At 38.4% G+C, this 144,179-nt stretch overlaps 4 protein-coding genes across 10 annotated transcripts; 3 read left to right on the top strand and 1 right to left on the bottom strand.

Moving 5' to 3' along the window:
• Positions 1-741: 741 nt before the first annotated feature.
• ppm1da (protein phosphatase, Mg2+/Mn2+ dependent, 1Da) lies at positions 742-11,421 on the bottom strand. The gene is made up of 6 exons (XM_026924550.3): positions 10,802-11,421; positions 4,669-4,897; positions 4,405-4,529; positions 4,110-4,291; positions 3,747-3,983; positions 742-3,605 (listed from the first exon to the last, which is right to left on the bottom strand). The coding sequence occupies exons 1-6, from the start codon at positions 11,286-11,288 to the stop codon at positions 3,237-3,239; spliced, it is 1,629 nt and encodes a 542-aa protein (XP_026780351.3). The 5' UTR covers positions 11,289-11,421; the 3' UTR covers positions 742-3,236.
• A 674-nt stretch (positions 11,422-12,095) lies between these two features.
• Positions 12,096-28,979, top strand: ccdc9 (coiled-coil domain containing 9). 5 transcript variants are annotated; one of them, XM_053239629.1, is made up of 16 exons: positions 12,096-12,256; positions 12,767-12,847; positions 13,533-13,637; positions 15,082-15,231; positions 16,914-17,210; positions 17,354-17,437; positions 17,533-17,700; positions 17,866-18,047; positions 18,324-18,382; positions 18,560-18,607; positions 19,967-20,090; positions 21,020-21,149; positions 21,273-21,762; positions 22,832-22,948; positions 23,044-23,136; positions 25,368-28,979. In XM_053239629.1, the coding sequence occupies exons 2-16, from the start codon at positions 12,845-12,847 to the stop codon at positions 25,370-25,372; spliced, it is 2,055 nt and encodes a 684-aa protein (XP_053095604.1). In that variant the 5' UTR covers positions 12,096-12,256; positions 12,767-12,844; the 3' UTR covers positions 25,373-28,979. The 5 variants fall into 5 exon arrangements, with proteins under 5 accessions (XP_053095604.1, XP_034166627.2, XP_034166628.2 ...); XM_034310736.2 differs by having other exon boundaries at positions 12,097-12,256; positions 18,563-18,607; positions 21,267-21,762; XM_034310737.2 differs by having other exon boundaries at positions 12,097-12,256; positions 21,267-21,762; positions 22,835-22,948.
• A 4,815-nt stretch (positions 28,980-33,794) lies between these two features.
• On the top strand, positions 33,795-53,094 carry kiaa0753 (KIAA0753 ortholog). Of its 3 annotated transcripts, none has more exons than XM_026924922.3 (17): positions 33,795-34,231; positions 35,857-36,153; positions 36,254-36,506; positions 36,594-36,700; positions 37,420-37,482; positions 37,570-37,791; positions 37,923-38,109; positions 38,659-38,846; positions 39,165-39,298; positions 40,285-40,425; positions 41,209-41,298; positions 41,403-41,490; positions 43,901-44,023; positions 44,359-44,434; positions 45,099-45,219; positions 50,295-50,513; positions 52,193-53,094. In XM_026924922.3, the coding sequence occupies exons 1-17, from the start codon at positions 34,109-34,111 to the stop codon at positions 52,329-52,331; spliced, it is 2,571 nt and encodes an 856-aa protein (XP_026780723.3). In that variant the 5' UTR covers positions 33,795-34,108; the 3' UTR covers positions 52,332-53,094. The 3 variants fall into 3 exon arrangements, with proteins under 3 accessions (XP_026780723.3, XP_026780724.3, XP_026780725.3); XM_026924923.3 differs by having other exon boundaries at positions 33,796-34,231; positions 40,288-40,425; positions 52,193-53,086; XM_026924924.3 differs by lacking the exon at positions 41,209-41,298 and having other exon boundaries at positions 33,796-34,231; positions 52,193-53,093.
• Positions 53,095-55,213: 2,119 nt separating this feature from the next.
• LOC113533058 (membrane-associated phosphatidylinositol transfer protein 3) lies at positions 55,214-115,934 on the top strand. The gene is made up of 20 exons (XM_026924888.3): positions 55,214-55,424; positions 60,175-60,270; positions 74,874-74,944; positions 75,059-75,279; positions 83,263-83,452; positions 85,190-85,312; positions 85,612-85,736; positions 88,918-89,072; positions 89,368-89,538; positions 94,619-94,792; positions 96,275-96,423; positions 97,366-97,482; positions 99,878-99,994; positions 100,082-100,230; positions 100,561-100,710; positions 100,883-101,066; positions 102,494-102,622; positions 103,213-103,577; positions 110,787-110,999; positions 113,931-115,934. The coding sequence occupies exons 1-18, from the start codon at positions 55,400-55,402 to the stop codon at positions 103,531-103,533; spliced, it is 2,667 nt and encodes an 888-aa protein (XP_026780689.3). The 5' UTR covers positions 55,214-55,399; the 3' UTR covers positions 103,534-103,577; positions 110,787-110,999; positions 113,931-115,934.
• Positions 115,935-144,179: the final 28,245 nt, after the last annotated feature.

Genomic DNA, 144,179 nt, shown 5'->3' with positions numbered 1-144,179 from the left:
TAGCTAAAAATCTGAGTGGGTGGAGCTAAATTGTTCTTGAGACTTTTTTTGTTTGGGAGATCCCAAGGAATCAGTAGGATTTAAGGTTCATGAGATATTGGCCAAAATGTAAAACCATGCACTACAGTGCCACCATTGGGCCGATCAGAGAGAGGAGGAGGACGAGGACGAGGAGGAGAAAGAAGAAGAAGAAGAAGTAGAAAATGAAGAAGAAAAACATGAAAAAAACCAATAGGATCCCATCACCTTCAGTGCTTGGACCCCTAAGAAAGTGAAAAAAAAATTTCTAAAGAAAACAAGAAGGTTCCAAGCTATGTGTTGGGCCCAATAATAATAACTTTTTTTTTTTTTTTTTTTTTTTTTTTTTAAAGAAACCTGGCTAATACCACTATGGCAGAATAGCTCCATTTTTAATATATCAACTATCAACTACATTAAAGCAGCAGTGTTAATGTAACAGAGATGCAATGGAGTGAGCAATACATTTGTTTCTAAATAGACATATCACACACAGATAAATCAATCAAATCAATCAGTCAATTAATCATGGTCGATTATATGCCAAATTTCAGCTGGAAATGATCCAATTTTAACTTGGTCCATTAAAAATGACTTCTGTGCTTCAGAAAGGTTCATTAGTCCACAGATGTACCAATTATTTTGGTGGCATAAATAAACACAGAGCAGACAATACAAGAGTTTGTAAATAACAAGTGTTGTGGAAAAAAATGAAGTCTAATGTATTTTATATGATAAGTGTTAACTTTAATTAATGTTAATATTCATAGTATCCACAGGCAAACATGAATGCAGTGGTTGATGTTTTCAGACTAAGAGCTCAACTATAGGCATGCTGTTACTAGTTTCCGTTATACATCAATAAGCCATAACATTAAAACCACTGACAGGAATAACATTGATTAACTTGTTACAATGGCAGCTTTCAAGGGGTGGGATATATTAGACAGCAAGTGAACAGCCAGTTTTTGAAGTTGATCTGTTGGCGGCAGGAAAAATGGGCAAGCTTAAGGATATGAGTGACTTTGACAAGCGCCAAATTGTGATGGCTAGGTGACTGGGTCAGAGTATATCCAAAATGCCAGGTCTTGTGGGGTGTTCCTGGTGTGCAAGGGCGGGTGAACCGGTGACAGGGTCATGGGCGGTCAAGGCTCACTGATGGGCGTGGAGAGCGAAGGCCAGCCTGTCTGGTTGAATCCCACAGAAGAGCTAATAAGAGATAATGCTAAGAGATAATGCTGGCTATGATAGAAAGGTGTCAGAAAACACAGCGCATCGCAGCTTGCTGCGTATTTGGCTGCGTAGCTGCAGACTGGTCAGAGTGCCCATGCTGACCCCTGTCCAAAGCTGAAAGCACCTAGAATGGGCACATGAACATCAGAACTGGACCATGGAGCAATGGAAGAAGGTGCCTGGTCTGATGAATCACGTTTTCTTTAACATCATGTGGACGGCCGGGTGCGTGTGCGTCGCTTACCTGGGGAAAAGATGGCGCAAGGATGCACTATGGGAAGAAGGCAAGCCGGTGGAGGAAGTGTGATGCTCTGGGCAATGTTCTTCTGCCATAACGGCAGTGGCCTCTTTCAGCAAGATAATGTGCCCTGCCACACTGCAAATATTGTACAGGAATGGTTTGAGAACCTGACAGAGTTCAAGGTGTTGACTTGGCCACCAAATTCCCCAGATCTCAGTCTGATTTAGCATTAATGGGAAGTGCTGGACAAACAAGTCCGATCCATAGAGGTCCACTTTGCAACTTACAGGACTTAAAGGATCTACTGCAACGTCTTGGTGCCAGATACCACAGCACACCTTCAGAGGTCTTGTGGAGTCCATGCCTCAACGGGTCAGAGCTGTTTTGTTGGTACAAGTGATACCTACACAATATTAGGCAGGTGGTTTTAATGTTATGGCTGATCGGTATATATAAAGTACACTTTCTTGACCTATATTTATAGGTATATTTATAGTGGATATTTTTAATATAGAATATTGGTATATCCAATGGTTCAATTCAAAACAGACAACTGAGAAGTGCCCTTTAAAGGCTTTTAAGCACTTCAGGTTGGAGTGACAACACAAATGGCTTGCATGGGTGTTTCCACTTCCGAGTTCCCACTGTAGACTACATCAGTTGAATGAACTGTGGCTATAGTTAGATAGCTAATGCCAGATGTTAGCTAGTGGTCATTGTTAGTTAGCTAGATAATGACACTACTGTTAGCTAGTTAGATATATCCTGAACATAGCAGCTCTGCTAAGGAATATATTTCGTGTATTAAGATGAGAGCTGGTCACTCTGGAAAGCTTGTTCTACTTGTATACCACAAAACATTGGGTGGCAAGTCAACACATTTTAATTTAATTTATCAAGTTTTTTTATTTACCTGGTTAAACATAGCAGCACCTTAAGTTGCACATGAAAGTCTCACAGATAGGAAAAAAAAAACAACTTTAAAAAACAATAAACCCAATATAACAAACATTGACCTGGAAATGAGATGCTGGATAATGCTAATACGTATTTAAAACTTCGACTTTGACGTGTATATATTTCTTGCTTGTTTGACGAGGTAAGATCATACATAATGACAAGAGATTAAGATTCCATGCTAGTAGAAACTGTGTGCCTTCTTTGTTCTGTAAAACAAAGTGTATAAAAATACATAGACTATTGAATTGCTCAAAGTAAATTGTCACTCTTTAAAATTGTTCTTTGGAATATGTACATGTCATCTGCGAGGAGAAATATCTTCCCGGAAGATATGCATTCTTCTGTTGAATTTTTCACATGATCCTTCCACTACGACGAATGGAAGACAGCAGGAATTCTTCAACATAAAGTGTCTGAGCCCCAAGTACATACAAGGCCAAAAATGTGTAGGTGATTGGACTGCAGCATTACAAGATTGAACATAAACACTATAGAGAAGGTGATAAGCGACACAGAAATTTGGGGCATTTAACAGATCCTCCATTATTTTACATGACCCAGAAAAAATTGGAACACAACAGGTTTACCACAATATGCCAGATGAAAAGCAGTACACTATATTGCATTGTCATGCCTGCTTTACTCCTAAAATCAATCCATTCTTACATTTTTACCTTCTAACTTTAGAGCCTGGTTCCTCAGTAGCTTATAAGAAGTTAATCTGAGTTTGTGACCATCCATCCCAAGTGTGAGAGCGCGTCAAAAACCACACACAAGACGAATGTTAGCAAACACATACAGTAGCATTTCCGTGCTCCTGTAAGAGACCTTGTACTTTGTTGGACTGCTTCTGATTTTTGCTCCCACGTCTCAGAGATGGACGCTCACTGTACCTCCGACGAGTAGTGCATGAGGAAGCGTGGCTGTGAGGAAGACTACGACGTGCCCTCTTTCCTGCAGGGATGGAGAGATCCTCCAGCATCCGTTTGCCAGTGGGCACTATGTCACTATTCTTGTCAGTATTCAAGCTCTCATCGCTGAGATCTTTGCTAGGAAAGTCAGACTCTGATGATTCAGAATCGCCCGTTCCACTGTCAGCAATTCGTTGGCCCAACGATTCCGGTTCACAACCAGGAGAAGACACATCTGCCTCCTACAAAACAGTTAAACAAATGCATATTGCATATCGGGTTTGTCATTTAGGCCATGATGCATGTCCAATATACATAAAGTCTATTAGAAAGCTTTGTCAGCAGTATCTGACGATGTAATGCTCACTGGTAGTGATACGAACCTTGATGTGTGGAGTGCTGGATGGAGACTCTGTAGTAGTGCATGACTTTGCTCCCTGCAGGTTGTACACAACTTCATATGGGGGCAAAGGTTCAGAAAACGTCCCTATTGGCTCCAAGCAAATGACTATAGCGCTGGTGTTGTCGGCACGAAGCAAGCGCTGACTCCATCTTTGAAGGGCTTGGTTCACCAGCTCCTGAGCACTACAAATATGTTCCCTTGTCTTTTGGCACTTGGTCTGTGGGCACATGTGGAGTACAAAGTCTTTAAGACACATTCCTTCAGTTAAAGAAAAAAAAAAATCTAAAACCTCACAGTATTAATAAAAGTGCATCACAAACAGTCTGCTAATAACCAATCTCACCTTGGCCCTATCGGTCTCCTGACACATGGATACTGCTTCTTGTGGTGAAACCATGTTCCAAAGGCCATCGCTGCCCAGGATGATGTAGCGGTGCCGTTTTAGATCCAACTTGATAACAGCAGTGTCAGGCTCAGGCGAAACTACAAACTCACCACTGTAGAAGTCATAACTCCATAGATCACCTGCATTGCCAAAGCCAGATTGACACAATTAGACTGTACAAATGATGAAGCTTTTCATTGTTATCAGGAATATTAACACTAGGTCAGCAGTTATTCAGCATTACCAAACTCACCTAAAGCTCGAGCTACAGCGAGGAAAGGAATCTGATCAATGACTGTGCTTCTTCTGACTGGTCCATTGTGAGTGAGCCTGGGTCTCTTCCACACCACTCGATTCACCCCAGATTTTTTAATCACACTGAAGCAGATAAGAAAAAAGTCAAAAGGTTTTAGCAACAACGATCCTTGGATTTTTCCTCCATCCAATTCTTACAATAAGCTCAAACTATTTACATCAGTGAAGTAAGAGAGTGCGAGTGTGTGTGTGTGCGACTCACCTCCCTCCCAGTCCCTCGATTCTTTTCCTCTCTTTGGGTAGCTCAGGTTTGTGATCTTGTGTGATTTCTTCTGCTCGAAGCACCTCATCAGCGGGACTGTCCTGCACCCCTAAAACCACAGCCGAGTCTCCAACATGGGCCACATACACACGATCACGGCGAATCACAACAACGCTTGCAGTTGTTCCAGATGTGCTAGGGAGGCCAGTCGCTGTCCTCGGCCATTCCGCTGCAAGGATCATAAGACACATCCCATCATGAATCATGAATTGAAAACATGACTACTTCGAACACTGATCTCTACTTCCTTTACAAGTCATATGCATTGTTAGTTTCTCTGGGTGGTATCTGTAATACAATTCCTCTTCTGTAATAAAATTCTAGCATCCTGGTTTCTTCTGAGCCATACGTTTGAGACATAAACATGATTCTTTTATCATGAATTTATTTACAGAAAAACACAATCATGGTGTTTTGCACATATCTGCACATTCAGAGTGTAAGGCTTTACACAGATGATGTAGCTGCTATCATAATGAACATGTTTAATCAGGATCACACTCTGATTTGCTTTCTTCTTCCTTTTAATGGGCTCCCGGTGAAGACACTATGTACAGAATATAAACCTTAGCAACTAAATTTGGAAAGACTTACAAAGTCTTACATTCTGTGTAAGTATTTAAAAAAGCAAGTGTTGATTCAACAAGTATCTCTTCTGTGATATGCTCTTGATATTGACAAGAAAAACAGTGCACTTTGGTCATGCTTCTAATTGATCAGGTTTGCAGCGTTTTTCTTTTTCCTTTTCTTTTTTCCTTTGCCCTCTGTACAAAACAGACACACTCCGAAGTACATCACACTGAGTATTAAACGATAAAATGCTTCTACAATATGACACCCACCAACATGTTCAAAACATTCGAGATCCAGTGCTTTAGAAATTTTGTGAGTACTGGATCTTCATAGGTAGCACATTTAAGGGACTAACCAGCTTCAATACAGCAAATGTAGCAAGCTGTATAACAGAAGCTGAAGTCAGAAATAACCCCAAACCACACATCATATCCTCATAATTTTCACTTTTTTATATAAAGTTTTGTTCCTTTTGTGTGTTAAATATGCCTAAAGTCTACTTCTAATTATAGTTTTTAACTAGTATTTAATTAAAAGGTAATTACAGTTTCTCTCCTGCCTCCCCATCCTCATGCACTGAGGGTGAGTGTAAAACAGCCCTCAGTCTGTGACTTTATCATGAAATGTTAGTGTAGCTGAGAATGATGAATGCACTGTAGAACGATGCAGCATCATAGCTAGTAGTAGTTTGTTAGCCATAGTTAGTTTAGTCTTCTAACGCAGGAACTGACCACCTTATTTCCTAAAAACCGACTGACTCTGAAATCGTGTTGTTATACTATAATACAGCAAAGCGTGGAAAGGGGGATGTCTGTATTTAGTGGTTATATACAGCCACAATAGATCACAACTTTTCTTTTTTTCTCTAGAGATGGATTCAAACCTTTAATGCTGGCTGAAATCTAGAGGTTCTCATCGTCAGTTTTTTTAAATTGAGGTTTGGCATACATTTCTACAACCACTCATAAATAAGGATAAAAAACATGTACATATAACTCCTTGTTGCCTCACAGCTCCAGGTTGCCTAGTTCGAGCCTCAGCTCAGGTTCCTGTCTGTGTGGAGTTTCTGTGCATGTCCTCAATGTGTCTGTGTGGTTTTCCTCTGGGTTCCTCTTTCCTCCCAAACACATACCAGTAGAAGGATTGACTAGTGAATTGTCACTGGGTGTAAAAGAGTGTGAAGGTTTGCCCTGTGATGGACTGGTTTCTCACTCAGTTCCCGCCTCATACCCAGGGATCCTGGGACAGGTACTTTGTGGTAAACAGATTCTTGAATAACACTTTTGAATGGTGTCGCCAGGTCCATGGATTCCTGTAAAACTGGAAAGCATGTGAATTTCTGCCACATGCTGAGGCTTGAACGTTTTGCATATGTAACAGTCATTATATCAGGCAGAATAGAAAAGCTTGAATTTCTTTCATGCAAACAGTAAATGAATAATCTATTTTGTATATGGACTGCAGTTTAGTTGTACACCTATTAATTGGTTAATTCATTCATATGTGCATTCCTTATTTATGACAATTTAAGTAAATAGTAAAAGACCACTTTAGGACCTTGGTGAAAGAATTGTTTGGGAAAACAGTTCTTAATACTGCGTCATAAAGATATATTATATGACGATACTTTGTAAATTATAACATATATTTGGCAGTGGTAGTCATGGTGTGACTTGGAGTGTCAGATTTTCGATTTTGAGACTAGACTGGTTTGACCATTTAGCTATTTTTGGGATAGTTCTGAAAGGCTGGTTTTGAAACATCTTCACCATCTCTGACCATTTTATTTGTCCTCAACTAATTTTTTATTATGTATTCTTAATGATTCAATTTTAATTCTACACTTTTGGGCATTTCAAGCAACTCTACTTTTATTCTCATTTTTTGACATTATGTTTAGAGTCTCTGTCTCCTTTTTTCTTGTATATATATAAAGAATCATGGATGTCACATTAGCCATTGTTGCTAACTTTCATATATCGGTGCCGCTCAAATTAATGACTTTTGGCTAGATTTGGTGAAAGCCATTTACTGACTTCATTTAAAGAGAGAGAAAGAGAGAGAGACAGACAGAGAGACAGAGAGATAGAGCGAGAGCGAACACTGAGGGCAGACTCAGCACTAATGTGTAAAGCCTGACCGAGTTGTGCTTGTGCAAGCTACAGTAACTCAACATTGTTTGTCCCAAACCGTGTACTTCTTTGTTTTAAACTCTTCTTGGCTATATTTACAGGTAATAAAAACTAGTTATTCCATCCGTCACCTTTTCCCTCATGTCTATTTCCAGTCTACTTACTACTCATTGTTTCTCTTAGAGTATTTTGTAAATATGGACCACAGATGGTATGACTCTATTTTGTAAATACATAAATGGTTTGTTTGTGGTACCATGACCAACAATGACATCTTTCTATAATAAGTTATAACCTATTGTTTTGTGTTCTGTTTTAAAATAAACTAAAACTATTTTATTCTGTTCTATTCCAAGTATCTTCAGAAAACCTTCCTTCTTCTGGTTACACATTTTGACAGGCAAACGATCCTGCCAATTCAATGAATATGCAATGAAGCTCATTTCTGAGCATGCATTAGCTACTTTTCCCTGAAAACTGCTGGCATTCCTGGCTGATCACACAGGACTTGTATTTTTTGACCCATTTTTCAAAACCTGACTGAGAAGTTGAGACAGCACACGTTAGAGAGAAAATCAGGCTGCAACTATTTCCACTTTTTATGTGATCACATTAACAATATCATATTGCTACATTTCTCACTGTTTGTCACTAATGGAAAAAGATTACACTCCTGGGCAAAAAAAAAAAAAAAGGGCCAAGCCAAGAATGGCAAAATATTAAACTTTTAATGGTCTTGACAACAAATAACTGGTCAGGAAATTAGCAAGAATTAAACAAATTGATAAAGTAACTTAGTATTGGATAGCTTTTCCCTTTGATTTCTTTAAACGTTTAAGCCTTGTGGATAAACTTGCAGACAGCTTTTTACAGAAAGAAAGTCAATGTTGTTCCATTCAATGTTGATGGCTTCAAACAGTTGAGTAGTTAAAAAATGTCTCCCAGTTAGTTTGTGTTTAATGTGAGACCAAATATTCTCTATAGGGTTCAAATCTGGGCTCTGACCAGGCCAGAACATGAGCCTGATGGACTTATTCTCAAGCCAGTTTTTGGTGGTCCTTGCAGTGTGGGCAGGAGAATTGTCTTGTTGAAAAATAACATCAGATCATTCCTCTTTAAAAAACAACTTCTCATTTGTGGGAAGCAAGCCTTTCTGCAATATCCTCCTGTATTCCAAAGCATTAAAAGCTCACCAGTACCAGCAGCTGAAAAGGCTCCCCACACCATGACACCTCTTCCTCCATGCTTAACTGTGCTAGAGATGCACAACTATACACTACTGTATTTCTCACCAGATCTTCAAAGACACCTCTTTGGATCATCACCATACAACTCAAATCTTGATTTATCACTCCACACACAATGCTGCTGAACCACTCTGAATCAAACTTTCCATATTCTGCCAAAAACTTCATTCAGTCTTTAATGTTTTTCTGAGACAGCATTGGCTTTTTAACACATCTTCTAGACACAAAACCTGCATTAGATAACCATTAGATAGCCATTTTGGGCATGGCCCCTTTTTTTGCCCAGGAGTATAGAGTTGGCTATAAGTTACAAGTGAAGATAGGTTTTAGAAATTCTTTCAACATGTTGGTCTATTTTCACTTTGGTTATAGGTTTTCTACATTACCCACAATGCCAATCAACTACACATTAACAGTGGTGCCAGTGGGATTTATGCTGCATTTGACTAGAGGTCGTAACTCTTCATTTCTGTCCTCCGGCTAGGAAAAACCAAAGAAAATTCCTACTCGGGAACTCAGGATAGTCAAGTGACATCAAATCAACATGGCTGCCCACAGCATGAACAGTAAACAAAGTAGCGCTTCTTACCTTTTAATGAGTTATGCTGTATATACAAAAGTATTAGTTTTAGATCAGTGAACTTACAGACATATTTGCTTGTTAAATCTATAATTTTGACTATACAGATCGCTCTTTTGCAGAGGTAAACATATATCCCCCATAGATAGATAGTTTGTTGCTAACAAAAGAAGAACATGGAGGGGTCCATACGTTTTTCTCACTTTGTAGCTCGAAAGCACGGGGCTCGAAAATAAGGTAATTCTGATCTCCGACTTCCGAGGAAAGTCGAATGCAGCATTAGCCCTTGCTTCGTGTCTAACTAAAAAGACTGATGCAGCAGCACTTTAGTCCTGTAGTCTGGCCAGCTCTCTCACCTCCTCATCTGTACACTCTGTTCAAACAGATCAGGTTCCAAAGCTTCAACTTTCCTGCTAATCCCATCATCAACATCATTGTACTTATCATTTCATAGATCCCTAACTAGTCGTACCAAGTCTCTACCATAACTCAGAGCAACTGCGCTATATAGCCGCATTGCATTCTGGGACTTTGAGTCCAACGCTGGCTGTCTCCACTACTTCTACAGTGGATTTCTCATTAACATGACATTGAACGTTGTTGGAAAATGGTAACTGAGCAAAGCCCTGGCCCTTTTGTTTTTTGCAGCTCTTATTAATGCTGCCTTCAGGTGCTATGGGAATGATCCCACTTCTGAAGTGGTAATCACGAGTATGCAGTGTTCACACGCTTTGTTGTCTGAAAGAACATGAACCATGGACGACCCCAGGTTCATTCATACATATTTCTTTTTTTTCTTTTACTCTTATTTTGACACCATAACACATTATTCAGTTAGCTACTTTGCTGACAATAATGTAATTTTGGTCAAATACAAGCTATTTTCACAGTGTACAACATGCATAGAATGGTTACTGATATAGTACATAAACGAATATGACCAGAACGACAAGCGCTAACACTTAGCTGCATTTAGAAAAATGAACAAAACCTGTCATTCAGCACAGAAACTGTACTCTCCTCTGCCATGTTGAAAGTTTAGGACTCCTCCCATCTCGGAAACTCGGGTATCAGAATTATCCCCGAGTTTCCCAGTCGGAATTACGACTTGAGGGATCATTCATGTGCAACTTCCTAGTGGGAAACTGGTATTCACGAAAAATCCGATAGCACTTGAAGGCAGCATAAACTGCACTGTAACCGCGCTAATTGCACCCTGTGACGTCAGAGCAGCAGACAACCGCGAAGTTCTCACGGAAATAACGGAAATGCATCACTAATTAACACAACAACAACAACACAATCACCAAGCACACCACTAATATTGCAGCATGAAGATATTTAACGTGCATCAGGGTGGAGTTTTCCTTCAAGAGAAGCAGTGATCGTGCAACAAATTTATGTTCAAATTAAGGCTCTAATTTGTGTAATTATGTATTCGGAAAAAATACTGTTAAAATATATCGCAAAGCTTTTGATGGACAGGGAGGACGGTGTCAGTGAGAAAGCCCACAAAAACAAGTAAACACGGGCTAACTCACGCAGTTTCTTCCACATGGCGTGGTGGCAGGCGATGAAGCCTTTCCGGATGGCAGCGCAAACCTCTTCGTCGTCTGTGGACCAGAAGCCTCTTTGTTTTTTAATCAGATCCCAGAGATGAGTCTGGGCGTACCGCGCCGCGTCGGGGCCGCCGTGCCCATCAAACACCGCGTAGAAAGCTACAGCCCGGGAACGACGCCTGCTCCTCACCGCGCCGCCATCAGCTTCCTCACTCTGCAGCAGCGGGGCGCGGGATCTCGGCGGAGACAGTCGCGACCCCTCCGCCGCAAGGCTCCGCGCCCGTTCCGCGGCTCTGTGTTCAAGTTTCTCGCAGGCGTTCTCCACTTCCGTCTCGCCACGCTCAGCAGCGGCGTTCAGCTCGTCCTCGCTCGGCTCATCATCCTGTTTAATCTGAACAAAATCCTCCATGTACTTCCTGCCTCCTTGGTCTAAATAAACACTTGCTCGACATGAAAAGACGTTTTCCATGGTGAACTGGGCGGTAAATGCAGACTCGAATGCAATTTAGACTGAAATAGCGCAAGGCTCTTTTCTGGGTCTTTGTTTATTTTCGACCTTTGTAGGCATGCTCGGAATACGCTGACGTCATCGGTTGGCTGTTTTAAAACCCGGAAGTGGTGAAAATAAAAGTCCCAATCGGCAATGGCGCAGTTTGTACACAAAAGCAATAATGCGATGTAGTTCAGATGTATTCCTCTTATATTCAATTCATTCGTTTTTATACTTGTTTGTATATGTACCCAAGTCATTTGCTTATTTAAATTATATACACTAAATATGTACATCATATACATATATGTACAATATATGCACATTAAATCTGACGTCTTGTATACAACCACAGCAGACTTTTCACGACTTTTCTCTGTCCTCGAGCGATGTATTTAAAATTTTAATACTAGCTGAAATCTAATCTTCTCACTGTCAGGGTTTTTATTTATTTATTTATTTTTCTGTACTGATTTTTCCTGGGACAGGCTCCGGATCCACCACCGCCCTGACTAGGACACAGTGATCAATGAAGATGAATGAATGAATTGTATATGCACATACATTTTTGATCCACACTAATCTAATGCATCTCACTATTTTTCTACTTAATTCTGGCTGAAATCTACAGAGCTGCTCACTGTCAAGATTTTGACTGCTTTTAGCATATATATAGCCACCACCAGTCACACAACCTAAGAGTTAAAAATACGTATGCAGTAAATAATCACGTGAAAAGGTGGGGTTGGTTATCGATTAAAAAGCCCGCGCAAATGGGCTTTTATTTTGATATGTCCAGTTGCTCTATAGGAGGTTTGGTTCGTTGTCAGGAAGTAGATATAGCTCTTACCGGAAGTAATTCGGGGACACTTTTGACAGTTTTCGCTGGTCGTAGAAGCACGACACACTTACCGTACACGTTTTGGCGGCTTTTTGTTGTCTCTCGGGTAAAATAGCACAACATTATGTAATATAAGTTTTTAAGTTTACGTTCACTTTATTGGTAGTTGCTCCGTTTGCTACCTCACAGCTTTGCTAATTAGCCATTATGCTAACCCTGGTGCCAGCTCGCTCCTCGGTGTTGAACTTACAGTGTAACTGATTAGGTTTAAGGGTTTAAGCGCCACTGCATTAAATTGGGCACAACAGCATGACCACTTGAACAAGCATTAACTTTTTTAACATAAACATATGAAGAAAGTCATACTATTAACGTTAGCGGTTTAGATATAAGAGGTTTTGTTAAAAAAAAAAAAAAGCCAGGGTTTTCCTCCTACAGGCCTGTATCTCCTGTCCTGATTATGCTTTTATTCACTCATCAGGGATTTTAGTGTCTTAGTACATTTTAATCTGTAGTATTGGTTTGAAATGAAGTTGCTCTGTATCATAGTAGTGTCTAGTATATGTTTTCAGATGCCATGGATTTTCTGATTTGTTTGTGTGTGTGTGTGTTCTAGTTTGGTCGATTATTTAAATCTCTGCTCTGAGAGGTTGTAAGCCCTGCAGTGTGTTTGTGTAAAGACAGGCTTCCAGCCATGGTAAGTTTCTAACATAGTAAATGAAGGTAACAAAGTGCACAGTGATAATGAGTTAAATTACAAAGATATGTACAAGCAGTATGAAAAGTCTTCAGATTTAATTCTATCTAGAATAGAGTGAATGCTCAAGAATGCTCAGAAGCGAAAGTGTATTGTTGAAAGCTTATTTAAAAAACAATTTGAATACAGAAAGTGAAAGCAAGCATTATATTTTATACATTCCATTAGTTTTTACATATGGACTGAACTAGTTCTGTGTTATTGCTTAAAAAATATGCTCCAGAGAATAAGCGTTTCCCAGGAACAGGGGTGCGGCCACAGGGCAGAGGGCGATGCCTGCCAGTCTTTAAATAAGTCTTTTCATGCCATGTCTTCTTTCAGGTCACATTTTTGATAGGTCTGTTCTTTGTAGGTATGTCCATGCAGGCTTATATAAATCTAGACTTAATGTTGTATTGTTGATTTCATGTTGATTTAAATCGTTGTGTTGTTGCAGATATTTTGACCAAATCCCTCTAGTATCAGGGACTATAGCACAACTAAGAAGTCAACACTATGTACATTAAAGAAATCATATTAGACTTAAAATAAATAAATAAATAAATAAATAAATAAAAAAGATTCCATGAAGTGAACTATTGAACATGTTTGTAAAAGAAAATGGCTCATTCACTCTTTGTGTTAGTCTGCTGCGGTGGATCTGAAGACAAAGGAGGAGAAAGATGCGGAACTGGACAAACGTATTGAAGCTCTACGGAAGAAAAATGAGGCTTTAATGAAAAGACATCAGGTATTAGATGTTACATGGGCATTCCCTACTTTCACTTTTTATTTCATGTCTCCTGTCTACCTGGCATGTGGTTTTGTGGGTTGTAAAATTTAATGAAGAGAAAAAAAAAAACAAAAACATGGCATGTCATGTAGAATTTCTGTCAGCTCTAGAATGATTGGCAACCTTGGTAAAGATGGGTTTTTTAAAAAATTAAATAAATAAAAAAAAAAGCTTATGAAAATGCCTTTGTGGTTAATTAGCTTAATATCCCACTGAAAATGAGAGAATTATAACCTTTAATTGCAGTCAATTTATTTACATCACAGTTACTGGCACCCATGCAACTTCTCTTTGCCAACATAGCAGCTCCTATATTTCTTCTATGATGCTAGATCAGATTGGAGAATAAATAAAAAGGAATCTGAGTCCACTCCTCGATACATCTCCAGGGTCCTCTCTTGTGGACTCTCCTCTACAGCTCCCCACAGTGAGATTTAGATCAGGGGACTGGGATGGCCATGTCTAAAGCTTGAGTCTGTACTTTATGAAGTCCGTGATGCCATGTGTCCTAACAAGATTCTCAGAGCCTTTGGAGGAAAAAGAGCCCCACAACATGACACATCCTCCACCATACTTAACAGTAGGGACATGGTTGATTTCTGTTTAAACATCCTTCTTTTTAAGCAAAACCACCTTGAGTGTTTGTTGCCAGAAAGTTCATTTGTTTGTCTCATCTGACCATAGAACCTGGCTCCAGTTAGAGTTTCAGTAGCATCTAGTGTCAAACTCCAGGAGCATACATTTGTGGTTAAATGAAAGAAGATGTTTTCTTTTGGCATGCCTCCCAGATAGATGTTGCCATGGATGTGGTGTCTAATTGTACATTTAGAGATTAGGAAATGTCCAACTGTGACCTTTGGAGAAATGTTTCACTGCTCATGGGGGCAGATACATTTGCATTTTCTTCTAGGCACATTCATCACAGCTCTGATTGTTAGTTTGTTGTTAAGTGTCGATGGGTTGGCACCCCGTCCAGGGTGACACACACCTGCCTTGAGCCCTGAGTCCCCTGGGATAGGCTCCAGGCTCCCTGTGACCCTGTGAAGGATAAGCAGTACAGAAGATGGATGGAATGTCTAGGGATGTCAATAATTATGTTAAACATATTTTCCTTAGTTTTAATTTCAGTGGGAGATTAAGCTAATTAACCACAAATAAATCTTTTTGTAACCTTTACCACTGTTACTGGCTGAAGTTGTTATTGATATTATATATAGCTATTATGAGTTGGATGCAAAACAGTTGGTAAGCCTCATGGAAACTGGAGTTTCCTGTTAGGAGAAATAGTAAAAGATGTGTTTTTTTTTTTTTTTTTTTTTTTTTTTTTTTGTATGGAAGAGTAATGTAGTAAAGTAAAAGGAGAATATTCTTGATTTCCTTGATTTAATTCTCCCACCATCAGGAAATAGAAGAGGACAAAAAGAAGGCTGAGCAGGAGGGCATTGCTGTGACGACGCACCGCAAACCCCGCACTCATGAGCCTGATTCAGACCGGCGGAAGATTGAAAAGGAGAACCTAACTGTGACAGTCGACCTGTCTAAACCCAGCGGGGTAAGACCATCAGTGTCAGTGCATCAGAGCAGCGCAAGTGATCATTGTGTATGTTGAAGTTTGTTTTGCCAAGAAGGTGATGAAAGTTTTAGTGGTTTTAGTAATCCAACATAATAGTCAGGAATGTGTTCTAGTGTTCCTGGGCATGGGTGTTTAGAAATTCTGGCAGTTTTCAGGACAAACTGATATTTCGCAATAAATACTGAATATCTATTATGTATTTTTCAATATACAGTATATCTCTGATGATTCAGGTCAATCTTGCACCATATTGTACTGTGTTTAATTGCTATATTTAAAATTCCACTCAGCATCCTACAGCAAAATAAGTGTAAAGTAAATATCAAGGAGACTTGATGCTTCTGGACCTCTGACCATAAGCACTGCACCTTTTCCTCACAGCTCTCGAGGTTTTAATTTCCCACCTGGGGTCTGCTGAGGAAGATTGTAGTGCATTTTAATCAATGCCTGTAGAGTTACTCTGGGGCACAGATGGCCTGTGCAGTGGTGATTAGACCTCCCGCTGTGGCCTGTGAAGGTCAGACGTTTCACTGAATGGACTGTGACATATGATGGAGCTTAATGAATGTAGATGCGGAATTGCACAGGCAGGAGCTTGTCTTAAGTGTAAAACCTGTCCTTTTCTGCAAGGTCGCGTAAGGCAGCTAAGTGTCAATTTTTTGTGAAGAAAATCAGAAATGGAATGTAGCTTGTTCACTAGTAGCTGAACAGCAACACTATGTCAGTGAAAATGATACTGTTTTACTGGATTTAGATCATTTTTGTGAGCATATGTTTGCCTATTTGTTGCTTGAACACTTGAGATAAGCACTTCAGCAACAGAAAATCAACAAAGTGAAAAATGGCAGTGGAGGGGATGAAAACAGTGTATTTCAGAAATCATTCCCCATAAATTTGGGTTGAGCTGGGTTCAAAATCTTTGGGGGATTTTAGGGATGTGGTATGATCTGAATAGTAAATATAAAAAGTAAATAGACCCTGTTAGATTAATCAGAGACACAATCTTCTGGATCATGAGGCATCTGGATTGTGAGAACACAAAATATTCTTAGACCTTAGACCAAGGGAAAAATAGTGTTTCTTCCCTGTTAATGAATAGTAATTATTCAAAATTATTGGTGCAAGTCTCAGAGGTTTATAAAACGCAATTCTGCTGTCAATGTTTTGAATTGGACGGAGTTTGTCACACAGTGTGAGCATAGAGAGCTCGAGTCGTGCAGTATGAGGAGTATTCAGATGACAAGATTTCTCTCATCTTACAGCGTAAGCCTGGCTTAAATATTAACTTAATTTCATATTTTCAGAGCAGATTTTATTAGAGAGCTCACAATTCTTTGGAGCATAAACTGTGGCAATAGCAAGTTTTTTTTGAATAGTGTTAATTCACATTTGTGGTATTTTCATTAAAATGATTGCACCTGTTTTTCCTTCAAACAAAAAGCAGCTACATCTGCCTCTTGTTGGTCATGGAACTATAAATCTATGTCATGATATATGATACTGTTTCAAGGTTGTCCATATGTTCAAAAAGGACTACCAGCATTTCCAGTAAAGACAGTATGTTTGTATGAGTTGAGAGTAGAACTTACATAAGACATGTGGGTCTGTAAGAGTGATTGATAAGCTGCAGGTCTGATTCTGATCTCTCCTCACATTTACAGGAAAGTCGAGTGGTGAATGATAGGCCATCAGCACCACACCATGGTGATCGTGAAACAGAAGAGGGGTTCGCTGGCCGGCCCACACATAGGACAGGATCTGGGCGGCTGAGCAGAGGTGGGCAGCGTGGAGGTGGTCACCGCTCTGAGAGGAGAGAACCACGGGAAGGGGAAGGAGGTGGAGGAGGAGAAGGAGGAGAGGGCCCTTCCCACAATGAACGCTCCCGAGGACGACGGGGAGGAAGAGGAGGACGAGGAAGCATGCAGCAGAGTGGCTCTGGGTCAGACAGAAAATCAAAGGTGAATTCCTGTTATTCCAACACTGTGTGGCCTGTTTTTAAACCATAATTCAGAACACATGATTTGTGATCTGTTAAAAACTATACACTAGTCTTATTTTAAAAATGTCAACTCTAATACTTGATGCATTTGCCTTTGCTCAGGAGTGGGAAGAGAAGAGACGGCAGAACATTGAGAAGATGAACGAAGAGATGGAGAAGATTGCAGAGTATGAGAGAGGTCAAAGGGTGTGTATCTCAAAGCCTTTATATCTCCTACTCTACTTTTAGAAATATTGCCATGGGTATACATTGTTGTTGAATATTTGCATCTGTTCATTAAGGCTGATGGTGAAAAGAACCCCACCCGGAACTTTCTTGATGATCCACGGCGCAGTGGACCAATTCCTGAGATGGATCGCAAAGAGGGGAGCCGCAGACACGTACGCAACTGGGGTGGACTGGATTTTGAAAATGTTAAGACTGGAGCTGAGGCAGAGAAAGAATGGACGGTTAGGAATTCATAACATTTACAGCACAAACTGATAGATTGTGTTATCTGGGACTCCTCAGAACGACATTAAATAAATAACTGTGACACACTGTGTCACTTGCTGTAGTAGTGTGACTCTCTTTTGCTCTGTCTCTTTCTCACATTCTCTATATCTTTCTAAAAGAATCGAAGGCCTGGAGGGAAAGGCTCGGTGGATATGACTTTGTCGATGACAGGCAGAGAACGAGCTGAGTATCTACGCTGGAAAAAGGAGCGTGCGCAGATAGATGAGGAGAGGTTGGCTCGTCATCGTAACGCCACTGGTCAGTGGAGACGAGAGTGGGATGCCCAGAAAACAGACACCATGTAAGAGTCTAAAATATCAAACTGTTAATAAACTGCCGTGTGTTTTCATTAACAGTTGTTTTAATTATAGGGTTATTTTACATGGAGATATTGACAAATGCAAATAATCTTTCAAGTTTTCGTTTTTACAGTTCCTTTGAATTGTAAACACATGATTATATACATTTGTGAATGAGAGCAATAGAGAGATGTTTTCATGTTGGATGGACATGAAGGAGTAATGCATTTTGACAGGGAGAGAATGGCAAAATGAGTGACCCTGCAGTGCCTTCACAGGTTCACCGAGGACCCAGTTGTGGCTGGAGAGGGCATGCCAGAACCGAGCAGCAGGCGAGGCAAGTCTCTCACTTTCTTTCACACACACCCAAACACACTCTGTCAAGTGCAAAGCAAACTGTCAAAACAGAAAAAGTAAGCCACTTGAAGATTTTCTGTATTTTGAATCACTTAGACAATACTCTGCCCCTCATCCTTGTGGCTATTTGGTGATGTTCTGTGATGTGTTCTTTCAGCAGATAGGGGGCGTAATGCCCGTACACAGCAACGCAGTGGGGCTTCAGGTCAGCTTGTGGCATGGGACATGTCTGTGTATGGCGTGTGTCTCTTTTACCCCACTCACATTAGTTTCTCATGTTTATTATCATATAGGATTTTTGGAAATAACTACATTTTTCAAGTGACTGTTAAAAAGTAAGGCTTGCATCCTTTGCCATATGCACTGTTTCGCTAATTATCCTGCTTTATTACACCGATCAGCCATAACATTAAAACTGCAGGTGAAGTGAATAACATTGATTATCTCGTTACAGTGGCATCTGCCAAGGGTATATTCTCAGGGTATATTTGGCAGCAAGTAAACAGTCAGTTCTCAAAGTTGATGTGTTGGAAGCAGGAAAAATGGGCAGGCGGAAGGATCTGAGTGACTTTGACAAGGGCCAAATTGTGTTTGCTAGATGACTGGGTCAGAGCATCTCCAAAACAGCAGGTCTTGTGGGGTGTTTCCAGAATGCAGTGGTTAGTACCTTCCAAAAGTGGTCCAGCACAAATTGCTCAAAAAGATAATGCTGGCTATGATAGAAAGGTGTCAGAAAACACAGTACATTGCAGCTTTGTGCGTGTGGGGCTGCATAGCAGAGTGGTCAGAGTGCCCATGCTGACCCCTGTCCAAAGGCGAAAGCGCCTACAATGGGCATGTGAAAATCAGAACTGGACCATGGAAACATTGGAAGAAGGTGGCCTGGTCTGATGAATCACGTTTTCTTTTACATCATGTGGACAGCCGGGTGCGTGTGTGTCGCTTACCTGGGGACGAGATGGCACAAGGATGCACTATGGGAAGAAGGCAAGCCGGAGGAGGCAGCGTGATGCTCCTGGCAATGTTCTGCTGGGGAACCTTGGGTCCTGGCATTCATGTGGATGTTACTTTGACACATACCGCCTACCTAAACATTGCTGCAGACCAACTACACCCCTTCACGGCAACAGTATTCCCTAATGGCGCAACTTACAGGAGTTAAAGGATCTGCTGTTAATGTCTTGGTGCCAGATACCACAGCACACCTTCAGAGGTCTTGGGGAGTCTATGCCTTGACGGGTCAGAGCTGTTTTGGCGGCACAATGTGGACCTACACAATATTAGGCAGGTGTTTTTAATGTTGTGGCTGATCGGTGTGGCACTTATGAGCCCCATGTCAAGTCAGGGCCACATTTGCATGTTTTTTTTTTTCCCTAATTTTTTACCCTCACCCACACTGAAGCTTGATAAATGTGAAAAAAAAATTCATGGTGCGTGCAGGGGCCATCTGTTACTCTGAGCTAGTCTGTGCTCTTCTCTGCTTGTTTGCTGTGTAATTGCTTTCAGGATCTTCCACTACGTCATCTCTTTCTTCAGATATTTATTTAACTCTCTTTTCTTGCAGATGATAGCAGAAAACCTCCCAAGGCACCCACATTTGGAGATTTCTTAGGGCAGGGCAAACTCAGAGAGGCAGGCCGTGGAGGCAGAGGACGAGGGAAAGGTCGGGGTCAAGGCAAGAGTTACAGGTAGAAGCATTCTTCTCTCCGCTGATGAGAGCAATCAGTCACTTTTAACTGGACCAGCTGTGCTGTGAGCTGTAATTCCTTCTTTGATTGGGAAAAATGTAAATGACCCGTCATAATGGCCATACATCACTGGTACATACCAGGAGTCTTTGGTTTTATCCACAATGGGTCAGTGTGGCTTCAGGCTTCCATTGCAGCCAAACAGCAGCCATACCTGACCCCTACTTTAAAGTAACAGGTTTCCAGCAGGTGGTGCAGTACAGGCAGCAAATCTGTGACACTACATTGTTATTTCCATTGCATATTGTAATTAAAGTACTAAGAGTCTGACAACTGCTGTTTTGGAGGAAAAAAAAACACTAGCTATCTACCTTCCTAGTGGACAGAACAGCACAGGAAGCTTCAGAAGTACTGCAAGTGATTGTTAAAGTTTCTTTGGCTTTTGAAATATTCTTTGTCTTGCTGCTTTAGGAGAGAGTATCATAGTGGCTAGAGCTTGCTGAATTTGAATACTCAAATACACATTTGTTTATGTTGGTATTTTAATTATTTCTTTTCTTTTCTGAAGTTTTGTCTTTACCTTCCTTTTCCCTATATAAGTGCACCACATAGGCATTGAAATAATGGTAGTGCACCATATGTTTAAATTGTGAGCCGTTTGGGATTCACCCAAATGCAGGTAACATCCAGAAAGACTGTCATGTGACCCAAATCATGTGCTACTTTATAACAACTATTGATCAAATACACCTTTAGACATGAGTCTGTCGATTATGTATCTATAGATCACTGTTGGTATACTTTTGTTGGACATTTTCCCTGCCCTAATCTCTATTTAAAGCATTATTTCAACAATGTGAAACAAATTTAATGTACGGTGGACTGAATGTATTGGTAAAATTCCTATTTCTTTTCTATTTTTCCACAAGCATGCATGATAACCGGTGGGAAGCAGAGAAAGATGAGGAAAAAGAGAAAGAGGAAGAAAAAGGGAAAAAGGAGGAAAAGGAAAAAGAAAAGACAAAGAAAGAGGATAAGCCCAAAGCTCCGTTAGAAAAGGTGAGTTTTTCCTGCTTCCGAAAGTTTGTTGTTTCATTAGTCCAACCCTGTAAGATGTAGGTAATGGTGGACAGTTAAATTAATGATGATGCATTTCCTGTTACTTGTCCTGGCTAGAAACAGATTGCTGTTGCTATAGAAAAATCAGTTGCTGAAGATGAAGATGATGAGTGGGAGGATGCCAGTGATGGAGATGGAGATGAAGATGATGAGGAGGTGGAAGAGAGTGGGGATAAAGGAGTTCCTTTGAAAGAGTCTAAACCCATGGAGAAGAGCCATAGCTCCCCTGCTCCATCTAGTCTCAGTCCTAAGGAACAGAGGACACCCAGACCCAAAGTGCACATCCCCTCTTCCCCGCAGGAGTCTCTCGCTACCCCGGAGGGCACAAAGCCTCTCAGCCCCTTTTCCCCTCTGGAGGGCCACCACCCTGTATCAGACTGGGGAGAGGAGATGGAGATGCTCTCCCCTAAAAGCAGCTTGGGTGAGAGTCCCTTGAGGCCCAGCAGTAATGAAAGCAGTCCAGCTCAGAACAAGAGCCAAGAGGAGGAGGAGCACATAAAAGATGCCACAAACCCACCCAAGCAGTCTGACAAACAGCATGACACCCTGCCTGGTAGGAACACATCACTGCAATTTGTGTGTTAGCAGAACATAGCCATGGTCAGTGCCCCGGTATGTTCTTGAGGTTACCCTAAACTTTATAAAACTCCAATTGTCACTGGAGTGATTTTGCCACATTCTTTTAAGAAAAATCTCATTGGAACGTCTGAGTTAGTACTGAATACATGACAGGCCAGTGTTATTGCCTCACAGAATTTATGCGCCAATCAGGTGATGCCACACTCATTTACAAGAGCAAATTTACAAGTCGGGGAGCTTGGGGGCATTTCCAATTTGCTTATTCATAAAAACATGCATTTATTGATGAGGATAGTATAGGCAGGCTGTGTAGGCAGTGTAGGCAGGCTTTTTTCTCTTGTCTAATGATATTTGTTTTGTTTTTGTGAAACTGACAAGTTAAAAATATATTCTGTAAAGAAAATTTGTCTTTAAGCCAAGGTGCGCATGACTTTAACTATGTACATAATTAATGGTATAGGTACCAGTACAGAATATTGGCCCTTATTCATCAAAGTCCCATAGAAACAAGTGCAGATTTGAGCATACGGAGTGAAATACAAACAGCTCTGCATCTGATGCATGAATCTGTTGTACGACATCACAATAAGCAGTGATGGACACAAGCTTCTGTCTACTAATCCGTTATTTACACATAACATGTATAGGATATGTTGCAGTTTACACTCATATGCATCTAATTTACATGAAACCCCCTAATTGATACAGGAAAGCATTCAGCCAGGTACAGTTATCCAGGATCCAAGGAAAGAAGTAAATAGAGAGGGGGAAAAAATGAAGTTTGGTTAAACTGAAGCAGAGGGAAGATGTTACTTTTTGTTATCTTCAAAAATAGCATAGTAGACGACTACAGAATGAAAACTTGAAATAAAATATAAACATCTGTTAATATATATTTTCAAGATATTTTTTGTTTTTGTTTTTGTTTTTACTTATAATGCTATTAAGCTTTTGATGTGAAACATTATCAAGGGGGCAGATAAAAAATGAATACAGACACTTCATATGAGGGATATAAAACATTGCATTTATTTTGCTTTTAGTAGCAGAGTCAACTGCTCCTGCAGTCCAGGAAGAATCACCATCACCACAACATGCTGATTCCACCTCTAGCAGCAATAAGCCCACAGAACCTACAGAGGATTCAACCACACAGAAGGGTAAATACGAAAAACAGTTTCTTAAGTTATTCTCAATGAGTGCCAGAAAGTCGTATGGTTTATTTTTATTAAGCCTGTGTAATCTGTTCCATCAGAGGAGAGTGCAGTCCCTGCTGTAGAGCTGGATTTGAAGCAATCTGGAAGTGAAAGTGTAGCTCCAGTTGAGTCCACGGATCAGCCATGCTCAGGTGCCGTTCTTATTACAGACTTTGAAACAGTGGCTTTCCGCAAGAACTCCCTTACTTCAGCTGACGTCTGAGCACGCGCCAACGCCCTGCCCTGTCTCACTCTTTTGCCCCTTCTGTCACAACCTGTCCCTTCACTCACCTCTCTGTCTATGCCTCTGTCCATCTGTCTTGTGAGATGGCATCTGCTGCTATGCTTGTCTCTCTCATGACAAATACGAATGTACCCCTTCTGCTCCTCTGGCTGTGACAGTCCTCCCCTGCTCTGGGACTCTGTCTTCTTGTCTACAGCTTCACACTGGCTGTCAGTCTCCCCAAGAGCACTACTAACATCTCCACTCACTGCTACCTGGACCTCTTTTTGTTTGTTGCACCTCTTTTGTTTTCCTCTGGACTACATATGGACACGTCATGCATGTCTGCTTGAACAAACCATTCTTTAAAATTTTAAATTACATTTATTCATCTGCTTAAACATGAGTGATCTGTGAAGTCAGATCATTTGAAAGATGCCAATTTGGAAGGATCTGATCTTGTAATTCCCATCCTGCTGCATCTCATTTGATTGCATGGTGTCATTAACGTGTGATAGGATAAACAATGGCTGAATTGGTTGCTGCGCCAGAGCTGCTTGGTTGTCAGGCAGAATGTAGTTTAGACAATTAAATTTCATTCCAGACATCCACCAACAGTTGTATGTTGAATCGATAGAGCTTTTTCAGTTGTTTAACCTTTGTTCACATCCATGGATTAAAGTCCAGATGTCCCCCTGAGCACACAAATGTTACAACAAAAATGTTTACAAAATGCAGAATATTTTATGCTCACTTCAATAAAATGCTCTCAAGGCTCTGGCACACGAAATAAATCCAAAACATAGAGTTTTTAATTTGTTTTATTTAATCCTGTATATATATTTTTTACTACTATAGGGTGAGCCTAAATTTCAAGGGATATTTATACCTGTAAGTAATGTTCTAGAAATTTTGAATTTGTAGAGATAGAAATTGAAGAAAATACAAAATAAATGTTGTGTTGCTTATCATTACACGTGTCATCAATTTCCGTTTTCCTTTTAATTGATTTTACCCAATAGAAAGACTTTGGTAAGACTGATTTTCCAAACTTGAATTAACCCCAATTCTCACAGGATTCTTGATGGAGGACCTCCATTAACAAAATGCAGCATTATCCTTGAACTGTGTGTTGGAAATTAGTCTTTCAGTCTATAAAACTGAATGTAATTCCTCATAAATGTTGCAATCCTGTCCTGAAATGACCTGAATCATACACCAACTTCAAATTTATTTGAAATCAGACTTAATGTGTAATGACACATTTACATTTGCAGAAGTCTAAAAGAACTGAATCAATTTTGTAGTTGTGTATTTAAAGCCAAGCACTGGTCAAAAACCTTCTCCTTGTCGTCTAACAATAGGCATGAAGGCTATTGGCATTGTGTCAACATACTGATCACTGTAATACATTCTTATATTTCCCCCCAGATCCAATTACTAACACACATTAAGCCTGTTTAAGAGGGCAGGAAATTGCAGGAAACCTCTAATTATTGCTAAAAAGCCTTTCTGTGGAAATTGAGATATTGGATTCTCAGGCTGATGGGTGGTAATGGAAACCTTGAGAAGACAGAATAACTCGTTGATTGTCTTTGATGCATTTTACATGATGGAGCCACTTGATGGGCTAATTATGGAGTCATAGTGTTACAGTTTTCTTTATCCTGAGAATAACTGGCTATCAAGTCACTTTTGAGGTAAAGGAATAAATGTGTTAAATAATTTATTGTGCTTCAAGCCGATAAGCCTCTAGGGGTTAGAACAAAGAGTGCATACTCGGATTTTTAAAACAATTAGTCTAAACTCTATTGTAAAATATACTGTATTCCTAAAAACATAGAAACTCATTAAACATACACCCTTGGGCGGGGGGTTTGGGTTGGGGGGCAGTTCTTTAAGGGCACTTTGGATAATTGAGGGTTTGTAGCCTCCTAAAGAATTTTTGTTAGGTTCTACATATATCATTTAAGGCTTTCTCCCGATGGAAAACTGAGTACCCTATCCCAAAATTTAAGTGCATAGTACATCCAACTTTTTTTACAGTAATTTTTTGATTTATTGTAATATAACCGTGTATTTAGCTGTGAAGTGGGGATTTTTGAGCCTGTTAAAGCACTATGATGACTCCATTGCCTTGCTCTTGTTTTCTGTTTCCAGGCTAAAGAGTAACTGCAGTAACTGCAGCACTAGTCATCTTGCGAGAGAGGGGAAAAAAGGTAAGAAATGGTGAGAAGAGACATCAGGCCTAATGGATATCCACTGCCTGAAAATATGAAGGATGGCAGGCCCTATGATGACTTATCCCCACCTCCAAACAACTCATTGTATGGTTTTGTGTTCTCTCAGCACGCAAACTATTCTAGTGCTACGTTGTTTCAAAATCTAGAACTGGATTTTACGGGGCTCTGCAAACCATTTATGTGACATTGTAAAGATAATGAGGCTCATTTATATGCAAGGTAAAAAAAATAAACATACCTTAAGAGCAGTAGCAGTTTTACATGACATTTGGTAAGAGTACACACCTTATCCTAGTCACAAGATAGATTTGCTAATGAAAAGGATTGGAGGCAGTGCAACTTTCGCTTCATGCTGCTGTAGTCCTCAAGGGTTAGTCAGTCAGATGCATGCTTTAGTTTGTGTATGATACCTATGCAAACAAAATGGAAAGGGGCATTAGGATTATCAAAGCTATTCGTAAAAATCTGGATTTTCATTTTTTTTTGAAAGTCATGTTTAAGATTGTAATTTGCCTGCAAAATAAGGTGCTAGATATACTCGCATTAATAATTTGTGACCCAAACTGTATGTGTATGTATTATGACCAAAGATGTTTCTTAGAAGGTGTTTTGTAGATGACTTTGGCTATGTTAGATAAATAATGAACATTTGAGGCAACAAAGAATGTGTACCTCGATAGAACTAATCTTGGTTTGGATTTCTTGTTTTTATCTTATTGTTTTTAATGCTCTCCATTTTGTCTAGGAATTTTTCATGATGTGAAAGCAGGCAGTTTGCCTCATTGAGGCTGTTTTAGTAGCACGGGTTTCTACCTTTTAGCAAATTTAGTGGAAGTATATGGATTGTATTAAGTTTTTTAAAAATGGTGTACATTCCAATGCTTCGTGTCATCTTTCACTGTTTGCAATGAGTACCCTCAGCATAAAAAGAACAAAAAAAAGTGCTTATGGAGCAGCAAAAATCATGACATTTGTGATTGTACTGCGTCTATCTGCAAATGAACTCTCCTCGTGTTTACGTTATAATTAGATCTAGGTTCGTCTCTGTTGGTGTTACAGCAGTGCACATGCGATAGTATGTTGAAGTGTTTTTAGGATTCATCCCACAGTGAAACACTTATATCTGTTATTTTAAGGAAGATTATGAATTAATGCTTTTGCCTTTTTATTTTCATGTAAATGATGCATTGTATTATTTACATTAAAGTTTCTTTTTAAATAAATGTATATCTTTTGCCTTAAATGTCCTGCTCTAGATTAATGGTTTCTTTGAACTGCTGTAAAAAAAAAAAAAAAAAAGATAATGCTTTGCAAATTAATATGCTCCCAGATAAGCAAATTTGAACATTTATTTCTCTTAGCTGCTTATTTTAAACATGGTTTTTGTTTACATAAACCTTACTCCACCTGCAATCAGAATTAAAGGAAAAATCCATTCTAAACAAACTCGTGTGTCAATATATTTAATATGCGGCAGTCAATGGTGTCCAAGATTTATTTTGAAATTTTTTAAACTTCTTTCATTGACATGTTGGTCTAGTTACACTTTGGTACATTACCCACAATGCACAATCGACTACCTGCTGATGGTGGTGCCAGTAGGAATTCATCTCTACTTAAAGAGACTGATGCAGCAGCACTTTAGTCCTTTAGTCAGGCCAGCTCTCTCACCTCCTCATCTTGGCTCAAACAGATCAAGTTCCAAAGCTTCAACTTTCATGCTAATTCAACTATAAAAACCAGCTCACTTTGCATGTCACAGATTGCTATTTAGTCAAGCAAAGTGATTCTGCAGTAATTCAGTGTAACAGCAGCTTTGATTTGTATTTGGGAAATTTTGCTCCACTACTTCTATGTTGGATTTCTCTTTAATATGACATTGAATGTCAGTGGATAAAGGTGAGTGGAGAAAAAAGAAGCTCTTGCTCTGTTGTTTTTAGACGTTAACAGTTAACCGTGACAGTTATCCCTTATGTTTGAGATTTATGTTTGAGAAAATTTTTCTCCTGAGCTAGCAGTGTCACCTTGTGACGTCAGAGTGGCAGAGAACTGCTAACTTCTCAGAGGAATAACGAAAACACAACACCAGCTAACAACCTAGCACCAGAATATCTCACAAATATTTCATCACAACACTATGTAATGTGTTTCAAGGCTGAGTTTTCCTTTAAAAAACCATCAATCATTTCTGAAACCTAAAACCGGAGCTGAAACCACAAGCCCCGCCCCAAACCCCGCCCACATTAGGCAGGCATTACGCGTGTTTCCTCCTGCGAGGACGCGCACTCGAGTGATGCTGTGGAGAGCTGGAGCTGAACTGTCCCATACCGAGTACGGAGACTTGTGAGCAAGCTGTCCCAGATCAGCACTTCTCAGATCTCACACTACATCACTGGAAGAAGACTTTACCTGTTATCCCACTATGAGGGGAAGCAAGCAAGGCGCAGCAGGAAGGCTAAGCGGGAACGCGTCCAGGAGACCGAGTTATCCGGCTGATCAGTGGATAAATCAGGCCAAGTCAAGCACCAAGGTTTGGGTAAAGGTTGCAATGGGCATCGCTTACTTCCTCTGCGTGTCCGTCGCTGCCTTCTTCTTAGCGATTTACTACATTTTCTTCTGGACTCCGGATGCGTCAAACTCCACTAACGTGCTGGAGCTTAATAAGAGACTGGACTGTGGAGGAAACCAGACACCTGATGGGAAATAACAGCACCGAGGAAGAGCATTCAACACGCACCTAACTTCTTTACTGGCACTTCAGACTGCCATTCAGTCTTACAGACGTGGGAACTTTCACTGAAAATCACTGCAAACTTTTGTACGTGGCTTTATTTTCAAGATCCGTTCTTCTTATTGTTCAACTTGGCAATAAGATTATGTGACCTACACACACACACACACATATATAATATAATAAAATCTATGCATTATTATTATTATTATTATTATTATTAATTCTTATTTATTCATTCATTTGTTTGTTTGTTTGTTTGTTTGTCCTGTGCCTGCATCCTAGCACAGCCCTAGTAAAAAGGACATTTTCATATATTTTACATAATAATCATTGTACTTTGTGCTGTCTGTCATAACTAGCCAATATAATTGTAATAGGCTCAATGTAGAATTATTGACAAATCGTATAAGATGAAAAACCATGTAATCATGACACTGATGATGATCCAAATAAGGCTTTGAGCATGTACGATGTGATGATTTGCACCAGATAAATTCCGACAAACAGGTGTGATGTGTTTTTTTTTGTTCCTGGCAATTTTGAACGTTTCTACCTGTTTTAGATACAGGAATGTTGTTTTGAGTGTGTATGTGAGGCTGTGGCATTTCTCTTCTGATTCACTTTACTTCTATTGCACTCCTACACCTGGTGTCTCACTGTCTGTTTTCCATATCATGCCCTGTTTGTCTTTCCTCTCTCTCTCTCTCTCTCTCTCTCTCTCTCTCTCTTTCTTAATTACTGCTGCCACTCCAGGCTGTAATTAATAAAATAATTGTTTTATCGACTAGCAAATGAGCCTGTTTACAGTTCAGTTATTTTATTCATTCATTCATCTTCAGTAACCTGTTTATCCTGCTCAGGATCACAGTGAATCACACACACACAGGCTTTCACAGTTAGAGCTAATATAGCTTATCCAGTCTGCCTAGCTGCATGTTTTTGGACAGTGGAGGAAACCCAGATGAAACTCCACACAGACAATAACCCAAGCTCAGGATCGAACCAAGGACACTGGAGCTGTGAGGCAGCACTGCTATCTCTTGCACCAGGGGTATATACAGTATTTACTATATTTAATGTACTATATTTAATATTTAATATGTAAAAGTTCACCACAGTCATAGCCTACATTACTTCCAAAATATAGTTCTGTTGCAAAAATATTACATGTGAAAATAGTTGGTAATAAAAATAAAATAAATACACATTTTCATGAATTTAGTGTAAGGGTACACAGTATACTTATATGCATATTGCTCTGCTCTGATACTTGCCTCGCCCCTCGTGATGTCATAAACTTAATATCAGTTATTCATGTTTAGTCATATTTTATTGGTCACATGGTGTTTAGTCACTACTTCACTGATAGGCCTAATGGTCTGCACAGATATGATCTTAACAAGTAAACAAGAATTTTTAATGCTACCAATATCGCTTGAATTCGTTCTAGTTATATACTGTAGAACATTTATACATATATATGGCTGGCTTTAAAGACTAGGTCTAAATTTCCAGTCACTCTGTAGTGTGTCTCTAAAACACCAAACATTGATTAAATTAGTAAATGAGTCTGAGCTACTCAACGTTAACTGCTTTTAATCAGTTATATTTTAGGAAATGGTTTAGATGCATTCATAGACACATCGTGGAAATGTGTGGCAGAAGAGATACTCTTTTTTTAAAAAACAGTCTGTAAATGGCTAGCAATGTTTACTGTAGCCTTAATATGGTCTCACAGTATTTCTGTAAGAAACAGGATTTATCCTGCTCACTGAGATATCAATTTTACATTTATTATCCTATGTACTGTGTGTGCATGTGCATTTGTTTCTATATTTATTGATAAATGTATTGGTTGACACAGAGGTTTAACATAAGCAATTTCAAACAAAAAATAAATGTTTTCAAAATTATGTGAACATATTAATTAAAGTGTTGTATTTTAAGTTGATGGTTAATTGCTGGTTTAACAATTGCTGGTAAAATAGTTAATTTGGTCAATAAAGGTGGTAATAAATTTATGAATAATGTAAAATAATGTAGTAAATTTTCTATATAGCCTATAACAAACTTCATAGTAATGCAGGTTTAAAAATTAATTTAAAAAAAATACCTGCTGCTGTTGCTGGATGGGAGAATCGTGCGTATATCATTTTGAAAGAGCTTTGGAAAAGCTTCCGCTTCTGCACTGTGTTAGATAATTGCATACCACTGGCGTACTGTTGCTCTTATATTTAATTGACACTTTCTGGAGGTCACCTCTGCCTTTACCAGATAATCCCTGACAGCTTTGTCCTCTTTTGTCACACAGCCTCTTATTTTCAGTGCATCTGTCGCTTTGGGTTTTAGGGTGGTGGTGGACTGCTTGGCCCAGGGGACAGCAGGAGGATCTGTGTACACACTGCCCCTATTCACTCAGTCAGTAATTCAATTGCCCTGCAAGTTGTCAGGACATATTTGTTCTCACTGTTCATGTTTATTCCTTCTCTGTCTGTGGTACACTTTCCAGAAAGACTGTACACAGAGCCGCGTAGGTGTGGAGGAGAATACTCCAGCTAGGAAGCTAAACTACAGTACTACAAACAGAACATCAAATAGTAACAAAAAAAAATCTCAGACCACTTGCATCTTTTTTAGCGAACACATGCAAAGAGGAAAAAAATTAACTCTCAGGATACAGCAATAAACATAGGTCATTGTAATCCATGGACCTCAAGTTGTCTATTTTTCTTAGTGATAGCTGCCTACTGGACAGTTTCTGAGCATTTAGAGGCCCTAAGTGACATGCTACGTGCTACATAAATTGAGGTTACTTAATTATAAAGCAGTAAAATTTAATCTCAGTAATGTAAATAACACAGGGATCATAGTGAGGTACTAATATGAAATCTGTCTTCATTTCAGTTGAGACAGACGTGTAGCACTGCTGAAATTCTTCATCCCAGAAAATGGTTCAGAAAATAATGTTTAATATGTTACTTAAGTGGTTTAATTTCTTGGACACGCATGAAAAAAACGTCCTCACTGAGCATCTCTAACAACAACAACAAAAATGTGTGTTCATCTCAAGTTAGAATTGTTAACATCTAACCAGAAAAATGTTGCACACACCCCAAAAACGATTTGTAATATCATCAACTGGTGTGAATTAATCCAATTCTATATCAGATATTCCATATTAAAGTAATTACAGATAGCCTATAGCACTTTATAATGCAGGTCTGTTGAATTTTCTAATCTGCTTGGTCAGAAGGTGTTGATAACAGGTTTATTAATACACTCATTCTAATGTTACTGGTTGTAAAGTAGCTGCTAAGCAGACTTGTATGGCAGCTGCTCCATGTAAATCAATCTCAAATAAAAATATAAAAAATGTGTTATTTAATAAAGAAACCATCTGATTACCACTATTATGGTGAACCTCTCTGCGAGGAGGTTGAACATTTATGGAAGGAGTCTCCAGTGTCAGCACTTTGTATCAGTCAGAGGTAAAGCTATGATGTTAAGTCTAAGGATGGAGGATGGTTTTTCAGTAATAGTATATATATATGTATATTATATATGTATATATATATATATATATATATATATATATATATATATATATATATATATATATATATATATATATATATATATATATCTTATACAATGTAAGTGATAGCAGGAACTATCTTGCTCTGTTGCTTCACAACACAAAGTACCACAACATTAAATGTGACTATTAACTGATAAAAAAGTGTTGTTCATTAATAAATAAAAAATATTTTAAAATCATTGGCACATGGCTGTAGTAACAAAAGGAATAAAACACTTTGAAGAATGCTGTTATAGGAAAATAATCACCATCACTGTTTATTGTCCTATAACAGAACATCCTGTCTTATTTTATTCTTTACATAATCAAGTCAAGTCAAGGTTTATTTATCATTTGCACAGTATATCAACTCATGTATACATGGTAACACTTTACCAAGGCTTAGGCAAATTGCTGACAACTTTAAGGCACAAAATACACTGCCTGGCTGAAAAAAAAGTTGCTATTTGGGTTTAAATAAGCAAATACTTAAGAGCCTATGATTGGATCATTACTGCAGTGACTAATATGTTTCAGCTAGCAACAATTCTTTTAACCTTAACTGATGCAGTGTGTAGCTTCTCATTTCTTAAACAGCCATGGCAGATTACGTATCCCATGGTCGTGGAAAAGATGTTACTGAAGGGGAAAATTGTTGGCCTGCATCAAGCAAAGAAAACAACTAAGGAGATTGCTGAAATCACTGGAACTGGGTTATGAAATGTCCAGTGCATTATTAAAGCCTGGAAGGATAATGATGAACCGTCAACTTTACAGTAGAAACGTAGTCGGAAAAAAATCTTGAATGATCGTGATCGGAGATCTTTAAAAAGCTCAGTGATGTCACATTGTAAAAAAATCGACAGGAGAACTCACGGCTATGTTTAATAGTGAAAGTAAGAGCATTTCCACACGCACAATGTGATGAGAACTTACAGGATTTGGACTAAACAGCTGTGTGGCCACAGGAAAGCCATTTGTTAGTGAGGCTAATCGGAAAAAATGACTTCAATTTGCTAGGGAGCATAAAGACTGGACTGTGGAGCAATGGAAAAAGGTCATGTGGTCTGATAAAATCAGATTTACTCTATTCCAAAGCAATGGGTGTGTCAGGGTAAGAAGGGAAATGCATGAAGTGATTCACCCTTCATGCATAGTGCCTACTGTACAAGATATGGGGTTGCATCAGCTGGTCAGGTCTAGGCTCAGCCTCATTGTGTGGCAATACAATGAAGTCAGCTGAGCACCTGAATGTACTGAATGACCAGGTTATCCCATCAATGGACTTTTTCTTCCCTGACAGCACAGGCATATTCCGTTTCATCAGATTCATATTCAGATTCATATTCATATTCAGATTCATCAGGCTTAACTTGTGAAAGAGTCATTCAGGGAGCATGAGGAATCATTTTGAATTGGCCCACACACATGAATTGGCCACGACAGAGCCCTGACCTTAACCCCACTGAAAGTCTATGTGCTGGAGAAGACTTTACGGAGTGGTTAGACTCTCCTGTCCTCAATGCAAGATCTCAGCCAAAAATTAATGCAACTCTGGATGGAAATAAATGTTGTGATGTTGCATAAGGTTGCTGAAACAATGCCAGGACGAATATGTGCCCTAATCAAAGCTAAATGCAGTGCAACAAAATATTAGATTGTGCGACTTTTTTTTTGGCCAGGCAGTGTATATAAAACACATCCACAGACACGCAATATAAGTGCATATCATTAAAACAGAATAAGATAAGTACAATTAAAATGCAATATAACAAATAAATACAATATAACTGAGTGGAAACCAGACAAAGTATTACAATGTGCTGAAGAAGGTTATAGAGTGAAGTGACAGTGGATGTGTCATGGATATAGGCTGTATAATAGGCTATAATAATGCTTGGTTTATAATTAATCCCTATTTCAGGGATATACATTTATAGACTACTGACTGCAGTATTTTACATTAAGTTTTTAAAAGGCACCATATTTATTAAACCGCTTGACAAGATTTGTGTTCAGCTCCGTGCTGCTCTTACAAGCCGTGAACGCTAGGCGGCAGTGGCGCTCTTCCACCGCTAACCTCACACACAAGCCATGAAGAAGAATGTTGTTGTCATGGCGGCGTTTTAAACTAAAGCTTTGTCTACATGGACGTTTAATTGTGTTATCTAGCTAAATAATTACTGCTCGTAGTGATCGATCAATTAGGAAAATAGGGCAATCATATAATTTTTTATAATTGTTATGAATTCTCGGCTAATTAGTTTAGTTTGTTAGCTGGTTATTTAGTCGTGTTTTTGACAACTGAAGGTTGTAGGGTGGAACTAGATTTCTGACTTCCGTGTCGATGAGCACAGATCATCAGAGAAGATCCCCAGTGAGAGCATCTGGGGAAATAAATAACTACATGGAGAATGGAGCATGGGTTAAAAAAGACAGTTTAGACCGGATCCCTGGACCTCAAACGCAGGTAAAGCGGAAGTGAACTCATATTGCTGTTTAAATACTGAGTATGAAGTATGTTGTGTGTGAAGCAGGGAATGCAGTTGAATCATTTACAATCAGCAGCCACAAATACATTATAACCATACTGACTGACTAGTTTATCAGGCCAGTTACTGCCTGTAGTCCATCAGGTACTATACACTGCTCATCAGCCCTCCAGCAGATATTATTTGGGTAGTAACACTGATATGGTTACTGTTTACACTATTATTATGCTACTGTGAGGCAATTTTACTACCCAGTTGCATTATAGGGCAGAGTTTACAGTTCACAGACAGTTCTTTGCACTGGTTTCAGTGGGTAGTGTAGCCACCTCACAGCTCCAGGGTCCCCTAGTCGATCCTGAACTCGGGTTACTTTGTGTGGGGTTTCACATCTTTTCCCAGTGTCTGCTTGGATTTCCTCAGGGTTCTCCTGTTTCCTCACACCTCCAGGAAATATGCATGTAGGTGGATTTTCTATGCTAACTGCCCATACAGTGGATATAAAAAGTCTACACACACCTGTTAAAATGGCAGGTTTTTGTGATGTAAAAAAAAAAAAAAAAAGAAACCAAGATAAATCTTGTCAGAACTTTTTCCACCCTCAATGTGAAATTACAACGTATAAAAATTAAGTGAAAAACAATCAGAAACATTTGAGGGAGGAAAAGGAAAAATAAAAACTTGCAATAACCTAGTTGCATAAGTGTGCACACCCCTAAACTAATACTTTGTTGAAACACCATTTGATTTTATTACACCACTCAGTCTTTTTGGGTAAGAGTCTATCAGCGTGCCTGTTTTTCCCTTAAATGTTTGTTTTTCACTTAATTTTTATACGTTGTTCTGACATGATTTATCTTGTTGTTTTTTTTTTTACATCACAAATAGCAGCTATTTTAACAGTGGTGGTATTTTAACGGACTTTATATATATCCACTGTAGGTGTGACTGAGTGTGAATGTGTGTGCATGGTGTTCTGTGATGGAATGATCTCCCGTGCAGGATGTACTCCTGCTTCACGCCCAACGTTACCAGGATTGACTATGGATCCACTGAGACCCTGACCAGAATAAACCGGTTACTGAAAATGAATGAATATCCCATCTAATTAGCGTGCACTGTCTTGTGTAGTTATTGTCCTGAGTATACATTGTATATTTTGCACTCATCGGTCTCACACTGTTGTGTGTTTGTACCTGTGTGTACCATGCTGCTGTTGTTAGGTGTTGCACCATGGATGTGGAGAAACAACATTTCATTTGAATGTATACAAGTTATATGGATGCATTTCAATAAAACTTACTTGACTTCACATCACTTCAGTTGATTAGACACACAACTGATACACAATTCATGTTAATCCTCTTCAGAGGTGTTGGTGTATTCCTTCAGGACTGCTGTTGTCTGGATATTTTTGATTGGTGGAACAGATTGACTACATTCAGTATTTTTATGTATTGCACCTATACTGTAGGTATACCTGATACAAAACATACATGCTGAGATGACTCTCAGTAATTTAGTCAAGTGAGTCTCATTCCATTTCTTTAAAATGATTACTTTTTAATAAGAAAAACTCTCCCACTTTCTGCCCTCTTTCTCACAGCTTTTGTTTAATCTTGCCTTGCCAACCAATGTCCTGAACCGAGCAACTCGAGTAGGTCCTCCAGGTCCTATTGTGATCGAGAAGCTTGTGGCTCATCGGGAGCAGCAGCATGACGCTGGTGAGAGCTGTAGTAGCTCCTTACGCCTTTCCGTTCTCTCTGAGGATCAACTACAGGCTGCAGTGAGACTAGCCAAAAAAGACTTGCGCAGAAAACGACAGGAATCCATAAACAGTCTGTCGCACAAGACAATAACGAGGTCTCCAAGTCCAGATAAGAATAAAACTGGCAATCAGCAGGTACCAGTATCTTGTTAAATATGAATAGTTTTTGATATCAGCATATAACAGTCATGTAATGAACATTAATCCATGACTGTTGTTTCTTGTCCAAATCTAGAATGGGGTTTCCTCTAAAGGTAGGCAGAGGACAGGAAGTCCAAAGAGGCAGACAAAGTCGTGCACACAGGTGCTTGTGTATACTCCTCAGAAGCTCTTTCAACCCTCTAAGGCTGAACAAGGGCAGTCTCCTCCAACCAGAGACCCTGGACTAAAAGCCATCAGCAGTGAGCCACAGCTTAGCAGAGAGATCCGCAAACTACAGAAGGAGCTGGAGACTTACGTCCAAAGAATAGAGCAGCTTGTGAATAAGGGTAATGCTGGTCACATGTCTTAATACGTTTATAGTGTAGTGTCTGTATGGATAAAAGCAGATGTCATGAGTGTGCTGTCCTCTGCAGGACGGATAGTGGAGAGTGTGGAGCCAGATGAGAAACGCAGGATTGAGATCCGCCAGCAGGAGCAGGCTGCTCGCTCTGCACGGATTATCTACGTCTTACAGCAGCAGGTCAGTATGTCCGCAATGCAACAAATTTCATACATGCTTAATTAATGTTCAGAGTGCCCTTTTGGAATGTCCTTAAGCTTTTTAAACATTTCTCGTTCAGTGTGTGTTTGAGAACGAATGTAGCTCTTTCTCTCTTTTGTTTTTGCATTGTTATGATGCTGTAATGGTTTTGAGGGAGATTTGCTATAGGCGAGTTTACAGTATAGGGGTGCAGTGGGTGCATTTGCACCCCTACTGGGATAAAAATTGATTTTTCAAATAAATTTTTCCCTTTGGTCTCATTTAAATCACTCAGAACATGCTAGTAAATATAAATTTTCTTAGTTATTTACTAGTTACTGTGGAATAATGATAGAATATACTGTATGTGATAACTTGTGATATTTTGATTTCTACTTTTACTGCCATTATTTCTGTTTCTGCTGCATTCTTGACATTAAAACGCATGAGGCTTTTATTATGTTTTTTATCCTCCAAGTGCACATGGCTTTAATAATGCACTAATATAGCTAAAGTCAGTTAATAAGTCCTTAAGTACAAAGAATTTGTTGTTTGGTGAATGACTTGTTTAATATTTTTACTTTTTGTTTTTGTCTTCAACACTATTAGTGATTAAACTGTAAAAAAAATAAGAAACTTTGGGTTGTGTAAATTTTTTGACTGGCACTGTAGACTTGTACACAGTATTATTAATGATTTATATATGTATATATATCTAGGTGAAAGAAATTCAGGAGGATTTAGACAAGCTGCGTTCTCAGAGTGTAAGGCCTACCAATAAGGTCAGTGATTTGTGGCATTAAGGATGTTTTATGGTGTAAGAATGACCTCTCCTGGGACTGACATGCTTTATTTGTTATCTTTTGCAGTGCAGGGCGGTGAACAGGTTGGCAGCGGCTCATCGCGGGGCAGTCCGAGCCATGCAGGCATTCATTCAGCAGCTGTCAGACCCTGCTGAGAGCAGAGTACCTGTCCAGTGTAAAGAGCTGGGTCAGCTCATACGCCAGCTCTCGCTCTGCTCTGCCAAGGTGGAGGCGAGCCAGGGCTCAGCTGTCCGAGAGACCACACTGGACATCCTGCAGAAGTTAGAAGTAATGACAGAGTTTATGTATTGTTATTTTTTTTTCCTGAATCCACCTTTGGCATGTCCAATTGATATGTTAAATATGAGTGCGTGGAAGGGAGCAATGTTTAAACTCTTATTTCTTAAATTCCCACTCAGACACTGGACTTGGCTCTGAGTAAGCAGGATAGTCAGCAGGATCAGGAGCCACGTATGCAGAGTGTCTCTCCTGTAAAAGAGAGGACTTCCAGGGTCAGTGAACGCAGCACGTCCCTTTCTCGTTTTCCCCAGGCCCAGACTGCCAAAGCCACTCGACGACCAAAGAAATCATCAGCTCCTAAAAAGAGTAAGTTGTCAACTCTATAAAGAAAGTAATAATAATAATAATAATAATAATAATGATAATGATAATGATGATGATGATGATAATAATGATGATGATGATAATAATAATAATCTTGCATGTTACTCATGGAATGTAACTGAACGTATTTTCCGTAAGGTTAAATGACTAATGTAGGCATAATCATGCCAAAAACTGGAATAAGAAGTTAGTCAAATACATATAAATGATAATGAATGTAAGTATTTATAAAGTGAGTATAATGGTAATGAAAGGGGATTACACATTAAGACTTTCAGCTGGGCATGTGATGAGTTTTGATGACTACCATCATTTTGTCATGCTTCATTCTGTTAACACACTATTAAATAATAAATACTATATGTAAATCTGAAAACACCCTTAAGCATGCTGCAACGCCTCCTAAACTAATATGTAGACAAGTCTACATTTAATCATTAAAACAAAAATATTTGTTGTGCTTGATATGGCACAAAAAATGGAGAGCATATTAAAGGACCGTTCTCTGTAGTTTTTGTTCTGATTGCTTAGACAGAAGAGCGGCAGGCCGGCCTTTGAAAGCAGGACAATTCTTGGATCAAGAGCGCAAGGAGGTTCTGAAGGCTGGGATCCAGAACCTGGTGCGCATGCAGGAACTGAGAGAGGGGGAGAGTCGGAGCAGGCCAGAAATGGACATCCCTAAATCATCTAGTGGTGCAGCCCATCCAGACAAGAGCAAGGTGAGCCTGGGTCTCACCATCACAAAACATGGTCCAGTGAATTTTCACATCTTTAACACTTGATCTCTGGTCTGTCAGAAAAAAAATCACTGATTAGCAGGAGAAGCAGGGCTAATTTGGTAATAGGCATAATAGAATAGATGAATAGAATAGCTTAAAATGTGTAATGTATTGGGTGATAATAAAACAGTTTATGGTCATATTTGGGAAATTTGTGAGATCATTGTATTAGAATGAAATATAACAGATTGAGAACTGGGAGCTTCATGCTTTAACTAGATGTGTTTAAGACAAAATCTGAACTCTTAATTCCTACAGCCGAGTGTTCATGTTCGCGATGCTGGTTTCCAGCAGCCCACGGTTTCATCCAAGCTCAGAGAAAGTCAGTTACCACAGAGAGAGGCGTCAGTGCCCTGGATCCCTACATCTCCTCATTCTCCTGTGAAACAACGGTCAGTCACTAACACATCCACGTAAAAAACTTCAATCCTTATCCTCCTGTGCTTCAATCCTTATGAGCTTTCTCCACATCACTGCGTATGTAGAATAATTTGAACTCTCAGAGTGTGTGTGATTGAATTGCTTGAATGAATTTACATTCATGGTCACCTTAAACCTTGTAAAACATTGTTTTTATGAGTTATTTTACAGAGCAAACCTGTTGAAGTGCAAGTCTTATTGCTAAAATTTTGCCAAATTCTTTTGAGAAACAGGGAAATCTGTGTTAGGATGAAGTACGTTATTGTGTCATAAAAGATAAGAGCCTATCATGGTCCAATCTACAAGTGCATCGGAGAAAAATGTGCAACATGTTGTTTTTCAGTACACTTTGTATCTTACTTGGCAGTATAGTTCTTTTGTCGTTTGAAGTATATAGCCACATAAAGTGTAGTCATCTTCTGTAGTATCATTTTCTTAATAAGGTTTCTAAGTTTTATTAATTTCAGATAGATGTAATATTACATTATATGTCTTACAGTATGTCAGTTATGGCTGTGTTCATGGGGTTTCCTCCCCCAGTCCAAAGACATGCGTTGTAGGCTGATTGGCATCTATGAATTGTCCGTAGTGTGTGTGCCCTGAGTCCCCTGGGATAGGCTCCCCGTGATGCTGTGTAGGGTGGATGGATGTATTATACAAGGGTTGTATAAGTGGTGTAGAGCTTATATTAGCTCTAATAGACATAATTACAGGATTAACACATGAGAAGAAACATCATTGATATCTGAAGATTACGAAGATCAAATAAACCTTCGTTGTTTTACATTTTTCTTGTCCTTCAGTTCTCATAAGAAACTGGTAATGAAGACAAAACAGTCCAGCATTTACTATATACTGTATAGTACATATTACTTTTGTTTATTTATTTGCTATTCTTAACTTATATTCAGCAGAATTTCTTCTCACAAAGCACCAATAAAATATGTGACTGTTTTAGCAGAGCTGTGTCAAGCAGACCAGAGCCGAGATGTCTCTTCTCCCCAGTAAAGAACTCTTCACAGCCCACGGGTGCGCAAGCCAAAAGCCAGAGAAAGACCAGCATCGAAAACATCAGAGATGTCCAAAATGAGGCCCTCAGGTCAGACACAGCTTCAGTCTACATACATCACAGCTTTATATTCGCAGGAACTTGTTTCCCAAAACTCTTGAGGCACAAGTGTGTTGACTATGATGAGCAGGGGGCAGTTTTTTTATGCATTGTATTAAGCTCTTCTTTTTACACTTTAAAGTTTGTTGTTTGGCATTAGGGACATTCCTTAAATTTCTGGGCATTTTGAGGTCTCTGTGAACCCTTACACCTCTGTTTACCATTAATCGAAAACATAGAGCTATGATTTTAAGAGATATTGTTGTGCATTTGGCTTTGACAAATCTAACACCACACTTTACCACTGTAAAAATGACCTGTTATTAACTGAACAGTTGTGATGTCTTTAAATGTGCAGAGGATAAGAAAAATAAATTACCTTGACTATTCCTTTGGGAAGCATAGATTATATTAGTTTAAGTAATTTAAATTATTAATTCATTTCATAGTGTAGTTGGAAGCCACAGGCTAAGCATTTGAGTCTAATGACAAATGAGTCATTGCCATAAATTACTTGCAGATGTCTGCTGGAATTCATTTTATTCTGGGGCAATTAACAGCTTTTCCTAACCTAAATCTCCTTTGACTGATATAATTTTAGTGTAGTGCATAAGAAGTCAGGTAATGGCAGTTTGTGTATATATTATTTTGGTAAAGTCACATGATCCATGACCATGCATGTGTTGTGTTAGAAAGTATTTGTGATGTATTTTATGTTTTTTGATCATAAATGAAGAATGTGTGATTTTATTAGTGTCTGCATGTGCAATGCAGGCAAGCGTGGCTGGATACAATAACAGAAAACAGACAGAGAGAACTGAATCAACTCAGTAAAAAGGAAATGGGGGATGTTCGCAGGCTCAGGTACAGGAACATCACAGGCCACTGGTCTATGTGGGGACTTCTGTCTGTGTGTGAAGAAAAGTACGTGCTTGGGCTTTACCTACTTCAGTATATTTGTGTAATAGGGCTGAAGTGGGCTCTCCTACACAGTGGACTGAGGGAGCAGAGCAAGCAACTGGAGAAAGACTCCAACCTCTGCTGGATTCTGTACAGGTACCTGGTAATTATTGAAAGAAATCATTGTAAAGTACTATCATCAGCATTTTGGAGCCTTAAATCATTGCTGGGTACTAAACTGCTTGTGTAAAGTGCCAAACTGTCCAATTTATATAAACTGGGACAAGTACATGACCAAACCCAAACAAAGAATGCTTACATCAGCTTGTTAGAATTTCTCCTTGTTAGAATCCTGGCAGGTCTATGATGCATGCAGTCCAGTTTCAAATTTTCTCTCTAGCAGGGTGGTGAAGGTTGGGACAAAAACAGTTTGTCTCGTACACAGCAGATTTTGAAGCAGGCTGCTGATAAAGTGTAGCCTTATCCTGTGAGCATCCCATCCCCCCCCAACCTCTCACTCTGTTATTTAATAACTCATTTTTAAAGCAAGTTAACATTTACCTTATGCTTGATGTACTGTGATATTACACCAGTGTGAAGAAGTCCACTGCCCTTACCATGGCAACTACCATAAAGAAAGAGAAAAATGCTAGAAAAATGATTGCAAAAAAAAAAAAAAAAAAAAAAAAAGAAAGATCTTATTTGGAACCAAAAGCAGTTATTTATAAAATTAATTAGGTTTCAGCATCAGTGTGGTAACACTTTAATTAAGGACAGTGTATATAATGCTATCTAACACTTTCATGACAAATAACATAATTATGCATATGCATAATCATTCAAAAAGATGTCAACTTTGACGTCAGTTTTAATTAAAACCCGAGTCAATGACATTTGACATTTCATATGACATTTCTGGGTTGACTTAGGCTAGAACATTGTAAGAACTGACTTTCAAATAATGTAGTGACTGTAAACTGATGTAGCTTGTAAACTGAGGTTAACTACGAAAATCAACAAGTGTGAGCATTTCCCAAAGATGCTCTGCAGTGTCTCCTATACATGGCATTTGGTGTTAACATTCAAATAAACAACCTGCTGTATAACATTGTTACATAGGCACAGTTTTAACAGTGACGATTATTACAATGCACCAGCATTTTGCCCTTAAGTAAAATGAGTTTTTGCTTGTTAGAATTTATAAGCAAATTCATATGTACACTATATGGCCAAATGCTTGTGGACACCTGACCATCACACCCATATGTCCAAACTGTTGCCACAAATTACGAATCACATAAATGTATAGAATGCCTTTGTATGCTTTAAAATTACAATTTCCCTTCACTGGAACCAAGAGGCCCAAACCTGCTGCAGTATGACAATGCCCCCTGTACAAAGCGAGGTCCATGAAGACATGGTTTGCTGAGATTGGAGTGGAAGATCTCGAGTGGCGTGCACAGAGCCCTGACCTCAACCCCACTGAACACCTTTGGGATGAATTGCAACGCCAACTGCTCCCCAGGTCTCCACACCCACCATGAGTACCTGACCTCACTAATGAGCAAATCCCCATAGCCACACTCCAAAATCTATTGGACAGCCTTATAAAAGGGTGGAGGTTATTATAACAGCAAAGGGGGGACTAAATCTGGAATGGGATGTTCAAGAAGCACATATGGGTGTGATGGTCAGGAGTCCACATACTTTTGGCCATATGACAATGCAATGACTCCATGATGACATACTGGTGTATATTTTCTCTAATCTCAGACTGACATGTTTAACATGCCACATCATGAACAGCATGTGTATGCTGAGCTTCAAAGACAATTGTCAAGATGTTTCAGCCCAGAATTGGCCCAGGAAGTGTTCTAACACAATCTATAACAAAAAATCTCTATCACTTGAGTCACTTGATGGTGTTAATCTGTCATTAAAACTGTCAAAATAGTCATTAGTAGACAGCTGATGTCAGTCGGAATAAGCCTTCATAAATGTTTATGTAGGTTTGTTTCATTTGCCATAAAAGGATTAAGGTGTTGTCATGTACCCTTATGAACACTGCCCTTAATTTTTCAGTGACCGTGCTGTGTAATGATGTTGTCAGGGTGGACATAAAGACAAATAGAGTTTTTTAATGATCTGTTTAACAGTGAGATTTAGATTTAGAAGATTGTACCAAGGGGTCAGTTTAGTCAACAGGGAACACTAAATGAGGGACAAAAAAGTAAATTAGACTAAACCAGTAGGGGTCTCTGAAGTTCCATTTGTGAGGCAGCTAAACAATGACGTCAAATATCAATGACTTGTACGTAGAAGTAAATACAGATTTTGATTCATTAAACTCAGGAGTGATTGACTGATTAGAAAATATCAGGATGAGGAAATGAGGAAATGGACAGAAATGAACCATTATCCCTTCCTTTCATTTCACTTCACGTCATACTGTGTATGGTTGTGTAAGTGACCAATAAAATTTTAATTTGAATCCCTCTTTTTTCCCCTGTGAGTGAAAATATATGTACTACTGTCATGTTGCGCTTATGTATTTGTGTGTATTCAGACTGCACTGAGTACAGATGTGGAGGCCACAGCTGGTGCTGTGCAGAGGGTGGATGGGGAGCATGACACATTACTGGAGTACCCCATGCTGGACAATATGCTACTGCGCATGGAGGAGATAGAGGTCAGCACTCTGATCTTGCTCCTAACTTTATATACTTTATTTATACCTTAATATTGCAATGTATTCATTCTATTGTTTAGAGGGAGTATCTGCCAGCTGCTGTTTTACTGATTTATCTTTTTCCTACATCATAAATTAAACTGCTAAAGTGTGTGAGTTAAGCAACATTGATGCTTTGTAACTATTTGCTTAAACTTTTTGTTCACTTAATCTGAGTTGAGAGCTCTGTATTGATTGTATTGTATTGAAAGTGAACTGCTGAAATAGCTGTCTATTGTATATTTATAAAAATATATAAATGTGTATTTTGTGTTCCTGTTTGCATCCTTGTTTAGAAAGACGAGGAGGAAGTGCGGCGGCGTTTTGCTATGATTTCTTACTCTGACCCTCTTCTCTGGGACATGGATGCAGGTAAAAATGAAAGATGAATGATTCATTGTTAGGTGTTTTAGAGATCTCCAGCCAGAAAAGCACAGACCAACAGGTACAAAAAGGAGTGTCTTGTCTAATTAATATCTATTCAGTTTCTCAGAATGTCACAGTGTATTTTCCTACAGCAGGATGTACATTTTAGACTTTCTTTAATACTTATTAGGTCTTCACTTATGCATAGTAAGTCTTTTTTTGCACTTGCTTAAAGGTTACTTGACTTTACATTTGCACACCTTGCATATCTCTCTATATTTGAGAAACCTCATGCATCCTTCTTGTCATGGCCTGTGAAATACAGGCTCCATTATACTGATTCTACAAGGATTCCTTGCTCTTTCTGCAAAATATATTAGCCAGAGTACATGGATATACTATATTTGTGACATCCGAGTATTGTATATATTGTTTACTTTTGTTACTATTTTTATAGCATACTACATCCTGTCCCACTACGCAAGCACCAAATATAAACAAAGGAAATTCCTTGTACATGGAAGTGTACTTGGCCACCAAAGCAGATTGTGTTTCTGTATATTTTTTCAGATTTACAAGGAGGCTTACTATTTCCAATTTGATTTGATCGTATTGTCCAGCAGGTGGCACCATTGTTGACACAATTGTTGCTCTTATGTTGGTGATTTAGGAACCCAAAGAAAGCATGATAGCTCCAGGCCTGCATCTCCACAACCCATAAGACTGACCAAACCAGCTCAGAGACTCTCCACTACAGGAGACATTGTCCTACAGAGGCCAGTGGAGACTGAGTAAGTAACTGTGAGCATCTGAGAGTCCTGACATGACACACCATAAAGACTCTGACTGCCCAAGTTGGCACACGTGCCCTCTTTCTTTTGATTTGAATGAAGGATAATGTATTCAAAGGAGCGATCAGTGATTAAATGATTATGGTGTCCTCAAATTGAGTTTATGACATAACGCACCATTAAACCCATCATACACATAATGTATTAGACCAACCTAATGTATTATAATGCTAACAAGTAAAATCCCTTGAGTAGTTTGCAGTAATCAGTAAGGCAAAGAAATAGTGTGTTAGCAGGTTCTGTTTATGCACTATAATGTTTGGTGAAGGGAAAAACAACAGCAAGAAAAGTTATTCTCTAACACAACAATGGATTTACCCAGTCACCTTTCAGTATTTCAGCCAAGAGTGGAAAAGCTTGAGCCTGACTTTGCCTCTGCCAGGGTTCTGGTTGCAGCTTGTGCTGCTTCAGATAATTTGGCCCATAAAACAAAACAGAATGAACGAAAAGGAGAGTTAGAAACACTATGGGTCTAAGTGAGACAGGTTTTTAGCAAGAATTAGTGGATGAGATTTAATAGTATCATTAAGAGATGAAAAAATGCTCCTTTCCTTAGAACCCAAACCAGTCAAAGCCCTAAGTATACTAAAAAGTTTAGTGCTAACTTTGTGCCTCAGCATGTTTATATAGCTCTCAGTAGTGTCTAATTTTTTTAGCCTTTAAATTTTTAAGTAAGTGCTCTCTGCTGATTGCAGCATCTTCTGTTTGCTTCACAAAAAACAGAGGTTTTGTGCCAAGTTCCAGGAGAGCATTTAAACCCACACCCTGGTGTTTCTGAATTTTTTATTTTCCACTGCTATAACAATGTCATGGTTATTGAGCCCTCTTACTCCTGTACCCTGTGTTGGATGTGATAGCATCTCGTGTGTTTTTCTCTGTGTGAATGGATCAGCAGGCTGTACATAGCCAGTGGCCTTCTCTGATTGGCTTTGCCCTCTCTGTTATACTTTTTCACTAAACAAGTGACAAGGAACATCATCAATACCCAGTCATTCTATTTCAGAAAACATCTGCAACAATGCCAGTGTGACAGGCAACCAACAGATACTGACTAGATTTTTCTAATTTCTCATTCCCTTGTGTTGAAGGAAATTTCAACAAGATATACTGTATATTAAGTGTCTATATAGTGTAGGAAAATTTATACTTGATGGAATAGATAACATCCAGACAAATAAGCTCTAGCCTGAATCCTTCCTGGTGGCTGTAGCACAAATATTGATTCTCACTGGTCTTCCCACTGAGCAAGGATTCTTTATTCCTTTGTACTTTTGCCAGGCCATGAAAAAAGCAGTGGCAGCTGTGGTGAAATTGATTAGGATACCTGCAGAACAAGCGCTACTGTAATTGTGCTCTTTGAGGAATAAGTACTCTCCTAGCAATCATTCACCCAGCAGAAATACAGAAAATTATAGGAATCATCTGTGTGGTTTTTGTTCTGTGCAATATAGTGAGTAGAATAGGAAACAGAAACGGAAATGGAAGAGCAGACAAATAAAAGAAAACCAGAGGCTCTGTTTGTGTATGGGACATTTTGCTGGAATAGTTTGGGTCCCCTTTTCCCCTTAGGGGGAAGTCATTGCTAATCAGTACAAAGTTATTTTGACTGATGACGTTTATTGCATGAGGAAACATTTCTATCATGGTGAAATTGATCTCTTCCAGGATGATCATGCTTTTGGTATGTGCAGGAAGGCTACCCAAAGTAAATATGTATGATTAGATAATAGCCCTAGCTGCTGTTTAGTGATCAGAAACCATTTAAAGTGATGTGGCAGAATTACACACACATACTATACGGCCAAAGGTTTGTGGACACATGACCATCACACCCATATGTTATTTTTGAACATCCCATTCTAGATTTATTCCTCTTTTGGTTTTATTATAATCTCTATGGAGCTGCTAAGGGGACATGGTGATGGAAAAAAAATAGGAGACGGGAGGAAAATTACTATTTCTACTATTTACTATTTTTTTGCATTCTCTCACAAAGATTTGCGTTTGCGGGAGAACACAAAGTTTCTTGGGGGAACGCAAAAGTTTTGCAAGGGAACTCAAGCATTGAAATAGAAATTTTCCTACTATCTCATACTTTTTCCATCACCATGTCCCCTTAGGGCTCCATCAATCTTTACACTTCTGGGAAGGTTTTCCTCTACATTTTGGAGCATGGTTCAGGGGATTTGGCCATTCAGCCACAAGAATATTAGTGAAGTTTGGCACTGATGTTGAGCAAGAAGTCCTGGGGCACAGTCAGCTTTACAATTCATCCTAAAGATATTCAGTGTGATTGAGATCCACTCCAACCTCAGCAAACCATGTCTTCATGGACATTGCTTTGTGCATTGGGCATGCGTTTGGACCCCTTAGTTCCAGTGAAGGGAAATTGTAATACTACAGCATACATAGACATTCTATACAATTCTTTGCTTCCAACTTTGTGGCAACAGTTTGGGGAAGGTCCATGTCTGGGTGTGATGGTCAGGTGTCCACAGATTTTTGGCCATGTAGTGTATATTATAGTACAACAGATTGCCATTATAGGGAGTTTGCTTTTCAGTCTGTTTGAGAGCGCAAGAAACTTTGGCAGACATTACACTAGCCTCCTACTGAAGATTTTTGTGCTTGTAGAGAAGCAATTCCAGCCAGACACATGAATCAGAACGATTCTGTGACGACTACATTAGACCAATCGATGGTCTTTTCTGAGTATTTTTAGCCCTACCTGTATGTCCAGGCTTGGCTTGCAAAATACCTGGGCAAGAAGGGCAACCAAATCCAGTGGGGATACTTAAATACAGCTCAGCTCACTTGGCAATAAAAATAATGACAATGTAGTGTGCTGAACCGAGCTGTCCAGTGAAAAAGCAGTTGGATGCAGTCATTTCAGTGGATGATGAAAGACTTTTCCTTGCTCAGAAAAATAAGCTAGTTATGCTCTTAAAGCAAACTGTAGATATATAGAGTGCTTTATGAATGAGTGGGATGGTGGTGCATGTTGGGAAGGAGAGTGGATTGACTCCAGAGAGAAACAGAATGACTGATATTATTTTATTATAGTATGTACAAAGTAGCAGAAACTCACCTCAGCAGATCAGCTGAGAACCTGCAGCACTGCTTTATCGTATAGTGTGGCATTGCTCTTGTCTATGCCTTATTTTGTATATAATTCTCCTAGACTAAGGTTAGTCTGCTATGCATTGTGTGCTCAGTGAAAGTAGGTTATAATCTTTCTCCTGGCCATGTCTCTAAAGAAGAACGTTTCACTTCATTTCATTTCATTTTTTTTTTTTCCAAACATACCCTCACTACACCATCATTTTCAAACCCAGTGGCTAATGAAACCCAAAATGGTTTCTGGTATACTCTATATTTTGTGTGTTCAGACTCAGTAAGCAGGGCCTTTTCGGAAATTTTCCTATTCTCAGCTATTACACTCGTGGCCCTCTGCTGCCTTGCTCCTGTTGGCTATTTTGTACTCAGTTCAATGCATTAAATGGTCACCTGCTGCACTGCCAAACTTCATATCCATACCAGTTTGGTGTCTATCTTGACAACAAGCTGGACTGGAAGGTCAACTCAGAGGCTGTGTACAGGAAATGGATGAACAGTCTCTACTTTCTGAGAAAGCTCAGGTCCTTGAATGTTTGCAGCAAGATGCTAGAGATCTTCCACGAGTCTGTGGTAGCCAGTGTGTTCTCCTCTGCAGCAGTATGCTGGGGAGGTGACATCAGAGCTGGACATGCAAAAAAACTCAACAAACTGGTCAAGAAGGCTGGCTTGGTCGTGGGCTGCTCTCTGGATGGTTCTAAGGTGGTGATGGAAAAGAGGACACTCAACAAACTCACAGCCATTCTGGACAATAAACAGCATCCCCTTCATGACCTACTGGTTAAACACCAGAGCTCCTTTAGTAGAAGACTCATTCAGCTCTGCTGTAGAAAGGAATGGTACAGGAGATCATTTGTAACAATAGCAATCTCACTGTACAACAGCTCATCAGTGTGCTGGGACACTATTTTGCACTGAGCCAGTCTTAGGATAAGCTCAGTGGACAATAGTTGAACTTTACTACCATCCACTATTCATATCCATATGCACTGCCACTTTACTTCTGTTCATTTTTCCTTTTTCTTTACTTTTCTCATATTCACTCTATACAATATTGTATATCCCTATTCATTTTATTGCTGTTTACAATGTTTACATGGTTGACAATGTTGGCACTGCACTGCCACTTTAATTCCACTCAAGTCTGCTGCTTACATCTACAATGCTTGCACCCCACTGCACTACCACATCACACTCTTACACTGTATTCTTTTTAAAAAATATATATTTATTCTTATTTTGTCGTATTTTGTCTTATTCTTATTTTGCCTTTGCCCTATCTGTCTTATATAGCAAATAAAAGAATGCTAAGCCTGCTTAAGACTCCAAAATGAATAAAGCTACATTGTCATTCAGAACTTTTTTCAGCTTCTGATCAAATGAAACTATTAAAGGAGGGAATTTAATTGTCTTATTTGTGTGAAATTTTCAGCTGCTTGATTATGTAAGATTTCTCTTTCCTGCAGTGAATGGTTCTTTCCCACAGCGCTATAGCAAGCTCAAATGGCTTCAGGTAGCTATTAATGCTGGCTATTATAACTGCCACCACCGGTGCAAGTTCTAAATTTGGATAGAGTAAGTGCTCCAGCTTCTATATGACTGATTTGGGCACAGTTGGAAATGTAACCCAGCCTTGCCTAGAAGGGCCCTAACATGCATCTACACTCACTTCATGTGACCAGCGTGACTGGCCACTGGCTGTGAGCCTTCCGACAGTGTTCTCAGCTTGTAGCGCAACTTAGGGCAAATATCATTTGAAAATGGTCGTATTGAATTTGTCTCAATTTCTTCTATGCAAGTGTTTTGGTTCCATTTCTAAAAAGTTGATGAGTTTATTAATGCTGTTTATTGATTGCTATGAAATGCGTAGAGTAACCAGTGTCTTGTGTGTGCATGTTCAGTGTAGGATCAGAAAGCTCCAGGCTGGATGAGGTACCACCTGATGCCGTTCCCAGCAGTGCAGCCACGGACCGAGCACAAAAGAAAGGAGGGGTTCGGTTGAAAGTCCCCTCCAGTGTTCAGAAGAACATCCAGAGGTACAGGGAGGAGCACGATTCCTACCTGCGTCTGGTTTCACATGCAGCAGTGGGCAGTTTTAACCCCTGGGCTGTAGCTGAAAGGTAAGGCCCTGACATATAGAACCATCTGTGGAAATATGTAAGCATGTAATATTATAACAGCAGAAGGATTAGAAGGATATGTCGAAAATATATATAGGTTTCAGTCGTATCTCTGAAAGTGTTTGTGGCTAAAGCGGAGCCACAGATGACTCATTGCTTGTGCCATTGTTCCCCCAGTGCCACAAGCAATAAAACTTTATTTACAGCCTGGAGGCCAAAAAAGAATCTGAAACATTGTGCCATTTTATTTATTAATGCTAACTTCACTGTGTTCAGGCTGTTGTGGTATATGATCTTTGTGCATAAATGTCTCTAAAGCTGTATACTCTTGAGCACACCCACCACATCATTAGCATTGTAAACAGAATTTTTTAAGTTGGTGCAATGCGCAAGATCAGCAGAGAGCCCTTGATTGTAACACGCTCTCAATTTAACACTCACTCCCAAAGTGCATGAATAAAATGAACACAGATATGCTTAGAGCATTCCCACTACACTGTTGCTGAGGCTATTAATTTTTTGCTACACTCAACAAATGTGCAAAATCATAATCATATTTTACTACTTAAGGACATACCAATTCTGAAAATGCACTTTTTTGGATGCCCTGGCAGCTCAGCTGAAATAGTTGATTCTGGGACTGAGAGTATGCAGTGCAGAAGCTGATCAACAGAGCCCTTCTTACACAGTAGCTCAATGAGTAGCCTTCCTTCACTAGTGGATGCTGTGTTTTTCCTGCTATGTTCAGCTCTGGCCTCAGTGGCATCTGAAAGCTAGTCTTGCTCAGCGGTAAGGTGGTATGCACCGTGGTCAGGCTTGAAAATAGCTGCCTGGGATTGGATAGTGATGTACAAGGCTCAGCACAGAATGCTCTCTGTCACACAGCGTTAGTCATGATGGAATTTACTATGCCACAGTGCAAGCGAGTAGATATGGGATTAAGAAAAGAGTCCAGCACCACCTCTACACTTGTGATGTGATGTAATGTGTTCCATTAAACAATGTCTAGTCTGAAATATTTTCACACTAAGAAAGTAAATTTAGCCAGCTTTCTTTACCATCTGCCTCAGTGATTTTCCACCACCCCAACTAGTCTTCAGCTCCCCACAGCAGCGAATAATGAATGTGTTAGTTGGCTAGTCCATGCAGCCTCTTGAAGGAAGATGATTCACCATTGACAGTACTGGAAATTCAGTTAGAGGAGGGAAAAAAGTCTGTTTTTGTTAAGCTTTTTCTCCAATTTTCTTATAGAGCCTTACTCATATAAACATACTCAAAATGTAATGTTTTTCTAAGATTTGAAATGATTCTTAGTTGTTTATTTATTCGTGTGAAATAACTACTGCATTAGGGCCGGGCTTTCTTCAGTCCAGTGCACTCTGGGATTAAAGAGACTCGCAGGCACACTGAATACCCTATGACAGTTCTGTTTCTGTGCACTGCACACATGAAATGCAGTGAAAAAAAACAAGTTTAAAAAAAAAAAAAAAAAAGAAAAACGGCCAGCCTCAGGGCTTCATACTGTCACATCAGGTTTCAGCTTTTTGGATTAACCAATAATTTTGACTGGTGAACAAAAAGAAAAAGTTCTCGTGGAATAAAGTACCTGAACAAACTGTAACCTAACGTAAACAGAGATTAGAGCTAGTATTTATTTTGTTCTGTCTGTTCTCTCTCAGTTTGGCTGAGGAACTGATGATGGAGGCCTTGGCTGACGTGGCAGGAGAGTTCCAGGATGTTTGTGAAGAGTATGCAGAAGCCATCTTCACCTCAGAGTTTCTCCAGCCAATTCAGTCTCCTTCTCCATCTGTGTCGTAGCAGTGTGAACAATAGAACCAGTAGAACTTTTCATCATGGGTGCTTTTTTTCCCCTTAGTGCTTTAGGCAGTTGATCTCAGGAACACACATGGAGGTAATGAATGTGAATCATGCTTGCCCCTCCCAATGGCCTGTCTCACTTCTTATACTTTTAATTGGATCATAAAATTATCATAAATTTCCTCTTCCATATAAAACTCAGACTAGACCACTATATTTTTTATACACATATGAGTCAGTGGCCAGACTCAAGGACACTGGGCCCTCTGTGTGTTTTTTTTTTTTATTTATTTTATTTTTTAAAATATATTATTATTTCCATTGTTGATTTGTATACACTGCACTTTTCCTGTTTTTTCTCCCCATTCCTGTTCCCATTAACCGTAGATGTTTAATTGTCATGTGATTTTTATGCTGTAATTAAGTGGTAAGTGATAGCAGTGTGTTAAATTAATTAATATATTATACAAGGGAGACAAAGTGGTTGAGGGGCAACATGCTTGTCATGGGTGTAACGTACAGGCGTTGAGAGAATTAGCCATTATCATATTGAATGTGTGTATAAATGTGTGGTCTATAAAATGTGAGAATGTTTAATTCAAAGGCTTCCTTACTGGTGCTATATGGGCAACAAAGTTATTCCAAATGGCTTCTTTCAAGGTTTGAATACATTATATTTATTTACATACAAAATAATGCCCCATTTATAATTGAAATAAACATTTTTACCAGAGTGGTTTTGGAATGAAGCATTGTCTTTTATTTATTTTATTTTTATTGCAGGAAAATTAATTGAGCTTAAACATTTCAAATTCCAAGTGCCACACCACAATCATTTTTAAATGAGTAAAAGTGCTGAAAGGGCTTTATTTATTTATTTAAATAAATGAATGAATGAATGAATGAAAACAAGTATGCGTTCCACACTATGCAACATGGCAGTGTAATCAATAGGACATGTTTCTTGGTAGCTGTTTTTACAAGAATCTCTACAGTGACTACATCTAGAAATGTTTTTCTTGTGGAACTTTCCATCTGATGCTAATAGTCTCAGGCTCTCAAGGAGTGTGCTAATGTAGTGTGGCCTGTTGACTGAGATTGCGAGACGAGAGCTGACCTTCACTTCTTTGCTCCTATCAGTATTCATTTAGAGGTACTTGTGTACAGAATGAATTTGATTGCTGATGTGCCATGTGGCCTTGTGTTTGATGAGCACAAGTTCTTTTTGGTGTTCAAATGATAAAGCATGTAAATATGAGATGAAATATTGCAGCTGGATGATTACAGAAAATATCACAATGTTACATACAATGAAATATCTCAAACAACAAAGAACAAATTTTAGGCTTGAGCATTAGTACTTTTTTAAAAAATATTTCTTATGGACAGTCATAAATGCAGATTTAATTATTTATTGCCTCTGGGACTATGTATATAAAACGCTGTTCATGAAATATTCATTATAAGCACTGGAGCCTCAAAATGAAATTAATAGGTAAAGTAACTTCTGCACAATAGCACTGATTTCATGTTCATGGTTTTATATAATACACAGTACTTATTAAATATTTCATTAAATAAGCGATTTGTTATTTGATATGTTGATTGCTCAAGAGCTGTCATGTTATAAAATGATTTAATGACAGTGCATGAATACTGATTATATGGTAGCTGTCGCTGCAAACAGTGCAAGCAATTGCATTAAAATCAGTTCAGCTTGGCCTAGTAAAATGATCAAAATGATCCAAAGTGATCCTTTATCCCCCCAATATAATAGTTCCCCAACTATATTTCATTTACAGATAGTTAGATTTTACCGCAATCTGCTAAGAACTTTTCAGTAGTGCACTTAATCATGATGAACAGCCTAGACTAATTTGAATAAGTCTAAAGAGTAAAGAGCCTGCAGTCTTAAGAAACAAAGCTTTATACAGACAACTATATCATGACTTTTATTAATTTGTCTAAAGATGCCTAAAACCTGAACCAAATCAACCTTGGAACACGTCTAACTCACAAACCTGTTCAATGACTTTACATCGCTATGTATTATTTGAAGCTATGACATTCTTAGACAAATTTTTATCTATGCCCTACCCATCTGTTCCCACGGAGTTAATTATATGTTAGCTCAGTTTTCACCCAAAGGGCTAATTCCAGTAGATTTCATATTGTATGATTATAATGGTTTCAGTCGGTCATACCTGTTGGGAATATAATTCATTACAAGTTCTGCTTGGCAGTGATTAAAGAAAGGTGCATATAGTGTACCTTTAAAGCTTTACCCTGACAGGTAATTATGGTCCATTTATGTAAAATAGATCTTTTTGAAAGGTTCACTACATACACATTTCCAGGTAAAAGATATGTATTAAAGGTAAAAAAAATAAAAAATAAAAAATAGGGGTGCCAGCCCAGCAACAAGGAAAGTTACAGCTTAGAGTGTGTTTTTTTTCCCACAGGCCACAGCTGTTACCCAAAATAGGCAAAAACACTTTTGCTAACCTTTCCAAAACTTTTTATGAAAAGATTTATAGTGTCATAAAGTTGGAATCCATTGGATTACATCCAGCTGAAACAATTCGACACATTTTTTCTGTAGACTTAACTTTGATAATTGGTCAGCAGATTTCACCCCAAAAGCAGCCCACGTGGGCGAATTGTATCAGAGTGATGGCACAGTGAAGGGACTGTGTTCTGATGACACAGTGTTAATTCTGGAGGCGTTACAGTGAACAGAAGTGAACAAGACGAGCCGCAGCTTGGTGTGTACTGAAGCAGTCAAACATCAGGCGCTACACACACACACACACACACACACACACACACACTGGGAGGGTCTGTGTGAAGTCTGAACACGTAGGCCTACTAAAACCTGTGTGTGTGTGTGTGTGTGTGTAATTCAACAGAAGCCACAGTTTAACCCTTCATGACTCTCTCTCCCTACAGACAGAACAACACTTTGGACATCCTGAAGCTGGCTCCCTGATGCACGAGACGGGCTCGCGCCCAAACTAACTGACACACACATACACACACACACACACACACACACACACCTTCCCGGAATGGCTGATCAGGAGAAAGGCAAAGGTGAGTGACAGTCGGGTCTGTTTTCTAGAAGAAAGGATCAGTGTTGTCATTTCTGCAGACTGACAGAAAGCGTGACTGTTACTGACGTTACTGACGGAATGCGCGCGCGGTCAATACACAGAAACTAGAAACATTTTTACATTTATTTATTTAAGTCTCATGTCTCAGGGAAAGAACTGGTTTACACACTACGACTAAGATGAATGGTCGAATCCGTCAGTACTTTTATCCCACGCCGAATAAATATGAACAACTTAACCTAGCGAATGTGTGAGGAATTAAAGTGTGCAGATGTGTGTGCAGATGTGTGAGCAGATGTGTGTGTAGATGTGTGTGCAGCCACAGCCTCCTAGGGCTGTGCGTTTTCACCACAGTAGGCTATTCTCGCTTTCATTTGACCTCCTCTTCCTATCCATGACGGTGGAAATCTTGCTTGTACCGGTGATGGGATATCTTCCAGAACTGCAGCAACAAACGCCAGTTTCCCACTGCTGCAGATTCACGCGCGCACGTGCCGAATATGGCGAGGTGCGCGCTTGCCGTGTTCTCTGGCACGGTTCTGAACTTGGAGCTGCTCCTCTGGCTGTGCAGGGGATGTTTGCATGTGTTGCTTGACACTGGAGACACTGCGATTAAGGATGGCACACTGCAGTCACAACAGAGCACTATGGAAATTGTATTCATAGTGATTTCACCTATTTAATGACTGCAGGTGCGAAGTCAGACCTTTTACAATGGGGTGGCCATGATAGACCTAAAGACATTACAGGGATGGCAAACCAGGGTGGGCCAATGTACACTCATGGGCAAAAAAATGGGCCAAGCCCAAAATGGCAAAAATATTAATCTTTTAATGATCTTAACAACAAATCATAGGTCAGGAAATTAGCAAGAATTAAACAAACAGATAAAGGAACTTAGTATGGGATAGCTTTTCACTTTGATTTCTTTAAATATTTTAAAGCCTTGTGGTCCTTGATGTGGCAGATAACCAAATAATGACTAATCTTTAAGAAAAGAAAAACATCCCAGAAGATATTTTTGGAAAATTTTGTACACCCAGACATGTGTTCATTTGAATTTTACATCAAACATTTTAATCATTATCATGATTTTACCTTTGCGTACAAGAAGACTACATAAGTGAATTTCCCTGTTTCTAGCTTTTCCCCAAACAGTTCACTGCAGCAAAAGTAAACGGGCAAATGGTGGCACAGGATGTCTCAGGAGTGCATTTGTTTAATTCTTGCTCATATTTTGACCAATGATTTGTTGTTAAGACCATTACAAACTTAATATTTGCCATTTTGGGTTTGGCCCATTTCTTTGCCCATGCAGGAATGTACTACTACTACTGTACTACTACTAGTAATGTCTAGGGAGGCCACCCTGTAGCTATTACCATGCATAACTGAGGCAGGAAACACTCTTTTGCATTAACAGGGTATGAAAGTTGACAGCCAAATTAAAATATAGGAAGTGCTGCTGTTATAGAACTTAGTACTGAGAAGGCTACAGTGTGATGATGTAATGCTTTTCAAGAACATTTCATGAGTTTTATCTTGGCTGCTAATGCACATAGTTGCTCTTAACTGATATGTTCTATTTGTACAATGGTTTATCTATAAATGTATAAACTGCAAGTAGCATTCCATTTCATTATCAGTGCTTACCTCATTTCTCTCCATAACTTTCCCCTCACCTAATGGGCAATGCAGCGATTGTAGCAAATCTGCCATTAAACATGGGAATGTGGTATCTTTTAAATTATAGCAGACAGGGAGAGAGGAAAATGGGGGCAAAGTTTTTGTTTTTCATTTATGAGGGTAATGATATGATTCTCGATCACTGAATCAGAGCTGTCGTTTCTCTGTCAGTAATGCTTTTGTCCTAATGCACTGAGCTGTCAGCCTTGCATTAAAGAATGTGTTGCCTTGGATGGGTGGGTGAGTGCACATCAATATGGGTTAGAAATGATGTTTCTAACTGAAATTGTGACCTATGTTTTTTATTTGGACTGTTCCAGCATTTTACTGAGCTCATGCTGATCCTCCAGCTGTGTAAAATGTCCAATCATAAGGCTGGGAAACTGCTTGAATAGTTAATATACCACTCAGATTCTTGAAAACCACTGTAGCTGCGCTTTTTGATTGATGCGTGGGTCTTTGATTGGAGATCATTAGAGATCTCCAGTGTAGATCAGTATGTCACCCATGCATTCCAGAGAATCATATTTGCTTTTGACTATTTTATGACTCGTAGGGAAATATTATGTGCTAGAGATCGCATGATACCACTTCTTATTTTCTGATACCAATACCTTGAGTGTCGGCCGATTTTCTTTAAAAACTACTAAGCTTTAAACTACTACTTTTAACTGAAGTACTTCACAGTTTAGTTCACTCTTTCAAACAAAAATCACTTAAATTGTAAATATAATAAATATAATCGAGTATAAATATAATAAAATCAATCCTAACAAAAAAAAAAATAGTCAAGTCTCTTTATATGTAAACATTTCCAGTTCCAAAAATTTCTTTTCCAAATCCAATTCCAATCATTGCCATTTGTTACAGGGTCTGATATCTGATATGCTTTCTCGGATTTCCGAACCACCAGTTCTTTGCTGTTATCGATACTAGATATTGGACTGGTGCCGTCTCCACTATGTACACAAATGTAATGTACATGAAATACACATAATAATTTCACTTATCACTGATGGGGAATCCCAGAACACTGTGCAGAGGTTTTGTATATGGATGTGATTACAGTAATAAATTTATAGAAAAATAAATTTATTATTGTAATCACATCCATATATATACTGTAAGGAGTATTGATATACTGTAAGGAGAAATATTGTACCTCAGGAACCATGGTGCAACATACAATACAGGAGTGCTGAACACTACATGAGAGGCAAAGAATTGTGACAAGATCTAGTAAAATCTACAGTTCCTACGCAGGACATTTCAGTAAAAGACAAAGCATACAGTATCTACCCAGAGCATTGGGAGAATCATCAGGAGGATCTAGGTGGGAATTATGCTGTGCCAATCAGCCAGAGAACAGAGAAGAATGCTTTAACAGTGAGATGCAAAAAAAAAAAAAAAAAAAAACAGAGATCGTTAGAGATCTCCAGTATAGATCAGTATGTCACCCATGCATTCCAGAGAATCATATTTGCTTTTGACTATTTTATGACTCATAGGGAAATATTATGTGCTAGAGCTTGCATGATACCACTTCTTATTTTCTGATACCGATACCTTGAGTGTCAGCCAATTTGCTTTAAAAACTATAAGTAAAGAAACACAACTTGAATCTCAAATAAATTAATTGTTGTAGGTTATTGATACTCTGCAGAGAGCAGGGAGAGAGCCCTGGCTACAGCATGCATCCTGACTACAGTAGTGTCAAAATATTTGATCCGCCTCAAAATTATTCAGCACCTCATTTTTTCCATTTGTGATCCAGTAAGACATTATAGTATCATGAGTTATTATGACATTTATTGAAATCATGTAAATTGTTGATTTTTATCATAGATGGTTTGTATGTTGATACCAGACATTAACATCCCATCCACCTATATTTTGGACAAACCATATAGTTGGAATTGCTAAAGCTTTAACAATTTAGATATGCTCTGCCCTAGTGTATTTTCTTCATTTGTTATGAATATTATTTTTGTAATATGCAGAACAGACAACAGCAATAGGATCTGATTTTGTCTTTGTCATATTAGTTACCTCTATTTCTAAGTGGTAATTGTAGTTCATGACCAAGAAGATGCATTTTAAATGAGAAAATTGTATTTCGAGGTGTTCCTCATGTTTCATTTGGTTTGAATTGAGTAAATGTTCTATATAATATATATAACCAAATTGCCCTTACATGATTTAGTTACAAATAAAAAACTGTATATTGCAAGCAGACCACTGTGCATAGGACATGCTTGAGTAAACTGTGCCACTTCATTGCACGCATTTTTTTTAAAAATCTGAGATGACAGTTCTCAGAGCATTTCAGGAATAGACTTAAAAAATATCCATCATATGTGTAAGTTTTTGTGCATGTCTCATGGACAAGCTTTATTTGTTTGCACTCAAGCATGTCAAGCATTTTCCCTTTTCGTCTTGAAGGCAGTGATTTACAGTCACACTTACAAATATTCATTAGGGAGTCCTTTTGGAGCATAATATGATTCAAGTATAAAAGCTGTTTAAGGACCTGAGAGTCATACAAGTGCCACAAGTTTCCACTGGGCCTCTTCCACTCAGAACATTAATGTTTCTGGTCTCCTGCAATGTAAAAATTCACACTGCTCATAATAATAATAATAATAATAATAATAATAATAATAAAAGATTCGCTATGCAGAAATTGAACTTAGCTCTATCCTAGATTATGAGTGAAATAGCCAGAATATGGGAAATTGTGGTTTAAATTTTTTAACATTTACATTTAACAACTTTTACATTTAAGACTTTTGCTTATTTAATTATAAAGATTTAAGTATGCTAGAACATCAAGGACATTTGGTCTATGTATACAGTATAATGGTCAGAGAGTTTGAACCATAGTACTGAAGCTGTGTCAGAACCTGATGTGAAAAGAAAATGTATCTAATGGCAACTTTAATCTATATTATCGTTATTATGCCATATCTGGTTAGTTAATCATACAATGCTTATTAATTTCACTGATACTTTTTTCTATGTCTTCTTGTCATCTCTCTCTTCAGTGACTTTACCCAAGCACATTGCTTCTGACTTGCGGATGGAGCATATCGCCCAAGAGTCCATGGACAGCTCCGATGATGAGTTTTTTGATGCCCGAGGTTAGTGTCACTTTTATTCCAATGGTGTCCAATATTCATTTCTCAAGCCTGTATGTCTCTGTGTGCATTTCCTCCTCTTAGACACATAGGAGTCAATTTCCTGGCTCTATTTTAATGATGGCATTATTTGAAAGATAGTAGATGTCAATCAACCCAAATTGCCATGATCAGTATAGTCAAAGGAGTGCTGCGCATAATGCAGTTAGCAAAGCCTTTCAAAAACATCCCGTCTGTTCACACTGTGTCCTTGTGGATGTTCGATATCTTCCATATAAACACATCTACACTCCACTGTCTAATCTGAGTCAGCATCTGTGTTTTAGGGTTTTATTGATAACTGAGATGAATATATGGTTAGCAGAATAGAGAGATTAGCAATACTACATTTTAGGCTGACTAGATCTCCAGTCTGGATGATATGATGGCTATTAGTAGGAAACATTTAATCTTACCGGAATCTCATAAATAAGAAGAGCCTGGTTGTTTGCTGGTATACTGAAGTTAAATATAAGCTACTATGTGGCCAGTAATGACAGATTTACTGAAACCATAATATACATTTAAGTCATTCATCTTCAGTAACTTTTTCTGGTCAAAGTCGTGTTGGATTCAGAGCCTATCCTGGGAACACGGGAAATGAAGTGGAGATACACCCTGGATAGGATGCCAGTCCATCACAGGGCACAATGTATACATACAGAGAAGCATTTATGTGAGAATACCTGCACACATGTGCAGTAGATCCAGAAGCAGATACATGTAAGCTCAGGACTTACCACTGTAGAGACTTATTTGTACAGCTGAGTGGAAGTGTCAGACAAATGCCTGCCATGTGGCCTACTGTGGTAAAAAAAAAAAATAAAAAAAAAAAAAATAAAAAAATCAATTTTCCATTAGATATCCAGTAAGTGCCTACAGCCTTTTTTTTGAGGTTGCTAGGAAATCTCCTGGTTGCACAGTTTGCTAAATGGGATGATTTAGCATGAAATAATGAAAAGAATTAGTGTAAAAATGTATTAGTGCTTTAGATATTCATTGCATTCAGTGTATTCATCCCCTTTGAACATTTCCACATTTTATACTGTTACAATCTGAAATTGAAATGGATATCATTGGGATTTTCTACCATTTGATTTACATAATATGTCAGACATTTGAAAGTGCAGCATTTTTTTTAATTGTGACACAAACGTTAAACAAAAAAACAGACATTTTTTGATTGCAGAAGTATTCACCCGCCTGGACCAACTTCAGTTACAGCTGCAGGTCTTCTGGGATATATCTCTATCCTGATATGTTTACCTATTTGTCTTGAGCAAATTTGCTTAAGCTCTGTCAAAATGTGGAAAAGTTCAAGAGGGGTGAATATTCATAGTACTATAATATTTCTTTCTTGTATAAATATTCCATTATTGTCCAAACTACTAAGTGTGACCAATCCTGACTGCCCTCACCTGCCTCACTGTTCCATTTAGAAAGTGTGTGTGTGTATGTGTGTGTGAGAGAGAGAGAGAGACTTTACACTTTATCCATTGCCTCAGTAAAGCTGCATAGAGTTAAATGTGAGGTCAATGAGGTAATATAGTAATAATTAGTGAGGAAGTTACACACTATCTTTCTTTTCCCAGGAATGATATAGATATGAATAGGAGTTACACAAATTCCTGGAAACGTGCAACTTACACTACTGATATGATAGGAATATTTGGGTCCATGCATTGCTCTCTCATATACATTTTTATTTTTTTTATGACCGGAGTTTATTCTGTACTTGTTTATCATGAAAACTTTCCTGTTTCCATTGCCTTTACTGACATCTTGACAAACGTTCATGGTAGATTTATTTTACTGATGCGCACTCACATGAGTAATGAAAGAAGTTTTGATGGAGTTTGCCTAAGCATGTTTGCAATTAATTATCAGCTCAGGCACGTGATTTAGATCTATTATGAATTGCTCCTGCAGGCAGATCGCTTCCTCCATTTATGCTGTTACTGCAGCCATTTGTTATGCTGTCATTACTAATTCATTAACACGATATTATGCTACCACGCAGCATTCAAATTTATCAACTCAAATTTTTGTATTGATTATGTGGCAGCAGCTGCAGCTCAGAGGCTGAATGAATGTTAGGTCTTTTATAGCACTATAAACCATCATTAATTAGTCTAATCCAAATCTATTTAGAAACGCCTTTTGTGATTTCTATAGGATTAAAGGGCATTGTCGAATGTCTTCACCTTCATTTATAATGTCAGTGTCCTGGCCTTTGTGTGGGAAATAGGGCAGTTCATCATTATCTGTGTGTTGTTTGGTCTGGATCATCAAGTGTAAGGTTGTGATAGACAGATGACAGTTGATCCCCTCGCACATAGCAGATGCTGTTAGTAATCAGACAGACTAATCATGATCTCTGAATGTGTTCTCAGAAAAGAGTGTGAACAGTAACATTGTGTTTGGTTGAATGGTTGTCATAAAAATCAGTGTAGATAAGTCAGATGACAGGAATGTTTTTTCCCCCCAAATGTGATCGGGACCCCTGGTAAGCTGGCCAGCAGGCACATGAGGATGTGAAATTTAATATTAAAATAATGTTAAATGCTGTGAACTGAATATTGTGATACCACTCGAATGCTCAAACCTGACTGATCGGCAGGTATTTATTATTTTTCTGTAACAGCGGTTCAGGTTCCAAGGTTTATATTAATATACTTGTTCTAATATGTTATTGTTTCTATAAAAACAATTTATAAAGGGATTTGTATGGTGGATGTACAATAACAGTTGATATTTGATGTAGTGTTGATATGGTGAAGTTGTCCATGCGGAGACATGTCAGCACTTGTAACGATAAAGCTTACGATTGCTCTTGTTACGATAAAGCGTAAAGAGAGAGAAAATAAGAACTGCTATAAGAACCCCCCCCCATTAAAGGAAGGGACTGTATTATAGCTTTAAGATCCTTAAGTTGTTTTTATGACTGTCCTGATGTATCTTATTGCTTTTTTGTCATTTTCTGTCACAGTTCTACTTCAGAAATGTTATATTTAGGAAACCAAAGATGACCATTAGTTATTCATGTATTCATGGCTGTTTGCGTGTATCAAATATTGAAATCCCAAATTATAGCCAGAAACACTGAAGGGAAAAAAATGACACATCTAGCAGCTTATTGTAATTTTCCAGTCTCAATGGGATCATTCTTTTGCACCATAAGTCGTTTAATTTTGCACTATTAATATTTTATACTCTTAATATACTCTCAATTTTGGTCTAGTTTAATACTGTGTTCCTTTTCCAGAGATAACAGCCCTGTATTTATATATTTTCAGAATTTTGTTGGTAGAATTCAGGCACTCGGAGACTGCAAACAAATTCTTTACTATTGTAAGCATGTTGTCATGATGAATGAGGGGTGCTGATCATGTCTTCTTGATTCTGTCATCAATATTTGCAGAAGCTAACTGCATGTTGATGATATCCTTTGCAGTATTTATGTTCACAGGTATTCGTAGTCCTTGGCAGCCTGCCCCATACTGTACATTAAAAAGGGAAAACCCATCTCCCTTCCTTTTTGTTTGTTTGTTTGTTTTGCTTCTTATAGAAAGCCTTGCTTTTATCCTTTTGTAGGACAAGAAAAAGCTCTCACTCTGGCTTCCCTCTGTTGAATGGTTTGTGGGTTTTATTTATTTTCCCCCTCTTTTCTTTTCTTTAGGTACATCGCCTGCTATATTTACACATTTCACACCACAGAAGATTCTCTCTCTCTCTCTCTCTCTCTCTCTCTCTCTCTCTATCTATATATCTATCTCTCTTCTTTCTTTCACCATGCTTTCACTGTTCCATAATCTTCCCCTATGTTATATTGATCTATTCTTTGCTAGAGAGCTTAATAGTTTCCAGCATTCAGTTTACTTCTTAAAAGCTCTTTTCTTTTAGCACACAGGCATGGCACCTCCTTAGAGGTGCTAGTCTCAGTGTTTCTGTCCATCTTTGTCTGTTCACTTGTGTAAAGCATAGAAGGGGCAAGATGGAGGATGAGACAGTGACAAAATGGCTCCAGAGTTTTGGTTGTAATATGGCAGAGTGCGAAACTGTGTTACTGTTACTACCCCAGAGGTGATAATGTTATCACACATCACAGTCCTCGTCAGTCTCTTTTTTCTTTCTCTTGAAGTTTAATAAAAAAAAAAAAAAAACCACAGCTAGTCATGTTACCGAGAAACAAGTGCAAAGTGTTCTGTCCTGAAGACAGCTTCATGTCAAAAAGCCACCACATCAACACATCAACAATTATACATTTTTCTTTATTAGCAACATTCTTTAAAATATGTGTATTTTTTTTAACCTTCCTCTGAGTTCTGATATGATATACAATTCATTAGAAAACTTTCAAATTTATAACATTTCTTAAGTAGGATTGTGAAAAACAATTGCAAAAAAGCCATCGATACATCAGGACAATCACAAAAACAACTTAATGATTTCTTAAAGCTATAATACAGTCCATTCTTTTAATGTACCCTCCAAAACCATGCCACCAGAATGCACGAAAAAACACCTAAATGCTAGTCCTTAATAAACATTGAGGGTATGATGGAGAGTACACTGACCAATCAAGCAGTAATACAACATGCAAGGAATAAAACACAACGGGTCATACTGTTATAGGAAAATTATCAATGACACAGTGATTTGATGCAAAGCAGAGACCTGATTTATATCAGCATGTCAAAGACTTCTGCCAAACTGTAACTTCCACCAGAATGCTGAGACTGTGATATTCTGTAGAACAGAATACTAAAAAAAAAAAAAAAAACACAGAATACTGTAAAATGCTAATTTTATTCCATATTTTCTTGTTAAGGCTTTAACAACAATATTGACCAGATGTCCATTAATATTCCATTCTAAACACTGTATGTACAGTACTGTAATGTACAGTAAAAACACATATAGTTCACTTGCTATTATATCTTATTTATTATAAATATATTTTGTATTATTCTAATTCTTATTTAAGTAATGAAAGTTATTCCTTCAACATGCCATGCATAGGGAATCAGTGTTGGGCTGGGATTGTGGCTTTGGTGATCAGGCTAACTCACATGTGACAGACAAATAACGAAGCTACTGCTTCAGATCTCATTCTTAGCCACAAGAGAATCTTAACACAAATCACTTTCTTCATGTCCCATTCTGTTAGGGCATTTAACATGTAAATACAAGCCCGGAAAGACTGGTTGATGATACAGGTCTCAAATGTTTCCCCCCAAGAGTAAAATGTACGGGACATTCTCCTGAAAACATAAATGACTCAATGAGACGAGAAACAAGAACATTAAAAAAGATATAGAAATATATGACTACATGCTTGTTTCATTAATAGCTTTTCAGTTCATGCTGTTGGCTAATCGTTTAGACTGAGCAGATAGATTAGGTTTAGCATGAGCAATGATGTATGCCTATATAATACTGTGTGATTAATAACCAACTGTCAGGATTGCTTATGTGAGCAAAATTAGAGCTTCCAGTGGAGCTAAACTGAGTGTACAAAATGGATCTTGGTTCGTATACTTTTTTGTCCTCATTTTACTGCACTGATCAGGTTCCCACATGCAAGAATGTGTGTCGTGTGTGCTGATTGTTGTTAGTACTTTGGCACTGTAAAGAGCTGAGGTACACATAACACTAACCTGGACACACCTGTTATCTCTCAGAGTCTCTTCTCAGTAATCCCTATTACAGTGATAAAGCTATGGAAGTTTTCCTTCAATATTTTTGTAGTTGTGTGACCAGAGTTACAGAAGAATTTGATTAGAAAAGCAAGCTGTTGTTTTAGTGCATTCTTCTGTTTAAACTGATGTGCAGCTTCAAGCTGGTGTCCTATTATTTTCACCCTTAACATTTCCAAATGTTAACTGCCTAGTCAGTATTGCAATGAAAAAAGTGTCAGTCCAGGTCTAGATTGGAACACAGGCTGGGGAGAAATGCGCTACATTAGAAAACTAATTAGTCCAGAAGGCTTTTTAGAAAGCAATAGGCCCTCCCTCTGTTTCCAGACATTATCACAGATTTTATCTGCTCCGGTCATAATCTGAGGGCTGCAACTGACTGGCATTTGGCCCTGTTGGTTTCACACACACACACACACACACACACACACACACACACATAGCTCATTTGTATTCTCCCCTACACCATCTCCCACCAAGTCTCTGTTCTCATAAGCAGCAGCCGTGATCTCCTTGACATGCTAATTCTCATGTAATTGCATTTTTCTAATTTCTTTTGGCTCTTTCACCATTTTAATGCATAATGCCTCCAAAGGAAACAAGACAAAAATAGAGCGACTCAGACAGCAAGAGGGAGACTGAGCATGTCATCAGAGGAAGGCTGTGTTTTTCCAGCTCGCTAGCTTATTGTATTTGGTCATGTATATATTTGTACTAAAGGAAGCTTTTATGCAGTATTAGGATTATTATTATTATTTTTCCACTCCTGAGTATACTGTGATGTAATGGAGAGCAAATGGACGTAGATAAACAGAATCTAAACAAAATCCTTTATGTGTCTGAATGAAGGAAAAACGATAAGCCTTGTTTGGTGATGTGGATATAGTAAGTAGAAATAAGTGTATTTGCACAGTTTTCTGTTGTGCGGAACAGAGAAAGCAGTCATGTTTATATATGATGAGAGCGTGAAGGTGGTGTTCACACAAACAAAAGCTGTGCCAGTGACGCACTGCTGGCAACCAGATGATCCCAGGCCTGAAGTCATCAACCCTGCAGCGAGACTGTTAAGGCATGTCTGCTCACAGCACACACACCCAAGGATTTGCATGAATCACTCATCCTTCTCTTTTCTCTCTGGCGCTCCCTTTCTCTCTCTCTCTCTTTCTCTCTGTAGTATACACAAATAATGTTCATGCCTCTGGCATATTTTGGGTATGTGTCTGTATCTGTGTCTATATCTGTATCTGTATCTGTGTGCTTCTTTTTCAGCATGGCTCAATGTCTGTTTCTCTAAGCCTGTGTTTCTGTGGTTGTGCTACGTGGTTGTATTAGTATTTCTGCGGAAAAAAGATATTTCTAAATTCCACCCTAAAAAAAAAGATCAAAAAGATATTTCTAAATTCCAGCCTCACAGTGCATAGATGTGTTCCATTTAAACAAACCAAAGTTTTATGGTATAAGGTTAGTAGGCAACCATGTAAAAACATGCAAGCACATGGTCAAAAACAATACAACAGTACTTTAATTAAGCAATATTGCACGAGCAGGAGTGTGATTATACTGGATTTTGACACGTCTGTGATTTGGTTAGCTAATCACAGCTGCACCGATATGCAGTATAACTTCATGAATGCAAGTGTGATATTGCTATTATACAACAATATTACCATTATCTTGTTCTATAAACCAAAAATTAATATCGAGTAACTGACATTTCGAGCAAGATATACTCAAATGTTCTGTTTATTTTTGCTATGCTAGTGGAAATAGATCCCGAAGAAGCTGCACTCACATTATAGCCTGTTGGCAATCTGGCTAGCTAGCTCACGTTTATTGGTACGTTCCTGTTAAAAGTGCTTCCGGTCAAACTGGATTCCCTTCTTCCTTTTCATCTTCATTTGACAAGCTTTTATATTTTAAGCCGAAAGTTATATTTGTGAAAAATGTATGGTTTGCCCTGTCCACTGATGATTTCACTAACACTATTGTAGTAACTGTTTTGAACTAGGAAGTGGAATTTTATCTGGCAAACACAGACAAGTGGAGTGATACACACAGTGAAACATCCCAGTGTGGTTATACTAAATATAAGCACTCTTGGAACGCCACTCGGCCAATCAAATTAGAACTAACTGCTGTATAGTTTAATTTATACCCCAGTCACAGGTTTATATTATGGTTTATATTATTGTGCTTGTTCTAATACATTATGCTTTCTACAGTAGCATCTCATTCACAGGAACACATAGTCTAAGCCTAATGAACACATTTTACAATGTGTGCTGTTATTTAACAAAGAAATATACGGTGAAGATTTCTGTAAGGAGACATTAACATTTATGGAAGGAGTTTCAGGTGTCAGCTTTTTAAAGGTCAGTAAGTTTTCTGTCACATGAGAGTCTTCAGGACATTTTTATCTTAATAACTTAAAGAACAACTGAGAATGTTTATAGCTGTTATAACGTAAAACTTAGGATGCAAAGTTTTAGAAATGTGTGCATGTTGACATTTTCAATGCTAGTTGGCACTGATGATGAAAGTACTGACTTGGCGAGACCAACTGGCAAAAGGATTGCCATCAACATGAAACATTAAAGTTTAAAAAAAAGAGATTTTTCTCCATAGAAAAGGATGAGTCAGAGACGAGCTATCGAATATTAAAACAGAATGATAAAACAGCCTGAAGTACTTTCAGATTCAGACCCACATATATTCACACAAATTATTATATCAAGTAATATCCAAGTTATGTCCAGCTGCAGCCAAACCAAAACTTAATCTCAGCCATGTAAACCATCATCACTTTCCAAACTCCTCCTGAGTCTCTCTGTGTTGGTCCTTAGCGCTTTCCTGATGAGAGCATATTTTCTAATATATTTTGAGGCCACCATGATAAGTAATTTACCAATAAAAGAATGCATAGATGATAATTGATAGAGATGCATTTTAATATGTGTTTTAAAAGAGTCAGTGGTGCAGAAACCATCAGATGGTACAGAAAGGCTATCTGTGAAATTGCTACAAACTGTGACATCGTAACAAGCCAAACCATGCAGTTGTGCATAGATGCTATGTGTGCTTGTGGCCCTAGTGTGATTGCAATCAAATAGAATCAGTCACTTTTTTCTTGCATGAATCAACCTTTTTTCAGTGCAACTGCTGAGGGTCACTCCACTCAAATGAACAACAGAATTGAATTGGACCCAGATAATTTATAATGGTTAGAATTAAGATAGCTCCAATATAATGCAATCCAGTTTATTATGTAGTTCATTAGCTTAGAAATCAATTAAAAGTGATCTAAAGTCAATTTCTCCAACTGACCATATTTCATAGCAGTGAAGGCTATAATTGTATGGAGATTATGAAGGTTTATTTAAATTGATTGTGATAAGGAACTTTGCATGGGCATGCCAGGTATTTTTGCTGAATGATGGTAATTATTTTTCACACTTGATTCTTTGCTTCACAGTGGTAAGAAAAATCATATTATACTGATGTGTTTTGAATCTGGATGTGGTTTCATCTCATCTCATCTCACAAATGAGGAAACCAACTTGCTTGCTCATTTGTTCTGTATATCATGTTTAATTGTTGGCCATCTGCATAAAACTGATAAATGATTGTTATATTTTCATTGTTAATTCAGTGTAATTAACATACACATAAATTCCACTTCCTCTCTCTGGGTTGTTCCTTGTTTTTTGTCTGACATGTTTATTGTGAAGGACATAAATAGCTGGTAGCATTAGACCCACATGGCACAAGACCCATCACGCCTCTTCCACACCTCACTGCTAATTATGTATGAGTGCCATTATTAACATTGCATGCATGAAACCACTATGAACCCTGGAGAATTTTCACATATGCATGCTTGTTGCCTTATTGTATAGTGCATGCCCATATACCAAAAGAAACCTGCATCTCTTCCCCTTTATTTCTCTTGCCCTCTCATTTGTGTTCCTTTCTTTATTCACTCTGCTTGCTGGCAGTATGTGGGAGCTGGAAAGTGGGATTTGAGACGCTGCGTGGTAGCTTGTTACATACAGAAAAGGGGATACACAACAAAGTGTTTTCATTGCAATCACAGATTAATTGAAGTCAAATTCTTGTGGGATGATATATCAGATACTGGTGCAATGGACAGCAAAGCTTTCAGCAGGTGATCGGAAGACTTAGAAGGACTTAGATTTAAATTGAGAACAGCCAGACTTAGGGAATATACACAAAAATACAATATGTTAAGGAAAGAGACGCCGCTTGACATCTGGCATTTGACAGTCTTAAGTGCTTCTAAGTTGGGCTGACTGACATTTGCTTATTGTACGTAGTGTTAAGAGCTAAACAGCTCCACTCCTAGGGTCATGAATGGAAGTGTGCAGCTGGGCCACTTGCAACTGAGACCCTCCACAGCAGGCAAGGTTGCTTTTTTGAGCTTGAGGCTTTCATTCAGCACAATCACTCCTCAGAGAGCAGTCGATTTGGAAAGAAAAGCCTGTCCTATTTAAAGGGCAGCCACAATCTCTGTCTGGCTTTCATATAATCAGTCAGCCTTGGGTTGTCATGACATCTGCGGTATAATACTTGCAACCTAGCTTAGCGCTGCTTTGTTTAATTGACAGCATAGATGAATTAATGTCTATTTTCTGTTTGTTTGCACAAGAGATTATGTGCTGTTTCTAAATAAGGTGCCGTATGTAATTACAATTTGAAGCAGTGCTGCAGGTGTATGAATTGTAGAATGACTGATAATGAATGCTCATTCACATGAATATGCACTTACTGGAATTTTTAACATTCCACCACAGTTCCCACAGAGCAGTTCTGGGTTTTGCGTGTGCAGCACTTTCTAGCTGACTTTCACAGGCATGAATGAAGGTTATTTTTTAAACCTTTAGAAGGTCTGCATATGGGCTGCTTTCTGTGAATTAACTTGCTAAGTATCCTTAAACCCGTGTATCCTTTGGCTCGTGTATCCAGTCTATAATTAATAGTAGTCTTACCAGTGGCTATGTCCCATCATGTTTTAAACATGCAGTGATACAGCCTGTGCTTAAAAAGGCTACTTTAGATCCACTGGTTTTAACTAATTGTCATCCTATTTCTAAGCTTCCCTTTCTTTCGAAGGTACTGGAGAAGGTTGTTTTTCATCAACTCTCTTCCTTTTTAAAGAATAATGATTAACCATATTAGATAGGTTTCAGTCCGGGTTCAGAGCTCAATATAGCACAGAATCTGCTCTTTTGAAAGTGTTAAATGACCTGTTATTGCCTGTTGATTCAGGAAAATGTATCGTTTTGGTTCTCTTGGATCTAAGTGCAGGCTTCGACACCATCGATCACTCTATTTTGCTGAAACGTCTTGAGCAGTATGTCGGCATTAGGGGAACAGCTTTAAACTGGTTTGCGTCCTATCTTAGGGGAGAACGTTTTCTGTAGAAATTGACAATTTTACTTCCTCCTCTGCTGCATGTACATGCGGTGTCCCACAGGGGTCCGTTTTAGGCCCTGTTTTGTTTTCCCTCTATCTCCTTTCATTAGCTAATATTTCTCGTAAGCATCAGATTTCGTATCATTGTTATGCAGATGACAGTTTTATCTCTGTAACGAATCGCCGGAGGCGGGTTGTGTAGGATCCATAAGCAGTTTAATAGCAAACAATCCAAATCGGCAGGCAGAAAACATATTTGAGCAAACGAGAGCAAAGTCCGGTAAACCAGGAAGTCAAGCAGCGAGGTAACCAAATCCAAAACACAAGGCAAAGGCAGTAATCCATAAACGTGAACAGGGTCATACACAAAAGGCAAACAAAACACAATGGTAGAGAGAAAAGGCTTGGCAATGTCCTGAAAAAAATACTTCGCATCCTAGTGTGGTGAACGCGCTGCTTAAATGTACGTAAAACCCCGGAAGTGTTCCTCGTGGGTGGCGTCACACTCAGGCGAGGGCTCCCTCTGGCAGGCAGGTGCCGGTGGTGACTCTACAATCTCCCAGTTAAGTCTGACGAGAATACATCTCTCAAGCCATTACTTGATTGTTTGAGTGAAGTTAAAAGTTGGATGGCAGATAACTTCCTTCAATTAAATGATTCTAAGACTGAAGTGTTTGGACGTCCGGATTTTGCCTACATCTTCTCAAAGACCTTGGCTCCTATAACTAACACTGTAGGTACTTATGCAAGAAATTTGGGAGCTATTTTTGACCCGGCACTTAAATTTGACAAACAAATAAACTCAGTTGTCAAATCAGCATTTTTTCAGCTTAGATCGCCAAAATTAAATCTTTTCTCTCGTTCAGGGACTTAGAACCCGTTGTCCATGCATTCATCTAATCTAGACTGGACTACTGTAATTCACTGTATTTAGGGGTCACTCAGTCTTGTCTGTCTCGCCTTCAGTTGGTCCAAAATGCTGCGGCCAGAGTTTTAACAAGGACTAGTAAGAGGGAAAATATTACTCCTGTTTTGACTGGTTTGCACTGGCTCCCCATTGAATATAGAATCCAGTTTAAGGTATTACTGTTTGTTTATAAGTCCCTGTCAGGCTTGGCACCAAGCTACTTATCTGATCTTCTCTCCCATTATCAGACCAACAGGCCTTTAAGGTCATCAAACACTCTGTTGTTGTCTGTACCTAAGACACGCTTAAAAATTAAGGGGGATCGGGCATTTCCGGTGGCAGCACCTCAGTTGTGGAATGACTTGCCTTTTTGCTTGAGATCGGCCACTTCTGTTCAGGTTTTTAAATCTTTACTTAAGACATATCTTTTTAAAAAGGCCTATGGGCTGGAGTAACTGCTGTATACAGTTTTATTGTGTGTATATGTAATGTTGTGTATTACTTGTGTTTCCTTTTATTTTCTTTGTTTTATTGTTATTAGTTTAACTCTATTTCTCTGTGCAGCACTTTGGTCGGCTCTGTCGTTATTAAATGTGCTATATAAATAACTGAAACTGAAACTGAACTTAAACATTCTTTTCTCTCTCTCTCACAAACTGATGCTTCCTTTTCAGAACATACCTTCTGGTATGAGAAAGGCATCCAGGATTGGTGTTGTATAGGAATCACTGTAGAAGTCAGAAGGTGAATAAGACTTGTTACAAGAGCGATGTTAACGACTTAAGTGCAAATCAGCTTGAGAACCAGAATGTGTCAGACTGAGTAGAACTACTGCTGAACAGATACAGCAGGAGAGGGAGAGGTGTATTGACTTTGACTGGAAGCACCTTGAAAGTAAAATAGATAGACAAACAGCTTGTACTCTCACTCTCTCATTTTTCAACTTTTGTTTTTGTAATGCTGAGATTTAGTAAGTGCGAAACGACTGATGGGAGAACTGAGAGTTTGATAGCTGATAGTAATGGTTATATGTCCTTTGTGTTCTTCTTTTGAAATGTCAAAACATAATAGAATAATGTAATATAGTTATTTAACTGTGCAGCACCACTTGGTTAGCCATTTTATGATAAGAATTAAAAGAAGAACAAACGAAAAGATTTTTTTTTTTCTGTTTTAGAGGTTCTGAAGAACACAGATCGTTATCAGTTCACCCTGATCACACAGCACTCCTCAAAAAATATCAGATATGTCAGATATTACTGCTCCTATTTCTCACCTTATTAATAGTTGCCTAGCCTCTGGTATTGTGGCAGCAGATCTAAAAATAGCCGCTGTCACCTCAATTCTGAAATGCTAACAATACACCAAGCACATCTAGTCTCTAACAATTTGTACGAGCCATTCCAATTTGGATCCCTCATGAGAATTGTTAGTGACCTTCTCCTGTCTGCAGATTCAACGATCCTTAATATTATTTTTCTGCCCGTTGGTCTGAGTGCTGCATTTAATACATGACATTGCACATCTCCCAGCTATTGGCATCACAGGTTTAGCCTTCTCCTGGTTTACCTCATTTCTCCAGTAAGCAACATTTTATTACCATCAACAAACATAAATCCTCTTCTGCTTCTGTTACTTGAGCTGTCACTCAGGGCTCTGTAGTTGGTCCACTACATTTCATAGTGTACCTGCTTCCTCTTGGCCATATTATTCAGTCACCACCTAGGTTTTTACTGTTATGAGGATGACACACAGCTCCGTAACAACACCACATCTAACACAGTCTTGCCACCACTATTTTATTAGCCTATGCATTATCATGCATACATGATCTCAAGCACTGGATGCAAACTAATTACCTTAATCTCTTCTGATGGTGCCAAAGCTTTAATATTGAAGCATTTATACCTGTGCCTTGACATTGATGGGGTTATTGTTAGACTGTCTGAAACTGCTTGGAACCATGCAGTCTCTCACCAAGACTGTATTCTTTCCCCTCCACAATATTGCACGACTGCAATCTATCCTATTCCTGCCAGACTACTTGCCAGACTTCAATATATTCAAAATTCAGCTGCTACAGTGCTCATATACACCAAACATTTCAGCCATCTCACTCACTCTCTTTATATTACACTCTATTTAGGTTACCCATTCCCTACCATATTCAGTACTAAATACTGATTCTCACTTCCTCTGGTTCCAGTTTACTTGTGATCCCCAGATTTAGAATTTCATGGGTGACAGGTGTTTCAGTATTGTAGTACCCAAGCATTAGCATTCACTTCGACAAAGCCACCTTGAAGTCTACTCTCTCATTAAAAAAAAAAAAAAAAAAAAAACACAGCTCAAAATCCATCTCTTTTTTCAGTGTTAGCAGCTTATCATTAGTAACTAAGCAGTTTCTCTTATTCTATACAGTACCTCTTTATGTTTTAATGTGTTTATTCTCTGTGTGAAGAGACCTGTCTAATTTCTCTTGCTCACTCTTATTTCTATCTGTTTTTTCTTTCTGGCATGTCATTCAGAGAGCCTGTGCCATAAGGGTAAACCTAGGTGTATCCCCCAGAGCGGCATCGAAGGTCTAGAAGACAGCAGGGTAAGATCATTCAGTTCAACCTGAGAATTTACTCCTTTGAAGCTCTGTCTTTATCACTAGTCTTAGATGCCTATACACTTTAGTTGAGTTATATTTTCTGATCTTTTCTTCCAGACAAAGTGTAAGACTCAGGTGCTAATATTGGTGGTGCACGGGGGGAACATTCTGGACCTGGCCAGTGGTGACCTGGGGGCAAAGGCTGCAGACGTGGCCACTCTGTCCACAGTGCTGGAGAAAGTGGCACAGGCGCACTTTGAGGCTGCCGCACACCACATACTAATCAAGCTGGTGCCCTGTCCTGCTGTATGTGCAGAGGCCCTTTCACTGGTTTCCAAGTGAGTCACTGAGATTGATGTGGAGTTATAAAGTAAGCTTTCAAATTAGAGAATTATAGCATAATATATGAAGTTGAATTAAGTAGGTACATTTACAACTCTCATTATTGTGGACAGGTCTTAGATGTATATTTAGGGTTGGGTTCCTTATATTATATTTTCACTATGGCACATTATATAATATTTTATATCAACAAAAGTAAAAACACAAAAAATCATTTGATACATGAGGGCATGTACCTTTCTTTTATGCTGGCATTTTGCTGCCACCATTTTATTGTTATAAAATCCCTGATTCTAGCTTTAAAAGTGCTCTATCTTACAATCTTGAAGCATTTTTAAAAATTTCTAAGTGTATGTGAAAAATGGTTTAAAATGACATATACATTTATATTTTTTTAAATAAATTACTGTAGAGACAATTCATGTGCTTCTCTAAACCACAGTCAGTCTTCCCTGGCACTGCCCACGAATCATTAATAAAGCAAGCACTCAATATAATATACTCAATATAACAAGTTGTGTGGAGTTAAACTGATCTGTGTTTTCACTGCTGTCCTAAGCAACGCGGTGTTAGAAGAGCAGTTTAATTAGATGCAGATGAAGATTATTGGGAGATTTAAGCTAATTGCATTTGAGGACCAAAAAGGGATTTATGTGCAGCTTTGCAGCAGGATTAGGAAAGGTACTTTTCTACTTTTCTTCACTCATCTTTTTTTGTCTGTGTTATCACATGCACTAACTAGAGAGATGTCTATATTATTGCATAGTATGTTAAAAGACTATGTTTTACACTTTATATAGACTTAGAATGATGTGCTGTTTGGGAGCTTTTTATCCCCTATTTTTGGCTTTTTATTTAAAAAGAAAAATAAAAAACTTACAATAACATAGTTGCATAAGTCTGCACACCCCTAAACTAATACTTTGTTGAAGCACTTTTCGATTTTAATACACTACTCAGTCTTTTTGGGTAAGAGTCTATCAGTGTGGCACATCTTGAATTGGCAATATTTTCCCATTCTTTCTTGCAAAAACATTCTAGATCCATCAAATTGTGAGGGCATCTCCTGTGCACAGCCCGCTTCAGATCACCCCACAGTAATTTTTAGTTGGATTCAGGTCTGGGCTCTGGCTAGGCCATTTGAAAACATTGAAAAGTAAAACAAAAAAAAAGTTTAACATTGACTACTGTTTCTTTCTATTTGCTAATTTTAACACAGCATTGCCCTGAAGACTATTCTACAATAGGCAGAGCTTAAAGAGAATTTCTCAGTAATATTTTGCCCACTATTTTGTGTATGTGTGTGTGTGTGTGTGTGTGTGTGTCTGAGAAGAAGAGACACTGAGAACATGTGCTGTGACATGCTTAGTGAGCTCATTATAAAGACTGTTACAATCCATCTTGACTGCTGTTGTTTTATAAGGTCTATAATAAGTAAACAGTGGAGGAAACAGCTCAAAGCAGCCAAGTAATGATAATACGCGTTAAGAGAAATTGCCCAGTGATAAATTCTCCCAGAGCCCTGAAAGTGGATTTGTCAGTATTGGAACTGAGAAGCTGATGTCTGAGATACAAAATATATGCTTTTTATTTTCTCAACTGGCTAATAGTGGAAAGCCTGTGTGGTGCAGAGGCTAGTGTGATCAAAGGGGCTACTATAATCATATGACCACTGTTATATGTTTTCTTCTTTCATTGTGTTTGTGGTTAACTTCTGGTTTATTGGCATCAGTTGCTCTTCAAACAGAGTGAAGGAGAAGAATAAATATGCAATGATGTGAGGTTCAAAAGATTGATTTCTGCTTGCCTGCATCCCTCCAGCTTCCAGGCATCAAATATTCACAGAATAACAAAATAACATTCATTCTTGAAATGAGTCAAATCTTTCAACACCTCCATGTCTGCTTTAATGAAATTCATTGTGCTGTACACTAATCAAGGCATGAATTGGTGGATCTGTTTGTGCAAAGTCAATCTGCATGCCATTATAAGCCAGAACAACTCCAGTGGGGACTCTGGATTCTGAGGGACTGATTTAATATTCTTCTGAAACCTATCAGCCTGCTGGAGAATGCTGGCAGGAAGAGAATAAACAGTATTACTGGCACGACGGATTGTGCCAGTTATAGATTTCCATGTCTGCATAGGAAGAAAATGCGTTTAGATTTGTGCATATAAAAATAGAATAATTTTAATAATAGATTAATAGAATAATAGATTTTGAAATTTTACCCTCTCTTGTAGAAAAACACTATTCTAAAACCTTTTGTAGCATAGTTTCAAATGCCAAGTCAGACTCATGGCAGCAAGTGCCAAGTCGATACATATTCAGAGACAATTCAAGAGACAATTGTGTCCCAAACTGTATAATGCATGCTTAGTAGTATGCCTGAAATGTAATGAGACCATTGGTGTAGTAACATACTATTTAGTATGGTACTATGAAGTTTGGGATGCTGCCCAAATATTTGCAACTGTGAGGTTATAATTAATTTGTGACTGTGTAAATTGTGGGAATGCTGCCAAAACCCTACAGCTTCTAATTAACTGTTTGTTTCTGCTTAAGTTGCTTGAAGGCCCCATTTAGATTACCATTCAAAAGTTTGGTCCCATCCGTCATATTTTATTGCATATTGTTGCGTTTAGGAAAACTTACGCAGTGTAGATCTGGAATACGCAATATGTTGTTGTTCTTCTTCCGGCTGCTCCCGTTAGCGGTCGCCACAATGGTTCATTAGTCCACATATTTGATGTGGCACAGTTTTTACACCGGATGCCCTCCTGACACAACCCTCCTGAATTTTATCTGGGCTTGGGACCGGCACTGGGAGTGCACTGTCGTGTGTTCCCTGGCTGGGAATTGAACCTGGCCTTGGCAGTGAGAGTGGCTAGGCTCTGGCTAGGCCATTCAGAAACACTGATTTTCTTTTGATTAAGCCATTCCTTTGTTGATTTGGATGTATGAGAAGAATATGAGAGATTATTGTCACATGCAGAGAGTAATCAGTACTTGTCAGATATTTCTGCAGCTCCTTTAATGTTGCCATAAGCCTTCCTGTTAAGTTTTTGTCTTGTCTTTTTATAAGTTTTGGAGGGACATCCGGTTCTTGGTAATGTCACTGTGGTGCTCCATTTTCTCCACTTGTTGATGATGGCCTTCACAGAGTTCCATGGTATATCTAATGTTTTGGAAATTTTTTTGTACTACTCTACTGATCGATTCCTTTTGACAGTGAGACCCTGTCAAAAGTTCTCTGCAGATCATGGCTTCAGCAGATGATTTAATTACTTTTGAACATGAGGTTGAATGTGATTGGTTCATACTGAACACAGCCACATCCCCAGTTATAAAAGGGTGTTCACACTTATGTAACAAGGTTATTGTTGTTCCTCTTTCGGCTGCTCCTGTTAGGGGTTGCCACCACGGATCATTGGTCCGCATATTTGATTTGGCACAGTTTTTACGCCGGATGCCCTTCCTGACGCAGCCCTCCCCAGAGAGCGCACTATGCAACAAGGTTATTGTAACTTTCTTATTTTTCCCTAATATGATTCTGATTGTTTTTCACTTAATTCTTATACTTTGTAATTTCACATTGAGGGTAGGAAAAGTTCTGACATGATTTATCTTGGTTTAATTTTTATTTTCATTAACAAATCTTTTAACAGGGGTGTGTGGACTTTTTATATCCACTGTAGATATTTGATATAGAATTTAATTTAGTTTTTTGGGGAGGGTGGGGTGGAACAAGCCAGTAAATGTTACATAATATACTGTAATTTCCTATGTATAGTAATTTCTCCTCAGAGTATTCATCCCATTTTGTTTTTCATAACAGAACGTATTCTGGTTACTGCAGTGTTTTAAACTGTGTTTTCTGACGTTACCCTGTGGGAAGGACTGGATGTAGGGTAATACAGCTAAAGGTTACGTTGTAGCTAGCAGTCAAATTCATAGAGTATGTAACCTCAAACAATTGGCAGGAAAGAAGCTTTACCAGGTACAGTATATTAGGTTCTTCCTCTTTTCTTGTTGTTTTTGTTTTGAGTTACTACTGTGCTGCTCTTTTGCTCCAGCCCTAATATCAGGCTCAGATGCTTCATCCATGGCTCACAGGGCATCTGATATCTTTTGTACACTTTTCTGTCCACTAGCTTCAGGGTCTTGAAAACAAAGACATTTCTGTGTTTTCAGCTATAAAACAATATTTTGAACACCGATCTTCAGCTGTAAAACAAATCTTTGAACAACGCAAGCTTTCTAGAGCAAGATAGGTCCTCATCCTGCATGCTAATCAGATTTCATATTTCAGCGAAAGCAGACCTGTCCTGGCCATGTTTATTGATGAAATGTACCACACTGCTGTGCTACAATCTGGCTTGAGAGACATAAGCTCTGACCCTGAACTTGTAAAATGGATCAAAATCTAAACCTAAGTGTAGGGAAAAGTGTACTGACATTTATTGTACTAATGTGCACTAAATATTCTTTACTCTATATAGCTTTCTCAATTATTTTGAAATCATCTTCAGTATTGTAGATCTTTCTGTACACATCACATCAATTAATAAATACAATTATTTATTGTTTTGATTTTACACTTTTGAATTCTAGTGTAAAGTGGATAATTTGTATAAGAATAGTACTGTTAAACAGGAGCCTGGCATTCATTATTTCACACTGACTCACAGTCAGAGGATGGAGGCTCTAAGATATTGACTGTTTTTAAGGTTACATTTTGTTAGGCTGTTATTGGTCAGGTTTATCTGTTACCAATTTACTGGCAGCCCTAACAGTGGGATGAGGTCTTATTAACATAAATACAACACAGTGGGACACTCTGGTGGGTTATGAAGTTAAGTGAGGACACAAGAGGCAGGCTTTGGAGAGCGGACTGTGCGTGTCTTATTATTATTATTATTTATTTTTAACCGGAGCCCTTTCTAGCGCTTTGCTTGTAAAAGTAACACAAACACACTTTTCTGCTTAGGTGTCACTCAGCTCGGCATGGCTCTGCGTGGCCTCAATCGACACGCTCTTTATCCGTCATCTCTTTTCACTGTGGGTTCTCTACAGTGGGTTTTTGATCATGAAAAGGTATAACTGATTGAACGTCTCCTCACTTGAGTATTTTGAGACCTGGCAGAATGCACTTCTGTAGTCAAGCTTTGAAGGTTTTGTCTTTAAAAGCAAAGGATACATTGCATCCACATCTCCAGGTATGAGTCATAAGAAGCTGTGCATGAGAGTGAGAGAGATGGACGCAGAGAAAGTAAATGAAACCCAATAGCATGTCTGCCTCATTAAGACATGTGCTCACTGTCATGGTTCTGTCATTCCTTTCCACTCATGCTATCTTTTATGGGTTGAAAAGTTATAGCCATAGGATAATGATGTCCTTCAGGAAAAACAACAACAACTGAAAGACATTCTTTATTGCACCAGATAACTGGTATAGTCTTGTGTGTTTTGTCTTTTTTTTTTTTACAGAAATCTAGAATAATTCATTACAAAAAGAGTTATCCACATTTGCTACTATGTGGAAAGAGCAGCAGCTTTTAAGAATAGTCATTCTAGCTGTCTTGTCATATTAATGAAATCAAGCTGAAGTCAGCTCCACTGTTTATTCCCCAGCCAATTATCATCATCTCATCTTTTCCAGCGAAGTAAAACAGTGCCAGGGTGCCACAGTAACAGCACCACCAGCTGCTTGCATAATACATTAATTACTGATACAACTCTGTAAATAAATGAATCCTTGGAGGGCTAAGAGACTTGGAGGTGCTCTATGCAACCTGCTGCTGGTGTAGATTGAGTAATATAGTATAATTAGCAGTATAATTCATCTGTTTCCTGGCCTTGTTATGGTAATGGCTATGGTCATGCCAGGACACCTCATGTAAACATGACAGGAGCAAGTGTGGGCACAGAGTCACGCAGCTCAGGTCGTGCTCTCTGCGGGGAGAGCTGCATGCTGGGAGCATAGACAGGACCTCAAAGTACCATCTGTGTTTGGAAGAGAAGGAAAAGAATATGAGGGATAGAGAATGAGGGAGAGAGTGATTAGAGCCACTTTGCACATACACAGTAATACCAGTAATACATCAAGGGAGAAAAAACAGTGATTTACAGAACCAGCATAAGTTGAATGTTTTTACTTCAAAAAAATGAGACAGCAAGTGGGACATATTTTAATCTGATTCTAGTCTTTTAAAATATTTATAAAATAAAAACTTCAAAAAATAAGCTGAAATGCTTCTGGACAAATATTTTGATCCCTTTTTGTCAAAGATTAGATTAATCAGGAACAGATGTAAATAATAATAATTGAATAATTGAATAATGAATGAAAAGAAAAATGGTGGTCAACTGTGAAGTAAGTTTCTGTAAAAACAAGTCCAACGGCAGTACATAACTGACTGCAAAGTTGCGATGGGTTTTGAAGAATGAGACACCAATTTCTTGACATTTTCAAATAGGCCAGAGAGAGGAGAATAGTGTATATACTGCTGCATTTTCTAAGGAGTAAGGGTTCAACTTTCATCTTGGAAAGGAATGAATCCTACATCAGTGGCTGTAAAGTATACTACAGTATACAGATAAGGGTGATTTGATTAACCTTAGTTGTCTCAACTAATCTGAGAAATGACCCTGCATTGAAACCTACAGTAAAATTGTGGCAAGTTCAGTTAATTGCAATAGAGTGTTTCTGTTGTAAAATTCTTATTTTTCCAGGAATTATAATAAATTATAATAATACATTTTTAAATTTAAATAATAAATTTAGTCTGTGCCATTTCACAAAGAATATGGAGCACAAATTAGGTTTGCAAAACTGCATCTGAACAAACCACGAAAGTTCTGGAATAATATCTTTTTGTACTGAAGAGACCAAGGTGGAGATGTTTGGTCATCATGCACAGTGCCACGTTTAGTGAAAACCAGACACAGCATACTGTATCACTAACACCCCATACCAACTGTCAAGGGTGGTGGTGGAGGGGTGATGATTTGGGCTTGTTTTGCAGTCACAGGACCTGGGAAACTTGTGGTCATTGAGACAAAAATAAAATCCACTTTATACCACAATATTCTTGAGACAAAAGCGAGGCCATATATCTAGCAGCTTAAGCTGGGCAGAAATTGGGTCATGCAACAGGACAATGATCCTAAGCACACCTGTAAATCTATATCTGAATGGCTAAAGAAGAAAAAAATCAAGGCGTCGCAATGACCAGGTCAAAGTCCAGACCTCAACCCCATTGAGATGCTGTGGGGGGATCTTAAGAGAACTGTGCGTAAAAGAATGCCCTCAAACATCAATGAACTGAATGTTGTAAAGAAGAGTGGGCCAAAATTTCTCCAAAATGATGTGAGAGACTGATAAACTCCTACAAAATCCTGAATACATTATGAACTGTGTATCTGTGCAAATTAAGTTTGATATACAATATGCACATGAAAAAAGGAGAAATGGGAGTAATTGGATAATTACACCTTGCATAGCAATCATGGTGTTAATATGAAGATATTAGCAACAGGCATGTACTTATAAAAAAATTATGTAATTGACCATCAACAAAATTTACACAACACAAGTACTATGGATTTAAACATATACTGCCCAACACTTGCACAGGTCATACCCAACCCAAATCCCAAATTTATATATATATATATATATGAATATAGAATATAGAATATGCCTAAGTATTATCAGCAGAGTGAAAAAAGGATTTGAGGGAGATGCATTTTCAGTTTTCTGTTCAGGAGAGATGACTGAGAGGCTGCAGATGATGGTGCCACTGATGAAGTGCTTTGTTTACTTCCTTGCCTGATTAGGTCTGGATAAGGGATTAAACAAATTTAGTCTGTGCCATTTCAAGGCTGGCACTATATCTCAGGGTTGAATTTGGACCAATTTGATTTGTAGTGTTTCTGTATTAACATGGCTTTGTTTTCTTTGTGTTGGTTGTAGTCTGAACCCCTATAGCTACGATAAGAGCTGCGTGTCGAGCAGTGTTGACCACCTTCCACTAGCAGCACTCCCACTTCTTGCTATTGCATCACCGCACTACCAGGACTCTGTGGCAAGCATCATCTCCCGAGCCAATGAGGTCTACCACAGCTTCTTACAGTCTCCTGATGGACAGGGCTTCACTGGTCAGGTTGGTCTGTTGTCAGTTGTTCCCTCATAGCTTTGGGTAAGAAGGCATAGCATTTGCGATGCTTTAGAATATGTCTTCAATTGGTGATCTGAGATTGGTTTTCCCTTTTCTTGTAGTAACTTATCACAGTTATGAGAGATTTTGGAACAGCATTAAAGTGGAATTTCACAGATCTTACAACATAATTTACAGATTGAAAAGTCATGCAGAGTGGTTTGAAGAAAAAATGTTAAGAACTTGGATTTATTTATACTGACTGGGATCGAAACCAGGGGTTATGATGTTACAACTCTTTTTTCTACATTTTAGGTCGTTATCCAAACTATCACTGAAATAATACATGCATTGAAAGTTTATGTATCTCTAAAAAGGTGTTAAATCTGTGAAACCTGTTTTGTTTGGATACTATTTTTGGTAACACTTTACTTTAAGGTTGCCTTAACAAGAATCATTTACTGCATTAATTAACACACACAAAAAAACAGGAATTTCTGCAGTAATAAGCCATAAATAATGTTAGCGAAGTAAAAAAAATATTAACACATACTGTGTATTAATTTAAGTTTGCTTAAACATAAACAAAACACACCTGCACTGGATAATGTTTACTGAATCCATGAATAAAATTAAGTCCACATATGGTGAATGAACAGAAAATGAGTCATTATGACTCATTATGAATTTGCCACTGACTTGCCAGTGACTTTCCATTGACATACTTGAAGGTTAATTCAGCTGTTGATTACATGACTTATTTTAAAAAAACACATCGGTTAATACAAATGTTTGTTACATATTATATAATAATGCTGAGGTTTATGGTTTTGAGGTTTGCTCATGTAATGTTTTAAATAAAGTAAGTAATGTAAAGCGTGACCCTATTTATACTTATGAGGTCTACATGTACTGTACCTCTCATGCAGGTATCTCACTTTCCGTTAGTTAAATTTTAGAGGCTTTATATGCTTTGGAAGCCTGGTTCCAATGTCTAAATATGCATCAAGTCCTCATCTGTCAAGTTGACTGACTGTTTTTCTAAAACAGTGCTTTTTCAGTCAAAACAATGGGTGGATTTTTCCTTTAAAGAGCAACTTCTACCAGAGCAGTAATGGGTATCATACCTGGGGCATGAGTCATTCCTGATGCGTCATTCCAGACAACAGTAGACGTGTCTCTCTACTCCTCCTGCTTCCTAATCTGGCATGATAAATCCAATAATACACTCTTGTCAGTTTGTGAGTCAGCTTGTGTGTGGACCAGGACATTGAGAGGCAGCATGAGTAACACAACCCATGATCCCCCTGATCTTTGAAGAACTATGCGCATCTATGATAAGGCTTGGGCTTTTATTTATTTATTTAAGACACCTGCATTTGGCTTTGAAGTATATTTCTGTTTAAATAAGCTAAATCGAGGGTTACGAGTGAGTTTTTAAATTTATTTTTAACATTCAAGCACAGGTCGAGCTCACCAGACCCTAACAAGTGCCTGATTTCCATCACTGCCTTTGTAAACATTACTGCCCTTGTGGTTTAAGTGGATATGTGAACATATCCATCAACACTTATCAACTAATTAAGAAGCCCCAACAGTTGTATTGTTGCTGTAAATAAAAATGTAGTTAATGAAGTTATTGAGAGTCATATTGATCATTAACTTCCTAATGTGGAGACCTAGTTGAAACAGTGTGCTTTCAGTAGGTTCTGACTTTGTGTGCTTGTGTATACTGTTTTCCAGGTGTGTCTGTTGGGTGACTGTGTGGGTGGCGTGCTGTGTTTTGATGCACTCTGTTTCAGCAACAGCCCACAACATGACAATCCTAGTCACAGAGGGAGACGCAACAGTATGGAGAGCCTAAGGGTCAGTACTTAAAGCTAAAACCACTCCACTCACTTTCCTCTCATCAAGCTATTGATTCAGTTTGGTGGGTTTTTTTTCAGCTTGAGTATAGCTTCCCTTTCCGTCTACTTTAGTCCCTTAAAAACTCTTAGAAGCATTTTGGTACAGTTTGCACCATCTCCTAATATTGCTGGGTCTATTAGTCACTGAGCTTCATTGCTCTCTAATACCTCACACTATATACATACAGCAGGCATATTTAGCATTTTTGAAATAGTGACTCATTTGACCTTTCTGTGTCAAACGTCCAAATGACACAGGATAGCCCTGGACTTCCGAGAGAGGACGACTGTGGCCTGAGCTCCAGCAAGCGCCTAAGCAAGAGCAACATTGACATTTCTTGTGCCATTGACTCTTCCAACAGCCAGCATCCATTTTTCAGCAGGTATTTTTTTGCATATGGAACACAAACTCTTACAGAATGCTCTTATCATAAAGCTACGCTATTGTTAAAACTGAGCTAATACAATATATATGCTTATATATTAAAATATATGCAAATACAGTATTTGCTTATGTATTATCATACTAGCATTTCACTTGACAGTTGACAGTTTAGGCTGAAAAGGTTAAAGCGTATGTGTGTTGCGGGCAATAAGCTACATTGTTTTTTTCACCAAGCCATTTTATCAGTATAAATACACCTGGTCTGCCTTCTGCTGCCTTCTATAAATAGTTTCTGCCAGTATACACATATAAGAGACAGAAAGAGGAAATTTCCTCCTCTGTTGTTTTGAAATTTCCCCAACGGTTTCACCGTAAAATATTTTTAATATTGTATGGGCTATCAGAGATAAAATATCTCCTTCAGCAGAGGCCAAACATGCTGTTAAAATTTATCATTAACACATACAAACTTTTCAGTATGATTTGACAATGCACTGATCAAAATGTATCTCAGTCCATTTTTACCACAGTGGCCTTTCTCCCTGCTTAACCCAAGGGTGAGGTATACACTACCTCCCATCTATCGACATAAAATATGTATAATAGCATTGAAATTATATTCAGTCAGAATGGAGAGGCTCTGCTGCATGGCATAAGCAATTTTCCATCCAATCTACAACCCTTGTATTTCAGCAGGAATAAAAACTGTGCACTTCAATTTTTGATGCAGTGAGCATCATACTCAATACCAGGGTTCAGTAATGTCTAGAAATACAAGAAATTGTGAATTTGAATAAAGTTTACAATGTCTAGAACACATGCTCCCAAATCTGGTTCCACAGTACCCCCTGTTCTTCACATTTTAGTATTTTCTCTGCTCTATTCCAAGTCAACTCAAGAAGGGCTGTTAATTAGCTTATTAGTTGAATTATGTTTGTTGGGAACAGGAAAAACACTAAAATGTGGAGGACAGGGAGTATACCAGGACCAGTGTTTTGAGACTCAAGCAAATACCTACCATCTTCCTAAATCACCAGCTCTTGAGAAGCTTGACACGAGCAGAAAGGCTCCTTAGTGTAGCACTGCATACCAGTGGTCATCAGCCTGACACTAAAGGAATAAGCTAAAGCAGTCCAAATCAGCCTACTGGTTAAGGAACATCTTATCCATCCTTCCTTGAAGCTTTGGACTTGGGGGAACTGCCCACTGCCCTTGTGTGCATTGTGTCTTGTGTGTGTAGGGTTGTGTGTAAAGCTCATAGCAGAAACATTAGTGTTGGTCCTCAAGGAAATACTTCTCTGTTGGCAGTGCTAATATGTTCCTCTTGCTCCTCAGTCTCTTGGGTCTAGTAACATTGCTAATATTTTCACAAATCCTTTGAGCAGTTCAGCTGTAGATAGTCTGACACCAGTTACAGGTTTCAGCATTTATTGCCAGTTGCATAGAGAAGGACAGGACGTGTATGTATTGGAAAACTGTACCTAGTCGAAAGTATTATAGTAGATAGTTGAGTGGTGTTTCCTAGAGACCAAAGGTATTTTTTTCAGATGTTTATTAAAACCCTTCTTTAGCTCTTTTGTTACTTGGTTGTTATTTGAGTAAATGATGGTGTTTCATAGCCATTAAAATTCATTAAACCTATCATACAATTGTATACAGTTCTAGGACATACGCATGTGTCAAATAAACAAGAATTCCTTTTGATTAGTGTTTGGGCTAGATTAAAAATCTTTCTTAAAAAAGGCAGAGCTGCTTTCTATTAGTACAAACTGAAATCAAATTAGACTCCAACCCTTAGATAGTCTAGATGAAATTCTAAATTCTAAACAGAATAAAATTATGACTCTTATGCAAGAGAAAAATGCTGATAGATGCAAAACTACTAATTTATCGGTTGTTGGATGATCATGGTCATGTGCTTCATGCTACCCTCAAAGTTCCTAGAAAATGAGTGAATATTTTATTATATATTATATAATTTTCTTTATTTTTAAACAATTGGAAATTATTGACTAGCAGTCAGACACACAGGGTAATTAACATTTAGTTCTTCATTAGATCAATTACTGTTAATCTTTGTTAATTCATTTAACATTCTTTTCTCTCATTAGTTTATGTTGCTATATTGCTGTTGTTCTATAAAATGGTGTGCTGATTTCAGAATGGATTAACATATGTGTGTGTGTGTGCATTTTTATTGGAACAAAATCTACTCTGGTACTTGGCAATAGACCTGGGTGCAGTGACAAAGTATCAACTATGTGTGGGAAACACTGCAACAGGAACATAATAAAAAAGGAACTGACAGACAAAGTCATTTGGAAAGTCTGAGGTGTCTGGAGAAGCTCCTAGTATTGGAAAAGCTCAGCTATTCTTCTCTTTCCTTCCACAAGACTTCAAAGAACCCACTAAAACCTGCTCTTGTGTGGTAGAAGAGTTGTGTAAAGGGTTAATTAGCATTCATTAATGCCTTAGGGATGCTGTGTATTGCTTTAAGACAGCCCTTATTGTCAGATATTCATGTAGAATACAGGGAGACACTTTCCTTCACATACCCTGCCTAGAAAGCTGGGACTGGCTGTGTTGCTTATACAGAAGCAAGAAACAAAAATATTATGCCTGTATTTTTCACATGGGAATATATTGTCCAACTGTCATTTCTCATCTTATTACTCGAAACATTATAAGTCAGCATGGCAGATATAAACTCTTGTTGCAGATGACTCTAAGTCAAATTTGGTCACTTGTCCAGTATGCATGATTGGATAATGAAATACTATATTGCTGGACACATCATAAGTTTATTTTTACATGCAGTTTATTAACAAACTGTAGAATCAATAAATCTTGATATATGGCATTTCTCCAAATTTGCCAGTGCAAACCCTAACACTAGATCTACTGATCTGTTTGGCAACAATGCTGAGTTAATGTACAATTATTAAATTTTTTAAGTGGTACTACATTATTTAAGATATTATATACTGTAAATATTGTAGACATATTTGGCTGTGCAGTTGGTAACTAGTACATTCATTATATAATTATTTTTAAAGAAATCAGTCTTGTTTGCCTTAAAAGCACCATGTACATTAGGTTCAGACTTGATAGATTTGGATAAATATGGTTCATTCATATATCCATTGATGTTTTGTGCGTGCGTATGTGTGTGTGTGTAGCCAGGTCCAGGATGGAATAGACCTAAGCTCAGGAAGAAGTAGTCCAAGGTGGAATCCAGGTCATTTTGACTTTGAGGTATCTGAATGTTTCCTGCTAGGCTGTCCACTTGGACTAGTGTTAGCCATGAGACGCACTGTTCTTCCTTCAGTCAAAGGTCAGTCTCACACTAAAGTACTACACGCACACACAAGCAAACACAACTTTAGTTTTGTTTGTCCTTTGCACATTGTCCTCTGTATACACTGTTAGCTCGATAGTCTAATTATTTCAACTTCCAGCAGCATGAAGTGCAGAGCTGTCACATTACAGTGGCTAGCCTTCAATCACTCAGTTTGCCCCTCTTACCTTTAGAACAATGATTATTAAGAAGAAAATACTACGCTCTATGTGTCTATACTCTGACTCATTTCATCACTCATGTGTTTTTTTTCCACACCTCCTTTTGGCAGTGACTCATCTGCAGCCTGCCTGCTCTCAGATCTTCAACCTGTTTTACCTCTCCGACCCATCAGCCTCCAGACTGGAGCCCCTTCTGCATTCTTGCTTTCACCAGCTGCCTCCATTCCCTGTGCCACGATACCAGCGCTACCCGCTAGGAGATGGCTGCTCTACCCTCATTGGTGAGGATGAAATTATCTTTTAACCCAATTAGATTATTAGTTAAATAAATCTTTATCTACTATTGCTTGGTAAAACAGTCTGTTGTCAAATTTATTTTAACATGATATGCTTTTTTGTGCAGCATATGTTGTTAGTTACATAAAATCTTGAATCTCTTTTTCTGTCCTCTTTTTTGCTTACTCCAAAACAAGGCAAATTCTACAAACATATGCATAAAATGTATCTCCCTGCTGTTTAATGCACTGCTAAAAACTGAGACTGCCAGATCACAGTATGCAACATAGACACTTTCCAAACACATGAATGACTGCAAACTGTTTCAATCTAATCAGCTATAGAAAAAGTAGCTATCTCTGCAAGACCTGCATTTTCAATGTAATTGCAGTTCACCTCTTTTTTCTTCCTGTCTCCTCTGTTCTCCCTTAGGATCACCCAAGCACTTGCACTCCTAGCACTTTCTCTCTGTTTGTCAATCTAGCTGCAATCCCCAGAGCTGCCTCTCTATAAGCTAGTTTGGAAAGAGAACATTATAGCCTAGTTTTGGGACACATATTTATTAACTAATGTTTCTTTTACTTTGGCATTGGCCTATTTTTTTTTAAAAAAAACTAGGCTGCCTGACAAAGAAAACTAGCACAAATCTTTTACACCTTGAGTATGTACTGTAAAATGTGATATGCATTGGTTTATTAAAGAAGGAATACTGCAACCTGTTTTTCAAACATTAAAGCAAAGAGTGTAATATTATAACATTATAATATTTCTATATGATACAGTAGGTGTCACTGTCAGAAAGCTTTAAGAGATTAACATTAAAGAGATTAACATTAATATAACTTCTGCATGTGGAACTCGAGCCTAATTAAAATGTACTCTTGCATTACAGCAGTAATGATCCAATGACAGATAAATGACTTACAGCCTCAGAGAAATATATTACAAACTGAGTGAGGAGACTGAAGTATCACTCTGTTTACCACAAGGAATACTTTTTAAAATATATAAAAAAATGTTTGGTAATTAATTTTAGAGTGACATGAAGTGTATCTGAAGCTGCCCCTGTGGGAAAGGTAGTCCCATCATAGTCACCATGGATCCTCACTCCAAGTCTTTTAATATGATTACTGTCTTTAATATCCAAGAATAGCTGGTCTGTTTCCTTGTTTATAATGTTCTGGGTGTTCACATTGACTTCATTTGTAAGCTGATTCAAAGGAGAATTGCAGCAATAGGCTAAAAGGCTGGTGTTGTGGAGTTATTTTTGCCTCATTATTCTTCAGAACTATCAAAGACTTGCTTTTTTTCTTTTATTTTCCCAAAATTTGATTAGTCTTTATGAGCATGGAACTTGCGAGTCTCCAGGTTTGTGTTACCCCTCTCCTACCTGCCAGAGCTCTTGCAGCATGTGTTCAGTTGTATTGTGGAAATGTCTGTGCCTTATTTGGTCTACATATCTTCATAAAGATCTGTCTCACGGTTCTCTTCTAGACTATATATGACAGACAGGTCTCTTTGTCTGTTTGTTAATTGTTTCCCACGATTGAGTGATTTCATGCACAGAATAAGTTTTTTTTATTTTTTATTTTTTAAAAATCTGGTCATTAAAATTTATGTCCAGTGTTCTAAGAAAGGAGCACCCTGCTGGTTGTGACTATATATCACAGTCTTTCTCTATCCGTTTCATTTTTTGCCTGTTTTATCTCCCTTTGTCTGTATCTTTTATTGTTTCAGAGACAGTGTTTAGAGTAATGCAAAGATAGAGGCAGTGTTTAGAGTAAAGCAAAGATAAACCACTTAGAGGTGTATTTTTATAAATGTGTGTGGGATACTTGTCTTTTTCCTGTTTGCATATTTTATTTTGCTGATTTAATTCAGCCATGTTGGATTTTAGCCATGGTGTTTGGCTCACCAGTGCTGCCTGCTTCTTGATGCTGTTCACAGATAGGAACAGAGCTGGAACTGGGTGCCTTTGTCAAACTGCTCTGATAAGGCTCACCCTGTTTAAAATTCACACCTGCAGCCATCTGCTCTCTACATCTCCTCCATCTTTCATGCTATATGAATCTCACCTCCCCAGCACTGCTCTCAGGTTTGTCATAATGGAAATTCCTCCATCCCTCTGATCTGTCACCTGCTCCAAACCGCTCTTCTTATAAGCATCCAGGGTCTTGCTGTCCACAAACGCAGTGGACTGGTAAATGAGAAACGGCAAAAGAGCCAATTGTTGAAAGGGCATAGGACCGGAAAGGTGAACCTCTGCCGCTTTTAGTCACTGTGATTAACTGCACACATGAACACATAGACATGTGTAGTGAATGTAACTGGGCCTTGCCTGTTGGGATACTATACCAAGGGCCTTAATATAATGAAACCAAATATGGTTTGGCTCCAACCAAATATGGTTTGGCTCTAGGCAGAAGTTATAGATAAAGCTAACACTCAATAAAAAAGAGTGTGTAGAAAAATTGAGTTTCACAGATCCAGCAAGATGTTGTAGTTATATTGGGAATAAGTGGATCAGAATGTTTTCTATTTCTGACCAAGTGAAGGGTTTCATAACACAGCATTCCCTCAAAACATGCAGCTGTTTTTTTTTTATTTAGTCATCCCTGTGTTAATGCAAAACACAACCAATCTGCAGATTAAAAAAAAACAAAACAACAAAAAAACAATGCTAAAGTCACTCTATACAATTAGCACTACTGCCGTCTTATTGTTAAAATGTGCTACTATGGTGTGAATAAGCATGTAATCTTTAAATTGTATCATCAGTTATGAAACACAATGTTAAAAATCAACCGTAAAATATTACAGTAAGTAACTTTCTGTGAAAACAAAAATAAATAAGCAGTATTCCTGTAAGTGCTCTAGCAATAGGTGCTGTGTCCCTTAAAAATTCATGCTTTAGACGATAAAAAATATAATACAAATAGAGTGTAATTAAACTTGCAGTCTGTTAGGTACAGTTGTTTTTTAAACAGCATTTAAGGTTAGATTTGTCTCCATCCAGGTATGCCAAAATTGCAACGGGCAAGAGAATGTTTGGCTTCATAGCAGACTGTTTCTGTAAATATTTAAATCAAAAATCTGTTGAACTATTTTAAAAAAATCATATTAGTACAATTACAACAAAATCATGTTTTGTTCAGTGTAAGCATATAGTTCAATCAAAGTATAGTTTAGACAGTTGGCTTCCAATCTGCTGTACATAATTTATATTCATAAATATGAAATTGTGAATGTGTAGCCTCAGATTTAGTCTTGATCTTAATTTTGGTGTTTGGATTTGGAAACATTAGACCCAAATCAGTTAAAACAGAATGTTATGTGAAAGTTTGTACGTCAATGCTGGAAAAACAAGGATACAGTAAGAACAAGCCTCTATAGTCATGATTCTCAAAGTGGGGTCTGAAATTTTTTAATTCTGTTACAGAATCTGTTACAGAATGGAAAATCACTACTCATCAATTTATTATTGAGTATGTACACCGATCAGCCATAGCATTAAAACCACCTACCTAATATTGTGTACATCCCCCTTGTGCCACCAAAACAGCCTTTAAGTCCTGTAATTTGCGAGGTGGGGCCTTCATGGATTGGACTTGTTTGAACAGGACATCCCACAGATGCTCGATTGGATTGAGATATGGTGCATTTTGAGGCCAAATCAACACCTAGAACTCTTCAAACCATTCCTGAACAAGTTTTGCAGTGTGGCATTATACTGCTGAAAGAGACCACAGCAATTTGTGCTACAGTAACTCTCCTGTGGGGTTGGACCAGATGGGCTAGCCTTCACTCCCCACATGCATCAATGAGCCTTGGATGCCCATGACCCTGTCGCAGGTTCACCAGTTGTCCTTCCTCGGACCACTTTTGGTACGTACTAACAACTGCATACCGGGAACACCCCACAAGACCTGCCGTTTTGGAGATGCTCTGACCCAGTCATCTATCTATCACAGTTTGGCCCTTGTCAAAGTTGATCAGATCCTTACACTTGCCCGTTTTTCCTGCTTCCAACACTTCAACTTCGAGAACTGACTGTTCACTTGCCGCCTAATATATCCCATTTTAATGTTAAGGCTGATCGGTGTATATGTATATTTATTAGCCTGTTTGACTGGTCACTTGAATTGAATATGTTTAATCCCAATCCAATAACTTGGATTATTACAGTAACCCAATACCAGGTAGGCTCATAAATAATATAAACTTAAGTCTAATGACTTTAATAAACTGGTGTTCTGTGAGTGCAATTTTTTAAAACTTTTTTTTTTTCCAGTTAAAGGGATCCCTGGCTCACTTACTGTACATCTGCTGATATAACCATAGAGGTCTGAAGCACAATGATCTGGAAGAAGTGTACAGTACATTGATATATGGCAAATAGTCTGTTTGCTAATACTCTAATAATGTGTCTTGACACTGTTATGTATAGTCAACTAATGAATATGTTCTACTGTAAATGAACAAATGCTCTAAAATGGAACGTATGGCCTCAAGGGACAAAATAACCAAGTTATCTATTACCTGCTTACATGTAAGAAATTAGCTCAAGTGGAGGTAGTTCAGATAGTAATACAGGGTAAACATCTAGATTAGATCACTGATGAAAAAGCCCATTTGTGTTGACAATAACTCCATCGACTGTATAATGATGAGTACACAAAAGTGGATGGTGCTGTGGAACAATCCTAAGTCAACACAGCAGGCATTATTATTTGCTGATGAGTTTAGCTCAATCCCCAACAATGTTGTTGTAACTTGTTACTTTAGACAGTGTTAGTGAACTAATTAACTTAACCAGAGAGAAATAAAATTTGTTATGTGGAAGCGAATTTTATGGCTGGCAGAGCTTGTAATAACCAATACAAAACACGTGTGATTGTGCGTGAATTTTGTCTATGAATGCAATTTCAGTTAGTGATAATTGCCATTACTTTAAAGGATAACAGTATGCAATGTCATTTTTGTACCATAAAACCATTTCTTTGAAAGACAGTGAAACCATGTATAATTTCTCCCCCACGTGAATTTACAGATTCACTTACAGTGCACTTTTTTGCTTCCTTTCAGTTGATGAGATCCATAGCCACCCTGATGTGTTTCTGGATGGAGGCTGTGCTCCAGGCGGTGCTGCATTCTTCTCCTGTGTGGATGAAGCAGAGAAGGCAATGAAGCAGGAGGTTGATGATGACAGCGAGCCCTCGGGCTGCAGGGAGAACAAGCTGAGCCTCACCATCGCCAACAGTGAGTGTGTAGGCAGGCACACTCTATTAATCAATCTAAACTCCTCCACACCCACTCAGAGCTGCTGTGTTTTATCATGCCAGACATACACTGTGAGATTTAAAGCAGGTTTGGTCATCAACAATCAATCTTCACGGTCAGGCTGAATTTGAGCTGTATCAGCTGTTGTTTGACATATGAGGGTGGGCTTGATTAATTGCCCAAACAGTCTTTTTATGTTAAAAATTATATTAAAATGTTTTAATTTTTCTGCATTTTCTCCCCAATATGGTCATCTGTCAATTCCCATCCACCAGCTAGCTCTCCTATATCATACGACACCTATCAAGGAGGGTAAAGGCTAACACGTGCTTCCTCTGAGAAGCCAGCCAACTGTATCTCACAGACACTGATAAATTGGCCAGTGTCACTAGAGTGTGCCATCATCTCCTACCCAGACAGCATGGCCAATTTTGCTCTCTTGGCTCCCGGCCACAGATGGCTGTGGCATCGTTGGGAGTCAAGCTCTCAATCTCCCACCCATAAAGTGAATTTTCTTTGTGCCACTCTGGAGCCACCCAGACAAGCTCTAATAGACTTGTCAGATGACTAGATACCTTTTCTGATTTGCCAGCATGGTGGACCAGCAGGTAGTGTTGAGTTATCACAGTTCCAGGGTCTGGTGTTCAATCCTGACTCTCTATGTCCACATCATCTCCCAAACACATGCTGGCTACCATAAAATAACTCCTAGGTGTGAATGAGTGGTATTGGATGGGCTCCAGTGCCTGGGCTCCACTGCCACCCTTCCAAGCATAAAACATTCACTGCAGATGAAGGAATAAATGAAATCTTTGGTCAGCTTGTTGCAGCATGAGCAGTCTCACAGACTAAGTATTAAAAGTCATGAACTGAAATTGGTGCATCTGCATGTGGCAGCAATATTAACAAATGTCACAGAATGGTGCAAAGAGATCACATTGGCTGGGTCGATTGAGCTGCAGCAACAAGGCACTGCCATTCTCCTAACCTCAAGATGGGTGGGAGTAACTGTTTCTCACGGATAAGCAGTGCTTACTATACGTACTCTGACAGATCCACCAAGGCTGAGAGATAAAATGTCTTTTACAAACCAGAATTGTCAATATACAGAACTGTCTGCAGGGCTTGTTTTTCACTTACAGTGAAAAGAGTTTTTACACCATAACATGTCAATTTGTACAGTGCGAGTGTATAGGCTTTACAGACTGAGTGTGTAAAATGTGCAGTGTGAGCTGTCATCAGAGAACATGATTTTAAAACGCATCCACTGTGTGCCTGGCTTAAGTCTTATTAAGGTTTAATGTGACATTGATTCGCATTAGGTAGAACAGCTTCAGTGAGACATTTATGGCTTCTATTTAGTGATATAATCAAATGCTTCGCATGCATAATTATGCATTAACAATGATTCTTCGTTGTGAAGCAAGACCATAATGTAGACCTATTGTGTGTGTGTTTCAGTCTCCAGTAGCTGGTGGGGCTCTAAACGGCTGGACTATGCACTTTATTGTCCTGATATATTGACTGCATTCCCCACTGTGGCTCTGCCTCAACTGTTCCATGCCTCTTACTGGGAATCTACTGATGTAGTGGCCTTTCTACTCAGACAGGTAATACATAAATCTAAGAGCTTTTCTTTGAGTATTATAGAGGAATTATGCTTCTATAACAAAAATATACATCATCTCACATTGATTCAAAGAGGCCAAGTCAGTTAAATGAGATTTAAGGTTCTTTGTACAATGGTGAGGCAAATGAAACCATTTTTTTGCATTGTTTATTGCAAATAGGTGTCACAAAAGTATAACAGGTTTAAGGTTGCAGTAGACTATTAAGAACAATGGGCAGTAGTACATTTTTACTTTTGCAACTACAAATTTAATGTACTATTTCCCAAATTTACATCGCACTATTAAGGTTTTCATTTGACTCACCCTTGTACATAACAGAATTAGGATATACAGTAACGGGAATAAAAGCTTCTTACTGCTCCTGAGTAGCAGTTCTAGCCTTCACACAGTGTGGCATTATGTCTGCAAGTACATTTATGAACTTGCAGACATAAAACATTGTGAATTGTTTCATTAAACCTCTACATTCAGGCCTCAATACCTAGCATTCCTTTTTATGTGGTTGACATGTCACATATTTCTCATTTGGCGCTACATAGGTTAGATTGATGTGAAAACAAGGCTGAGAAGCAGAGTAGATCCTTCTCAAAAATTCATATAATCAGGCAAAGCTTTACATTCTGTATTATCCTGACTTATTCTGTTCATATTATCCATGAACAGAAGTAATGAAGCAAGCCCCTATTTGTTGAGTAGACACGTACAATAGAGAAACAGAGTTTGCTTTTGAGCTGAGTGATTTTGTCAACTGTCTGAAAAAAGGCAACAGTTATTTTTGTGATATTGTTTGATGATATAATAGGGCGCTATTGCATTGCATGAAAAAAGACTTCCTGTAGCGCAGATGCTGAGAGACTAGATTCCCATCCTGTTAAGGAAGTGTGCTCATTGTTTGCCAATGTGTGTTTGTGTGATTGACAGGTGATGCAGTGTGACTGTGTGAAGGCTCAGGAGGCAGACAGCTTAGACCCCACCTGCTTTTCCCCTTCCAGCCCCAGAGAGAAATGGCTACGAAGACGCACACATGTTAAGTTAAGGGTGAGTGATGCACAGTACACACATACAGTACAGTATGAGCGTGCATAGCACATGGTCATAGCACATGGTCATTGTTATGCCTTACCAATGGATTGCTAAAGCATACTGTATAGTGTGTGTGTGTTCCAAATGCAAGTCTACGTACATAAATATGACAGTTTTAAACTGTGCCACTTTATGTGGCATGTTTTTACAGTCTCTGCTGATCATTAGTTATTGAGTGACTTAATTAATGCAATTCCCTGAAAGTCTGAAAATGTTTAACTGCCTCATTAAAAACAAATCTACTCAATCGGGCACATCGAATCTGGAGGGCTAATGATTGATAGAGCAGCTAACAACGAGAACATGAATCCATTCAATGCTGTCATTTTAACATTAACCCCATTAATCTGGTTTACTTTGTTCAGGTATCTTCTTTTAAGCTTAATTTTGCATGTAGATAATTACTGTTGGTACAGTGGAGTTCTTTCGTTTAATTCTCAACAGTTAAGAACGGTTATAAGAAAATGTACATTAATTAATCTAGCAGGTCAGATAAAATTGGTGTCATGAACACCCAGTGGCAGTTCTAGACCATTTCAACAGGCAGGGCTCATATGAAAAGGACTAACAGAAGTCATTCGGCACCACAAACCTGATGATGCTGTACTTGTGGATGTACACAGCTTTTATGTGTGTCTTACACTCAGCTTCTACATCACCCTCAGCCTCACTTTCAGGATCTCCACCCATTTCTTCCTGCTCTACTGTGCCCCTCGCTCTCCAAACAAATTCAATCCTGCTCTCTCTTTTCTGGCTCATCAGCTCTCTCCCCACATTAATCATCTGGCTCTGTCTGACTTTCTGCATTATTGTCTTTTTTGGGAAGAAGTGCACAATATTCATTTTTTCTCTTCATTTTCAACCTCAGAACTGTTACTACCACAATGTATTTTCTGATCTAGCTAGATAATGTTATACACAGCGTTACAGAAATGCGATATTCTGGATAACGTTACTGTACATGACTGTGTTAGAATTACATAACTAAATTAGTATACTGGGAAAGACAGGGTAGTTTTAAGACATTTTACTCATCTTTATATTTTTTCCACTATCACTGTCTTACTTGTTATTTTTTAGTGCCATTTGTGCCTTGTTCCACTTCTTTCCAGCTTACATAAGTGAAAATATCTGTATTCTAATCCAGACAGAAGACTTGGTCCACCAACTTAACGGATCTGACTTTGCCACTGTATGATCACAAAAATTAATCAGCCATGTATGTAATAATTATATTAGAGTCGAATCACTCTGCAAGTAGGGGGGCCGCAGGTGAGCCAAGTTGTTGTCACAGATGCACTGAGCCCTGGCCCCTCTCCAGAACCTCCTTTATCATACTGCATACTAGATACTTCAAAATACTCCAAATAGAGGTGTGTAACAGGACTAAAATCTCATGGGATCCAACAAAAAGCCTTGGGAGCTGGTATTTTTTACTATCATGCAGGCAGGAGTCGGCAGTCAAGTATGATGTTCAGGGGACAAAGAAAGGCCACATCCATTAATGGTGGAGTGTGTTGGCTTCCCTCACTGCCCTACACAAAGCATTTACCATGTTCATTCATTCTCCTTCAGTAATTTGTTATTTTAATATGTTATTTTGTGCAGGGTCAGTGTTGTTTAAATTACTAATTTGTTTACATTTTGAGAAATAGAATCAACTAGGTTTATTAAGTGCAAACAAAAAAGAAAATACGACAGTGGGCAGAATTGGTGAAGAGTGTCTGCAGGAATGGTGAGATAGGTCAGAATTCTTTCAGGAGGAGACGGGAGTAGGATTAAATAAACAGTCCTGTGCCCACCTCTAATTCAATCCACCATAGATTATATCTGCAGGACTAAGACCAAAGACAAAGCCTAATACTGTTACATATAAACAACTGCAGTTATACCATTAACTATACACATGCTAAGTAAACCTGCAACATCTCACAGGAATGAGGAAAAAAGATCACACTTTTCTCCTACCACAGTGAAACCTCACACCTTGTACCAATAAAAAAACAGTCCACTCTCTTAGTCTCTCTCTCTCTTGCTCTCCCTCTGTCTATGTATATATATAAATATATATGCAATAAATGTCAGAATCTGCATGTGTCAGTGTTCTGGTTGCTTTAAACAGTCTGCCTGCCACAGCGAAGACTGTGGGATTAATGGTCTGCAGACCCAGAGTGGTTTAGGTTGCGATTTGAAGAGACGACTATTAATACGGAATATACTTTTGGACTCCAAAATTAAATGCTCTATTTAAGCATCAGTCTAATAGCTTCTTGTTCCTCTGCACTATTGTAACAAATTTCACAAATTAAAAAAAAAAAAACAACTATAAATGATGTTTTTGTTTCCTCAGAACATTACTGCCAACCACAGAGTGAATGATGTCATTGCGACTGAGGAAGGGCCGCAGACTCTGGTTGGTCGCTTTATGTACGGCCCTCTGGACATGGTGACTCTGACAGGAGAGAAGGTATGAGAGCAATGTTTATTAGCCTGAATTCCTGAAATCACCTTTGAGGTTTGTATATAGTTTTCTTTCTGTCTTTCTCTCCCTCAGGTGGATGTATATTTGATGACTGAACCGCACTCAGGATGTTGGGTGCACTTTGACACCAAAATTACCAACAGCAGTGGCAGAGTATCGTACACTATCCCTGACAGCAAACAATTCCCTGTGGGAGTTTATCCTATTAAAATGGTGGTTAGGTATGTCGAAGCCAAGTGTCTATTTTCCCAAGTACCCTGAAAATGATTTATGACATCAGTCTGTGATTCTATATATTTAGTTTTTGATTTACTTTTATTCACTTATTAATTTATTCATGTTGCATCCTGTATCCAATTGGGAGCATTCCTTTAAGGCTTTCCGTGTAGGCTTTGGTTTGAATAAGTGAATTTCTATACTTTTTATTTCAGGGTGGCTGCGAAATAACTGTCCAATATATGGTAAATTAGTTTTTAGAGCCCTCAACACAATGTGTACTAAACAGTTTTTCTCTCACCTTTTCTTTCTTACCTCTATAACTTGCCCTACAGGGGAGACCAGACGAGTGCAGAGGCTTTCCTGACTGTGCTGCCACAGGGAATGGAGTGTGTAGTATTTAGCATTGATGGGTCTTTTGCTGCTAGCGTTTCCATCATGGGCAGCGACCCTAAAATGCGGGCAGGTGCTGTGGATGTGGTCAGGTGAGCAATTCATGTGGGAATGAAATAGAAGAGCAAAGGATAGAGCAAATAGACAGCATGTGGAGCTTCTGATTTCAGTACTGACTAAATTCAGATTATACTGATACTGTAAATCAATATTAATGTAATGAGCACAAGGAGAGTGAATGTTGATGCTTTATATTGTATTTAGACACTGGCAGGACCTGGGATATCTGATCATCTACATCACTGGGCGTCCAGACATGCAGAAACAGAGAGTGGTGTCATGGCTTTCCCAGCACAACTTCCCACAGGGCATGATCTTTTTCTCCGAGGGGTTGGTGCATGACCCACTGCGCCAGAAAGCCATCTTTCTTAGGAATCTCATTCAGGAGGTAGAGTACATCTTCTAAGCTGCAAAAATGGCTCAAATGTATTTTCTTCTATGTAACAAAAAAAAAATCATTGTTGTTTTTTATATCTTTGTTGGTCCATATATTCTTGATCTCCATTCCAGTCTCTCAGGAGGCCCCCAGGAACCTATTAAAAAATGAGTTGTATTGGGGTATAATTGTAGATTGTCATACTCGGCAGCCAATCAAATTGTGTTATTTGTACATATTGGATGTTCAATGAGTTATGCCATCAAACAGACATTTAGTCCATGATTATAGCCAGCCATGTTAGCATGTATCTGTTAAAACAATTAATTGTATGAAAGTACTGCAATGGTAGAAGGAAGTCATCCATATTTGGTTGCAGATTTGAGAGGGCATTTTAATGAAAGAACGGCCATTACTAGCCATTAATTTCTAATAACTATTTCCTGTCAGCGTTGCCATTAGAATCAAGCCATTGGTGAGTCTGTGTTTTTTCTTAGTGGTTAATGATTTACTATTGGTTTTAAATAGTCATATTTAGTGGTGGGTTCAGCAATTTCTATGTCAGAGCATTTTTAGCTGTCAATAAAATACTTTTTCATAGAACTCTGCACTATTTGGAATTTAGATATCACCCAGGATCTCAGTCAGTTTGCTTGTCAATTTAGAAACCTGCTTGACTTCCATTAACAATCAAACATTTTATTTCAGGCAGCATGTGTGCATGTGCTTCAGGGGAGTGGCCGTGGATGAAACAGGGGCTGTGTTAATTGGATTTTGAATTAAAATATCTAGTTTTATTTAACGTCTGCTAAAAACACTGGGTATAATTTTAACAACAGGAATCAGGCTTCTGGCTGGCTTGTGATGCTTTTGCCTCAATTGTAATGGTCATGGTGATTTGTTTTTGTTAGGATTTGTTTGTTCATAGTTGAAAGCTAATGTCCTCTTTCTGTTATGTGAAGATTGCATGTTAAGGTTCTGTAATGGATGATGTTCAAACTATGGTTAATTTGCTTTTAAATTGTTTTCTTAGTGGCGTAGAATGCATTGAGGCCAAAGGCCCACCACTTCTTTGTCCTGCCCTTTTATTTTCTTACCCACCTACATAAATACACTCACTTTACATCACTTTATTAGAAACACCAGTAAACCTGCATATTAATGCAATTATCCAGTCAACAAATCAAGTGGCAGTAGCAAAATGCATAAAAGAGTTTCAGTTAACGTTCACATCAGACATAAGAATGGGGAAAAAATCTGATTTCAGTGACTTTGACCACAACATTGCTGTTGTCATACAAGATGGTCTGAGTGTTTCAGATATACTAATAAAGTGGCCAGTGAGTGTATATCACATATCTACCAGAACTTGCATTCCTCCAGTGCCTGAGATTCTCTGACAGAAAATCACAGTCTACCTTTTTTGTTGTTGTTGATAGTGTCACGTTAATATCCGTTTGGCCTACGGCTCCATGAAGGACATCTCCGTCTACAGCATGCTGGGTCTCAGCCCCAACCAGATATATATAGTGGGCAGACCATCCAAGAAATACCAAAACCAATGCCAGGTGAGCTAACTATGATTCTATGATGCTTTGCATATTTTCTAGGATATAAATGTACCTCCTACATTCTAGATGCTTAGAGGGGAAAAAAAATCAATACATGTCTAGATTTCATGAATAGGTCATGACATCTTTTTGTCCTGAAAATGTGGTTAGGTTGCCATAGCAACTGTTTTATCTACAGGCATGATTATTGTTGAAGCACATGGTTTAATTTCATTTAATAAATAAATGAATATGTTAATAAACCAATAATTTCCATGGCTTCATACTATGCATCAAGATACTGTATTTGCTATATAATATATTATTTCTATTTGTGTGTAAATTGCGTAAAATTTTTTTTTAAATTGGATTATTGTTAATTCAGCCCACTGAATGCCATTCAATTTAGTAAAAATTAGTAATTCCCAGAAATAATATAAGTACTGCTTATAATGTGCTAATAATACCTTTAATGTTCAAAAAGTGCATAATTGGTGCATTTGAACATCTTGTTGCAATATATTGTTATTGCATGTACCCAGGTCTATTTTATTTTTTTTTTCCTTACTCGTACTCACAGTACCCTCTCTTTCTACTGTCATGTACAGTTCCTCAGTGAGGGTTATGCCATGCACCTTTCCTCACTGCGGTTTGGCCACCAGGGTCGATCCCAGAAGACCACATCAATGCGCATGATACTGTGTAATAGCTCTTTTGGCCTCTCAGCAAAGCCAGACTTTCTTCCCAAGCGCACATACTTGCGACGTACCATGTCTGCACAGCAGGCTGAGCTGCCCAAGACACTGATTCCTAAAACAGAGCGCTCCCAAAGCCAGCCTGAGTCTGATAAAGACCACAAGTTTGGAGGAGGAATAGGCCACAGTATGTTTCTGCTGGGGAGCATGCACCGGAGTAACACCACTCCCTGACTACAGAGAGAAAGGGGGGGACAAGAGGAGAGAACAATGTCCAGGTAAGCCAATTCTCTGGTGTATAGGGAGTTATATTGCTGTCTAACAGTGAAAATAGTTTGTGGGCTGTATTGAGCCTTGCTTAAGATTTTTCTTAAATACAGTTTGATCAGAAAATGTTTACAGATGCCAGTGTATCTTAATTGTAACATTCATGTTTACTTTGCTAAACAATGACTCTAATGTACTGTAGAATAGTTACAACGCTTTATCTTGCACTGTAATTACCTCTTGCAATTTTGTTCCAACATTTGTCACCAGTGGACTGATTGGGTCATCTGTAAACATTGATTTGTTGGCACATCTCCAGACTTTGTAGAGCTTGTTTGTTTGTCACACATTTTAAAGAATTGTGTTCATTGCTTACTTCCATTGATGCACCTCAGCACTGATAAGTGCTCAATGTATCATTTGGGAGCCATCAATATTTTCCCTTTAAACCTGCAAATTAGTCAAACCCTTTCTCTTTATGTTTAGCAGACATCACAAATATGCTCAGTGTGAACTGGGAATGGGTTTATATTTTATATTTATTTTCAAGAGTCTTAAAATTCAAATAGCAAATTAGTCATTTCTGAAAATTAGTAACGTCAAACTGTACGTGCACTGGTAGCTTGGTTGTGGTGACTTTTGTGAGCAGGTTTATGCATCATCTGCAGCATGCTTATTACGCTGCATCATCAAAACAATGTGGATTTGTTCTATAATTGTGGCTTAGATGTAAGCATGAACGCTATTTATTAGACTATTTATTTTGTTTAAATGCAGTTTTGAAAAAACATATCCTAATTTTTGACAAAAAGACAAAAAAGACCACCCTTGTCAGAATGTCATGGGGTATCTGTTTCACTGCTAACACGTCATGTGCAGTATTTAAGCCCAGTGTGAGGGTTTTACATTTAAATATGGAGCATAATGTTTCGCGCTTAAAGTATACGTAACCCGGTGTACTTTACACCACCTAGCATGTGCATTCACACACACTGATAAAGGCTTAGTGTTTTGTGACATTCATGCTATTTTTTATGTGTATGTGGGCGGCAGTTTGAAGCTTAAAAACATCGAATAGCAGTTTTACCTGAAATGCCCATCCCTACACTGAATACACTGCATTACACATGACAGGGTTTGTCCAAGCATAACTATGGCTCATTAGAGTCTGTAGGGAAAGAGCTGACATCTTCCTGTTTTACCCTGTTTCAGCAGAGCTTCTTTCCATCCAGAACGTCCTCATTGGTATTCACAGACAAACTCAGGGAGAGATATTATTAGGAGCACGTATTTTGTGGTCCAAGCTCACTGTGCTTCCTACTCTGTAAACAGAAATCTGAATGCAAATGTCTAGTAGAGCTGAATGTAGTGCCTGGTAATCTTAAAACAGATTGCTCAGGCATTCTCCAAATCCCGCAATTACTTAAAAGGAAATTATGTTTGCTTCATGAGCTGTAAGGGATCATGGATTGTATTTTTCTCTACAAAGTAGTGCTGATTATATTTGTTTAACAAAACCTATACTCAGATGGGATTTTATGTGGATATGCCCTTTAGTGCCCTATTCCTCTTCTTCTGCAGCATGATATCCATGGGTGTGGGAAAGGCAGGGGTGCCAGGACTGCATGCAATCGAGCAGAGACTACAGCTTGCATTGTGCAGTTAGTGTCTGATTTGGCTGTTTATTTCAGTCCATGTGTGTGTGTGCATTTGTATTGAATATAATGTGTTATTACCGTTAGCCTATGCCATACTATAGAACTATATTATTAAAATCCAGTGAAAGGTGTTTATCTTGGCTACCTTGCATTGCTTAGAGAAATATCCTAACATGAAATAACTAATCTGTAGTACACTATGGCTGTGACATGACTGATATTCACTTCAATTCAATTTTATTTGTATAGCACTTTTAACAATGGACAAACAGTTTACAGAAATATATAAATTCAGGATATAAATTTTAAATTTATGAATTTATCCCTAATGAGCAAGCGAGAGGTGATGGTGGCAAGGAAGAACTCCCTGAGACAATATGAGGAAGAAACCTTGAGAGGAAACAGACTCAAAAGGGAACCTATCTTCATCTGGGTGACATCGGATAGTACAATTATAAATAATTACATTCTATAACTGAATACTATATGGTCTAAAAGTGCAATTGTGTAACCAGGAAATTAATGATAGTTTTCACATGAAGTCTATTTTGTTGAAGTTATCAGCTGTTCCCTGATGGAGACTTGAGTGCAAAACTGTTCATGGCAATTGTGGTCCTAAAGCTATCATAGCAATTGTAGTCCTAAGCCATCAAAGCAAAACTGTTTGTATCAATGATATTACATGTATACAAGCCATAGAGCCCATATGCTGTGCTATAAAACCAATTGCACCTTCCTGGCCATAACCTTCTCTTCACCCTAATACCCTTCAGACCTTGCCTCTGCCTTAAGCATGCTCTGCTTCCAGAACAAGCTTACGTTTGACCCATCATATACAGTGCACATGATGCCTGAACTCTTCTTTTTGAACCTGGTGAAGTAGGTAGTTATCAACTTTGACCTTTTCTTATGTGTCAGGATCAGAGTTTCTTATCAAAAAGGCTTAAACCAAACAAATTCTGGTTATGGGAATCACGTACAGTATGTCTGCAGGTCTCTCATACATAACATTACGTTCTAAAAGCAAAGAGCCAGACACAACACACACACATACAAATCACAAAGCATAACAGAGTACCTGCTATAATACAGCATGTGTTGTATTATTTTCTGCTGAATGCACAACATGCTGATTGTATTCCAGAAATGAAAGCTTTTCAATAAGTATTGTAAGTTATACAAGTTCCATAATAGCTTTTAAACTGGTTTGTAACCAGGTATTTCTAAAGTTCCCATTTCCACTGCAGTGATCTGCTGCTATAAAAGTCGGACTATTGGAATATGATGGCAATGAAACTCAGTCATGGTTGTTGAGCCCTTTTACTCCTGTGTCCTGCATTAGATTATAATTGTGTCTCTTGTGTGTTTCTCTTGTGAGCTCTCTGAATGGATGTTGATCGTATGTCTGTTAGACCTGGATCAGCACTGTCTGCACACTTTACTGAAAGTGGGCTTCTTTGATCATATTTGTCTGAAAGGGAATATTTTCTTCTTCTTTTTTCCAATAAAAATTACAAGGATTTGATTGATATTTAAATTCATCAGTTTTTCTACATATTCAGTCAGTTTTTCTACATATATCAAAAATCTAGAGCTAGTATCTGCAACAATACCCATAACTGCACCACTTCTTGTATTCAGAGGTCATGTATCAGATACATATCAAAGCTCATCCAATGTATTTAGTGCAACTAATATTTTTTTCTTATTTAATTGAATACATCTACCCTCTCGTATAAGCAGAGTTCAGAATGTGAGAATCATTTCTCAGTTAGCTGCTTGTGGCTATAGCACAAATATAGACTCTCAATCGTTATCCCACTGAGTGAGGATTCAATATTGTTGCTAGGCTGGAGAACAAGCAGTGGCATGAAAGATTAGAACAAGTGCCACTGTTCCAGTGTGACTGTAGTTGTGCACTTATAGGCATAGCTGCTATGTATACACAGTATATAAGCATATAAGCTTCCTTGTAATTAAGAACTGGTAGAATATTGTCTCTGATCCACATCAGCTTGTGTTCATGTTTTGCAGTTCTAAAGGGAGAGGTGACATTTGTCCATTACATGAAACAATTCCACCCAATTATCTTTCCTAGGACCTCCCTGTGGACTGACCTCTTTCATGACCTGATCTCCCACTGACTGCTCTGCAGGCTTCACATGTCAGTCATAATACAGTATGATATATTGCTGTAATATGCCCACAGTGGTTGGAGTTTAAGTCATTTTATGAAGGGATTGCTAAAATATTTTGAGCTACTGCTGCTGAGTCCGGCTCTTTAGAAAATGTGTAGCTATTTGTTGAATCCATCATCCTGTCATAGGTCTAATGAGGGCTGAATCCTCTCCCTCCCTGTGTATTCTACAATCCTGCACAAAAAAGGGGCCATGCCCAAAATGGCTATCTAATGGTTATCTAATGCAGGTTTTATGTCTAGAAGATGTGTTAAAAAGCCAATGCTGTCTCAGAAAAACACTACAGACTGAATGAAGTTTTTGGCAGAATATGGAAAGTTCAGCAGAGATGTGTGGAGTGATAAGTCACGATTTGAGTTGCATGGTGATGCTCCAGAGAGGTGTCTTCGAAGATCTGGTGAGAAATACAATAGTGAATGCATCTCTACCACAGTTAGGCATGGAGGAAGAGGTGTCATGGTGTAGGGAGCCTTTTTTGTTTTCTAAAGAGGAATGATCTGATGTTATTTTTCAACAAGACAATTCTCCTGCCCACACTGCAAGGACCACTAAAAACTGACTTGAGAATAAGTCCATCAGTCTCATGTTCTGGCCTGGTCAGAGCCCAGATTCGAACCCTGTAGAGAATATTTGGTCTCACATTAAACACAAACTAACTGGGAAACATTTTTTAGCTACTCATCAACTGTTTGAAGCCATCAACATTGAATGGAACAACATTGACTCTTCTTTCTATAAAAAGCTGTCTGCAAGTTTATCCACAAGGCTTAAACGTTTAAAGAAATCGAAGGGAAAAGCTATCCTAAACTAAGTTGCTTTATCAATTTGTTTAATTTTAATTGAATTTTAATTTTTCGCCCAGGAGTGTAGATCTTGCACAGCCATGACAATGGCAGGCGAAGTTTCTTCCCGTCTCGGCCATGTTGGACCATTTTCAAGCAAGTTTTAATGAGGCATTTCAGTCATTCTCTACTTTACTCCCTGCAATCTGTGCTTTATGCCTAAGTCTCCTGAATTCACACTGGATGCATTGGGTCAAGCTTCACATGTAGATCTCAGTCAATCCACACTGGACAGCTGCATTTCCATATACACTACTGGCAGGAGAATGAGCAACAGAGCACTTTGATTTCAGTCTGTTTTGGCAACTCCAGCATTCAGTTATCAGGTCTGAGTAGGTGAATACATTTCTGGCGATTTTGTTTTTTGTTTTGAGAGAGATATTGTTTGTCATGAAATAATGAAGGGCTTCATTTGAGAGCTTGAACTGAGTTTGAGAGCTGGATACCCAGTTTTTCTTTTTAAATTTAGCTTGACAGTTATTGGGCTCAAATATTAATGAACATTGATGTTGGAGAGGGTTGGCTTTACTAGCTACTGAACACATTTATTCAGGCTTAAACTTGGAGCTGTTAGGCAGCAATACTACCGATACTACCTGCTGCGCCACTGCACCACTGACATGTGAAACAAGCTTAGAGCAGTGCTGTACATAGTCTCGGGTTTGATGTGCCTATGATGTAGCCGGTGTGGACTGAAGTGCTAGTTAAAATGGAAGCATAATTGCCAGTGTCGAAAAAATACATCTGATAATTGACATTTAATCAAAAGGACAAAAGGACAAAAGGAGACATCATCTGCACATCAGCTGGTCCCACAGGATTTTTACTATTGCCTGTGCTGTGTTTGCCTCTTGTAAAAATGTTTACTAGGACCAGTATGCGCCTCCTCAACAACTGCCGGACAGTTGTCTCCCTTCATTATGTACAGTATGTGATACACAACAAACAGTCAATTGTGCAATAAATGTCCTTTAAGAAAAGGTAGCTCTTCCTTGTGCTCCCTCAGTGTCCCTGAGAATTAAATTAAGTGTCTGTTTTCTCAGCTTAGCATGTGATATAAGGTGTACGCCCTTCAAGAAAAACATATAGGTGGGTTCTCTCCAAGATGATCTTGTTCAAACAGTTATATGTTCAAAATGCTTTACTGCCTAGTAAGATGTCAAGCACAGGGATCATAGACTTTTTCCACAGATTGTATCACCTATACATCAGGTGCAATTTCACTTGGTGTACCTGCAAGATGACCACGTACAGGGCATTATTTGTAGCTACAATTTCCAGCTCGAATGCAGGCCATTTGTGGTATTTTTCAAAGAATGAGCTGTACTTCAATATGTACTAAGAGCCTCTCAAAAGATAAACAGTGTTTATATGTTCAATGTTTATATTTGATGGCTTGGTTCCCAGTCAACATTATATAGAATTCACTACAGTTTTCAGTGAAATTTAACTTCAGTGCTATGAACACAGATCCATTAGTGATAGGCAGATATTGGATTACTTACACTTTGTGTGAGTCATATGTTCTTCCTCCTTCAGAAACATATTACCCATGAATGCCAATTTCAACCCCTTTTGCATCACTAAGAGAAATAGTTCACCCAGCAGACGAAAATACTCCTATACTGCAGAAGTAAGTCATCCACGTAACAGAGTAAAACAGAGGAGGAGGAGTACGGGGGGCATTCTGGTAGTGTTCCAGATGAACTGAATGTCCTCAAGTAAAAAGAAAAAATATATATTTATTATGTCTCTGCTAATCAGCTGTGCCAACATTTTGAGGAATTTTTGGACAGTTATGTTTATCGAATCTCTTTACGCTTCTTAAGGAGATTACTTAAAGCGAGGAGGGATACCAAATTATACTCCCTGTTGTTTTTAATACTGAAAACACATTGAGCTTCTGAAATTGCCTCAGTTGGACTGTGAGAAAATTCTTTTTGCTTCAACATATTGTTTGCATAATATATCCAATTGCAGTGTTTTCTTATGAACCGTGAAATGAAATGTTCTCAGCTGTTGTGAGAGAACCACAATGGATCATTGGAGCACTGCTGCTCACAGGTTGAAAACCACTGGTTTATATTATGTCTTGTCTCTGGCGACATAACTGTTAAAAAAAACTTACATCTTTAGTATCACATGGACAAAAAATGCAGAAATTCTTTGCTTGCACAGAGCCCCTTGGCTGAAGTTCATGCCACTTTCCTAAAGTGCCAGCACATGCTTGAGAGGCTTTAGGTGGCTATTAGTGCTGAAACTGCCACTGCTGCCCTGGTGAAGGCTCTAAATTGTCCTGTGTGGGTGCTTAAGCTTTTGTTTGATTGCAGTCATGGCACCAAGGTGATGATTTTTTTTTCAGTCTTTAGTAGTCATGTACACTATATTGATTATGCACTTATTATAAATGGGTGGGACGTTTCTTCAGAGTAAAAAAGTTTACTCTTAATCATGAATGTAAATGTAGAAGTTGCTGGAATGATAGATTTATAGTAACTGGTATCTTGTATCTGCATTTTCAGTGTAGTGACAGGATACTGCATTCTGGAAGAGGAACCACCTGAAGTTGTTCCCAGCTGTCTACCCAACGGATACAGAGCACAAAAGAATGGAGGGTTCCAAGAAAATATTGAAGTGCAGGGAGGACCACAATTACCTGCGTCTGGTTTCCCCAAAAGGCGGTGATCAGCTTCAGATCCAGGACTGTAGGTCAACTTCAGATCCTGGACTGAAAGGTAAGACTCTGACAAGCAGATCTATCAGTCCTTAAGAATTGATTCCTCAGTCACTTGATTCATTAGTATTTTCACGTGTTTGGAATGTGTTTGAACTCAAGTTAGAGCTCTGGAAGTGTGTGAGGCCAAAGACAGCGCTGCATATTACTTATTGTACTGTATGTCTCACATTATTCCCTACACTCAGGGACATCTCTAAGAGTAGGCAAATGGGACAGTCGCCCAGGGCCTAGACCTTGAGGAAGCACACTGACTATGCATCAGCTAAAATTATAGCAAGTGATGTGGATTTTCAGATTCCGCAGTCACCAAGAAAAATGCAAAACGCCTGAGAACTGTTTAAAAAAGGTTTTCTAGCATGCTTCTTTTGGTTCAGCGGGGAGAAGCTCTAATGAGTGGAGGTGTGTAACACAACAAAAACATGACAGTTTTCAGTGTGCATGCAAAAAAATTATGGTTATTATTCACAGAGAATGAGCTTTCAGTAGAAAGAAAACAAGACAATGATAGCTGTAGTCACCTGCTAGTCATCTGCTGTATGTGAAGTTTATTTTATTTGTATTCACTCATTTAATTGTATGGCCTTTTTGGGCTTAACCCTACACTATATGGCCAAAAGTTTGTGGACACCTGACTGTCACACGCATATGTGATTTTTTGAACATCCCATTCCAGATTTAGTCCCCCTTTGCTGTTATAATAACCTTCACTCTTCTGGAAGGGCTTTCCACTAGATTTTGGAGCATGGCTGTGGGGATTTTCCCATTCGATGACAAGAACATTAGTGAGGTCAGGTACTGATGTCAGGTACTGATGTCAAGGCCTGGGGAGCAGCCAGTGTTCCAATTCATCCCAAATGTGTTCAGTGGGGTTGAGGTTAGGGCTCTGTGCAGGCCACACAAGTTCTTCCACACCAACCTTGGCAAACATGCACTTCGCTTTGTGCATGTCACGAGCAGGAGGTAGGGGCCAGGCTGTGAGGATGAACGCCTGGCACTGAGTTGACTAATCAGTGGGAGAGAAGGATAAAAGAGTGGCTGGAGACGCTGAGGGAGAGAGAGAGATGCGCGTGTGTTTTGTGTTTGTGGTTTACGTTATGTTTATATTGATTATGATTAAACATTTCGTTTACGTTCACTTGGTTCCCGCCTCCTCCTTGCCCATCTTTGACATTTGTTACACTGGTGCCGAAACCCGGGAAGGAGGAGGGACGCACTGTCAGAGAGCCCTCGCCACTGCAGGTGGATCACAGCGCCAAGGAAGTGTGGTGCCTGAGCGGTTGCTGGAGGACGGAGGAGTCGCTGCCATCTGCCTGAAAGGGGAGGAGTCGCTGCCATCCGCCTGAAAGGGGAGGGGTCACTGCCATCCGCCTGAAAGGGGAGGAGTCACTGCCGGCCACCTGAAAAGGGGAGGAGCGGCAGGACCCGCTGCCATCCACCGGGAGGCGGAGGTGCTGCTGTTGTCCGCCTGAAAAGGCGAGGAGCTGTAGCCGTCCACCAGGAGGCCCAGCGCCAGTGCCTGGAGTCGTGGGGGATTGCTTCCTGGCTTGCCGAGGACCAGATTACAGTGTGTCTGGGGACCAGGGAACCAGTTTTTTCTTTTTTCTTTTCTTTGATTATGATTAAATGTTGCGTTTATGTTCACTCAGTTCCCACGTCCTCCTTGCCCATCTTTGACATTTGTTACAGTGCACAGGGGCATTGTCATGTTAGATCATGTTTGGGCATATTAGGTCCAGTGAGGGGAAATTGTAATGCAACAGCATGCAAAGGCATCCTATACAAGTGTGTGCTTCCAACTTTGTGGCAACAGTTTGGGGAAGACACACTTTTGGGTGTGATGGTCAGGGATCCACAAACTTTTGGCCATATAGTGTACGTAATATTAAATGTTATGGAAATCTTATGATCAATGAATTCAAGGTGTGATCACCGCAATCCCTTGTAAACAGCTATGGCAATTCAAGTCCTTCAGTATTGCCCTTCAAAAATGCAATTTCCTCCAGTTCATGTGCTGATTACGTTCGGTTCTGTAATCTTTTTGCATGCACACACCACACACAAGCCACATTCCCTCAGCCAGGGACCCAGAACATAAATACCACCCTGGGCCCTGCCCACCACTTCAGACTCTGCCTCCTACAACCAGTATTTTACATTAGGCACTTCAAACAACAGTGCCATTATATTAACACTAATGTATTTATCAGGGTTGCAGTGTGCATTAATGTCTCTAATACTCTATGCATTCTCTAGCACAACCACTATATCCTAATCATTGTAAACAGAATTAAGATGGTGGAATGTGCAAGATCTTTGTCTTGGCAGAGAGTCCTTGAGGTTATAAGGAAAAAGTGTCTGGAATATGTTCTTTAACATTCCTAGAGGAGAGCTGAGGTCTTTGCCCACTCACCATATGAAATGTGTGATGTGGGAGGATTACTTTAGACATGATTCTCAATTCAATACTGGAAGAGAGGTTTCTGAATGTCATCAGTAAGACTTATACTGTAAACATCTTAAATTTCCAAGGAACTGCGTTAACCATCAGAGGTTAAACTCCTTCACAGATGTGAAATTATTCTTAGTGGTTGGTTAAATGCCAAATTATTATACTTGAGGTGGCAATGAATTCACAGAGAAAGCATGAGCTCTATATCTGTTCCATTCTGCCACTTCCATTCTGCGCATGGCGCACATAGAGTGCAATGAAATGAGTTTTCTGAGTGAGTTTGAGTGTTTGGTTCAGCTCTTTCCTATAAAGTGGAAGAAAAGGCAGCCTTGGGGCTTTTCACAAAAAGGAAAACATCAGCCTTCAGCTTTTGGATTAACAGACAATTATTGACTAGTGAACTATTTTAAGACACTGTGACCTTAGGCAAACCAACAGGTGAACTTGTGTTTTTCTTCTATTTATTCCATGTCCGTGTAGCTGAGGAGGCGATGATGGAGGCCTGAGCTGACGAACTGTGAGACTAGAGTGTTCAGAATGTTTGTGAGGAAGATGCAGAGGCTGTCTTTATGCCATCCTCACTAGGAGTATGCAGCAGCCACGTTCATCTTTTTGACCAGCCAATTTCCTTCTGTGTCACAGCACTGTGATCAATAAGAACTCTTCATTTTTTGGTACTTTTTCCCTTAGCCTAAACAACAGTATTCTTTTATATTTCAGAAAAATGTTAGTATGTATTTTTGTATACTTGCATTGCCATGTCATTTTGTATGATTTGGAATTCTGTGATTAAAGATTATACCGTATGTATTGTTTTTTTTTTTGTCCTATTTAGGTGACAAAGCGATAACATTTGAGTTTGTAACAGTGACACAGTGAATGATCTGTTACTATATTTAATAGATGAATATGTGTCTGTACATGTATCTTCCTTCAAAAAGGTTTTTTTAAAATGACTTTTTATGCCAAGGCTTTCATGCTAGTGTTGTTTTTGACAGCTTTAAGGACAAAACTGTAAATGTTTGAATGAATTTGTTTATTTCCACATAGAATAAACCTCATTTATAACAGTAGTAAATATTTTTAAACTAGAGAACCTGGTGACTTTCACTTTGGTGGGCAAATTGATAGATTAAGCTTGAGCATTTCGAAGTATAGTAGTACCACAAATCTTTCAATACCAAAATTGAAGTAAAGGGAGAATAAGTGTTAAAATAATTAAATTAGTTCCCACTCAATAATCATTGATTTATTCTTTCATTCATCTTCAGTAATTACTTTATCCTGGTCACAGAACATAGACACCAGTCCATTACAGGCAAGTGTAATCGATGTTATCTATCTTGCTGTCTTGCCTGGCCCTAGAAGATGCTTCTCTGTAAATGCTCTTACAAGAATCTCAGTGCAGTGATTACAGCAAGAAGTGTTTTATCATGTCCTGAAAGATACCACAATCCTTGCGGGTCCAAGGCTATTTGTAATGTAGCATGACCAGTATGAGGTGTAAGAAATTCAGCAATTGATGAGTTTGCAGACACAAGTGGTTCATGGGTCTTCATTGTTAAAGGCTCCCAATAATAAGAATGAATAATGCTAAACCTCACATCTTTGCATTTATCAATATCATTTTGGGTGCTTGTAAGAATTTTTAGTGAAACGTGTATTTAGATCTGGTGGGATCTGGTGTTTGAAAGGTCTACACCCCAATGAAAGTGTTGGAATGAAACTTTATTGTAAATGTGTTCAGCCCCTTTTCCATATTTGCTTGTGTCAATGCTCATTTTTGTCTATATATGATATCTTAAAAAATAATGCAAAAAACATTCATAAACTTTTCAATCAAATCAGGTTCTGGCGCTGCAATAATATATGTATATATTTAATTACAGTTTGGTTGGTGGTATTTAAAAACATTGCCTTATTTTTGGGTAAACACAAGCTTTCACAGTTGTTCAAATGATAAAGTATGTAAACTTGAAAATATTTGCGTGCCATTTTAAGGAAATGCATGATGGTACAGTCAGAAATCCACCTTTACTTATTTGTAAACTGTGTTCTGATTTGTACTGCTACAAAATATTGGTTATAAAAATTTTAGCATCTGAGCCTTAGCTAATTACATATCTTTATTTGTCATGATTGGCATCAATAACTAAAGACTTCTAATATTCTGCTACACAGTAATACAGATTTTTTTATGTAAAGAAATATGCAATGATGTTAATATATTAAAAAGCTGTAATGCTTGAAAGCTGTAATGTGATTCTTTGACATAGTCACACTGTTTAAAATCCAATCCAACCCATATTTCTGTTATTTCTGATATGTTTTTTTATATGAGAGAAAGTGTGTTAGCAATAGATTTTTATGGCATTTGTATCATTACATATGTTTGTGCTTATTAAATACTTGACTGAAGTGCCTAATTTACAAATGCTTAACTGCCAAAATTTGTGAAAATGAAAATAAAAGTATTGGAATGAAGCTTTTTAAATGTGTTCAGTGCCATTTTCATATATGCTTGTGTCAAAGCTCATTTTTTGTCTGCATTCAATATCTTCAAAAATAATGCTAAACTTTAATAAACTTTATTGTTACAGAAAATTACCTGAGTGCATTTGTCAAGGACAGTTTTTACAGTTCTAAAAGTGGTGTGCTTTTTTGCTTTTCTGTTTTTTTTTCTGTTTCTATTTTTTCTGGAATCTCTATGTCAAGCAATTTATTATCCGATATACAAAAAAATGGTCTTTTAAACAGGTTTTTATGCTTAATGTTATCAACCAGCTAAGAGAGGATAGAAAAATAAATCTGAGCACAAAGATGAGAACTATGTCAGCTTTGTGTTTTTCTGTGCAAAATCCATTTTTTCATTATGATAAAATGTACAAGCACAGTGAGAGAACAATAACTGAATTCAATTCCTTGTATACACAAGTGATCTTGGCAAATGAAGCATGAGTCTGATTCTAATTATCAGAGCTCTCCTCATTTCTCTCCACCTCCCACAACACATGGGTAATGAGCATTATCAATACTTTTAAATGTTATAAATGATAGCAGACATGGGCAGGGAATGATATGTGTGAATGGGAAGGAGTGTTTAGCAGACATGGACAGGGAATGATACGTAATAAGATTTCCATTCACTGAGTAAGAGCCCTTGTTTCTGTGTAAGTCATTCTTTATTGCTTCTTTTCTGTGTGGTGAAGTCTCATAGAAGATTGTGTTGGATTAGACACATGGTGAGTGCACATCATTATAAATTAATTATTATTGTTTCCTAACTGAAACAGTCACATATCTATTTCATTTGGCCTGTTCTCAGAATTTATTGAGCTCAGTGTAAAATGTGCAAGAATAAGGTCACCAGATGTTACATGCCTTTACATTCTAATGGATAATATACTGCTTAGGTTCATAAAAAGAGCCTCGCTGTACAACTAGACCATTGTGTGGATTTAGGTGTGGAGATCATTAAATAATTTGGTCTATTTTAACCCAAAATAATTTGGAACTTTAACCCAATCGCAGAGAAGGCCCTGCATCATCTGTACTTTCTACCACGGCTAAATAAACATAAACTGCCACAGAAGCCGTTGATCCTATTCTACATAGCCACCACTGAATCAATCGGCACATCTTCCGTATCTGTCTAGTTCATCTCTGCAGCTTCACACTTCAAGCACATTGCGTGACGTGTAGAGAAAATCATTGGCTGCCAGAGCCCCCAACCGACACACAACTATACCATCCAGGGTGAAGAAGAAGACACATAAAATCATGGCCAGTGCCTCACATACCAATCACCCTCCATTCCAGTGTTTTCCTTCACAGCAGAAACCAAGATTAAGCACCAGCTGACACCTGCACCACTTCCTCCTAAACAAGGACCCTTTCCACATTCATCATCTCTAATAAGTTGCAAATGTGCACTTTCCTGCAGATTGCAGTATCAGTCTCAGTGTAATTGCACTCACTGAAACATTTGCCGCTATGATATTTAACTGTACTTTTTTTTTCAATCATGCAGATTTTAATAGTATAATTTTATTATTCACTACTTATATGATGTAATGGCCACTATATCATCAGCACACAGGCAGTATTTATATGGCATATTGTATACAGCATTTTCCCACTGTACGCTATTATATTGTAATTGTTATTGAATTTTCATATTGTATTATACTGTTGTGTTTAATTAATGTTACACCACACCAAAATAGATTCCCTGAGGTTCTTAACATTAGGGTCACTTGAGATACAGACAAGGTTGCAGGTGATTTTTAACAACCGCTAGTAACCGTTAATACTACCAGACCATTAGTGACAGAATATTATTTTAAAATACTACTAAATGTACTATGTACTAAAAGGTAAACATATCTTAAACATTCATAAAAATCTTGAACATACTTCATTTTCAATAACCATGGTGCATTATTTCATTTGGAGCACCATTTAAGGCCAGCAGGGCTTTACCCTGTGTGTGGATCAGTTGGAAAGTTCTATTTTTGTAGTATCTAGCAAGGAACACTACAAATTACAATATTCATGCTATATGCATTCATTCAGCTATATTGCCTGACTTGGATAAGCTACGGTGCTAGTAAGTGCTTGCAGTTGTGCCATTCATTATATCATCATTAAACGTGTAAGGACCCATGTGTACATAGTTCCGTGTTTGATGTGTTACGACTAAATGTGATTTGTTAATACATTATGTGTGTAAGTTTAATTTCCATCTGTGTTTTGACTACATTTCTTCAGACTGCATTTGAGTCTGTCTGTCTGACTCTCACTCTATTTCTTTCATTTTTATGAGATTTCTCTCATTACTCCCATATCATAACTGCACACCAATACTGTTGTACCTTTGCAAATAATAATTTACCAGGCTTTATAAACAATAGCTTGGTAGGGTCAAAAGCTAATTTTGTAGACTTTGATTTTTTTAGTCTTTGTGAAGGTCATTTTCTGTGATGTGCAATTGTAGTTATGACTGAATGTAATTGTAGATAATACTAGGAGTGATTTATGTGTCTCTATTTTAATGATAGATTTATTGACAGATTGTCTTAATGATAGAGTTATTTTAAAAAATAGTCAATGTCAGACAGACCAAATTACAGTGTTAGGTGTAGCCAATTGTGTGTTTAAGTAATATAGCCTATAAAGCTCTCTAAAAACATATTTTGTAAAATTCATTATCTCTGGTTATGAGTTAGTATTTTATCACCAGGGTGTCTGTGTTATTTGTATACAGTTAAACCCCATATTCTTTTATCCCATATGTAAGTCAGTAATATAAGACAGCCTACACCCTACACCTACACCATGAATTATCATCAAAAGCTTAAAGACACCTCTCATTAAAATTTTATGTTTAACAACCCTGAACAACCTCTTGAAGCTGTTTAAAAGATATTTGGAGAAGAAGGACATAGTACTGTCTTTAGTTGAATGGAATTCATCAAACCTTAAATCATTCTTCCTGCTCTGGGAGGAGAACACAGCAACACAGCAACTTTAATAATCAATACAAAGCACCCTAAGAGCTCAAACAGAGCATAAGTACCCCAGAAACACAGGACTTGAGTTCTCATGACCAAGCATACAAGGAAGACCACCCAAGTCCTTCAATAAGAAATATAGTATAGTTCATTATAAGAAGTATAGTTCATTAGCTGTTTCCCAGGGTGTGAAAAACACTTGGTCTTGCTCTTGGACGTCACTTCCCACTCCACTGCCCTGGCTGTACCTTCTAGTGGGCATAAAATGCCAAGACATCATGTTTAATAAGCAAAGGCAGATTCACTAGGCCACACATACAAAGCACTTGCTGTCCTCAGCATATACTGTATATGTAAAAGCATGGATATATGTATATTATCTTTTGGCCAGTTATGCAGTTCTAAACACTAAGCATAGGTTTTCTTCTGGAGCTTGGAGGGAGTGCCATGGAAAAGCATTACACGGCCTACTTATTTGAGAGAGGTGTAATTAAAGTAGTCCTCTAATGATTCTCCATGAGAGGTAAAAACAGCTCTAACAGCTTCTCTTGGGGTTTCTAGAGAAATCTACTACTCAAACATTTTACGAAGTGCAAGCAATAATTTGCTTTTGATTACAGACTTGTTAACTGTTACATATTAGTTTATTCATTTCTGTACTTAATGATTTGATCTGTTAAATAATGTTATGTGTTCAGATTTCATTTTTTTGTGCTTCTCCACCTGCATTCCATGTGTGGTGCTTTACACTCTGGTTGCCTGAAAAAAAATTAAGAAGGGGAACAAGTACTGAAAAGGAGAGTAACTACTTCATCCTGGTCTGGTGAGTGGTGGATCCGGAGCCTGGGAGTTAGGCGGGAATACACCTTGGAGCATAAACTGGAAAATACAGAGGAATCCCAAGAGATCAAACACAGAAACTCCACACAAACAGTTACCCAAGCTCAGGGTCAACCCAGGGAGCTGAACCTGTGAGGTGGCAATGCTACCCACTGTGCCACCATGCTGCCCACCTAGATAGGGTGTGAGTATTATTTCTCTGGGCTCGTGAACCGCCAGGACATTTATATATTTCTCTATGAGTGATACTATTGCTTGCACTCCTAGAAAAAGTCCTGATAAAATATTATACAGTCAAAAATCATTACAGGGGCACTGCTGAAGACATAAGTCTACACTACAGGCTCAGTAAATATGAGTGATCATTGCGTCATTGGGCATTTTCACAAGATGGCTTTAGCACTGACCTCTGTTGTTCACTGTGCAGTGATATGGCAGTAACATGCAGGTCAAAGCACATAGCTGCATCCTACACTGGACTCCATTTCCCTCTTACAAGAAGAAGAGCGCATTTTGAAACAGAAGTTTGCATTTAATACTAATTCAAGGTCATGACAACATTGCACATAGTGCCTTTATTGACATCTTGGCATACTTCTGTTGTGGAATCTGTTTTAAGACCGCATTCACTTAAGTGATCAAAATAGCTTACCAAATATGTAATGCATGAACAGTTTGGATTGGTGATTTAAATCAATCATAAATTGCTAGACATAGCCGATGCTTTGCTCCATTTGTAATTTCTACAGCCATAACCTAACGTTTCTTTATGGTTTAGAATATTATCACAGTTTTTGTATAAATAAATACTGCACCACTAAAAACCTTCCTGAGTTAGAGCAGTCATGACCTTTGGCTATATTTCACTCACTTAAGATTTAAAAGTGTTTTTTTTTTTTTTTTTTATGTGAAGTCTGATCAAAATACAGCAACTTAGAAAATGAGACTGGTGTTCTGTCCACAATAACAATATTGTGTGCACTTAATATAGCAATAAATATTCTATTAGGCTACTGAATATTGGCACATGATTATTGTTTGGTGTGCTGTGTGGTATGTCTCTGATGTGTTGTTCTTTGTAGTGTCTTTATAACAAGGAATGTTTGATCTTGATGCATAAAAGAGATGCTAGTAAAATGTGTTGCGATATGCTGCTGCTCTATTTCAATTTTATTTTTTGATATCCTGTGTAATCATTCTCAGTTCTCATGGATTAAGAGAACATGAAGGCATTCTTCTGCCTTACTTGTTATGTATTCAGTCTGTCAACGGGAGAGTCCAGGGAGATGGATGCAAAAAGCCGAACCTTTTTAATGGGAACAAAAACACTGAGAAAAACAAAACACAGGGAACAAAGATCAGAAAGTGGAACAGCAAAGGCTAGGCTAATGCTAGGCAAGGCAAGCTTGCACTAGAAAACTAAAGCTATACACAGTGCAAACAGTAACCATAATCTGAAGCGATTCTCTGAGCAAGGGGCGGAGCGACGTCCCAGCCGAGCAGGGTGGAGGAGCGATGTCCTCAGCAGGGCGAGGCTAGAGGGCAACAGCAAGACCACCTCTCTGCGTTCGTGCCCTCTCCTCTTCCCACCTATCCCACTTAGCTAAGGTGTTATACCACTTGTGAGCTGTTCTCTAAGCTGGAGTTCATTTTGCTTGAGGAGAAGGACCCACTCCTGCTATAGCGCTGCCTGTTCTGCTGCATCCACATTTGGTGGGAGCATTCTGTCATGAGGAAAGTTGTAAGGAATTTAGCTCATTTAGATTAAGCTGATGTATTCTCCTCCAATATGTAAGGAATTTAGCTGTTTAGGTTAAGCTAATGTATGAGCAGATCAGCTCACAAGGGGAAATTTGTAAACTTAATATTTTAATAGCTGATCAACTATTCATCCAACGATAAGTTGAAACGAGTGTATTTATTAATTGTGTATGGGATATTACCTCCGTGGCCACCGATAATAATATCCTAAATATAGTGAAACACTATATTAAGAGCACAGTAACAAGATCGGCAGTTTAAGGCAATAAATTTGAAGCACAGAGACACAATACACTGGCCTTTAAAAATCAGACGAGACTTTATTACTAGTCTAAAACACAGAAACTAATCTAACACACACACGAGGTGAAAATGGCTTTGAAGAGAGTGAATGAAATTCCAAGTTTCTAGCAGTTTCTCAGACCATGACCTGAACAAACCATCAACTTATCAGTTTAATTTAACATTCGCTTCGTTTAGAAGGGCTTTAAACTTGTACTAAATGCACCATGTCAGTGAGAATCTGGAGGTACTATACTTGCGTTTGTGTTGCCAGGGATTCCCTCGTTGCGTTGTTGTTTGGACGGAGTTTCCGGCGATGTTGATTGGTCGGCGGTCTGGTTGGCCTTATGTAGCGTCTCGAAAGACCAATGGGGCTGAAAAACATAGTGAGAAGTGAACCCGGAGTCTCGTGGGCGGGTTGCAAAACTTTGGTGAATGGTTCACAGCTGTGCGAAGGTTGGAGGCTTTGCAAGAACCAGTCTGGATGCGGAGTCTCGGAGCAAGTGTGGTCTCCTCGTGATGAACTTCTAAAGCTCTTGGTTGATGAGACTTCCTTCAGATGTGGATGGAGACTCTTGCAGAGATGTGTTGGATGAGACTCAAAGATGGATTGGATGAGACTCAGAGTTTCCTTTGTGTCAGGGGGTTTTAACCCTTTCTAGTTGGGCTGATCCCAAAGTGTTTGCTGGATCAGCAGGATCTTGGGGCAGGGTGCAAACTGTATTCTCCTCCTCTGACACTAACATTCTGGTCTCTGAGTTATGTGCCTTGCAAACTTTGCACAAGTAACATGTATGTAATACATTGTACTCAACTTCACATTATACCAACCCTTAGGAAATTCAATAGTGATCACACACATACCAAACACGACATACCTGCTGTTATTGATACACACACGAACACTATGATCCCTGTTAAACGATCAAAAGGCATCATAATGACCTGGTGGCTATAAGCATGACACATACGGATTGACATTAAAAGAGGCAACAAGTTTCCAAACTATGGTGCTTCATCTTAAAAGTGTTTGTCCTTACAGGAGATGTAAAGTAGCCTTATGTAGTCTGTTAAAGCTGGGTTCTGTGGAATGTGTGAAGGGTGGTGAACTTTGTGTTCCTTGGGTGAGCCCCCCCTTTCTGTAGTTATCAGTTTTACCATCGTGTTGGGTGAGCCATCTGGTCTTGGCCAGCGGCCTAGATCAATAAGTTTGACAGAGGTTCCTCTTGGCTGAGAGTGTTCGTCCTCTGGTCAGGGATGTCCTGTCCATTGCTGATTGTTCACAGGACAGTTGAAATCCTGCAATCAGTAAACAAGCAGTAATTAACTTGGGTCTGCAAAGTCTGGGAGCAGGATTTCTAGCTTTATGGCTTCTTTGCTTTCCTTGCCTGTTCACTTCAGATCCTACAAAGTCCAGGGAGACAGATGCAAACTTCAGAACCTTTTTAATGGGAACAAAAACACTGAGAAACAAACAAAACACAGGGAAAAAAGAACCAAAAACTGGAACAACGAAGGCTAGGTTAATGCTAGACAAGACAAGGAAAACCTGAACAAGAAAACAAAAGCTATACACATCTATACACAGCTATACACAGTACCAACACTGTGCCAACACTGTGCCAACAAAACAAAAGCTATACACAGCTATATACAGTGCCAACATTGTGCCAACAGTGGCCATTACCTGCCATAATCTGCCATAATCTGCCATAATCTGCCATAATCTGCCATAATCTGCCATAATCTGCCACACAAGCAACCACACACACAAACTAAGCATGATGCAACCACAAACAAAGAGGGAAAACACAGAACATAAATAGGGTGAGATAATGAGGAAATACAAAACAGGTGTGCAGGATCGCAACAGGAAATGAAGCAGATAACAGAAAAAGAGCTTCAAAAGTGAGTGAGATGCGCTCTGGTGGTCTGGAGAGGTACTGTCTATGGTGGCCATGACACAGTCACTGTTTTGGTGGGCTTCTCTGTCTTTACTCCACAGATAGGTTACAGTGAGTGGTGGTTGCTCATTGTAAGTGCTTTTGGTTCTTGGTTTTCTCAAGGACACCCACTTTAACAAATCTGGGGTGCATTCCAAAACTCTAATTGATGCCTCCTTTTTAATTCCTTGATCCTATGTCCTTCAGAAATCAATAGAAGCTGGCCATTTTTAGGATACACCAATTCTCAAAATGCACTCAGATAAATCAGTGAATAAGGACGAAAGGTGACTTCTAGATTGATGATACACAATTACCTCATATGCAGAACTCTTTTTTATTGTTGTATTTGACACAAGCCTATGATATATTGTAAATGCTTATCACTTCCAAAAACCAAATTCTGTTAAATGATACAACAATATGGAACTACAAACACAAAATTAATACATTTATTTTAAATAAATACAAAATGTGTGCAAAAAGTACAGATACAAGTCATTTAAATTTGCCTTATTTTATGAGCCATATGAGAAGTCAGGTGATGAGAAGAATCTTGTTTAGGCTAAAACATCAACAATTAAGTGTAATATACACATGCAATTATTTTCATTAAGGTTAATTCAGGGTGTAGGCCTAATTACTGTACTGTACAGACAGATCTGTTATATATTTAATTCAGCTGAGAAGCACGTCGCAGTAACATGCTGCATCAGTGAGCAAGTCTCATTTGGTAAATATGTATGTTTGTCCTCAATTCCTCTTGTCCTCGTTTCCTTTCCTAGCATCCTTTCCTCGGTTCCTTTGGGGAAGCAGCTAAGAAGTGAGAAAGGGAAGCAAGGTAAGGTATCAAGGAGGTGCAGTGTAAGAAATGAGACATACCCCTTGTATATAATGAAGATGCCTTCAGGGGCACTAGTTGACAGGCAAGGTTTTGAAGCATAAGTTATTTTGGTGAATCATCTGTTGAACTCCCAGTAAATACACTATGGGGAACAAAAGATTCAAAGTAGCAGTATGTACCTTTTTTATTTCAACCCTATATTCAATCTACATCAGAAGCAGCTGCCACTGGTGTTTAGTTTATTTTAAAAATGTGTCGAAAAAATGACTGAATTAAAATTGGGCAGAAGGACACACACATATCCCTAAGTTCTTGTACACTAATTCCAAGTGTGTTCAGAAGTGATAATTCTAAATCTTTTGCATTTTTTTTTTAATTTTTGGTGTTTCTGAACATTTTCGTATTACCTATTTCAATTTCAGTACTTACACATTCCTCCAGGGATAACAGCCTTATGATTATAGCCTCATAGCACTTATCATATTAAATAAGGGTTCTCATCATCGCTTGAAGGTTCTTCAGTTCATAATTGCATCAGAGAAGCTTTTGGATACCAGCTTATAAGATATTTTGTTATATTCAGTGTTTAGAAATGTATACAGGACATTACAGGCTTATAAGGGTCACTAGAAGGAGAATTACTATCTCCTTGTCTTTCTGTTTGTGTGCTTTTATTTTAGAAGGATTTGCCCAGATCCATTTGTAGGGACAATGAAATTCTCTCTCTCTCTCTCTCTCTCTCTCTCTCTCACACACACACACACACACACACACACACCTAAGACTGCTCCATTTCCCCCCCTTCTTTGGGATAAATAAATCTCAGAGCTGGGTTGCTTTCCTCTCTTTGTCTGTCTTCCTTCTTCCTTTTGTCCCCTTGCTATCATCTTCCATCTCTAACAGTTCCATAGACTCTTGCTGAGCCATACCGAACAGATCCATTCCCTGTTTCTCGACTCAATAGTTAAAGCATTTGGCTTATATCTTAAATGTCCATCCATCCCCAGGAGCTTGTGATTAGACAAGCATTTACCATTTGGTCAGTGTGTTCCTGAAGCTGTTGGAAGCAGGTTTAGGGCTTAGCGATAGCTTCATTGCATGGATTGATGATTAGCCCAGTGCACTCAGCATTATAAAGTAAATTTATATTTGCCTCAGTGAGAACAGTTATCCACCCTTATGACTGCTTTGCTTTATCTGTGCTTATCTCCATGACTGAACTACTGCAACACTATGTGCATTGCACTATGAGGCAGATTCAAATAAATTAACTACAGCATGTCAACAGGAATGCAAACTTTGTGGCTTGATAATAAAGATAACCTGTTACTTTATTGCTGTATGTATGCCGTGTTGTTATGAGTTTTCAATTAGAAGATGCCAGTAAGTTAAACAGGTCATTTATTTTCATTTTTCCACCTAGAAACCAAAGGGGATACACAGCAGAGTGAACACTTTGGCAAAGTAATGAGTAATATATACAACTGATTACTCTTGGTTGCACAAGAGGAAGTAAATAGTAATTATTTGAGAACAGTATGGGTTCTGAGTGTGACCTGTTGTCATCGTAAGAAGAAGCCTCACTTCTGTATTATCTCATTTATACAGGAAAAAAAGGCTGCACCATAAGGCTGGCCAAAAATAGCACAGTTAAGCAGAAATGTGACATTTGTTGCTTCACACTGCCACAGGGTTCCTCACTGAGGATAATTAGTATTTTCAAGGTTAAGTGTTATTGTTATGTGAGTCTGCATCGTGCCTTTATTGGGAAGAATCCAGAAATCCTAATCACGGTTCATAAACAGGACTCAAAACACAGGCAGACAAAGTACTACAAGTAGCTCCATGGTCAAAACCTCAAGAATAACAGGCGTGGGTCAAAGCTAGTAAAATTCAAACACAAAACAAGGAACTGCAACACAGAAAATCAATGCTTAGGCTTGAAGGCAAATACACAACATGACTTTGCCAAGCTAAAGCTAAAGCTGCTGAGACAGACAGTATCATGCATTACTTCGTGCTGCATCAGAGTCCATAACCAAATGAGCTGATTTTAATGACTACTTATGTGCTATTGTCATGTGAGACTGTGCAGAACAAAGTTGGAGGCTTATCTAGTTCATCTGTTATCAATCCACTAACAACCCTAATGGAGGGAGGAGGTCTTATTAATGGATAAACAAACAATAAGAAGAAAGCACACACTTAGAGTACAACTTATCACTATTAGATCTTTATTTTAGCTATTTTACCCATGTTCTCAAATCCTAGGTCATTGTGCTCCTGCTGATTTTTGCCCATAAAAGTGTGTCATGGATTTAATTTCCTCTTGCCTCAACTTGACCATGTTGTGACCTGGCAACCACTGCCTGTGGGGCAGACAAGCAGGGAGCACAGAAGACTGTATATGTAAAGCTTTGATACTTTTTTTTATCTTTGAAAGCACAGAGACCATAAAACCCACATCTCTTGGCATAATACATATAACACTGTTAAAAAGAGCAAGGAATTGAGAAGTGATCCTCTGTATATGTATGAGAGTGTGAGAGAAGAGAACAGAGCAAATCAATTCATCCATATGATTTTTCTCTTCAAATATTTCTAAAATAAAATAATATTTTGTGGGGGAAGCTGAAATCACTGTGTTGATGTCATGATGTATTTGTTTCAGTAAGTCAGTAATAAGCTAGTCTTGTTTTCTCAATATGCCATACCAAAATCTAGTCTAATATATCAAAATTAGTCAGTGTTCTATCCATAGTTAAGATTTGTCACTGTTATCCACAGTTGTTGCTTTCCAAAAGTAGCGAAAGACAGCAGGTGTCAAGCAGAGATGTGCAACTCAGAAATCTGGAGCACACATTCAGAAGATGAATAGGTGTCATTCAAGCTCCCTCTTCATCTTAATGAAATCGATCTCAAGCGAGTTCCTCTGCCACTTCACCTGCCACTCTTATAATTTCATCTCCTCCAGGAAAGTAAAACACTGCCAGGGAGCCATGGTACCAGCAACATCAGCTGTTTGCATAATCCCTGGAGCATTAGACAGGAACCCAGGGCACCATCTGTGTTTGGAGGGGAAGAGAAAGGACAGTAAAAGAAATAGAGTATACCATAAAGTGAGAAGCATTAGATATGCCCTGTCACACAGATGCCTACTAGCATTAGTGAGTGTCCCCTGCCTTGTGCCCCAAGTTCCCTGGGATAGGCTCCAGGTTCCCCCGTGACCCTGTGCAGGATAAGCAGTATGGAAAATAGATGGATAGATGGATTTCCCATTTGAATTCCTGTTAGAAATGTGGATAGATGTATCTTCATGAAAAAGGAAGTGCTGGCTTATATCATACATGAGACATCTACTAATTAGAGCAGAGACACCAGATGGTTGTATCTGGGCTTATTTATTTAAGCAAAAGTATATATCAAGGTGTTTAGAGAGTTTACAGCAATGGTGCCCTGGTCCTACCACTACTGCTAACTCCATGTAAGAGAGCCATCATGTCACTAATTTCTGTGCCTGACTGAAGGTTTTGGAGCTGGCATAGCTGTTCAAGGAAAAATCATTTGGGCAAGGCAACCATTCAAATCTCTCTTGCCATCTGATACACTCATGAACATGTTCACACACACAAGTTTTGCTATGCTAGTCCCCTTCCACTGACATAATTATTAATGCAGCTAATTAATGCTATACCTACACCTAACCCTAACCCTACTCATTACCTCAGTAACCAAATGGAAATCTTTTTTTAATAACAAAAAAGCAGAGACATTTGGTCCCCCACTAAGATATAAAAACATGAGGCATTGTCACCTTTCAATTTCTCTTCTGCTTCTTAATTACTTCTTAGTCATAGTGCTAAATCATAACTATCTAACTAACATATACATACACTCAGAACCTTGTTAATATCTGCAGTATGGCACATGTTCACAAGAACAGCACAGAATAGTGACAAAAATCCAAATTGTTGAACATTTTAAATCAAGAGATACATAGTATCTCTGTGAGCCACAAACTGACACAGAGTGTAATCAGTAGAATGGAAGAGAAAGGATTTTGTGGAAGAGATGCAGTCCTGCTGGTTTCCAAATGGCCAGGGGAATAGCTGCAGTAACTTCTTTGTACTGGCACCCAGGTGGTGGACTGAACTTCCTCTGGTAATCCAAACATCTGAGTCACTGTCTTTCACCAAAGAACTCAATTCATCAAATGAATGGACTTTGTTTTTGTTGCTTTATTAACTTCTTGTTGTATTAATCACTCTTTTAGCTTTATCTTAAGACCTGACCCATGTCTTTGATGAAGATGTTACTGTTGGGTTACTGTCTGTGTAGAGTTTTGCATGTTCTCCCCATGTCCACGTGGGGTTTCTCCGGTTTCCTCCCACCTTCCAAAAACATCCCAAGAGACAGACTGGCAGCTATAAATTGCCTCTAGGTGTGAATGAATGTGTGAATGTGTATGCATGGTGTCCTTCAATGGACTGTCCTTCTGGGGTTTATTCCCACCTTGCACTCTGGCGGTTACTGAAGCAACAGTTGCTGAAGATTAATGAATGAATTAGTTAATGACTACAGTGCGCTTCTGTAATTCAATCTGGATAAGAGCATCTACTAAATGCTATAATGCAGAGGTAGAAGTCTTCTGCTGATAATGTGCTTTTTTGCTTACTAGGGCAAATTATAAAAACGTAGACTATCAGGTCAAGGCTGATACAGCTTCATCAGTTGATCAGGGGTGTATTAAGATTCTACCTAAATTAACTCCTTGCAATACAAAGAGTATCTGATTTGTAGGATGTCTGTTGATCTTGTTTCTTTATGTGTGTGACACAAAGAGAGTTCTTACAGATTCAATTCTATGCAAAGCCAAAGGCTTTATTCAGAAACTTGTTACACAGACAATACCATATTCCAGCATGGAAAATATCAAATAACCACGAATATAATGATGCTGATTTTACACAAAAGCTTACAATTAGAAAATTTAGCTGGCCACAGTGGCTACTAATCAAATGAACTATGACTTATTTATAATATTTTTTGTGTAGCACAGGACAAACTAAACACTTCACCTACAACCAACATAAACTCTATTTCTATCCCAGCCTGAAGTACTGTAATGATGAGAGCTGTGTATCAAGCAGAGTGGACCACCTGGCACTCCCTCTTACCTGCTATTACTTGCTAGCAGCATGCAGCTGTGATTGTCATTTCCCAAGCCAATTAGGTCTTCCACAGCTTCCTGCAGTGCCCTGATGGACAACGCTTCAGTGACCTGGTTGCTCTGGTGCCTGCCCACAACTGTGGACAACTGTAGAGTAACGAAAATGTTTGTAACCAGTGTCCTACACTGCTAATGAGATTAGCATTACCATTTACCTCAAAGTCCTAGGCTCATCTTAGAACAGCATTCAGTTTGTATCAGAGCATTAATGGGTATCATACCAGTACCTGTCTGATTGAATACACTCTTATCAATTTATGATGCACAAGAGAAACAAAGGTCTTTGTTTATAAAATGGTCTTTGTTTATAACCCTGAGTAGACCAGCACTCACAGTATGGCAGCATGAGTAACATATTAACCATCTGATCATGAAGATAAATTATAAATTTGATAAATTTGGGACCATGTGTTTATCTCATGCTAATATTTGTGGGATGCAAAATGTGAAAACAAGGCTTCGGGTAATATTCTTCCAAACCATTAAGAAATCATAGCACAACCAAAGCTTTTCTGCTGTAATTTAGAAACTTAGTGGACTGCATATTGAGCAGTATATCCAGCCACCATTTCCAGACCTCCCACTATGGAACTTTGACTGGCAGCATTGACTACTTGCAGGAGGTTGTTTTGACACAGGAACAGACACAACAGTATGTAGAAGTATTGATTCATCACTAAAACAAATTGTAGCTTGAGCCTCTGTCCTGGCCCTTAGTAACTTGGATTGTTTCCAAACCTATTTCCTAGACCCACTCCAAAGTCATCTTGCTCCCCTCTTATCCATCTTTTGATTCCATATTTGTTATTTTTCATTTTCAGGTACCTTACCATCTACAATAGTAGCTTAGAAACTCTGCTTTCAGTCCTGGCAAGTACCCTATCCTTATATTTCAGACTCTGTCAAGTGCAGTGTTTAAGCGCTCACCAGATATCTCTCACTACAGAAAATGACTGGGATTTTTTTATGCAGTTCTCTGTAATGGTAATTTGCCTGACCCAGTCATGTCTCTGGTTCATATCATAAGTAGCATAACTTTATGCTTCTGAGGGAAGCCATTTCTAACCCAGCACTAGCAACACTGAATGATTGTGTCAGTTTTCTTTCTTGCTGCCTATATCAATATTTTATAAAAGACAATGTTACCTGCTCTGCCCCTGCAGCCTTCTATACATATAGTCTATGCCAGTATGTATATGCAAAAGAAGATGAAGGAAATTTTTCCTTCTCTGTTGTTTTGAAACTATACGGCCAAAAGTTTGTGGACACCTGACCATGATAGCTATATGGCAGAGTTGCCATGGCAGAGGTAAATAATTGTAAAACATATTTACTGTAAAGTACTATAATATCTTTACAGATAATCTCTGTTATTTTAACAGTATATTACTGTTTGATTTGAGCACACAATCTCATGCTCGGTAACTCAAAGCCTCAACCACTGAGCCACCACAACTCACTCAACTAGCTTGCACTGATGCAAATTTTTACTTGTACACTTATAAACCCAAAGTCGACACAGCAAAAATTTTTACCATTCTCACCCCTGCCAAAAACATTAGATATCGAACAATGCACTGCGTTTTCTGGTATTTTACCAATTATTAAACCAATGCACTGCTTCATTTATAGTACAATCCTGTAAAATAATAAATTAGTATTTTTAGTGTAAATTTACAGCAATTTTTTACAGTGTGTTTTTTTTAACATCTCATTCCAGATTTAGTTTCAACACTACTTGCTGTGCCACCCTGCCGCCAAATTACTGTCTAAATTTATAATATGGAGAATACAGTGAGCAGTCAAAGACACCAAAAAAGATGAGAACAGAACGAGGAAAAAAGGTGTTACTACTGTGCACAGCTCAGTGCCATTTGTTCACAAAACAATGCTGCTTCTGGCAAGGAAGCAGAGCAGAAGAAGCCATTTTGCAGGGCTTCTGTTACATATACTTTCCTCTGTGAGTCGTATTTGTTGACTCACCAGGTCAGAACTGCTTTCAGCTGTAGACAAGCAAAGGAAATGCTAGTCCTCTCACAAATGACATATGCTGCTCCAGTGAGTAATGTCTTTTTTTTTTGCCCACAGATTGAAGCATTGTTTTTTGAAGTGACCCACTGCGCCACAATACAAACACCTTCCTATTGCATGCTCTTCCCTTCTATATACAACAGGTGACATTTTCCCAGCTGCACGGGTCTCTGCTTGCGTAAGGCTGAAGCATTATTGATAAGCGGCAGTGTAGACCTTTTGTTGGATTCATAGAAAAGGCTTTCCCCTGTTACAGTCACAGAAACTTCCATAGGGATCACATGGTTCATTGAGTCTCCCCAGAGCACTACACCACCCTAGAAGCAGGTTATCTACAAGTCGAAGATCAGTGATACATGTGTTGAGAGAGGCAGTGTAGCCTTTTGTTCACTCAGTGTACACAAGTTGAAAAATTAATTACTGCCCTATGCACAGAATTATTTTGAAAGAATAACAACAGCAACTAAGGGAGGAAGGGAAAAAGTATTGGAACAAAGCAGGACTTTTTTTTTTTGAGTAAGTTCCAACTGTTTTCCTCATCAGTGTTTACTATGTGTGTAAGGCTGCAATGCAGGCACTAGACAGTCATGTCACAACTCTCTCTGAGAAATTACTTTTTGTTAAATTTGATCACCCAGATATTTGGCCTTTAATGAAAGCAACAGCTGGTCAACAGCAAAGTAAATATGGTTGAATAATGAAATATATTGGATTTTCTGGAAAGGCTTTTTAAATATATAAATGGACATGCTGATACCTACCAGCATTACAAATGTGCCTACATTCTGTTTGGAGATGAAAAGATCAGAGATCTCATTTTAACAGATCTGTTTGCCAAGATTGATGATTAAGGCTGTTCAGCATTATTGATGAGTGGATGACTGGGATTTGCTAGCTAGCACAAATAAAGGTTAATAACTCTGATTAACCTTATTCAATGCAGCCAAGCTTAATGAACCTTTGGACGTACTCGACTGCATGACAATGCGCTTTTCTGTAACTCTATACTGTAAAGTCCACAAATAAGCATATATTAATATGTTACTGAAGATGAATGAATAAAAAAAATGCATATTTTTAATTAATACATGCACTAATCCTCAGCACATCAAGAAAGAGAGTGTATATGTTAACAGCCAAATGAGTTATACATAATTTGATATACCTGAGAATCAGTTGACAGGCTGGTTAATGACTGTCTATAGATGGTTCATAGATGGTCTAAGACAGACTATCCAAATTAAGTGTTACTGATTATTCTATACAACTGGAAAATATAAAGAGAAAATAGCAATGGTGTGGGTTACCATCTAGGAATAGGTTTGGGAATAAATCTAAGGAAGGAATAAATTAGTACAACATAAGCTGCATTGCATGTCCTGGTTTCCCCTTCATCACTTCCACTATAACCAACTCTATAACATCTGATCATGTACCAGCTGCCTTCAAAGCAGCAAGGGTTATACGCATCCTGAAAAAGTCAACACTAGATACCTCTGACATCACCAACCAATAGCCAGTATTTCTCATTTCTTCCTAAAAGTCTTGCACGTGTGCCGCACAATCAGTTGTCTCTCTTTCTTATCCAGAAAACCTCCGAGATCCTAACCAGTCTGGATTTAAAGTGGATCACTCCACAGAAACCACCCTTATGGCTGTTACTGAGACAATAACTCATTGGTGCTCATGCCCCTGCTCCACATAACAGTTAATGACTTGTAATAAGCCATATCTTCTTTGTGGTACTTCCTACTAGCATATTCTTAAAAATAATTCAAAACAGTTTCCAATTTTGAAATCCAAACACAGAATTAGGCCATTGTAATCTTTGAGTCACTGTAGTTGAACACATCTTCTTCTGTGAGATGGCCCCATTCTCTGTATTCCTAGCATACCTCTGAGAAAAGCCAGGTTGTCTGGTTGATTAGATTTAGAGAGTTCCTTGCAGCATTTGCTGGAGCAGTGTATTTGAGTGGCAGGGTTCATTGCAGTCTGGGTGCCCTCAATCCCCCTGTTCAGCAAAGTGTCCAGAGAAATTCCTATTTTTAGATGTGTAAAAGGAATAATGCCTTTTGAATGTTATTCTGTTTTAAAACGATGCCTTTGGATAAACTCAGTCCTTATATCAGCATTTCTTAGTAAGCAGGCTATGGTATCTACGGTATGGTCAGATTATTAACCTGGCTCTTTATGTGGTTTAATGTTGGCTATCACCTGCATCTGCAAGTTACAAGTATTCACTTTAATGCAGGGAGAGCTCCTTCACTAAGTGATCTGGGGTCTTGCATATGTGGAATATCAAATGATCATTGTATAGTAACTACATATGTGATAATTGTTTAATTTTGATTCTTATATATTTATTGACATTGTTTCTTTCGTATTTTATTATGATGCACTTTTGTATGCGGAATTGTTCATTAGCTGTATAAATTCTTGTATATTTCTTTCTTTACTTCACTCACAAATGGGCTTAGTTCTACAAACATATGCAAAAAGGTTCTCTTTCTGGATCTATCAGGCCAGGACAGCCACACTTTTGCCAGATAAACACTGTGACAGTGTGTACATATTCAATGCTGTTTCCACTAGAGCAGCCACAGAGAAAGTAGCTATTTCTTTAAAACCTGTATTTTGAATGTAATCTTAAAGATACAGATTAAAAAGACATTCTACACAGTTCTCACAGTTCTTGTGTTTTCAGCTTTGTAGCAACAGTTTGGGGAAAGTCCACATATGGGTGTGATGGTCAGGTGTATTAGTATGTTTGACAAAGTTCGTTGCAAATGAAGTTTCTTTGGACCTGTTCAACTGTTTACAGTATTTGCAATGCATACATTAGCTACACTTAAATGCAGTCTAAAAAGCAGATTACAATTTGTAACAATAAACTGTAGTTCAAACTAAATAAAGCACATTAAACACCTAAACTGTAATAAATGTACAAGAATAAACAAACTGAGGTCATTCCCAATTTAAAAGTGGTGGTGTACACATTCATTAACCATAACCATTCTAAGCATGCATTCTGTGCATGTGACTATATATCAGGATACCAACAGCATTTGCAACTGGTCCTGTGAGGAAACAACATTTCTGCAAATTTTCCAAAAGATTTTAAAAGGATTGACAGGTTTGAAAGGGTGTAGGATATGCACAGGTAAATGGGTAAAATGTTGAACTAATTAGCCACACCCTGACTCAAAGGCTATTGCTGTTAAGGTAACATTGACAATACATGTAACATGCATGTATGAGGAAATCTTCAGTGGATTGCAGAGTTTAGGGCATATGCAGTATATATACATTATATATGTGTGTGTGTGTGTGTGTGTGTGTATCTTGTCTGATCTCAGAAATTAATGAATTTAGACAAAATTCTTTGCATGTAAATGTAACCATCAAATAGGCTAGATATATGGATTACAGCAAGAAGCTGGAAACCATGGTTAACTGATTAGTAGTGTAGATGCATTCTTCTGGTATTCTTTTTGTGAACATTTCCAGACTCCTACTTTTATTTTGTTAAATAACAGGATTGATGGGCTTGTAGCCCAAGGGACTGAGCTTATGTCCTGCCTGTCAGACAGAGCTCTAGCAGACTGCATTCAACTGTGTTGTGGGAAACCTGTATTTTAACTTCATGTCAGAAACAGAACTCAAGGTGTGATACTCCTCTAAGTAGACTATGCATGAGTAGATAGTGTCTTTATGTCATACTGTCTGACACGTCATTTTGTTCTTATAAGCTCTGAGGTGTGTTTACCGAGTTGGGTTCTTTAATGAACAGAAACAAGCTGTTTTTCTCTTCTCTCACTTCTGTCTCGTATGTTAAAAGAGAGGACAGCTGGTCCTGTCTTCCCTACAGCTGGCTAGCAGTGTTCCTCTGCCACAATCTGTCTGTCTTTCTTTTTCTCTCCCGTGTCCTCTCTTGCCTCTCTTCTCTTTTTCCATGTCTGTTAATATATTACCTTGTTTCAAAGACAGTGTTTAAAGACACAAAAACAAATAAAATTTTTTTTTTTTGGATTTTACCCACTGTATTTTCCTTTTGCATTTGCTGGTGTTGGATATTAGACTCTGGTGATTCCTCATCACACACCTGAAGGATGCTTTGGTGCATTTGAATTCTGCTACTGACTTCAGCATCTGTAATAACATGATAAATTAGACAGGGCAGAAGAATAGGTCAGGCTCAGACAGCAGAGAGATTTCCCCAGCAAAGTCTACATAGTGAGGAAAATGTTTTGCAAATTTAAGCCATAGCGTGGCTCTACAGATGAAAGTAAAGCAAGCCTGCTCACACTCCTTCCCACTGTTCAGAGATAACAATGGTGAATAGAACAGAAGAAAGGTGTATTTTGGGGCATATGAAGTCACTCACATTGGTAGTTGAACAGGTCAGTGCACACAAGAACAAACAAGCTGTGCCTCAACCTGTTATGTAGCCATTGCTAATGCTATGTTATGTTTTCCCACAGGCACCTGATATAATGAGAATGGTTTAGGAGGGCAGAGTGCTTGACTTATACTTTGGAAGCATTTAGCCACAGACACAGCAAGATACCAAAATCGTATTGGAAATAGGTGGAAGGCAATCTTGGTCTAACAATATCTTAAGTGGTAATAAACCGTTGCACCTTGAGCCATAGAGCTAATGCATTCTTTTTCTGAGTCAGCCACTGATTAAAGGCTTCAGTAACACAACATCCCTACAACACATACAGATGAGTAAGCAGATGAATAAGTGGCTACATTGAAAAGCAGGTCATTTGAATGATTCATTTAAATGCTATAGACCCTGTGCTATAAAAGACAACTATCATATAGACAATCATTATGGGATTAATAAGTTGTGTGCATGTGTGTGCGTTTCAGTCTCAGTCTCTGGACTATGCACTGTATTATACTGATAAATTGGCTGCATCCCCCCCTGTTGATCTCCTTTATCTGTTTCATGCCTCCTGCTGGGAATCTACTAGCATGTGGCATTTCTGCTCAGACAGGTAACACATGAGATCTTTTCTCTGGGTATTACGCAAGTAAGTAAGCAAGCAAGCAAATCTTTATTTATGTAGCACTTTTCAGTCACAGAGTGCTTTACAAGGCAATAAAATATAACACAATAGTTTAACACTGTAATAAAATAAAATAAAATAAAATAAAATGAAATAAAATAAAATAAAATAAAATAAAATAAAATAAAATAAAATAAAATAAAATAAAATAAAATAAAAAGGCAGCACAGTGGGGCTTTACACCCTGATCTGTCTGCAAATGTATGTGTAGACTACTTCTCATTTAATGCCATTTAGTTTAATGTGAAACTGTAGATACAATAATCCTTACCAAACCGGAGATGGTAAGCAGAATGGATCCTTATCAAGCATTTATACCATTAAGAAACACGTTACATGCTGTATGAGAAGGTAAACCACAGAAGCGTGTCTTGCCTCTGTTTTTGGAGTGGATGTGTTTTTGAGCCCAGTGGTTTTGTTGGATGGCTGAAAACAAATACATCATTTTGAAAAATTGAAGAAAAAAAAAAACCTCTCATTTATTTTTGTCATATGTTCAGAAACAATCCACAAGTTGGGGACTCGTATCTTGCAGTACTATAATATGGTGTTAAGCTATTTGCTTTAGTCTAAAGGGAATGTGTTACTTCTTATGTTTCTTTACTCAGCATCGTATACTGAGAAACTAAATTCCTACACTTTTGGGGAAGTGTGAAGGTAGGTTGCCCATGTGTGTTTGTATGATTGACAGGTGATGTGTAGTGACTGTGTGAAGGCTCAGGAGGAAGGCAGCTCAAATTCCTTTCTTTTCCTTTTCATGCCCTGGAGAAAGCTGGCTATTGGGATGCATAAATGACAAGCTAATGGTGCACTGTACACCCAGGTATATACACATACTCATGTTTTAGACACACACACACACATTCCTAACTCTAACCCCAACTTTCTCTTCTTCTCCCCTCACTCATCCATTCTCCCATAGGAATGCATCATCTGATCCAGTAGCATCAACAGAATCCTTCTAGTATAATTCCTCACCGCCGTCTGGGTGCTGTGTTGAGAGGGTTTGCCTACCCTTCTAAAAATAATGTGCATGATAAACTCCCAGTGTAATTATCTGTAACACTTTGTGGCAGATCTGCCAAGTAATGATCTTATTTAGTTCTCAGTTTGATGCAAGAAAGAACAGCCCAGTGTTAAACTGCCTTCACACACACATCACTCAAGTGACAGCTCAGGCAGCAGTAGAGCACTGACATGGCAGGAGAAGGGCTAAAAATACTCTCAGTGATACCAAAGCTTTATGCTCCTCAAATATTAGCTTTCTGTTCTTAAGCAGAGATTTTCTACTCAACAAAATAAACCTAAAGCCGTCTGACCTTCACTCACAGAATTCAACCATCACAGTGCCACTGAAACCTGACAATACAGAGTGCTTTTATTACACAAGTAATGTCTTTCAGAAAACACTGTCATTCAGCTATTTTTAGCTTTTTTTAGTTAAAATAAAGAAGGCAGGAATATTTCACTACCCTCAACACAGGTCTTGATACAGTAACATGGCTTTATTAAAAACAAAAAGCTAAAAGCTTCAAGATGCTTCCTGAGGTTAGGGTTTCAGCTAGATGCAGGCATAGCATTATTTAGCTACAGTATCAAAAGTCAGTGGAAAACCCCTCAGAGACAGAATTACGAAACTGTATGTGTGTGTGGGTGTATCTGTATATGTATTGATTGATGTTTAATATAATCATATAGTGTGCTATCATAAGCTCTGGGGAGAATGTATTATTGAGAAGCTTAATTAATATGCAAATCCCTTAAAAATCAGAAACTGTTTAACTGCCTCATTAAAGACAAATCTCTTCAATTGAGCTCATTAGGTACTTTAGGTTAATGACTAAGCACTTTAATCCATGCAGATTATTGTTAAAATGACAACACTACCATAAATCATTCTAGATAATGTGGTCAGTTTTGTGTAACTAAAACACTGCAGTCCTTTATTAATTATTCTCACCATCTGCAGTTCACATTTTGCACAGCAGTTTTCTGGTTGGCTAGCTCAGTAAAGGAGGAGGGTTTTACTCCTGCAAATTACACAGTGGTGTACATTCTCTCGTTGAAGGTCCCATATTTAAAATTTTTTCCTTACATATTAGGTATTTCATGGAGCAAAGGTCGGTTTCATAAATCCGAATTTATTTTCTTTGATCTAACCTTGTGTTTTTTCCACAACAGTGGATCATTTTTTACCTGGGTACATCGCCATGGTAACATCCAACCTGCTCTGGGGCAGGCTCATTTCAGCTCTTGAACTAATCGGCTGTTAGAAAAGTGGCACTCATTTTTGACTAACTAAATCCAGCTTTCCCAGAAGCAGCGGTATCACCATTCCTTGAAAATCCCCTGGATTTTAAAGCATAAACTTTGGGCAGGTCAGTTCATGGTTCAAGGCTATTTAGAGATAGCAAAAATCCCATGGCTTTCACACACACACACACATTATATATATATATATATATATATATATATATATATATATATATATATATATATATATATATATGTATATATATATATATATATATATATATATATATATATATATATATACAGTACTGTGCAAAAGTCTTAGGCACCCTATATTTTTTAAGTACAAACTTTGTTATAGATTTTTATTTTATGACGTCTACATTATTGATTCAGTACAAAAACATTTTAGAATTCCAAACATTAGTTTTCCAGCACAAAATTAAATGTTACAGAAACATGTTTGCATGTCAGTAAAGAAAGCAGCATATTACATAAGAGACCACTTTTCAGACAAAAAACATAATGAAGGCTGCTGGGTTTTGCTGCAAAAATAAGAAGAAAGTGTGACAGTCAAAGTCTCCAGAAGAACTGTGGCTGCTTCTGCAAGATGATCAGTAAAACTTACTTTTTATTTTTTATAAAACTGCACACTGTACCTGAGACTACTATTTTTTTTAAAGCAACAGGCTATCACAGCAAATATTGACTTTGTTTCATTTATTACTGTTTACTGCTCTTTGTAGTGTTTTTTTGTAGAATGTAGAAACATTTAATTTCATTATTTTTTCAATGAAGGCATCATTGCAGCATTTACAGCATTTCTTTGCACATGCCTAAGACTTTTGCACAGTACTGTGTGTATGTATACACATACATACATACATACATACATATATATATATATATATATATATATATATATATATATATATATATATATATATATATATATATATATATATATATATATATATACATATATATATATATATATATATATATATATATATATATATATATATATATATATATTTTGTATGTATGTATGTATATAATATTTGAGATACAAATGTATTTGCAATATTATTTTTTGCCAGGAGCATCATATTGCAAATGCCTAGGCTATGATAAGATATGCACATCAAATCACAGAGAATATACAATTAGTCCACTCTGAATATAGCCTCAGTGTTCTTCGTCCTTCAAAGTATGAACATCAAAAGGCTTTTCTAAAATCAGGTCAACATTAGCAGTGTCTGCCATTTCCTGCCAAAAAGCAGCTCCACTGCTCGCTGAAGAAGGAACTATGTAGATTTATAAACAACAAATTTCAGAAATGAATCTAAATAATCAATCAGAACTTTATACTTATAGTTTATTTACAATATTTACAATTTCCACCACTTGAGTGATTCCGACTGGCACCAATATGTTTAAGTTTGAGATGTCTGTCATGTTCATTACCATTTCAGTGATTGGCAGTTGGTTATGAGGCTCCACCCCATTGAGAGTTCTACCAATCATCGTAAGGAGAAGCCGTGATTCCAGGTGAAACAAACGAAGAGGGCACTGTTCAATAAACATTGAGATGTATTTTTCTGTGCAAAACGCACCCAGGGGACTCAAAACGATGTGTTAAAAGCCTGTTGTCCAATAAGCATTAATCTTCCGCACACTGTGTAGCTGAATCTGCAATAAACACTCAGAAATGCACAGGCTTCACTGAGTGTCTATTAGTGCCGTGTCGGGGCTTCAAAGGAGATTTTAATGCAGGCTGTGCTGTCTGCTAAAAACTGTTTGAGTTAAATGATCGAATTCACTAAAAAATTTAGAATTCCACCAAGACTGATGAATAATATAGACTCTTTATCACTGCCACATTTTAATGACATTTTAGGGAAAGCCGTCCTTCCCATGTAGTCTTAAAGCAAATGCCTGTGGTGGAGCCTGGTTTTTGCAATTTACATTTATTTAATTATAGCTCTGAGGTGCTTTTATAGTTCACATAAAATCATGTCACTAAAAGAAGAATGGGAGCCATATTTTATATTTAGCCTCATGCATCCCAAACTTGTTCATGAGACATACCCTAGATTCTCCTTTTCCACTTTATCAAATCAGAAGACACAATGCTTGATCTGCTTTTTCAGACGTAGTCACTTTAATGCATAAAGGAGGACAGTGGCATCTATTCTCAGTAAGATGTGCTAATTATATTCTTGAGCCTGTGGTAGGGCTCTGAAAATCGTGATAAATAAAAATAAATTTATATATATATTATAATATATTAATTTGGGAAGGGGAATGGATTGTCTTCAGAGAGGGAAAGAGTGCTTGACCTTATGTGACTGTAGCTTATACAGCGGTAGAAGCTCACTATTCTGTCTTTGTGTTTGATTTTAAGACTGTCCTAATGCCTATTTTTCTTCTAGAAGATTCTCTTGGACTCCCTTGGTCTCTCACACACTGTGCTCTCAGTGAAAGTAGGCTATAATTTTGCTCCTGGCCATGGCTCTCAAAAAGAACAGAATCTTCCCAGTTCTTTCACGTGAGTCTTTTTCCAATACACCCTCACTACACAATCCTGTTACAAGCCATCAGTTTGGTGAAAATCAGAAAGTGTCCCACTGTGTCACATCTTGTGACTTCAGGTTCAGTAAGCAGACCCCTTTGTTATTCATGTTCATCCTGCTAGCATGAGATTGATCTACACTCCTGCTGCACGCCTGTCAGCTCTTAAATCCTCTGTAGCATAGTAGAGTCACATGCCCAGTGACTGCAGGAGCTTGTCTGGAAAAGAAAGAGAGAAATAGAAGAAGGGAGAAAGTTATTTTCGGCTCTATGCTCTATTCTGTCAATGGCATTTAGGTCACCTGTGTTAGGTTTTGCTAAGGCTTGTCAGTATGTGTGTTTTCATGGTTTTGTATGTATTTCTTAGTGGTGAATTTGCAGTGTTAGTTGTATGTTAGTGTAAGTTGCATGTTAATGGTAGTGGGCTATTTGCAATGTTGTTGTGAGGACAAAGCTTTGGTCAGCTTTGCCCAATTCAATGAACATCTTTAGCCCAACCTCTGGCTGCCTTGAAGACTGCAAAACAGCACAGGAGCACTTTAAGCACATGCCTACAACACCAAATCCACACTAGACTTGACATTAAGAAAGAACCACAGCACCTAACTGTGCCAGGTGGGCAGCTTCAATGTCTGGGCTACAGCTGAAAGGTAAGATCCTTATAAGGATCTTTCTCTAATAGAAAATTTCTCTAATAGTTAGCATATTTTTAATCTTTAGAATTTGTATAATTTCACTGGAATCTGTTCAAATTCAAGTTGCTTCAAAGTCAGCACTGCAGATTGCTATCCTGCTAGCACCACAACCATCAGGAGTCTACATCCTGGAGGCTAAAATGCACCACTAACACTAAAACTTTACATGTAAGTACACTATATTGCCTAATGTTTGTGGACACCTGACCATAACACTCACATGTGCTTTTTGAACATTCCATTCCAGATTTAGTCCTCCGTTTGCTGTTATAATGACCTTCACTTTTCTGAGAAGAGTTTCCAATAGATTTTGGAGAATGGCTGTGCGGATTTCGGGTGAGGAGGCCTGGCGTGAAGTTTGCATTCCAAAGGTGCTCAGTGGGGTTGAGCTCAGGGATCTGTGTAGGCCATTCGGGCTCTTCCACACCAACCTTGGCAAACCAAGTCTTCATGGATCTTGCTTTGTGTACAGGGGCACTGTAATGCTGGAACATGTTTGGGCCCTTAGTTCCAGTAAAGGGAAACTGTAATGCTACAGAATACAAAAACATGCAGCAACAGTTGAAGGTCCACATATGGGTGTGATGGTCAGGTGTCCACATAATTTTGGCCATATCGTGTATTAGCCCAATTTAGGAGGGAATGAGTGGTGTACTCGATAGTACACGCACCACATCATCAGCATTGTGAACAGAATCTGATGCAATAGGCAAAACCATTGTCTTGGCAGTCCACTGAGAGTAATTGAGTTTGATTAAATTTAAACACACTTTCCCAATTTGTAAAAACAATCCCACAGATCAGCTCAAAGCAGTCCCAGAGGAGATTTTGTCTGCTCTTCCTGTACACTCTGTGTGAGAGGAGAATTAGAAAATAGTCTTGACTGTGTCTAGATTTTCCCTTTTCACTGCTTTGGCTGCAGGACAAATACACTGATTATTTTTGAAACACACACACACTACCAAGTACACAAATATATACTACCAAATGCACACCACCAAGTGCTCAGCTGATCCCTTTTCACTGAGGGATGGGGTAGGGGTTAAATGTGTCCTTGGGCGATGCTTACAAAATATATTGTATATGAGTGTATATTGGGGGCACGGTGGCAAGTTAGCAAGTTCGCATCTCCAGGGTTGGGGGTTTGATTCCCGCCCAGTTTGTGTGGAGTTTGCATGTTCTCCCTGTGTTTTGGGGTTTTCCTTCCTGGTTTCCTCCCCCAGTCGAAAGACATGTGTTGTAGGCTGATTGGCATTTCCAAATTGTCCAGAGTATGTGTGTGATTGTGCCCTGCAATGAATTGGCACCCTGTCCAGGGTGTCCCCTGCGTTGTGCCCCAAGTCCCCTGAGATATTCTCCAGGCTCCCCACAACCCTGTATAAGATAAGCAGCACAGAAAATGGATGGATGGATGGATGAGTGTATATTTGAAATAATATCTACTTTTATGTAGGCATTTATATATGCACTTGAGATATCACTGGAATGCCTGCCATAAAATCTTTGGTCTTTATTTTGACCCTGAGCCAGCTTTTTGCTACTAAACACTTGGCTCCACCCTTATAATTGATCAGGAAACCTAACTATTAGATGTTGAATGCAAAATTAATAGACTATAAAATGCTATAATTTTATGGCCTGGCTCTGTGATGAATTTTAGCCCTGCCATCTCCCTGTTACAACCA

Source organism: Pangasianodon hypophthalmus, chromosome 14, assembly GCF_027358585.1.
Source record: "Pangasianodon hypophthalmus isolate fPanHyp1 chromosome 14, fPanHyp1.pri, whole genome shotgun sequence".
NCBI classification, from domain to species: Eukaryota; Metazoa; Chordata; class Actinopteri; order Siluriformes; family Pangasiidae; genus Pangasianodon; species Pangasianodon hypophthalmus.
The sequence above is the reverse complement of the archived record's forward strand: the minus strand, read 5'-3'. Positions and strand labels throughout refer to the sequence as shown.

Bases quoted from the DNA above. Each gene is read 5' to 3' on its own strand.
- ppm1da (XM_026924550.3), bottom strand. From the start codon at position 11,288: ATGGAAAACGTCTTTTCATGTCGAGCAAGTGTTTATTTAGACCAAGGA. The intron at 4,530-4,668 runs GTGAGTCGCACA...TATCTGCTTCAG, and splicing joins ATCGAGGGACTGGGAGGGAG to TGTGATTAAAAAATCTGGGG. The intron at 3,606-3,746 runs GTTCGTATCACT...ACTGTTTTGTAG, and splicing joins CCAGCACTCCACACATCAAG to GAGGCAGATGTGTCTTCTCC.
- ccdc9 (XM_026924521.3), top strand. The intron at 13,638-15,081 runs GTATTAGATGTT...TCCCACCATCAG, and splicing joins CTTTAATGAAAAGACATCAG to GAAATAGAAGAGGACAAAAA. The intron at 20,091-21,019 runs GTAGAAGCATTC...TTTTTCCACAAG, and splicing joins GGTCAAGGCAAGAGTTACAG to CATGCATGATAACCGGTGGG.
- kiaa0753 (XM_026924922.3), top strand. From the start codon at position 34,109: ATGAGCACAGATCATCAGAGAAGATCCCCAGTGAGAGCATCTGGGGAA. The intron at 37,483-37,569 runs GTCAGTGATTTG...TATCTTTTGCAG, and splicing joins GTGTAAGGCCTACCAATAAG to TGCAGGGCGGTGAACAGGTT. The intron at 38,110-38,658 runs GTAAGTTGTCAA...CTGATTGCTTAG, and splicing joins ATCATCAGCTCCTAAAAAGA to ACAGAAGAGCGGCAGGCCGG.
- LOC113533058 (XM_026924888.3), top strand. From the start codon at position 55,400: ATGGCTGATCAGGAGAAAGGCAAAG. The intron at 85,737-88,917 runs GTATTTTTTTGC...GTGTGTGTGTAG, and splicing joins CAGCATCCATTTTTCAGCAG to CCAGGTCCAGGATGGAATAG. The intron at 94,793-96,274 runs GTGAGTGTGTAG...TGTGTGTTTCAG, and splicing joins GAGCCTCACCATCGCCAACA to TCTCCAGTAGCTGGTGGGGC.